Here is a 144,179-nt window from a genome sequence, read left to right on the forward strand (position 1 = left end):
AAATAATTTTGTTGGCACGTGACAATTGAAAGTTGAAAGCGATCTCATGGAAGAAAGTGAAGAAACTCATTATTGTTGTTTGTTATTGTTGAAAGTAATCTCATAGAAGAAGACAAGAAGTTCAAAATACATTGTTTGTTGCTTATTATTGTTTATTATGAGTTCATGAAAGACTTTATTGTTACTTGTTAGATTGTTATTATGTTGTATTTGTGAAGACATTAACTACAAATCTACAATGCAACTTTTGTTTTAGTGTCATTGTGAATTTCAAATTGTGTGTTTTAGTGATATTGTGAATTTAAAATTTGCGGTGTTAATGCCTAATGACATATTGAAGATTTGAATCATTGATAATTGATATATTGAAATTTGGTAGTAAATTAGTAATGCACTTCTTTGATTTATTGTCTATTTTTACTTTTTAGCCCATTAAGTTGAAAAATCAAACAAAAAATTGAAAAAATTGTAAAGTTTAAAATTTTAAAAAGCCCACTAAACAGGCCCATTAAAAAACCGAAATAAAAAACCGAACCGAATTAATAAAAACCGAACCGAATTAACAAAAACCGAACCGAACCGAAATATTTCGGTTTGGTATTCGGTACGCAATTTACAAAAACCAAAAACCGAAAAAACCGAAAAAAAAACGAACCAAACCGAAATACCGAATGCCCACCCCTATAAGAAATCATGAATTGTGAAAGGTTTTCTCACACCATTGTTTATGGAGCTACTCTATGATGTTTCTAACTTGTATTATTAGTAACTTGATTATAATTTTCTATGGATGATGATGATTTTATGTTTATGACTATTATGTTGGGATTTCTATTTAGCACCTACAAGATATTGGATGGAGGCTCTTCCATTAATAAAGGCTGAGTCTGTAGTAACAATCTACTTGTCCCTAACAATGTGCCTCCTTAGGATGTATTATCTAGGAAATTCACATATTCTAGAAGTTTATGTGGACAGGTTGGACATCTCTTTTCGGCGTGGGATCAAGACACCAAATTTCATGTTATAACTCACATGGTATATGTCGGTTAAGATTAGATATCTCACAAAATGAACTAAGTTACCTTTAAAATATTTTATAGAACTTTTTTTTATGATTTCAAGATGCATTAACCGTGTTTATAATTATGATTCTATTTGAAAGTTTTTACCATGCCAGCTTAGTCATGCATATCATGTTTTCGATTATGTCCCCTTATGATTATGTCTCATGTTTTATTACATTCCTCTCATACTTAGTACATTCCATGTACTAATGCATACTTGTGCCTACATTATTTCACTAATTTAGGACGTGACGATTCCACTCCTACCGTTCGTGGATAGTTAATCATCATCAAGATTGAAGACTTGGTGACCCTCATAATTCGAGGACAATGTTACTTTTATTCCTTTCATATGTGTTAGTTTCAAACTTTGTATGTAGTCTAAAGGTTATGTATGTAGTCTAAAGGTTACATCCCGACCACTCCTTTTGAAGTAATAAATGGCTTGTCAAAACTTTGATGTACTTTCGCTTATATGTCAATTTTTATTACTTCTTATGAGATTTCTTGCTTTTCTCAACTATTTTTTATATGCCACTTGCTTTTCTCAAGTGGATTTTCACAATTATTGTATAATTTACTAATGAGTAATTTTTAAACAAGAAATCTTAATGATATCAATTTACTGATTTAGTATCAAATAAGGAAATTATCAGCCTTATTTATACAAATACAGTATACGACACTTATTTAGTATCATTTAAGAGAAATTAATCATGGGTATATAGTGTAATTATTCAATGGGGTATGAATGTAAAAAGGTATATATTTTTAATTATTTTGCTTTTATTGGGGTATTTGCTTAGTTTTCCCTAATTTTCTTTGGGGAACTAGCCACTCAAAAATAACTTAATTACGCTCCATATCTATAGTTTGTTAATTAGGAGTTGTAGCTACATGTTATAGGGATGAGAACGACGAGCGATATTGGGAGAGGAAGGAGAGAGGCGAGTGAGAGAGGGCGGAAAGTGGAAGAGAGGTGTATTGTATATGTATATCAGTAAGATAATTGTATATTATACATATGTATTTATATATCTAGCGGTTGAGATTTGGAGCAAGTGGAGAGAGATGAGCGAGATTTGGAGAGAGAGGAGAGAGGCGAGTGATATTGAGAGAGGGAGGAGAGAGGCGAGCGAGAGAGGACAATAATTTGTATAATTCACATCTCGTTTGTATAATTTGCAGGTACGTTTGTATAATTTGCGTGTTTTTGTATAATTAATTAGTATAAAGTTTGAAGTTATACAGATATGGTAAAACTCAAAATAACAAAGTGATACAAACTTAAACATATGAACTATAAATAGTTATACAAGTTTTATTATATAAAATTCAAAAACTACACGTTTATACACAAAAAGATTGAATTTATATGGTGAAAAAACTGAAAAACTAAAGGAAATCATTGTCATATACAAATACAAACCAAACGAAGAGGTAATTAATGGTTAATATTATTCTCGAGTAGTAATTATAATAAATTATAACTATGATCACTAATTAAAAATTACTGCGTGATTTTCTTAAATTTTATCATGTTATATGCCTGTGTGATTTCCCCACTTACAAACTTGGGCCAAATTGAGGGAAGTGTTGTTGGGCTGTAGGGAGTTCCAATTCTAAGGCCCAATTCCTTGTAGGCAGTGTCTTGGCATTCGAACGCCATCTTTCTTTCTTTCTTTCTCCGGCGAAAATTTCTTGTTCCGTTCTCCGTCTACTTCTCAAAATTAACGTCTGTTTTTCGCATTTCATAGAAACCCTAATCAGTCAGTGGATTGGTATGCAGTGCGTGGGGAACTCAAGATCATTCGTTTTGCTCTACGATGTTTGAAGGCCTCGTCAGACAACTGATATTGGGTTATCTAGGCCAATATATTAAGGATATTCAAAAGGAGAAGCTGAAGATCACCTTATGGAATGGTAACTCAACTGAACCCAAATCTATCATCTTGTTTTATGCTAATATGAACTGTCTGTAATGGAGAAAGAAAATTCAATAGATTATACAGGTGATCATGGAATTCAGTGTACACACCAAATATCGCTGTAGTGCTAGTCAGGTGGTAATAGGATTTCCAACACAATTCTGGGTTTACTCTGAGGTTATTTAATGGGTTTGACACTTTGTCTATAGTATATATGTTTGTATAAAATGCTAACAACTTGAAGTTGTATTCCGGAAGAGTTCTACAAAAACCAAACAGTATAGCAGTAGGTGAATCACTTACAGGCTGGAAATTGAGTGTTTGATAGTCCTATCTTGCGGTTAGTGTCCTGGGTATTTAAAGAGATACTCATAACTTTGATACAGTTTTGGTGAATTCAATGGCCTTTTGAGGGTTAAAAAAGAAAAATATGAAAACAGAAAGGAGGGCAATGACTTTGGTCAGAGTAAAGAGCGTGACAGATGAAAGGAAGTGGTAGAATAGGACTGCCTTTTTGTTCCGACGCTGAGCAGTCATTGAAGTTTAAGAGAGAAGGGATGTGTCACTGTTGGCCGAAAAGGGAGAGAAATACACTACAGCATTTGGTATTTGGATAGATGAAAATGCTGTGTGTGGGCCTTTTCTTTTCATCCTTGTATCTTGTATAGAAGAAGATGAATTTGTATGTTTCACATCTTCATAGTCAAAGGATGACCATTCGTCCAGTATATATGTCTTATACCAATTTCTTTTTCCGCATCTTTTATTCTTCATTTCTCATGTCTGTAGTAGATTTGAATAAGTATTAAAAAGTGAATTCTGATCTCTTTAATGCAGAAGAAGTATTATTAGAAGATGTGGAGCTTATACTCGAGGCTTTTGATTATCTCCAATTGCCATTTGCTTTGAAGCAAGGTAAAAGTTTTGAACCTAGTAATCCTTCTACTGCAAAGGTCCAAGATGTTTTTCGTCTATCGGGGTTATGGAAATCATTGATAAAAGACGGTTTAATTCATTTAGTTGTTGTCTTTTGTCCATGTTGTACACACATTCACTCAAGTATCATTTCCAATATAATCCCCCTGCATTTGCAAAAGTTGTGTCTGGCTGAGATGAGTGGATATATTTAATTTCTCTCCTGGGATCTTTGATATCGTTGTCCTTTATCTATGCACAAAATTTTCTAATATTGTGATACATGAGAATAGTTCACTGCACTTGCATTACCAAATATGTGCCAGGATTTCCGGTTCATCTTTTGCTCTTTCGAATTTCGGTAATGATTCTGATTCACAGATGCTCATCTTCTCAGATAAGTAAATTTGTATTTGCAAATAAAATGAAATTTCCTTGTGAAACCCTGAAAGAAAAAAATCCAGTATAGGAACTACAACTAAGAAAGAATAAAATAAGAAGAATTGCTTAAGTAAGGCAGTCACTGTATAATGTTTTTTAAAAAAGGTAGTCGCCATAGGGGCCTTTTTTTTTTTTTAAGGTATGCCGCTTGAAGAGCCGTACGTCAAAGGCTCTGGTTAATTTGAATATAGAAACTGAAATTCAAAGGCCAGTGCAAAACTTAGAAATCCTTTACCGTTCTAATCTTTCTCAACTGTTGGGATGTATTTTGTACTAAAAGTTTTATGAAAATAACAAAGTTAATAGAAGTAGCAGAACAAATATCTTGCATTCAGAAATCCTACAATTTCTCTCCATCCAGATCTCAATCTATGTGTTGGTTTGTCACTTCCCCTTAACATTCAGCTGTACGGAATTGTTGGGCATGATCCCCACCATTCAAAATGAAATTTGTATGTTTTGTGAACACTTCGCATTGAGTAAGTGACTGTCAACCTCTTGTCTCATCACACTAAAACACCAGCTCTATGAATCTTACGTTCAACATGAGATTGCTAACCCTTTTAACCCACTTCGCATTGAAAAATGTGGGTACTTCCTTCCATCTCTTTACACAAAGACAACAAATTAATGTTACTTTTGCTTTCACTTGTGCACCTTATCCTGTCTTCATCCTATCACCTTTATTCTTTCGGCTTTTTATCCATGCCAACTGCCAAGTGCTTAGACTTCACTATTATAGCCTGCTCATTTACTATAATTGTCCATACTGAATGTAGCTCTCATTAAGGTTCTCAGTTGCTTGCCTCACCAATTTTTGGACATTGGTTGGTATTACTTGGTTATATTTTCGTCTTGAGAAGTAATGTAGAAAACATTAGGAAATACTTATTTTTTGCTGATACTGGTAATGTGCTGACATTATTTTAATCTAGTTGTTCCGGCAATGGAAAAGAAATATGATTGAGTTAAATTTTGAAATCAGGAATTCTTGTCATCAGAATTCTATTCCACTAAATGCATGCATGTTAGTTTCTGTTGAATAAATGGGATGTCAGCGAAATTTTAAAATAGTTCGAAGTTGATTGTTTCTTTGCCTTTGGTCATCTTTGTGCACTCCCATGGAGTTTGATGCTTCTTGATGAACTTTATAACACTTGCACCATTTTTGTCTCTTATAAAACATCTATAGGCTGTTTTCTCAGACATTGTATATCTAAATTTCTCTTCTTTATGAGATTGTATGTGTTTGCTTTTTTAGGTCGTGTTGGCAAGCTGAGTATTAAAATTCCATGGAAAAAGCTTGGCTGGGATCCTGTCATAATCAGTTTAGAGGACGTATTAATATGTGCATCTCAGCGAGATGACAAAGAGGTATTACACCATGATTTGTTTTTGAGGTGGAGAACTGAACCAAGAATTCTCTTTCTATCAATCAAATCACTGTATGTGACCTAGGATTCCATTTTCTCATCAATCCAATCCCAGTTCACGTTTTTTCTATCTTTTATCAATGAATAGATCTCTTTACTTGTATGGCTTACATGTCTTTTATTTCTTGAAAAAGTTATTTGATTGATGGGATTTCAATAAGGAATATACTTCAAAAAGTTTGTTTCATTGTTTAATCGACAATATCTTCATAATTTTCTTATAAATCTAAAAAAAAAGGGATGTTGATGACAAAATAGAATTTTAAAAAAACCTACTTGCTACTCAGTCTTGAGAATTATGCAAGGATGTGCTGGAGGAGTAACCCATTACCTTTTAGGTGGAATTGCCACAACATAGGTATTCTTCTTAGCAAGAATTATTGCAGTAGGGTAATGACTAGGAGGATTGGAAAATCATTATGGCATTACGATTTCAAAGGTTTAGCCAAGGCTCTGATCTCTTTGTTTATCTTATGTGTATTCAAAATATATAATTAGGAATACAACATACGACATACCAGTGTAATCCCATCAACTGGGTATGGTAAAGGTGGAGTGTACACAAACATTATAACTACCTTGGAGGTAGAGATCTTGTTTTCGGTTGACCCTCAACTAACATAAATAATTAGGAGTGTTAAAGAAATATTAAAATATCAAACTGAACAGAACGACTAAACAGAACTGGCTTGAGCGACAAGCATGTATTTAGTTTAAAATTTTTGGTATGAACTACAAAACGACCCAAAGTAACCTAATAATATATTTATTTTCAAAATATTCTGTGACTTTTATTATCAAAAAAAATATACAATGACTTTTTCTTTGAAAACTTGCCTATTGCTTGGAACTTGGTTCCATTAGCTTTAATGTGGGTGGTGTGGAAAGAGAGAAATAGGAGAGCTTTTAAGGGGTAGAGTTGAGCTTTTCTCAATTGACAAGTAGCCTTTGATCCCTTATGTTCTTTTGGTGCACTGATAGAGTTTCCAATTGTATTGAAGATTGGGTGGAGTTAGTGGAGAAACATTTTCGTTGTAGATTCTTTAATTTTTGATATATCCATTGTATACAACATACCTTTGACTATTTTAAATAAAAAGTAATCCTTATTCAGGATAAAGTAACAACCTTTGATGCCCCACACAATTGTGATTGTGGCGGGCTTGTCTATCAACCTACTATGCCAAGAGGCTAAAGAAGTGCAACGACCTTAGCTATACCTACTCAAACAACTTATAATGGCTTGGTCCAGTTTGAAAGTAGAGTAATGACTAATAATTGTGATAAGATCATAAGAAGAAATTGAGAGATTGATCGTTAATCTAAAGTTGAAGTATTTTATTACTCCCTCCATCCACTTTTAATTGTCATGCTTTTCGAAAATCAATTTGACTTATTTTTGAATTTAAATTAGATTACATTAATCCAATATTTAAACAAAAAATTTAGATATTCCAAAACTATATGAAAAGTACTATAAATTGCGATTTTCGCATATCAATATGATGAAAAATACATCGGAAAATGTTAGTCAAAGTTTTTATGTTGACTCTAAAAAAGGAAACCATGATAATTAAAAGTGGACGGAGGGAGTACTAACAAAAGCTCATAGTATAATTGTATGGGCTATTTTCTCTCAATCATAAGTGGTGAAAACCCCTAGAATCCAAAAAGCCTATTGTCCATGGATGACCACAATGGCCGGTGGACAGCCTCCATCAGAGGGTGTTCCACCATTCCTACCTCTTCCACAACTAACTTATCCAATTCACCACTAGAACAACCAATAAGCTCGACCTACACAAGTTTTCTAAGACCAATTCGGACTAGCGTACAACAACTGGTAACCGTGAATTTCAGTGACCTATATCAACGGCGGCTGAACCTTCAATATTCTGAATTAGGTAAAATTTCTTATGGCAAACCAGATATTCATGAATTGTGAAAAGTTTTGCTAAGTCAATGAGAAATCAAAGGGAGTATAGACAAAGGATACCCATCTTGAATGGTCTTCAAGCCTTATTTCTTGGCATTATTCCTTGCATATTTCTTGAAACATTTATTATAATCTTGTTTTCTTATTCCACGTAGATCCTTTATTATATACCACAACCTCTTTCTCGAAAATATGTACGAGCAAATTTCTCTTTTATGAGCCTTTTAAACTCTTACATTTAGCCATGGAGACTAATTTTTGTCCGATCCTTTAGTTCATCACTCTATCCCGCAATAAGCACGATCTATGAATAACTTTGTGGCTAAACTACTCGGTTAGGAACTTTGAAGATATCAAATGTCTCTAAGTTTTTTTTTTTCTTTTGACGACAAGGGAAACCTGTAGCCGCTACCCTTTTGGTTGCGCACTGGGTAAAACCCCGCTCCTATGCAATAGCTCGCAAACCACATAGGAGAGGTAACCCGCACCAGGACGAGCTCGACCCAGAAGGCAAACCCCTTGCTTTTGCTGGCAAGAGGTTTCGAACTTGAGACCTCCAATATGGAAGTCCCAAGCTCAAACCACTCGGCCACCCCGAAGGGTCAAATGTCTCTAAGTTTTTGGACCCACTTAAAAGTATGCTTCCAGAATTTGGACTATCATTCCCATTAATTAATTAAGATCCATTTCTCTGAGTTCCCTCTCCGTATCACATGGGTTTCATATTTCATACCATGTATTAAAACATCTTTCATTTGATGAACTCTTCTTTCACTTACTTCCATGGATCACCACTTGGATTCCCATTATCATTCATGCTACCTTCTTACTCCCTGTACCTACAAAATATATACTTGAAACAAAGAAAATTAGTTACTTAAAAGAGATCCCTCACGAATCACTTCCTTAGTGTATCACTCAAAATTCATATCAGTCAATACTCGTGTTTATACTCAAGCTTAAGGCGTTATGACCACCCTCAAATGACTTCACCACTGTTTGCCTTTTATCTCTCATGAGATGTCCATAATTTCTTCAAGAACCCATTAATCTCAGATCACTTCAAGATTCAAGTATCGATTCCAAGTGAAGTTTATGTCAATAACAAAGGAGGACAAATAAAACTAACTGACTAGGAGTAAAAATTTACTAAATAAAATAAAAGAGTATATTTTTATGAGAGGTTGATTATCTTGATATTATTTGATTGGTCAAATCTGAGATGGTTCAGATATGTAAAAAAGAGAGGCATGGAGGCCCTAGTTCAGAGATGCGAGAGGTTGGCCATGGATGACTTTAGGATAGTTAGAGGCAGGCCAATGAAGTATTGAAGTATTTAGAGTGGTGATTAGACATGACATGACGTAGTTGCACCTTACTGTGGACATGACCTTAAAACAGGTTGTGGAGGACACAAATTAGGTAGAAAGTTAGTAGGTAATAGAGTATTGTCTCACTTATCCTTCCATACTAGTAGTTATAGTATTTTTTCTGTATTTCCTTGTGCTTCGATTTTTATTACTATCTATTGCCTCTGTATGTCGATTATCACACTATTTTGTTGTGGTAACTATCTTGCTATCAAAATGCTTGGCCATACTTCTTATAGTATATTGCCATGATTTTCATTTCTGATTATTTCTTTTTTGAGTTGTTTTGATATGCTTTTCCTCGAGTGCTGAGGGTCTATTGGAAACAACCTCTCTACCTACCATGGTAGGGGTATGGTTTGCGTATACTCTACCTTACCTAGACCCCATTTGTGGGATTACATTGGGTATGTTGTTATTTGATCGGTCTAGTAAAGTGATAGTTATTCTTTTTATTGTAATTGGCCAACACTAAGTAATCAGTGGATGATTTCTGTTTTTTTAGACATCTTGATAAAATGACATGACATATACATATACATATACATATACATATACATATACATATACATATGGTGTGTGTGTGTGTGTGCGCGCATGTGTTTCTGTATATATACAATATATAATGTATATTGTATGAGTACATCAACTTTGATTCTCTCCCCTTCTTCTCTTTTTTGTTTTTTGAATTTGTTGGTGCAATTTTCTGCTCATGCTTGTGACAGTGGAGGATGGATGAAGTTGAGAGAAGAGAATTCGCTGGGAAAAAGGCCAAACTTGCTGCTGCAGAACTTGCAAAATTATCAAGACGTGTATGTGGTGAGTGCTTTAACATCTTATATTTGAAGGACACTGAAGCTCTGATTATATTTGTTGACAATTTATTGAAGCAAAAAGACATAAAGAGTCTTTTACACTCGATTAATTTTAGATATTGATTGTACCGAAAATATATAAACATAAGAGAGGAGGTTTCAACTAACATGTTGAAAGTCATTCACAAGGTTGAACTCCAATAGCTACAGCACATTCAAGCATGAGTAGCTTGCACCCTCATTCAATATGGGCAATAAATGTGTATAAGCATACTAACCTTACTGAGTTATGGCACCAAAAACTGATTTAGATAGAATCAAAGCTTAAATAAACAATAAAATGGGAACTACAGATAGAGGGATATGTGAGTTTGAAGGTCCAATAGCTACAATACATATCCAAGAATGGGTAGCTTGAACCCCTCGTTCTAATTAACTGTCATGACCTAAAGTACACCCTCGGCATGACATAACATATAATAATACCCTGAGCCACTTGACATTCATACAACACAATATAATAAAATTACGAGAAATTAAGCAATCAAGCAATCGATCTCATATCGTAAAAGAGTTTGACATAAAAGCGGAAGTCTAATCATAGTCTCGACAAGCCACTCTAATACATCAAAAGAGTGGTTGAGACGTAACTCATACACCACATATAATGCCTGAAAACCAAAGACATAAGAAAGCATAGTAAAGGTGACGTGGTCCTCAGAATATGAGGACTCACCAAGTGTTCAACGATAAGTCAATCAACTAGTCATGAGAGGGTGGAGAAGAAGCGTTGGACCTTACATTATTAAAAAAGGTAGGCAAAAATATGCATTAGTACATTTCATGTACCAAGTATGAGGGGTATGCATAAAAATGTGAAACATGATCATAAGGGGGCATAAGGAAAACATGATGTGCATGACCAAACTAAAACATATTAAAACCTTCGAATAATATATCATGACATGGTCTATGCATCTTAAATCATAATGGAAGCTTTCATGAAACCTTTTTGAAGGTAGCTTAGTTCATAATGGAAGCTTTCATAAAACCCTTTAGAAGGCAACTTAGTTCATTTTGTGGGATATTTACCGTTAGTCAAAATAGACCATGTGAGCTATAACATGGAATCCAGTGTCATGATCCCACACTGAAAAGAGATGTCCTACTTGCCAAGTTAAGGATCATGAACTTCTAGCTTACTTGGATCCACTAGCGATGTCTTCCTAAGACAATCCTACGAGGGCATGTGGTTAGGGATAAAAAGATTTCTACTAGAGACCCAACCTCTACTAACGGGAGAGCCTCCATCTCAATGTCCTCTCGGTGCTTGGTAAATATTCCAACAGAATAGTCATATTCATAAACATATCATCATACATAGAAAACACAATTAAGTCACTAATCCAAGCTCAAGTTCAAATAGAAGTAAATAATAGGGTGGGCATAAAGAAAAATTGAACTGAACCGAACTAAGTTGGTTTTTCAGTTTAGTGTTGCTGTTATTTTTTCAAAAGTTCGCTTCTTTGTTTCGGTGATCGGTGTAAGGGTCTCAAAACTTCGGTGCACCGAAGAACTGAACTTTTATTTAAAACAAATAAAAAATTAATAATTAAAAATAAAGTTCAACTAACAACTAAATCATTTAGGAACAAATCAAAGTAGCTACAAATGTACAATTCAATAGTTAACTTCAAATATTAATTTCCAAGAGAAACTCAAACATATTTTTGCCAATGTACATTTTGTACAGGGACCTGTCTTCGTACTTGTTTTTCTCGAGAAGTAGTTAGAGGCACAATGTTCTTGATAAAGACAAATATAGTCCTTTTAGTTAGCACAATAAGTGTTCCTCGGTGAGGCGCATCATTCCTTAACATAGTTTTAAATTTTAAAGTATCTTATACTTTGTCCTTATTTTATTTTTCATTCACATTGAACAACCAATTTAAAAACACTGAACTAAATCGAATCGAAGTAGAAAAAATCAAACCAAGTTAGTTTGGTTTGATATATAGTGCACACTTTTCTAAAGCTGAACAATTGAACCGAATCGAAGTTTGATAAAGCCGAATTAAATAATCGAACGCCCATCCCTAGTGAAGAACAACAATATCGAGTAACTCAAAAGAGGGTTTTCCTTAGCTAAAAGCTTGGTTTGATCTTCAATCATCCAAAATCTATCTAATTACTATGAAAACTAGCGTTACATACAACTTTACAAAAGTAGCATTGTGTAATCATACTAAGGTCCAACGCGTTGTAGGTTTCAAGACCCAAAGTAGACCCTAGGCGTAACATTACGTATAGGACCCGAAAGGCCTTACACAAGCCAATTAGCATATGTCAGATAAGATAATAGAAACAAAAGAGTTTAAAAGTAAGATTTTATGTAAAAGAGTTTGGAAAAAGTGAAAGTCTAAGCATAAGTCTCAAGCCATCCTTACACCATAAGGAGAGTGATTGAGACGTAACCCATACATCACATACAAAGTTTGAAAATGAGAATGACATGAAAGTGATAAAAGAATTCAGATCATGAGGACTCACCAATCTTCAAAAGCTCAAATGAATCTACTAGCCACGAGGAGGGGGATTAGGAGCATTAGGCCCTACACTAGTGAAACAATGTAAGCACAAGTATGCGTTAGTACATGGAATGCACCAAGTGATAAAAATGTACAAGAGTGACGAAATCATGCTAAAAAGACTTCATATGACATGCAATGACCAAGCCAAATCATAAAAATACATGTTAGAAAACATAAGTCAATCATGGTCAATGAAAGTTAAACATCATATAAAACACTTGTGAGATACTTAAGAAAGTAACCTTAGTTCATTATTGTGGGAAATTTGCCTTTAACCGACATAGACCATGTGAGCTATAACACGAAATTCACCAATCCAGTGTCTATCCCATATTGAAATGAGATGTCTTGCCTTTAACCAACATATACCATGTGAGATATAACACGGAATTCGCCAATCCAGTGTCTATCCCATATTGAAAAGAGATGTCCTTACTTGCCAAGGTAAGAACCATAAACTTGAGCTAAAGTAGATCCACCAGCTAATGTCTATTTAATTAGGTGTTTGGCCATGTGATACCATATCATAATATGGTATCGTGAGATGGAATCAGCGTTTGGACATGCGATTTCATGCTGATTCCATCTCATGATTCCATATCATGAGATGTGATACGATATTCTTCAAAAACCATGATATGAAATCATATGGGAATACCGATTCATGATTTGAGCTATTTTAATACAAAAATTGATGCACGAGTTTATATTTTGTTAATACAACCCCACATTTATATCTACTAACCATTTATTTCACATGTAAATAAAATTTATAATCACATCATTACTTTTTAAAATTAATTGTTCTCGCCGACACAAAATTTATTATTCTCGCCAACATATAGTCACTTTAACTCGCACTTCATGATTGTTAAGTAATAAAATCTTGAAGATCCCGTGAAAGGTGTTTCATTTTTACTCAAATATATTGATGAAACAATTACTTAAGTGGAGAATAAATAACTTTGTAATAATTTATTATACGATTTTACGATTTTTTGTTTATTTGATAATATTGAATAAACAATAGGGGCTATTTTAATAGTTTTGGAACTTACGGGGTTTTTATGGTTATGAGAAAATATACAACACTAATATTCTATATCGCATGTCCAAACAAAATTTCAATTTCATCTCATGATTTCATATCATGATATCATATCGCATGGCCAAACGGGCTCTAAGACAAACCTATGGTGGCACATAGCTATGGTGGTGGTGAAAGAGTAGATTGAGGAAGAAGGGTCTCAATCCAAGGGACTCACTGGTTAACAACTTTTTTTTTTCTTTTTGGTTAGTTTTAGGGGTAAGGACTAAAATGACCATCATTTTGTATACATTAAGGACTATTTGGATAAGATGATATATATAGAGGACCAAAATAATTTAACCCTTATACATTAAGGACCATTTTGATCATTTTCTCATCGTACTTCACACCATACTTGACGTAACACCTTCATAAACCTTTCCAATCTTTGATCAACTCCAAACTTACATACTCACCAAGCACAAATAGGCCCTTCAAACGCTTACAAATCACAACAATTAACCGGGTATGGTTAAGTCATACATGTCGAATGGATCAAACCTTAGCATGAAAGTATGAGGTGTTATATTTTGTTTTTTTTGTAGGGGACCCTCTCATTTTGTGATGTCCAATACTAGTCTAGTGCTTGGCTATTTCAATTAATATATATGCTTGATGGCCCTATGGAGAATGTGGTCAGAAATCCATAATAGAATTCACCTACAACGACGAAATTGATTATTTCATGCATAAGACTACTAGGTCACCTTGTATAAAAGATTGGAAAATCATTACAACCTCCGTTGTTTCTTTTTTATTGTAATTTCTTGTTTATCTGTATAAGAATGTATATAAGATCTTTAGTGAATGTTAAGAACTCATTGAAATTTATTGATTCTATTTTGAAACCTTTTTGTTTTGTCTAACTTATTTTTTTTTCTCTGATTATTATGTAGACCCCATGTATATCTTGCCCATAACCCAATAGATAAATTTGTTCAATGTCATGACCCAATTTAGGAACGTGACCTAAAGCAAGCCTTGTCAAAAAAATGGAATGAAGTTTAGTACTAATCACACATCTATATAAGAACGGAAGAATATTCGGGACTCGAGTAGAGAAGTGACTATGGAGTGACTCTAAGAATCCAAACGAAGTTCCATAACAATAGATAAGCTTACTGCCTGCATGAACAAGTATGGGCTCACCATGGAATCTTAACTTGCTAGCTCTAGTTAATAAAGTCCTCGCCAACATCACCTGTGTTCTCTGTAAAAATTTAGCGGGGTGTGAGACGCTAGCTCAATGAGTAATAACACTTAACCACAACCGTTTTAATGAGGGACAAGTCAAAAAATGCTAGTCGGATAATCAAATTCATGCCTTTCAAAAGACAATAACAATATCCAATCTCATATGTCTCGTCTCGTGTAAGCAAAAATCAATGTAAAAACTAGGATTCCCTTTTAATTTATTTATTTACAAAACTAGCCTTCCCCTCTCATGAAAAGTCTTGACTTTTAAGAAATGTTGTGACTTTTAAGAAAAGTTGTGACTTGGAGAGTTACGACTTTTATGAAAGGTTGTGACCTTTTCGAAGGGTTGCATCTTTTCCAAATAGTTGTTACCTTTCCAATAAAGCACAAGAAATGTTTTTTCACACTACCCTTTGTTGTTTATAAATAGAGAGATTTTCTCTCATTTTGAAACAACAAAATTCAGAACTACTACTTCTTCTGCACAATTAGATATTTGTGTACTTTGCTCCGATTGAGTGGCTCACTAACACTAGTTTTTGTATAAATACACTGGTTTATAAAATAGTTTTATCCTGAGAGGATCTATTCCTTTAAACCTCAATAGTTTTCTTAAGGGGATACTATCCCCTGTGCATTCAGTGAACTCGATTTTTTCTTTATGTTTCATTTCATTGTTACAGATCGCTGGTATGCATTTTTACAATCATTAATTTATGCTTATGATATAAAGGATAAATGACAAGATTGTTATAATTTTCGTTTTCCTTTTCATTATTATTGTTCGTTACTATGTAATTTTAAGATAATGTAGTGGTTTAGTTTTAATGACCGATAAGTTTTAAGTATTATTTTATAAATTTCATGATACTAAATTCCCACACGAGGCACGAGTAATTTTACTAGTTTAGAAATAAACTCTAAGAAACACTTTCATATCAATCTTATGTTTGGGAGGTTTCCAAGGATGAATTATGTAGAAGTAAACCAATAACGGTGAACTCCTCATAAGGGAGTTATTTATTCATATTGGTAGATCCCTACTCGAGGGATATCGGTAACTGCATGCTAGTTCTACCTTCCCACTAGCAAGGGCTTTATTTGTAATCTGTAACTACAAGGTGCAACAGGTCTAACGAACCCGCCGTTAGCTACAGGATTCATCAAGGTCTACTCCCGTTTATACTTTTCCTTGTAATCAGTAGAAACATTTCCAAAAGGGTGTACGACATTCAAGTTCTTATCAAATCATAGTATATAAAGCTTTAATCAAAACATATGTCAAAATGCTATATCTCAATGTAAATGGAACTATTTCGTTAACGGTAATCATATCTCAAGTAGCAATAAATATATCTTATAAAATTGAGTTCATCTCAAATAACTATTTCGGTATCTTATCAAGGAAAAGCCTTGTCCCATATGCAAGTTCAAAACATTTCGGTAAAATCATTCACTTTATAAACCACGTATAAATCATGAAAGTTTCAAAACACATTATGGTAAGATTACTACTCACAATTTTCATGCCGAAATACCAAGCTCGTCACTCTAGTAATCCGTATGAATTCCATTGGTCAATCTATAATCACATTCATAACTTCGTGTTATCCTCTTAATACATGCTATTTCATACTACATTAAAATACCCAGCCCTAGAGGTTCCATGAAGGACTCGAAATCTGTCCAGTCACCTAATTGGTGCTTTAACCACACAAAACAGCCTCAGCTTGATTAATTTTTCATCGTAATAAGCCAACAAAACCTTACTGCCCGTCTACTATTACTTCATATATGCCACTATACAAAAGCTTAAAGTCTAATAATTAAATGCACTCCATTAGTTCCTGAGCAAGTTTCACTGTTTCTTTAACTCATGATTCTCCAATTCTGAACCCCAATCTGTAGTCATGGAATATACAATCAAATATATAATTCAAAATCAGAAACTTACCTTTTTTCCTACTTCTCTTTTTACTTATAAGCCTCGTGCGATGGTTTTTTTTTCTCTTCCCAGCTTTCCTTCTTTAGACAGAGAGGTTGTACCCACACTCTTTTTCCTTCTTTTTTTTTTTCAAAAGCTGCTACCAAACACTTCCCCTCTAAACTATTCAACATAGCCTTTTTTATCACGTGAGTTATGAGCTATGGCCCATTAACTTTCTATTTTCTTTATTGCAGCAGTTGATTTAATTAAAACAAAAAGAAATAATTTGTCCATTAATAACTCACATATTTTTTTTCTTAATATGGGGTATTACAGTTACTAATATTTTGTATGACTAATTGTGAATTTTGAGCGATGCAAAATGGGTTCTTAGTAGAGATCAATTCTTTGATGTTTGTATGTTTAATTTTCGATGTTCTTTTGTATACTTCTTAAAAAATCTTTTGGGTTTTGCAGATAGTCAGGCTGGAAACTCATTCACTTCATACATTACTGCAAAGGTTGTATTATTTATTTGTCAAAGGCACTGACTGAACCTGCTGGGATCTTTTTTTCCTTACAAATATCTTTGGCTTGGTTGTGCTATTTAATTGTATATATACACGTATTTTCATTCTTCTCTAATACTTTGTTCCTGATTTCCTTCTTCAGATCCTTGACAGCATTCAGTTGTCCATCAGAAATGTTCATGTTCTTTACCGTGACATGCTGACATCTTCGGTATAGTTTTACCTAATTGTCTTTGAGAATCTTTATATTTCCTTCTGTAGTCGATTTGCTTTCCATTTCAATTCTTGAGCTTGTTGGGCTGTTTTCTTGGTCCTTAACTTTCAGCTTTTTAGCAATCCTTCATTGATAGGTTTTCTCTGGGCTTCTCTCTCATCTCATTGTGCTACATGTCCATTTTGGTGACCTACTATCTAGGATGAAGTAGAAAATTTTTGGCCTTTATCAAGTGCCTCATTCACTTGCACCATCATGTTGGATGGAAGCAGAGTTAGACAGATGAGAGTCTCCTTTTAGCTCCGAAAACATGTGGTAAGTGTGTCAGGTTTTGGGGATAGAGTGGTTGGTTGGTGGAGTTATGCTTTGGAGGGGAGGCCTTCTTATAGGCTTGCCAAGAAATTGAAATTGGTTAAAAAAGACACAAGTGTGTGGAATTAAGAGGTGTATGGGAGGGTAAAAGTGAAAATGAGGGAGGTTATGAATAAAATAGGGGAGTTAGAGAGGATGAAACAGGGAGCGAGTTAGAGGGGAGTGAGAAAGAGTGGTTGAAAAGGAACCTAGCTGTGTTCGCTTTGCCTTAAGAGGTTAGCTGGAGGCAAATGCCGAGGGCATTGTGGTTGGAGGAAGGGAATTCAAAAACTAAATTTTTTCATAGGGTAGCAGTATCAAATAAGAGAAAGAATTTCATAGAGTTGGTGGAGGTAAATGAGGTTGTGCATTTGGGGAAGGATGAAGTAGAAGGGGTAGTAGATTTTTACGAAGGTTTTGTTCAAAGACGAAGAGACTTGGAGGCCTAATTTGGGGATTAAGACTTCGATCACATCAGTGAGGAGGAGTGTGTGTGGCTTGAGATGGAAATCGAGAAGTGAAAAAGGCGGTCGAGTGTTGCGTGGGTGACAAATCTCCGGGCCTGATAGTTTGTCGTTGGCTTTTTTCAACATTGTTGGATTACGGTCAAAATAAAGGTGATATTAAAAAAAGTTTGAATCGTTTATTGTTATCATCCCTAAATGGGAGGGAGCCTCAAGCATGAAGGATTATAGACCTATTAGTCTACTTGAAACTTTTATAAGATCATCTCTAAGGTGCTTTCCTTAGACTTAAGAAGGTGATTGTACGAGACTATATCTATTTCCCAGAATGCTTTTGTGGAGAGTGGACGAATTTTGGATGCAATCTTTGTGGTGAATGAAGTGGTGGATTCAAGGAAAAAGCAAGGAGTGCTAGGTGTATTTGCAAGCCAGATCGTGAAAAGGTGTATGATGTGAACTAGAGTTTCCTGGATGTTGTTATGCTGCTAATGGGTTTTTGGGAGAAATGGAGAAAATGGATGAATTTTTGCATCTCTTTAATGATGTATTCTGCTTTGGTGAATGACAATCCTTGCGGTTTTTTGGGAGCTCTAAGGGGCTTAAGATGAGGGGATTCTATTTCTCCAATGTTGTTTGTCATAGTATTGGAAGTGTTGTGCAAGATGATGGATAGAGCCGTCACAGATAATTCATTTGAGGGTTTCAATGTTGTTGTTGGGTGTTGGAACTCTTCCGGTTTCTTACTTATTGTTTGCAGATTATAGTCAGTTTTTTTTTGATGCAAATAGGACCAAATTGGATTATTTAGGCCAAGTCCTCACTTGGTTTCAAGTGGTGTCAGGCTCTAAAGTTAATTTCAGGAAGTGCGAGATTATTCCCATAGTTGAGGCGGGTGTCATTGCATCTCGACCAGGTTTTGAATTGCTGGATTTGGAGCCCTCTTGACTAACTATATCGGTTTACCATTAAGTGCTTCAAACAATAATCATACAGTGTGAAATTTGGTTCTTCGGAGGACTGAGAAGATATTAACAGGTTGCCCAAAAAGCTGTCTGTCCAAAGATGAAAGAAAAGCTCATTAAGAGTACTCTTTTGAGCATTTGGACTTATTACATGTCTTTGTTTCATGCTTCAACTTCGGTCTCAAGAAAGTTAAAAAAATCCAAAGAAATTTTCTTTGGGATGCGAGCGATGGGGAGGGCTCGGCATTAATGACTTAAAGGCGTTTAACAAAGCTTTGTTAGGCAAATGGCTTTAGAGGTTTGGGGTATATGTTAATGCTTTGTAGAGAGAGATCTTAAGTGATAACTACGGGGCTGTGGAAGGGGAATAGGGAACTAGAGATGTGACTATGCCTTCTGGGTGCTATTTGTGGAGGAATATCTTCAAGGGATGAGATGAATTCAGAATAAACATCTCATTCAAGGTTGGAGATGGGAGGAGCGTAAGATTTTGAGAACATAGTTGGCGTGGAGATAATTTATTGAAATATGAGTTCCAGAGCCTATACAGAATTTCTTGCCAAAGAGACTTGACAATTCAACATATTAGGACACAATGTGGAGAGACTTTTTGGCACTTAAGATTTAGGAGGGATTTCCGTGACGGGAGGTAATTGAGTTTCCAATATTGTTGGCTTTGCCCCATATACAGGTCACCAAGGTAGATAATCCCAATGCTTTGTGGTTGAATACAGCGAATAATGGTATGTTCTCGGTCAAGTCTTTTTTTTTATAAAAGAACTTTTGGTTAAGGAGGAGGATTTTTTTCCTTGTAACGTAGTTGGATTCCAAAGGTGTTTTATTTTTCACTTGGTTAGCTATTAGAGCGGTGATCTTCATGTTGGAAAATCTTAGAAAGCAAAAAGTAGTTTGTGTCCGCTGGTCTTAGATATGTAAGGAAGTGGGTGAGGATGTGGATCATCTTCTTCATTGTGATTTTACCATGAGGTCATATAGGATATATTTTGGTGGTTTGGTACTTTATGGGCAATGTCAAGAACTACGAAAGAGGTGATATTTAATTGTCAGAGCGGGAGAAAGAGGAGAAGACGCTGGGCATGAAACATGGTTTCACTCGCGTTGATGTGGTGGTATGGAGAGAAATATGAGAGCTTTTGATGGTGTAGAGTTGTGTTTTTCTCAATTGAGTTGCCTCTGGTCCTTTTTTTTTCTTTTGCTGCACCTATAGAGTTCCAAGTTGTATAGGAGATTGGGTGGAGTTTGCGAGAATCATTTATTATTGTAGATTCTTTACCTTTTGGTATACCCCTGTTATACGGCCAGCTTTTTGGCCATGTTTATGAATGAAAATATGTTTACCTTATCAAAAACAATTTTGACATAAAAGGTGTTACTAGTAATAAAAGAAATGTAAGACACATTTATGGGTCTCTCAAGGAAGAAGCCATTTATGTGCTTTTCGATGCGGGTTAGACTCTAGTTGAGGAAGATGATGCTTATGTCAAAAGAACTTTTTAGATTTTATAGGCAGAAGTGCGATGTGAATTCTAACCTTGAATTTTCTTAGGATCAAAGTTATTTGCATGTTAATATTTATTAATCCCTTTTATGTGTTATTAACATTGCTAAAATCGAAGGCAGAAAGTTACATATCTTGTCTTTGCATGTCATTCAGCCTACTTGTTCTCTCATTTCTACGGCTCTTAACATGAACCAATGTGCTCTTCCAAGGCTTTTAAACAAACCATAGAAGGAGCTGAATCTTAACCAATAATTGCTATCAAATTTTTATGACACATGGTGAGATTTCTGGCTACAATCGTTCTCTATTCCAAGGGGATGCAATTTTAGATCTTTAAAGTAGCTCGAGAGCTCTAGGTGCAGAATATTATCTGTTTTTGGATCATTTACACTTGAACTTTAACTTTTTCTCACACAGAGAATCCATAAACCAGATGTAGTATTACTCATTCTTCTCGAACAAGTTTTCTTCTGTATAAACGAAATATTACAATGAACCTGCCTCCGTCTTCTGTAACATCTTTTTTTGTGATGAGTCTTTCTTTAGCCATTTCTTTGCTGGATTAGGGGGTTCAATTGTAACTTTTTTGGTTAGGTTACTTGTAAGAATTAAGTGAAGTGTTGTTTATTTCATTAAGTGTCGATATTATTCTAAAATGTTCTGTTATATTAGTCATCATTCCAAGCAGTTGTTTCCTTCTCCGTCAGGCAGTAACCGTGTTTGGTCTGAAGCTCTCAAGTTTGACAATTATGAGACAACTAATTAGGTATGACTCTGTCCCCTATTCTTTTGAGTAGGTGTTGTATCTTTTTTCTTTGATGCAGTCACTTGTGTTGATGAATTTCCGATGCTTTATAAATGTACTGTTCTTTCTGCAAGTCATATTTCTTATGCGTGAGATAGTCTATTTGATGCGGATAATCTTATGTTCTTCCTTGGAATTGGATCTTTTAATACGTAAAAGGTGGGCTGTGATAATAACCAGCAAGTATTAGGTTGATTCGTCTGTCAGTTTGCACATATCTATAGGCTGTTTGGCCAAGCTTTTGGAAAGCTAAAAATGCTTATTTTTAAGAAAGTGAGGTGTTTGACCAAGCGTTTGGGAGAAAATAAGTGCTTCTGAAGTTGTTTTTCTTAAGCTGAAAAAGTTCAAGTTTTCCCTAAAAGCACTTTCCAGCAAAATACACTTGGAAGCACTTTTAGAGCGAACACATTTTTGTTTACTTAATTAGTGTCTTCAAAATTGTCATTTATCCGAGTCTTTTGATTTATATTTTGATGTTATGATCATTACTTGTCCTTTGTCCATCTTTTAGTGGGAAAGTTAGAGATGGGAGTGTCAACAAACTTGTTGAAGTTAAAGGATTGGAACTCTATTGTAATACCTTACAAAGTAGTCATGAGGTGATGAGACACAATGCAGTGGATTCTAACAGTCAGGCTAGAGAATCAGAAGCAAATAATGACGGATGTATGTTGGTCCCGCTAGATGTAACTTTGTCTCTTTCGGTATGTGAATATGATACTTAATTTTTTTTCTTCTGTTATTTGTTCATTTCTTTTGTGTTTTGAATTAAAAACAAAGAGAGCAGTCATACTTGAGTCTTTAATAATCTCCATTATCCAAAATGGCATACTTTATTGCTTTCTATATTATATAGGTTAAATTAACTGGACCACTTGTGTGCTTCCAAATAATTGAAATATAAGACATTTCATAAGTGGTTCCATACCTTTCTTTCCATGCAATACATCCTCCATGAATTACTTCCTCAAGAGCACTTTTTGTCCAACATTACTTCACCATCATTCAACTAAACCTCAATTCCAAGTTAGTTCGTACGAGCTATACGAGTCATCTGTATCTAATCTGCTCTATTAAAGGTGCATTTCATTACTTGACAACCTCCTTAAAATGGCAGTTTTGCATGTCGAAAAAGGAAAATATGATGTAAGGATGCTTCTATTATGATGGACATCCAACTTCTCATCTTGCATTTGAATATTAAATTTGAGTGGTAGAAATCCCGTGAAGCTTTATTCTTAATGTGCTATCTCCAAATGGTTCAACAAAAGATGCACTGATGGAATAACCAAACTCTTATCTCAGATCTCATTTTCCATCTGAATTCAAGCTTAACTATTTTTGATATGCAGATGGAATATATTTAGCAGAGTTACCCGGTACATGTACTGGTGTGAGGTAGTAGGCAGTGGTGGAGTAATCAAGGTGCGCGGAAGCTGGCTTAGATTCCACCTCTATCAAAATATGTCACTGAGGAAAACTAGTTGTCATCAGGCTAGAAGAGATAAATTTAGTTCTGAAGATTTGTCGAGTGAATATCTCATTAGAGGCCTATAGCCTTACACCACATAAAGGACAAATACCACTCAATCCCATGTACTGTGTTTTAAGAGAAAGTGATCTTGAAAAGCTCCAAGAATATACCACACCACAGCCAACATTTTCCCTTTCTGTAGAAGCTTTCCATTGTGGTTACGAATATCACACCAACTCTTAATGCTTAAATCTCACCAATTAAACCTCTACTGCAGGTTTTCCTTCATTTTCGTACTAATAAGTAAAAACTATGGTTCAACATGACTGTATGCTCTAAATAGCTATTTAAACATTTTTTTATATAGTTCTAGTTTTCTTTTCCACATGTAAAATTTACCTGACTTAAATCTGCATTAGATTTTGAAAGAGTTGATTAATTTAATAGGCTCATGTGCACTTGTTTTGTATTACACGGTGAAATTAACATGTCTTTTTGTTTGTTAACTTTCTGCTTTTTCATTTGTTTTCTAATGAGCTGTTATCCATTCTTGTATAGGTAAATCGTTTAGGAAGGCTTGAGAAAGATGTTCCTCAATACTTCATAAGTGTAGAGTTGAATAGTGTGGTTAGTACAGGATATTTCCTACTGTGTCAAAGTGTTTCATTCGCCATTCATTAACATAGTTGCTGATCTCTTTTCTCATTGCATATTAGGTTGTTTCACTGGATGAGATTCAAATGCAACAAATCTTGAGCATTTGTGATTATTTGCTGACATGCCAATTGAGAGAGAAGTAAGATCTTGTCACCTTTTCCCTTTTATTTTTTTAATCATATCCAATAGTTTTTCATTTGTATCAGCTTTCTTGTAGAAACCTTTTCTTTGAGGATCACAATAGTTTTACCTCGGAATTATGTTTTCACTCAGACATTGAGAGATTTTCTCGGACTTTTTTCCTGTTTCCCCTTCCCATCTTTTATGATGAAGGATATTTTATTGATGAAAGAAGGATTGAGAACTAGATGTCCTCAACCTAGAAACAGTTGCTAAGTTCCATTGCATTGCTGTTTGTCTCTCAACATCTTCTATTAATATATGATCTAAAATTTGTACATATTCATTCCCTAGAGCTTCAGCTTTCTCAACCGAACTTTTGATTCCAACAACTTAAAAGGAGACTGAGTATTGTTTAAGCTGTGCTGGTCGATATATTTTCTTGATTAGCTGTGCTGCTAAAATCTTATTTATGGTATAATGACCTAAAAATGGACGTGATCATACTTGTCATATCCCACTAACACAAGTAAGCCTAAAATACAAATATAACGGTAAGTGCGGAAGTAAAATAAGAATGATATGTTTAACAACAAATAATAATGCGGATAACAAATCAACTTAATTAAACCCCCCAAAACCAGGTTCACGTATACAAGCCTCTAATGTATTACAATAGATTTGAAAGAAAATGCAAGTCTCAAGTGATGTTATCTCTAAAGTAAGAAAATGCAAGTCTCAAGTGATGTTATCTCTAAAGTAGAACAAAATCATAAATAGGAGTAAGAGGGTCCGTTGAGATGACAAACAACTACCTCACAAATCTCCACAGTAAGCCATGGACAAGAAGGAAGAGTATCACGAAAATCCGGGCTTGTAACATACATAATTGTAGAAGCAAGGGGTGAGTACCCAACCACATGACACTTAACAAGCAAACTCCTAAACACAAAGCTAAGGTATAGAATACAGGTACTCCTACCATCCAAAACGAATCTCCACAATTACAACCTGCAAAAATCAGCCCAGCCCAACCTAACCTAACAGTTCACAATTTCAATAACACATAGTTCAACATCACTTCAACAATTATAGATCAGCCACACACAAGATCAACTTCCATAGAAAAGTACTCGCAAGTTCACAAATGATAAAGATGCATGTATGACCTAATGATACATACCCAATGTCTACCAATTTGGGACCCATGGGTGATATATATTTCCATGCCCTCCATTGCGGCGTGCGATACGACCCTCAATAATAGAATTTGTCGCGCCATGCGACATATCCTTCGAATCATAATACCTGTTGCAGCGTGCGCCACGTCCCTCCAATTTTAGTATCCGTCGCTGCGTGCGACACATCCCTTGAATAATAATATCCGTCGGGGCACGTGACACATCCCTCGAAATGGTACATTCTCTTTAATTGTTTATTCTTCCTCAATTCACGTAACATTTGTCACAACCATGTCTCAGAACCTATGCAAATGCCATGTTTACACAGTTATTAAGAAGACGACCATGTCCATAACAATGCACAAATTACAACACCACAATTATGATACGATATCAACAATGAATCAATAGGCCTTTCAAACCATTCTCAACACATCACAAATCAATGTAAAATCAATTTGCCTTTTATTACCCCCTTTTCCTCATCAGGATCATTCAATATGAACAAGTCAACCCATCATTGAATTCCATTACTCCCCAACACATCCAGAAGGAAATACACAATTCTATACACTTAACAAGAGTTGAGAAATTCACTTGCCTCAATTAATCAACAGTTTACTCTGGGATTTGAGCCTTCCCCTTTCGTTGGACTTCCAAATCAATGCAATCTATTCAAACAAATAATCACAATAAGATTTTGAAACAAACAACGTCCATATTAATATCAAGTTCCCAATTTTGATGCCAATTAACATGTCAACTCTCGTATTTTTCAAATTTCAAGCCTAAGTTAAGTCTCAATTCCTCCAAATAACATAACTTTAATGGAATCCATATAAGACAATCCATCTTATGCTTAATTACTTATCTCTATATATCAAAACTTGAATCATAATACGATGACCTCAAAAATAATTCTTAAGTTGAAATTTAATACATAACCCTGACTTCTAACAACAAACCAGTACTATTCAAGTTTACCAGGAAATATTCAGAACATTAACCAATTCCTTTAAAAATATCATTTTCCAATGATTACCTCATCATGTCTCTCATTTCCTATTCAATTTTGTCATCATAACGTAGTTATCGGTTAAAATTTAATTGCCCACTACTTTTGGCCTAAAGATAATCGACTTTGTTCCTTTTCCTTAACAACTATTATATTAATATGCTAATGTAGATGCAATACAATTTTCTATACACATTGAACGAGTAAGGGCGTTAGTATGCTTTTACCTTGAAAAAGATGTTGCCTCTTGTGTTATGCCGCCTTCACCTATTTCAACATAGCTCATAAATGCTAAAATTTAATTATTCTAATACTTAAGTGAAATAGGGTAGTAATTAAATTATGGACTTGGCCCATTAACCCACTAATTAATTTATTACTTAACAACTACCCGTCAACTAATTAACTATAGTGAAACAAATAGTTCCAAAATTCTCAAACCAACTTCACCGACTGCTTGGAAATGACTCAGGGCAACTATCGGGAGGCATAAAACGGTAATTTTATAAAAGATCCCAAAAATGGCCTTTCGGGTCATTACATATGGCGAATGAAAGAATCTCTATGCAAATAGAATAGTGTTTTAAGTTGTTTTATATTCTTAAACATCTTATGGGGAAAACCTGCATTGTCGGTTGATGTTCTCATCTCCATAAATACAACTGAATTTTGCAATAATAGAAAAGTGATAAATCCCCAATACATGTAACTTATTTATGTTAGAACTGAGCTATACTGAAATATTACTCTCCAGAAAGCTCAACAATGCTTGGATGGTATAAATTTTGTGCTCCACAAAAAAATTGAAAATGTTAAAAATGTTCTGATGCTTGGAACAGGGAGTGTGATGTGCACATCTCATTATACTATTCTTGCTTACTTTATGGTTAAACATCCATCAGATGTATCAGAAAAGAATATCCTTTCTAAATTGTTGATGTTCTTGTTAAGTGGTTCTGTTGTCTGTCCATGTAGGTATGGACGGTTTCGTCCTTGGTGGAGTCCTTTAGGTAAAAAGATTAAAGGCTGGCAAACAGCATGGTGGCAGTATGCACAAAAATCTGTTTTACTGGATGTTCAACAGAGGTTGAGGAGAACTTCTTGGAAGTACCTTGGAGAGAGACTGTAAGTTGATCTTCTCAAGAAACTTTTCTCCAATGACATAGCAAAACATTTGGAGGACTTCCTTTTTTGTTTTGTTTGTTAGATTATTTAGATGTAAGTCCAGTACAGTTAATTATTTGACATTTCATTACAGCTTCATGTCCTTTTGCACTTTGTGAATGTTGAAAGTCAAATCCTCCTGCTACTCATTATTAAAAAGGAAACTCATTCACTACCCGACGGAAATTTAATGATTTTTGATACCCTGGCCTGTCTTTTTTGTCTTGGCATTCATTTGCCACTTTGTGTTGGATGGAATTGCGTATGCCATTACTAGTGCCGGCAAAATGAGCCCATATTTTTGTGACCGCCCAACCCGCCCATATTTTAATGGGTTGGGTGAGTGATTTTTCACATGGGTAAAATATGGGTTGATACCCATATTTGACCCATAAAACTATGGATAAAATATGATTAGCCAAATGTGTAAAGCTTCTACTTGTATTCACTCAAAATTCATGATATCACTAACAATAGTGTAACTTCTCTTCCTTTTGAGGTTCTATAAAACTAACTATTCTTCTCTGTAATTGAAAAGGTAAAGTCTTTGACCCTCCAAAAATATATAATTCAAATGTACATTCTTTTGTTAATTATAATTACATTTTATTTATTTAATTTTATATTGGATAATCAATAATAGTGTAAAATAAGCAAATCATGTATTGATATTGACATTGCTTAAAGTAAAATAAGCATGTTTTAGTCCTAAAATGCAAATAGTCATCTACTTTGAAATTAAAAATATTTTCATCTTGTTATTACATAAGTTTTTTTATATTGAAAAGTTATAGGATTTTTTTTTAAATTTTTATGATACAATAAAACTAAATGAAGCATGTTCAACATTTTTCATCTAAAAAAGACTAAATATCCTCTCTATATTGAATTTTGAAGTAAAATACTATTTATTCATGAAAATATAGGTAAACTAGTGTTTTACCCAACCCATTTATTACCCAATCAATTTTTACCCATATCAAATATGGGCGGGTTGGATGATTATCCATTTTATGTTTACCCATTTTCAAGCCGCCCACATTTGACCCAACGTGCCCATTTGCCACCACTAGTCATTACTGTGATGAAAAAGTCCAGTGATGCACTCTTGTTTTTTTTTAAAAATCAAGGGTTTCATTGGTAATAAAAAGGCTAACTTGGCTGTATACAAGAGATATATCAAAAAGAGAGAACCACAAAAATATGGTTCTCTCCAAAAGTCACCCAATCCTCTATACAAACAGAAACTACATGGGTGTACCAAAACAAAATAAGGGATTAGAGACTACTCCTCAATTGAGCAAAGCTCATCTCTAGCCCTTCAAAAGGTCTCCTGTTTCTCTCTTTCCAAATGACCCACATACATTAGAGCTAGAGGGGTAGCATTTCACGGCTTGTGCCTTCTTCTCCTAGCTCTACTTCCAACTAAACATCAACTCCTTCACTGATCTTGTCATTACCCAAGTGACTTCAAACCATGTAAATGTATCCTCCCATTACCTCATGGCTAATTTGCAATTTAATAAAATATAATCCACATCCTCACCAGTCTCCTTACATAGGAAACACCAGCTTATGTGGACAATCTTAAGGTTCTCAAAATCACCCTCTAGTAGCTAACCACATGAAGAAGCACATCTTCCTCGGCAGTCGGCACCTTTGGTATCCATACCGCACCATATAGAAAAATATCCTCCACCCTCACTAAAAGCTTCCCATAGAAGGACTTGATAGAAAGCACTTTGTTAACTCAAAGCATTGGATCCAACTGGCTCACATTGCTTTTGGGGTAAATCTAGCAATCTCTAAAGCTCTGTCACCTCCCAGTCCTGAAAATTCCTCCTGAACCTCAAATCCCAAAAAGTTCCACCCCTTTGTGTCCCCCTAACTTGTGTAACAGATAATTCTCTTTGGCATGAAACCCGATACAGTACTGAGAATTCATCCATAAGCACCAAACTTCCACAACACTTTTGCCCCCCAAAACCTAACTCCCTCCCCTCGCCAACCCTAAAAGTAATTTATCATCGAAAGCATCCCAACCCTTCATTATATTCATCCACACACCACACTCAAAAGGCATTGTAATCCCTTTTGTTCTCCACCCCCTTCCATTCCACCAAAGCTTCTCCCTCCATCCCAAATCTCAACAACCATTTACCTAGATGAGCTTTGTTGAAAGTCTTCAAGTCTTTAACACCAAGTCCTCCCCACTGTTTAGGAGATGTCACAGATTCCCAATGAACAAACTAAAACTTCTTTGCTCCGTCCGCCACATTCAATGGAAAATCTCTTTGCAACCTCTCTATCTTACCTATAACCTGGGAGGACTGTTGAACAGGGACATGTAATATGTAGGGATACTCAATATCGTGATCTTAATAAGCATTTACTTTGCCTCCTTTTGATAAGAATCTTTTCTGCCACCCTGCCAACTCTTCTCTGACTCTCTAAATTACCGGATTCCAAATGGCGAGATCCTGGTTCGATGCTCCCAAAGGTAATCATATGTAGGTAGTAGGGAGAGCCCTTACCCTGCACTGCTAGATTTCGGAAAGCATGTCAATGTTATCAACTGCCCCAACATGTATGATCTCCCATACCCCACTTTTGGGATTTCACTGGGTATGTTGTTAATTTCTCTCTACAGAATCTACATATAAGCGACAACAATTATTTTCCGAGTCTGAGAGTTGGTGTAGCAAAGGGAAGAGAAAGTTACTGTTCGTACTGCAGTGAATCTAGTCGTTATCTACTTTCTTTTACTTTGGGAATTTGGAGTCTTATTATTGCTGTTATCTGATTAGTTTCTTAGTACTAAAGGGTTTATTTCATAGTTGTTTTGACTACTCTTGTTTTGTTTTAATAAGCTTCTTGATCGAGAGAGTTGGGTATCTTACCTTGTTTAGGGCTATAGCTTTAGATTCTTATCATATGGATACAATTACGGAGCATACAACCTTTTTAGTGAAGATAATTTTCATTTGGGCTTTTATTTATTATTATTTTTTTAATATAGAAGCATTAGGGTTTACTTTAAAGGATTTTCTATAGTTTTCCTTTAATAAGATAGTTTGAAGTGATTCAGAGTAAAACTTCTTCCTGCCACACTTTTGCTTCATCTGTATAGCGTTTTTTGGTACATCTATATAGAGTTCCTTTTAGGGATGAAATTGTGTTTCAACTGTAAAATAAGTGGACCATGAACGCACTCAACCCCAAAAGTTGAAGTGTAAGGATTGTTCAAGACTATGTATGGAGAGAACAACTCATTCCTTCACCAATGCGGACAGTCACACCAACTATTCATAAATGATGAGACATTTCACTTGTCCCTTTTAATTTTATGTTGACATTCTATAAAAGTTAATTGTGAAAGTAATTGTACTTAAATTTGTCATGCTAGAAATTGCCGCCGGAAATATGTGAACTTGTACAAGATAAAACTGAAATGCCTTCGACAAGATCAGGTTAGTGACTTTAAACCCAGTTGCCTATTAGTTTTTTAAAGTTATATATACCTGTGTTACACAAATTCTTTAAAAGTTATGTTTCTCTCATAAAGGGGAAAATTATAACGAGAAATATTAAGAAATCTGGAGGATTCTATGAGTGAAAAGAGTTGAAGAACAAGGGATGTCTCATATACTCCCATGGGAAACTACCTAACGAAATATATCTCTGATAGCTTGCAGTTTTTGTATCCCACGTTCTTTGTTTTGCATTTGCAGTGATACACTGACACTTTTAAATCAAGATGAAAACTGACATAGTTTTCCCTGCATTACTAATCGTTCCAGACGTTCCATGGGGTGGCCCAGTGGTTTGGGCTGGGGACTTCCATGTTGGAGGTCTGAAGTTCGAAACTCCTTGCCAGCGAAAGCAAGGGTTTGCCTTCTGGGTCGATCTTGTCGTACCAGGCTTGCCTAGTGTGCGTTATCTCTCCTATGTAGTTTGCAAGATATTGCATACGAGCGGAGGTTTTACCTAGTGCGCAGTCAAAGGGTAGCGGCTACAGGTTTCCCTTGTAATAAAAAAAAAATATAATGGGATCCCTCTCCTCATCAATTTATCCTGTGTAAGGGTTGCTTCCTTATCCAGAAGCCACACTAAGCAAGCTACTTTGCGTGGTATTTTGGTTTTCTAAATATGTTTCCAAGGACAGTTGTTTAACTGTTGATTGGAGTGGTTCATCATTCTGTAATCTGCATAAACCTTGAAAGAGCCACTGTTATTCCCCAGCCACCAAAATACATCTTCTCTTGTCTGAAGCCCCATCAGCTGTTCAATTGTGCTAAAGAATTCAGCCACACTTTGAGTTTCCCAGTCATTAAGCTGTCTTCCGAAAGTAAAGCCCCAACCTTGAGGTGTCCAAAGTTCTGCTATAGTTCTTTGTTGGTGTAGAACAAGATTGTATATATCTGGAAAAAGAATTTCTAGACTGCCAATCTCATGCCCATTCATACTTTCAAAAGTGAGTTTTTCCCCATTAAGTACTTTCATCTTGGTATTGATCTTGAATTCACTCCACAGCTTTCTAATGGATGTTCGTAGGCTTATCCCATCAGGTGTAGTAACCTCCAGAGTCATCCATTTATCGTCCTCCTCATACTTTGTTTTAATGGCTCCCCCCCGCTCTCTCTCTCTCTCTCACACACACACACACACACAGAGAGACACCCACAAAGACTGATTTTCATTAATGAACTTCCATAACCATTTCATTCTGAGTGCCTTGCTCTGTAACTTCAGATTCTTACTTCCCAGTCTCCCGTACCTATTTCCAACTGTTAGTGTTTCCACTTAACCAAGCAAAATCCTTTCTTTCTTTGTTCCGTTGTCTCTAAAAGTTTCTCCTGATGCTATCCAACCAATTAATGACCTCTGTTGGAATTGGAAACACGGACATCATGAATGTCGGGAGGGCATCAAGAACTGAATTAAGGAGAGTCAGTCTACCTCCCAGAGATAGATATTGAGTGTTCCACCTGTCGAATTTCAGTTTACCCTCTTTGCCTTTTAAAACAAGGCAAGGGTGTGTGATCATTTAGACCTGCTTTTTTAAGCCTCTTGAGTAAATCTATTACAACAGTTGTGCGGACAGCCAGTTTCTTGTTTGAATACCTAATCTAGTATCAACTTTTTCACAAACTTTTAAGGGTAGGTGCTATTATGAAAGGACTGAATTTTCTTTTGTCCTTGGCTGCACAGTTGTGCAGCTAGCCAGTTTCTAATTTGAATACCTAATCTTGTTTCAATTTTGGCACAAACTTTTAGGGGAAGGTACTATTCTGAAAGTGCTGAAAATATTTTTCTGTTGTGGGCTGCACAGTTCCCTGAAGCTTGCATTTTGATCACTGTCTATCTTTACTTTGAATCTCAGGTGATTGATGTGGATGTTCTTCAGATGCTCGAGGAAATAGAGAAAAAATCTGAAGTGGGTGACATCCTAAATTACAGGTCTACTGCTGAACGTGAGTTACAGGTATGTTTAAGTTTGAAAGAACTAGTCATTATTGCCAAAATTGTGTTGCATTCCTAATCATTCTGCATTTAGAAGAACTAACTAGCTGATATGATAATAATAGCTGGTGGTGTAAATGTTATCACTGGAGATGTTGAATGTATGCATGGTATCAACCGAAACGAAGTTACATTTTCTTTGATAGGACGAAATAATCAACCAAGTAACTGTTCTACTTTGTTTTGTTTGTTTTGGGGTGGGGGGTGGGGTGAGGTGGGGGGGGGGGCAGGAGAGGGAGGCAACTGAAACTTGTGGAGTCAAGTTTACGCTCTTTCCTCCTCTTTCAATAAGCTTTTCATAGCCGTGGTCGAACTCCATTTCCCTTGAGAGGGAATTCACTTCTGAGAAAGAGAGAATCTCGGGATACATATGCTCTTTATATGGTTAAAGAAAGATGTAATGAAGTGGTGGGTATGGGCAGATAATATGTAATTTCGTCATTTTGCTTTGCGTTTCATATCTTTTTATTACCGTGGTGTTCGGTCTGGCTTGCACGAACCTCGATTATTGCAGGAGTACCTGCTATCTCCCACCAATATACGTACCGGGTAACTTTGTCTACCTAGACTTGGACATATGAGAAGAAATCACCTACTTCCTCCGTTTTAATTTGTTATTCTTGTTTTGACTAGGCACGGAGTTGAAGAAAATAAAGACTTTTGAATTTTGTGGTCTTAAACTAAAGATATGTATAATGTACCATACCTAACTGCCCTTTAATCTTGTGGTTTTAAATATGCCATGTGAGATTTTGGAAACAAAAAGTTGCCAAGTTAGTATAAAGGCAACATTTTAAAAGAGACTAAAAAAGAAAATCAGTCACACAGATTGAAACAGTGGGAGTAGTGTTTAGTGTGCCTTATCATTCCGTCTTTTTAGTTTACAATGTTCAGAGAATTACTCTTTATAAGTAGTGAACTTTCTTTGGGGGGTGGGTCTCAACAGTTTGTTTTTTCATGCTTGTTGTATTGCTATTCTTCATTTTTGTTGAATAAAAACTCCCTTATATACACACGCAAACACAGAAATACATAAATAATTGTTTTCGCTGGGTTTACAGGATATTTTATTGAATTCATCTTCGAGTAATGTAAGCAACATTGTCAATACTGTCAAATCTATGGAGGATGAGCATATGTACAGCAAGCCTCGTGGATGGTTAAATTGGCTATCACGTGGCATGCTTGGTGCTGGAGGAACTGATGATTCTAGCCAATTTTCTGGTGTTATTTCTGATGATGTGGTCAAGGTGAGCCTTATCACTCCTTTTCGCTTACTTCCCTATATTTGCATTGCCTATAATAAGCAAAAAAAAAAAGGGTAAATAAGCAAATATTATATTGTTTGTTGTTCATAATGGACTGTATAGTTCTGAAGTCATGTGGAATTAATATAATTGACATATTCTCAGTATGAATGAAAGTAGGCATAGAAACTTACATACTACTACTTTTTTGATGAAAAGAAACTTATATGCTTTTTGTACTTTCTCCACCTGCTAACATACTATTTTCTGAATAAATTTTTGTACTCGTCGGAGTGGGAATGGGGTAATGACTTCAAATTTCACACATTTACTATTACCCAAGATCTAGTGTGGTCCATGTCCACCATTACTATATTGTGGACAGTGGTAAAAAGGTAGCTCTTAACCTCAAATTTGGGGACACGTGGCCTTGATTAAAAAAATGGTAGATCTAGTGAGCAGTGCTGAGATTGTTACCACATTAATGGTGTACTTAATTGCATTTTGTCCGAGAAGCTAAATGTGTTTAAAGAAAACCTGAAAGAAGGGAACAATAAGATTCCTGGAATCTTCAAAATAGTAGTAGAATAGAATGACGTCCTGTAAAGGTTACTAATATTTAATAGACTGGAAGGAAGTATGGTATTAACAAAAGAATTCTCTCAAAGAAAAGAGGTAGAGATAGCATTTACTTCATAAAAAAAGAATAGAGGTAGAGACTAGCTACACGAGGTGGCAAACTGTGAAGAATTAATAGGAGGCAGAAATCAAGGTGTTTTTGGTTAAAATAAGGTAACAACAGCACTAGTATCTGTATGAAGATGACCAGTATGCACGGACAATATGAAGGACACTGAAAGACCCTAGAAGCCAAAGAGCAACAACAACATACCAGTGTAATCCCATGGAGGGTAGAGTGTACGTAGACCTTACCTCTACCTTGGAGGTAGAGAGGCTTTTTCCGATAGTCCCCCGACTCAACAGGCAGATACTATCCCACCATTAACAATTGAGATGTGAAGTGAATGCCTAGCAAGGTGGTGGGTGGTGGTGGAGGTGGTTCTGCCACTCAAGTGTCTGAACCTGCATTGTTCATTACAGTGCCCCCCCACAAAAGGGACATGAGTACCGTGGAATAACACTTGTCTGATAAGGCAGACAGAATGACATAAGATAGGCAATAAAGCTCATGAATATAGGGGCATAAAACATGACATAGTGGTGGCATAGGAAAGCTAAGGAGCATCTTGTAGTTCATTATGCATATTATCTTTCTTAGTCCTTTTTGATGACATTACTATCTTCTTTAATTTCTGGGATACTATCTGCTGTATCCCGGCCTTCATGCTTAACACAGTCATAATAAAATGGTGGAATACTATCTGTCCTATCCCAGTCTTTGTGCTTAGTATGGTTATAATAAACCGGTGGGATACTATCTGCCGTATCTCTCCAATTTTGTATGATCTGCACATCCGAGTTAACATCCACATTTCTTAGTAAGATACTAGTGGATCATTCAAATACAAAACTTTTATACTACTGTCCAATCTTGCACAATCTCTCATCCAACTTTTGAGGTGCATTTCTAAGTAGAGAAAATAGATTATGTAAGTTGAAAAAACATGGTTAACATCCATTATTTGCATTTATGTGGATTTGCTATATTTCTGATAAAAGATGTTAGACCAGATGTTTTTTGTGTTATGAAACTGGGGAGATCAGCAATCGCCTCTTCCTACATAGTAAATTCACTGCTCAACTTTGGCATATGTTCTCTATCACCAAGACTGAATAGACAATGCCTGAACATACAGCTGATCTAATGAGCTGTTGGATCAGAAGAGGGGGGAGCAAGGATTAGAAGAAGTGGTGTAGGATAATCCCATCCTGCATATGGTCGTCAGTGTGGAAGGAAAGAAATATGAGATGCTTTGAAGACAAATTTAAGCCCATCCATGTTGTGAAAGGGAACTGCCTATCCACACTGTTTTTTTGGTGTAAATGAAATTGTATAGAGGAAATAGAAGATCTTGTAGATTTCATTGGCTCTCTGTAATCTAGATTTTATTTTTTCTTCCTCTTGTAACACTTTTTGAGGTAGCCAGCATTCCTTAATGCTGAGGAATACAACACTACCATTTATAAAAATGAAGTTGGTTTTACTTAAGTTTATAAAGGGTCGGTATTTGCATTAACGTGATTGCTATGAATTTCAACTTTTGACTAAAAATACTTACTGATACTTTTTCTTGACAGGATATATATGAAGCTACTAAGTTCCAGCCTGTTCTATCACTGGATGATGATGCACCTGCAGACAATCAAATCTATTTCTCTTCATTGAAGTTCAACATCAAACAAGTTTCTGCTAGTATACGGAGCATGTAGGTCTTACTTGTAGAAGACAAACTTATCTGACACTAAATCTATATTTTTCCTTTTCTGGTCATTATGGTTCAAAATTGAAGTGGTTGACTTTTGGAAATCATTCTTGTGATTAAATCTACACTCAACTGTTTCAATAGCCTTTCTCCTTGTTCTTTTAAAGATTTAGCTCTCCTCAAAAGCGTAACCTGCCAACCTGGGGATCTACTTTGAATTAGAAATGGACAAGCAATGGAGACAGTTTGTCAATCTGCCTTCCACTAGAAATCTTGGGTTTGAGTTACCTGCTTGTTTTAGATACCTACGACTTTGTGCTCAAAGTGTTGCCATCATCTCATAAACACTTCATATGAAGCTAATTGGGCTGAAGTTCCTTACTTTATTTGCCACCTCTTTCTATGGGTTCATAGGATACACTTCATACAAAGTTGCTTTCCTTGAAGTCTCTCCCTTTCATTTACATATGTCAGTGATGCCTCTGGTGTTACTGAATACAATAAATAGACTAATCAGTTCAAAGACAATATGTGTGTTTGTCTTTTCTTGACCCTTGGCCTGATACCTATTTTATGGAGTACATGGAATTGACCTGAAGTGAGTTGAAATCGATTAACATGGGGAATGACGATTCATAGTCGACCTCACTTGTTCCAGATTTATAATTGTATTGATTTATGTTATGGCGCACTTACAAGTTGCTCTTCTGTTTTATTTTCTAGGAAGCTGGGTTATGCCGTTGCCAATTTGGTACTTGAAGGGATTTCTGTTGGGTGTGAGACTTGGGAGGAGACTGCTGTTATCATTGGTGAAATAAACTCGGTCAAGATGCTTAATCCATTCAACAAACAAGTCGTTTTACGAACAAGGGTTAGTCTATGTTAAAGAAGTTAATAATTTTGATTGACATGTCCATATTCATATTACTTCCAGTTGCACATCTAAGTTTACGTGGTTTCGCAAGTAATATAGTGGCTCTAAAAGAGCTTGATTATCAAATCCAAAGGATTTGTCGATTAACTATTCTAATGAATTATAGTAGTCTAATTATTTATTCAAGCGTGCCAAAAGAGTTTAATTTATAATTGAATATTCAGAATGCAAGAATAAAACAATAAAATTACTTACAATAAGTGGGATAATTCCGGGGCTGCAGTATGCTTAAGGTATCACATTTTATGCATGAATTAACTACGCTTATCAACCAACATGGGTTGTGGTATATTGGTGGGAGTGCTTCACCCTTAACCAGAGATCTCGGGTTCAAGCTCTGGTATGGTGAAAATCCTGTTGGGAGCGCTACCCCCGAATGGGCCCTGCAATATGTGATTCAGATTTAGTCGGAGCTCCAATGTGGGTTGTGGATACCGGGTGGGAAATAAAAAAAACCGCAGTTATCAAATTACTTATTTACAGGGTTGATTTTATGATCATGATCTCTCGACCTCTAATCTCGTACTCCAGTTGACTATCTAACGACATTGAGAGCAGGGACAAACAATAGTCAATTGATAAGCATTTATATTTCATCCCGTTTAGTAATCAAGCTCGGTGTTTGTTTGAGTGTCAATCCTAAATATGAATCTGAGCAAGTGGTATGTAAGAGAGATCAAACTCTTTGTATTCTTTGGTCTATATACCTTTCCGTCTCTCGAGTTCAAGAATAGACAATATATTTATCTCTATAGTGATTAAACATGAAATACTAAAACAAGAATAATAAAATAATTTAAAAAGCGACAACTAACATTAATTCAAAACAATCAATGTTCAACAATTACCCGTAGCTACAACTCCAGAATAAGGGTTTTGAGCTACTAATGTCTAATAAAAGAAGAAAAAGAAAAAAAAAACTATATAGTATTTATAGATGTAGAAATCCCTAAATAAAATAATTTAGTCCAAAACAAATTGAGAACCGAAAACCAACAGGAATTGGTTCCAAGCTGAAACAGTCCAACCGCCTTAACAATTAGCGTCTTTCATCAATTGGCAAGTGCCTTCAGAAGTTGCCACATGTCAATGAGTAACGGCCATCAATTTGCTTTCTTTAATTTCAGGAGACCTTTTTTTTTCCATATATATTCATTCTATAATCTTCCATCTTTAATTCATTTAGCTCCAAACTTCATCTTTACGCCAATTTACTTCTACAAATAAAATACAATATTTAACACAATTTATATAACTCATGCTCAAAAAGGAAAAATACAAATAATTATTAAAAATATATATTTTTGGCAAGATTACTGTCTTGATAACAATTTGAAATCTTTCCTTCTGATAGTTCCACTATACTCATTTTGTGGCTCATGAATGTAATGGAAAAGGGTCAAAAATGCCCTTTAAGTATGCCAAATTAAATAAAAATGCTCTCAATTAATAGGCTGGTCTTATAATGTCTCTGCCGTAAATAGTTGTGCATCTTTGATCCCTTATGAACTAGGTGGCTAGTTAGTTGCCTCTATGTTTGCTTGCATTTATGCATACACATCACTTCTTGCAACTAATTAAAATTATATTTGATTATAAACTGTTATAGCTTATAATGCTTTGGTTAACTTAGGTAAATTCTGATCGAGGAAAGCCCAAAATTCATCAACCTTCTCTAAGTTTCCAACTTGACATGTCGCGTCTAAAACAGGATTCTACTTTATCTGTAAAGGTATTGTCATCTTCTTTGCTTTTACAATATTTAAGTCAGTTGCAAACTTTTTACTATTACCACAATGTTATGCAGCTGTTATAAGTTATTTAATTATTGAACAGGAGGGTTTTCAGAGATTGACATCCTATAACTTTGTATAAACAGGCCTCTGTCCAGCCACTTCAAATTAGTTGTGATCTAGAATGTTTCAAGAATATTATGAGTCTTTCTTCCCTTTTGGAACACTCTTACTCTCTGCAGGACAGGGTAAGTATTCAAGCTGTTGTGATTGTTTTACTTAGAACCCCATAAAATTTGATACTTCTGAGATCTCTGGATAGTCGTCTTATTCTCACTTTGGCCTCCAGGTTTATCCACTGATCACCAAAATTCCGTTTCATTGTATAACATACAAGTTACTACTTAAAACATGACATTTTGTTGAGTGGTGTTCAATGTCAATGTGTTACATTCATTTGGTAATTGATTTCTGATTGCCTTTATATCATTTAGCATGAATGTTTCTTATCATAATGAACATCATACAATGGGTGTTCTAACACTAACAGTGACAGAGAACATCAATTTACTTTGCGATTGGGAGCTAATGCAACAAGTATAAGGGTGCAGAAAAGATGCATAAAGTAAGTTTGTGAATGGATACAGCTATTAGTAGAAGTCAAGGACAATGTCTATATAATATCTGTAGAAACAGAAAATATATAGATATTCTAGAATTAACTGTCTTGACTATATCTCCTAACACCGGGCTCATCTTCTATAAGTTACGGCGTAAACTAATCAGATCTCATCTTTAAAACAAAAATGTAATTTAGCCAGAATACTTGGGAGAACTTTGATGATTTTTAACTCAAATTCTGACTTGTATAACTGTTAGAGTCCCACATCGGTGGGTTAAGGGCTTTTTGGTCTCATTATATGGTCTTGCGCAAAGCTGCCCTACTTTTTGGGATTGAGTGAGCTCCCAAGATTCATTCTTTAACAATGACTAATATCCTCAAACGTAAGTTAAGAAAGAAATTTGCTTACTTTGAATCAGAGCAAATAGTTGGCAAAATAGTACTGATGGAGCCCTTGGAACAACTTATTGGAAGTTCACAAGAATGTTGCTAAAATGTTATACCAATTTTTGTGGTAGCATCTCCTTTTTATGGTCATTTTTGCAACTTTTTCTTGGGAGATCTTTTTAACTATACTATTTTTTCTTAAATCTCCAAACAAAAGATGCAAAAATTGACCAGAATAAGGCGATGCCTTTGTAGAAGTTACAGGTAAGGGCCCAAATACTATTGGAACATTCACCTAATTGTCGCCAGAACAATCTTTTGCAATAGACATTGGTGTCAGACAATCACTAGAAATAGGCATCGTGACTTAGAAATGATGAAAAGATGTACACTGCTGGGATTGTCAGTGAGAATGAGAGTGTCATCGGAATGGTTACTTAGAAAAGAAGCAATCCCAGAACAGTCACCAGTAAAGAGAAAAGTGAATTCATGAAAAAGGAAAATTTTAGAGAACCTGATTACTGATGGATGCTTTACGTCTCTACCAAAATCGTAGATGCCCTGATATCATGTTAGGAAAATAAAAGAGAGGAGAGACATTGATGATTTGATGAATGTGTAACCAATTATAGATGTCAAACACAATGTGGAACAATATTCAACTTTAAAATTGAACCCTCTTCTATTAAAACTCTTTTTACTTTCAAATACCTAAACTAGTCGTTACATTGTTTAATAAGGCAACGCTTTACATGCTAGATGCTGTTGTGATTTGATAGTGTTCCGTGTTACAGATTCTGTCATCCATCAACAGAATTCAAAATACGACTGCACGACTTCAGACTAAAATTGAGTAAGTATATCAAGCAAGCTCATCTATTTAGTAGATATTCTTGCTTCCTAGTCAAATACATGGATTTTACTTTTATATGCGATATGATTATACTGATGCAAATCAATTTGATATCCATGATAATTGTGCTGCCTTGCTGCTCTTCCTATGTTTTATGTTTCTCCGCAGGCATGTCTTATCAAATCGCAAGACTGTGACATGGAATGTCCATATATTGGGTATTGCCATCCTTGTTCCTGGTGGAGGTGCAGATTCTGACATGCCTAAAATGGTAATTCTTCCATGCCATTGTTGGTGCATTATCCCTATTACCCCATTATTTGTCCAATGTCCTTCAGTTCTTCACTTGCTCCAGGGCTTTCTTCCTACCTTGTTATTCTTTCTAGGTCCGAAACAGCTCATATTTTCTATTCAAGTTGGGTAGATTTGATTTGCAGTTCCCAAAAACATGTATATTTGTGTTGTGTTCCCTAAATGAAGTTGTAGTTTAGAGGATTTCACATCTACAAATTTGGGACTGTTTAGAAGAGATTTTGATTTGGTCCGAATTGAATATTCAGTGCAGTTCATGTATAGTTAAACTAAATTCAATTTTTTGAGTGTATTGTAATGAATAGTTAGTGCATAGCTCATGTATAGTTAAGCCATATTCAGATTTTTGATTGTATCATAATGTATAGTCAGTGTATAGTTTCTATCTTTTTTGACAATTTTTATGTGAATAAAAACATGGTATATTTATTGTTGACTAATTACTTTATTGTATACATTTGAAACTAGCCCAATAAGATGTTGGGTTGCCCTCCAGTAATTTTATTGTGATCCATTACTTGCATGGTGTGCTTGACCAATTTATGATTGAGAACTGGAAGGCTTCATTATTTCCATGTAATTAGTCCATTTTCAGTGGCCTAAAATCTCTAGTTTGGGCAGGTACTTGAAGCAGGGGAATTAACATTTGGGTCTAAAGGCGACAGAGATACTGTATTAGCATCGCCTCTTTGCACTAGTAATGTTGTCTTGGGTTGTCAGCTTCAAGATCTCTATGATCACTTTGAGATTAACATTAGTGATCTTGAGGTTAGTCATTTACACTTTGATATTCAACTTCCTCGTATGGTGTAAGTTAAGTGATTCTGTTCTGCAGGTAAAACTTTTAACTTCAAATTCCTCTAGAACTGTCCCCCTTCTGGAGAAACTTTGTACCAATATCAACTTGACATTGTGCATTATTGCTGATGAATCAGAGTTGAAAAATTGTGAGGTAAGTGAATCATTTTTATGACTATTTTTTCTATGTGTTGTGATAGCAATTTAATTTTTGGTTTCCAATAGTCTTTTACTTTTCTCCAGAAATCACAGGCTCTTCAATTCTTAAGCCTTTATTTGTTGTCGTGTAATTGAAATTGATGGATATATCTGGTGGTGCAAGGATCTAATTTAGTCGACAAACTATTTTTTGTCTCTATGTTCTTGACTGGTAAAATAGAAAAAGTTTTTAATCTGCTAAATGTACATATTAATTGTTTCACCATTAGGTTCATTATTTTTCTTGTCTTCATTTCTTAAGCCTTTATTTGTTGTCGTATAATTGAAATTGATGGATATATCTGGTGGTGCAAGAATCTAATTTAGTCGACAAACTATTTTTTGCCTCTATGTTCTTGACTGGAAAAATAGAAAAAGTTTGACTGCTAAATGTACATATTAATTGTTTCACCTTTAGGTTCATTGTTTTTCTTGTTTTCAAGATACTAAAGATGCTTCTTTTCCTTCTCCTCATTGGATGGGCGCAGTTCAATGTGGGACTGAAGAAGAGCTAATGATCCACACTCTTTCAGTTTAAAATTTGAAAGAATGTAGACTCCAACTTAATTGAACAAAATGTACATATTTCAACAAATGGATGCTTTTTTTAGAGAATCATGTCTTCTGTAAGGTGCTTGATGTTGAAGTACTATCATCTTTGTATCTACGTTCAAGATCATGTGGTGCTTTGATGATTGACAATTTATGTACAAGAGAGTTTATATGAAGAAAGAAGAATGAAGAATGAAGTTTCAAGAACCATGTCCTCAGTGAGATAGATCTCTAAGAAGAAGTGAAGAAATTAACAAAATCTTCAGAGGAAGTCATTAGAGAATATGTTCCCCTAGGGTAGCATGAGAGACTATCAAGAATATATTATTTCACATATGCACTAGGAAGTAGGAATCATTGGAGAATTGTAGTACGGTAGAATTCAATTCGACAAGGAACTGAAATTATTTCATGGAAAGCTATCATACATTATGCACATGGAATTAGCTTGAAAATAGGAGAAAGAAATCGACGCGTAAAATGTTTCGAACCAAGTCAAACTAGTACTGGATTTTGTGAAAGTCTCGACCTAATTTATGTTTTGGAATAGAGTACTACAAGGCGACTGTATAAACAACTTTGGAGTGAGACAGCAAAGTTAAAAAGTTCTACACAAAGAGTTTCGAAGAAGAAGTTGTTGCTACAGCGAGAGAACCTGTTGCTATCAAGATCTATCCATATGGTTCTGGAGCTGTAATAGTAGTTTCTTGTGTTGATTCCAAGACAGTATCTTGATTACTTTCTTAGTTGATTGAATTAGGTGTTTTTTGTGTCCATAAGTGACTTCGTTGACCGGATAGAGTCATTGAAGAAGAAGAGTAGAGAGGGTAGAGGTTGGGATCAATTCCTTAGGTTTTACAAGAGCAGTTGTAAGCCTTAAATTTGGCTCGAGTTTAGTGAAAGAGTTTTGAGTAAATCCTACGGAGGTGGATCACTGTTTTTGCCTCCCTTGAGCAAGGAGTTTTCCACGCTAAATACTTGTGTTGATATACTATTTGCAATTTTCCTTCTCGCATAAATGCTCAAGGAGTATGGTACTTTGAGTACTTAGGTCGCAGCCAAACTAACACTTGACCTTTTATATAGACTTTGTGTGTGCTGATTCCCCATCTGATCGATGCGATTTTACTTTAAAAGAAGAGGAAGGTTACATAATATTTTGATTAGGAAAATTATCTGTTAGGTAAATCCAAGGCCTTCAATATTTTATGCACCTTTATGTGTACTATGCATCTAGATATATTGGTGGGTTGTTCACAATAGGATATATGAAATTGAAGCTTATGTGCGATGATCGAAAGATAACAAAAAGAAAGGCTTATCCCGTGCATGAAGTGTACTCTGGCCACTGAGTCATGGGGAGAGAATGGCCTATAATGAACACTATTTTCCTTTACATTGCCTCAAAGAAACTGTATCCATGCCTTAAAGCTTGTGACATACAAGTTAAAAGAGTTAATCTATCATTGCGTCAACACATGCCCTGATCCTAAAAAGGATAAAGTTATAAACTAAATTTTGGGAGATACATGTTTTTTTGATGATTGTTGGGTGTATGTTGATGTAATTAGTGCTTCAGATCTGATGAAACATGGCAAGTATTTGGTTTCATTCACCGGATTAAATTATGCACGTGGTACTTTCATAAAGGTATAATAGTTGGTGTGAATGGCTAATCACTAATGCACACAGAGAGGTATAACAACATAGATCAACTGCTCATTCAGGGGAATATAATCCAAGATCCAGAAATGATCCAAGGGAAAATAGTGGAGTTCTACCAGAAACTTTACTCAGAAAATGTCCAGTGGAGACCCTATAACAATTTCTTAAACTGTCCAAGGCTAACTATTGCATCCAAAAGCACACACAAGTGCACATGGTCACTCAAGTAATACATCGACTTTTTTGAGCCAGATTATCGAACCCAAACGATTTCAAATCAACAAATAACAATTCTCTTGTGTCTAAACTAAATTTACTCCAACGATAAATGCTTTTAGGAATTTGTTTATAACTATTGATTGAACACTATAAAAAATTAATTACTTTTATCAAATGGTTTCAAACAAGAGAATTTCACAATTTGGAAAGGTATCCCAAGGTTGTAGCATAGATCGGTATTGATTATCCTAGTATTCAACGGGTTAACTTCATTATGGATCTGCAAGGTTCATTTTATGATCACGATTTTCCGACCTTTAACCGCCTACCACCACTGACATCCTAACTACATCGTTGAGCGGGGTTAGGCATGAATCAATGACGGAGCATTCAGCATTCATCTTGCATAATAACCACGCGTGATATATAAGTATAAGACTATCCTATATACGAAACATTCTAGACTCTACCCTAGAATGAACACGCTTTCACATTCTTTGGTCTATCCCTCCATTCATCTTCCGAGTTCAAGAGCGAACAACAAGTTTATTCTAATGTTGATCAAGCATTAAAATAGTAAAATAAGAGTGCAAGCACAAATCAGAAGATAACCCTTCTCATACTAGAAACAAATTGTATTAGACCATTAACTGTAGCTACAACCCTAAGATAGGGATTTTAGCCACTCATAGCACAAAAGATGATGAAATAGTGGTTAGTAATCATACAAAGTTTACCAAGATGAAGAAATGGAAGAAAAACCCTCGAAAATGTAGTAAAATTGCCCAAAGTACCGTGCTCCCGTGTTTTTTGAACTTCATTCCCCTAAAAAATAGCAAACTTAAACTATTTCTAGTCTAGAATAAAAACACGTGGCCAATTTTTGGTGTCCAGGTCTGCGACGCGGACCTGTTCCTTCGCCTAAAGTTTAACCCAGTTGAAACCTCTCTGCGACGCGCTCCCATCGCGCACTCAACTGTTTAATGGAATGCCTCTTATGCATACGCGTATTAGCTCCGCGACGCGGAAGTGCTCCCTCGTAGTGTATTTTCCAGCTTCTGGGCCCTTTTCCTTCACTACTTTTTCTCTTTTTCGACCTTTGTCTAGGTGCCCCATTTTGGCTCGTTTTCTTTGCTTTTCAACCTAGAACATCTAATCACATTGGTTAGAAGAAGCGAGACATCAAATGACTCTCAAAACGTAATTCCGACACCGAAATGCTCTCAAACTTAGCTATATATATGGAATAAATTGGTTATTAGGTGCATAAATATGCCCAAGATCACTAACAAGGGAGGAAATAAAGGACCTAGAAAGAACTTTTCAAGAGGAAGAGGTTCTGAGAAGTTTAAAGCAATGTGCAGTGGATAAAGCACTAGGACCAGATGGCTTTACAATGGTTCTACATCAAATGTTGGGAAGTGATCAAGGGTGATATCATGAAGACCTTTAAGCATTTCTATGACCAAGGGAGGTTTGAAAGAAGTTCTAATGCTACTTTCATAGCCTTGATTCCAAAGAAAAAAGGTACTAAAGAACTAAGGGACTTTAGACCTATCAGTATGATAGGAAGCATCTATAAAATTCTCTCAGAAGTGCTCACTGAAAGGGTAAAACAAGTGATGTCTAAACTTGTTAATTAATAATAACTAGCTTTATTTTTTTGACGACAACAATAGCTACCTTTTATTAAGGGGAGACAAATCATGGATGTTCTAATAGCTAATGAAGCTGTAGATTCCAGATCAAGTTTGAAAAAACCGGGCTTCTTATGCAAATTAGATATTGAGAAAGCATATGACGATGTCAACTGGGAATTTCTTATGAGTATGCTAGCGAAGATGGGTTTTGGTCTCACATGGAGACAATCGATTAAATTCTGCATATCTATCGTAAGCTCTAAGTGTTGATAAATGATTGTCCATCAGGGTTTTTGGGTTCACAAAGGGGCTTAAGGGAAGGTGATCCCTTATCACCTTTCCTTTTCCTATTAGTCATGGAGGGACTCAAGAATATGATTATGAATGCAAACAGAGAAGGATGGCTAAAAGGTTTTGAAGTAGCTAGAGTCGGAAGGGAAAGCAAAAGGATAACGCATCTACAGTATGTTGATGATACCCTGATATTTTGTGACGCTGAAAAGAACCACCTTAAAATTTTGAGACTAATTATAGTCTTGTTTAAAGGAATGTCTGGACTTCATCCATGTAAACTGGAGAAAAAACTTCTTGTATCCGGTTAATGAAGTGCCAAATATGGAAAATTTGAAGTTAATTCTTGGTGGTGAAGTGGACGCTCTTCCAACTACTTCTTTTGGTATGCCTTTAGGGGACAAATCCACGTCTTTGGAAATTTGGAATGGGGTGATTGAGAAGTGTGAGATGAAACTAGCAAGGTGGAAGTCACAGTACCTCTCACTTGGAGGAAGACCGACTTTGATTAACTATTTGCTTGATGCACTTCCAACATATATGATATATTTATTTCCTATTCCTCCAGGTGTCATTAATAGGTTGGATAGCATCAAGAGAAAGTTTTTGTGGCAAGGAAACAATGAAAGGAAGGTGTACCACTTAGTCAAATGGAAAAAAGTGATCAATGATAAAAGAGTTGGGGGTTTAGGGATCAAGAACCTTAAGAATCAAAGCAATGCTTTGAGAATGAAGTGGCTTTGGAGGTATTCCAACGATGATCAAATTTTATGGGGCTCAGTCATAAAACCAAAATATGAAGAGAGTGACAATTGGATGACAAAGGAAGTGACCACTCGTTATGGTGTTAGTTAATGGAAATCCATTCGATCACTATGGGATGAATTCAGACAAAACACCAAGATTAAAGTGGTAGATGGTGCTAAAACTAGATTCTGGAAGGAGGATTGGCATGAAGCAGGAAATCTGGACACACTTTTCCTGTACATACATACTCTTGTTCTTCAGCATCAAAATACAAGAGCTGAACTATGGACTCCAAATGGGTAGAATATTATATTTAGAAGGCATCTCAATGATTGAGAAATTCCAAGAGTTACAGAATTCTTCGGCATCATTGAACAATTTAGTGGCTTGGAGACGGGGAAAGACAAATTGAAGTGGTTGAGGAACACAGTACTGGGACTTTTAACGTAAGTTCAACATATAGAAAGTTGAACCACACAATCATGCTCTGATACTATGTGAAATTAAGTCTTAGGCCTAACTCACATCGCAAAAGTTAGCTTAAAGAGAGGAGGATTGTCCAAGCCTTATAAGGAGTCCACCCATCTCATTAACCACCGATGTCGGACTTTTGTCATTCTTTAACAATGTAATAACAAGATGAAAATATTTTTAATCATATCATATATACATATAAAAGAGAACCATAGTCCCGCCTACGTGGCGTCATTAGAAACAAGGATTCCCTTTTAAATTTATCTATTAATAAAACTAGCCTTCCCCTTTTAATGAAAAGTTGTGACTTTTATGAACAGGTGTGATTTTATGAAAAGGTGCGACTTTTATGAAAAGTTGCGATCTTTAGGGAGAGTTATGACTTTTATGAAGAGTTGCTACTTTTATGAAAAGTTGTGACTTTTATGAAAAATTGCGACTTCTATGAAAAGTTGCGAGTTTTATGTAAGGTTGTGACCTTTTTGAAGGTTTGAAACTTTTCCAAAAGGTTGTGACCTATACTTTGTTTAATATAAATAGTGGGATTTTTCTACCACTATTATTTGTAGACTTTTTTCGTTATAGGGTAGTCGAATTCAAATATTAATTATGCTTCTTATGAAGTTTCTATTAAAAATTTCAGCAAGGATGATTGAAAATCGATCTTTTCTTTCTTCCCTTCCTACAGGCTTCTTCATATGATCAAAGAAAAATGGTTTAATCGCAATTTGACATTATTACTCTTGAACCTCTTAGTCTACAACTCATAAAACTGTTGAAATGGTTCAATTTATTATATTTGGTTCTTTAATAACAAAACATTTATTTCTGCCACTATTATTTTTAGGTTTTTTTCGCTATAGAGGATTTGAGTTTAAATACATTAATTACGATTCCTATGAAGTGTATTTCATTCCTCAAAGTTTTCTTCCTCATATCTAATGAAGCTTAATCTTTTACTGTAAGTCATAGTAAATTCATGTATCTATTGCAATTTATTTTTTCTATTTTGGTGTCTTTTTTATTAACTCACAAAAATTTCAGTGAGGATGATTAAAAGATTATCTTCTATTTTGTCTCTTTCTATAGTTTTATTCGTATATTTTTTGGGAAAATTTCTTGCGGTTTGTGCTATATTTGATAGCACAGAACAATAAATATGCGATTGCTCATTCTTAGGTACAAACATTTTATATGCCATTGCACCCTTCCTAAAATATTGGTATAGAGACAATTAGTTCACTTTTTTTATCGCAAGTTAAGTAATTTGTCATATTTCTTCGTCTCTTCTTTTTAGGCATAATAAGAGATCACATTTTCTTGAAACTAATAAATGTCAAAAATACACTAAAACAAAAATATTTTTTAATCGCAATGAATATGCACAGTAACGAAGAGTGCTAGAGTCTTTACCTACATTAAGTAATTGTCATTAGATTCAATTTTTCTATGGACTTTTTCTAGGGACATTTATAATTGTTGCTAAATTTCATTTTTTACGTAGTGATAACTCTTTGTTATAATAAAGTTTTTTTTGCTTTTTTGATAAAAAAGTAATAACTCTTTCTTTTGGCTTCTTTGAATTAAAATTTTGAATTGTAAACTTGGATACAGACTGACAGACTATCTTTCTGAAAAATATGTTGAGCATCATGTTTTTTTCTTCTTGATTGTTACGAAAGTAATGTTGTCTTTATTATTATTTGTGGATATTTGTGAATTCAAGCACTCAGAAAATTATGCTTTGGAATTTTAATATGTTATGTGTAAAAGATTTTGTTTAGAATATCCAGTATAAAAATGATGTCGCCTAATGTTTGATTGATAATTACATTCATTCTTTGTAATTGCATAGTATAACCATAACAATAACTATGGTTTAATTCCATGTAAGTTCGGCTGGTGATATGAAACTTAAGCAATAATAATGACTATTCTGAAACGATGATGAAAAACATTTATGATACTAACAATTTTAGGGTCATAAGAAAGGAGCTGAAGGTCCTCCGTTTGAATTAGTAAATTCTGTTCTTGTATGGACGTGATGTTCTACTTTACCTGGGAGTGTTGTCGTTCGAGGTTTTTTGGTCTCTTCTTTAACATATGATGTTGTTCTTTATATGTTCTTGGAATTTAGAAAATTCCATTACTTCTAACCAACTATTTCCATAGAAATTTCTTAGACTTTTTTCTTATACTTAAAATATCTCTGACTCATATCATTAAAAAAATCAAAAATTAAAAAATATAGCAGATTTATGATTTTGGATTGCATTAAGATAAAATAATCTTGACAATGCAGTGTATATATCGAAAATTTGAATATTACCGAATGACCAATGTGAGCTTAATAACACAGTTCAATCCCGTGTGAAGCACGGGTAATTTACCTAGTTTCAAAGTAAATGAATATTTACATTTTAGGATTAAAACATGCTTAATGCACTTTAAGATATGCCAATACTAATGTATGATTTGCTTATTTTACACTATTATTGATTATACAATATAAAATTAAATAAATAAAGTGTAATTATAATTGACAAAAGAAATGTACATTTAATTATATATTTTTTGGAGGGTCAAAGACTTCACCTTTTCAATTAGAGAGAAGAATAGTTAGTTCTATAGAATAAAGGAAGATAAGTTACACTATTTTTAATTATATCATGAATTTTGAATGAATAAAAATCATAAGCTTAACTTAAAATTGGAATTATATTGAAACTCTACTTCTTTGGTGTAAACTACTTTGTATAGAAGATGTAGATCAGATTGTAGAGTTGATAGGAAGCTTGTAATTGCTCACTGTTGGAGGTGGTCAGCATATCAGCATATCCTTAATGCTGATGAATACAATTTACCAATTTAAAAAAAAAAAGTTAGAAGCTTAACTCATTTGGCTAATTCATATTTTACCTATAGTTTACCCATATTTTAATTTTTAATGGGTCAAATATCGGTATCAACCCAAATTTTACCCATGTTAAAAATCATTCACCCAACCCATTAAAATATGGACGGTTTGGGCGGGTCACCAAAATATGGGCTCATTTTTGTCAGCAATAATCGAGTGCAAGATCACTGGCCAATTGTGGAGTCTATTCTTAAGACTCAAAAACTTCTCATGGGCGGGTCATGCCTGGTAGAATTGGTGAGGCCTTATACAGTTGGTAAGAAGCAGGATCACAAGCAAAGAACAGAAGCAACTGGAGAATCATTCCTGCTACTATTTGGTGGATTGTCTGGAAAGAGAGAAATCTTAGTGTTTTTGAGAATAGGGAGAGTAATATGCAGCAACAAAATTGAATTGTATTCTAACTTTGTGTTTTTGGTGTAATCAGATCTACTCTAATGACACTGTCTCTTATCATTGATGTTTTAGACTCATTATAGGGATAGCATAGAGCTTTTAGAGTTCATTATGTAAATATGGTTCAACCCATGTACTGATTCAAAGAAATGCAAACAGTTACGAATCTTTAAAAAAAAAGATATTCAAGTTGGGACTTTCACACTATCAAACTGAAACCTCTGTGACTTGAGTTGTCATGTGGAGCAATTTCTGTTTGAATGCTACAATGCTACTCCGCTTGCTATAGTTTCTAATTATTAGAGTATGAGATATCTGATCAGGTGTTTATAATGTAGGTTGCTTTCTTTCTTTATTTCAGGTTGACATAGAGGTTTCACCTGTTCTTGCTCACTTTTCACCATCTCTATATGGTGCAATTATGGACCTTATTGCGGATTTTGATATACTGGGTTTATCATCAGACTCCTTGCTCCCAACTACAGTTGATGGTAGTGTGATATCTGCAATTTTTTGGTTCTCCATTGCTGCAAATGTGAAATCTATTGGTTTCTTGATCGACTTTGAAAGTGATGTAGAAAATGCGTGCAGTCTCTTGCTTTTGCTTCAGATATTAAATATTCGGTATGTTGTTAGCATCTTGTTTTGCTTTTCTATCAGCCAGATAAAGATACACCATTAATAATAGAGAAATACGCAAAAGATAAGATGATAGACAAATACCGAAGTGTAATTGTGTTGCAGCTTTGTACTCCTCGGCAAATCATTAATATTCAGTCTCTCTTAATCCTTCTGTTTTGCACCGTAACAATGCTACAAGAACTGCTATAAAGCCTAATCATCATACCAACGTGATTTTGAAAATCATTTCTGTTTGGTGACTCTCATGAATGGTCTCTTGACATGCATCTCTAGCTTAGCTGTTCATTTCCAAAAGAGAAAAAGGTCAAATTATCCCCAACTTTTAAAAATCGTATATATATACCCACCGTCTTACTTTAAGGTAGTATGTTATCCCTATGGTCATACTTTTGGACCATATATACCCTTTAATCAAAAAGACAGACACGTGACACCATCTCAATAACTTACCTGATTCTTTATTTTATTTAAATCCAAAATTTACAAACCCACCCAATTATATCCTGACCAATTTTTTTTTCTAAATTTGCAATCTTACCAACAACTTATTTGATCAGAACACTCACAAAATTAACAACTTCATAACATTGAAGTATAACCCTAAATATTAATAAGACAAATGAGAAATCAGTTGGTTTGTCCCAAAAACTGTTAATTGCATATATTATCTACAACTATCTTCATTACTACAGTAATTATATAAAGCAACAAAACTTAAATCTTTAAATTAATATGAAAACTCTGTATATATTCCACTCTGTTTAGGTTCTTTATGACTAAGTAATTACCCAAGAAATAGGAGTTCATCAACAGGTACACAATGAGATTCAGAGAGAAATAGGAGCAAATTGGAGAGAAACTCAATTCAGAGTTCATCTGGAATTGAAATTTTGGAATGATAAAAAAAGCTGGTGGGTGCAGTGAAGATGGGGAATCCAGAATTTTTGAATGGAGTATGGAAGGGGTAGAGATGCACGCTGAGCAGCTTGAATCAAAGATTTCTCGAAGCTTTTGTTACTTGCAATTTGGTTAGGGTTTCTTTAATTTGGGTCTTAAGTGGGTCAGGATATAATTGTGTGGGTTTTTAAATTATGGATGTAAAAAAAATAATTAAAAAATTGGGTAAGTTATTGAGATGGTGCCACATGTATGTCCATTTGATTAAAGGGTATCTATGGTCCAAAAGTATGACGGTAGGGATACATACGACCTTAAAGTATGATGGATGATATATACATACCATTTTTGAAAGTTTGGGGGTATATTTGACCTTTTTCCCTTTCCAAAATAACTTGAGTTGCATAAGGTCACAGTCATAGTGGGGTCGTTTTCTGCACTGTTAACAATTGCACAGTTTTTGTTGATTCACCTCAAGTCATTCTTGCTGCAATGCCAATTTCAATTAGTCAGTCATGACATCCACCATTTGCAATAAAAACTTTAGCATTGATCAGAACAATTCTTGAAATTCCATGGATATTTTTCCCGGAATCAGCTTGATTCTTGAAGAACTTCCTTTCACCAGCGGTGTCCAGGCTAGGTTGTGCGGATCTAGACTGCTCTACCTGGTATATGTGTCCTCACACTAATAGAGGTAGTATGTGATTATTCCCACCAAGACTTTATCAAATGAAGAACTGACCTTATATTTTTGTCTCATATGTGCCCCTGATTTTTGTGGAAGCTTTTCTGACAGCTACACTAGAGACTTGGGTGCTGAACTTGTTTAAGTTCTATTTATTGATAGTTAGCAGCAAGTGAACTTGACGGCTTATCTGGTGAGAACGGTAAAAGAGGAAAATGAGATTAGTCTAGAGGTGCAGTTAAAGTTGTGCTTGATATAGTCGTTTTTCCATTTAACCTTTAAAATTCAAATATTCACGGTAAAGAAAATGGTAGAAAACATCAGATTCTGGTATCTATTCTTGAGTCAGATGTATTTGTGAGTCAGGAGAGTGATTCTTTTCAAATATTATCTGTTAAGTATTGTAGCATTCATTTATGAAGTTTGAATGAAGTTGCAGGTTTGATGGGAATGAGTCCTTGGAGGGAAGAGCTTCGGTGAAGGAAATAAACATCCATAATTATGGTGGTAAAAGTGAAGGGAAAAGCCTTATCTTTTGCTCATCTCAGGGCTTGTCTGGATCTATGTATCAGGATTGTAATGATGTTAGCATTGGTCCTCAAAGTGGGAATTCTGATGAGAGAAGTAGTACCAACGATCTGTGCCTTCTGTTCCATTACAAAACCTGTGGGAATTCAGGATTCATTGGCCATGAATGTAAATTAAGTTTAAGTGGTCTTGATATTCACTGCCACCGTTTTATAATTGGAGTTTTTGTAGGATTTATTGATAAATTATCTAATATCAGATCTTCTCTTCGAGTTGTGGACAACCCTGTAGTGAATAGTAACAATTATGTTCCTACTTCTGCTTCTTCGCTTCAAAATTCTGGTTCTTCCAACTTCTTTGAAACCTCCTTCTCTGAATGGGCAACTGTTTCATTGGATCAGTTCCCTTTCATCACCCTAAAAGATACTGATTCTTTTCGTAATCTTGGAGGTTTCTCAAATGATAATACTCCCGAGTGGAGGAAGGTTCTTAACTTAAGAGACTGGAAGGACAGCAATCCTAAGGACGACATAGAAGATAGATCTAACAGTCAGCTTCCAACTTCAGTTAATTCTTCTTTTCAAGTTAATGGTGCTAAAAAGGCGTATTTCATTGACTTGGATCTCAGCAACAGTCGAGTTCATTTTCATGAATCCTCTTACATAATTGGAACTCTTCTGTTTCCAAATGTCAAGTCTGCATTGTGTATTTGCGCCGACTATCTGGATGTACTTTGCTGTGCAGAGGGGTTGATTCTTTCTTCTCTACAATGGACTCAAATGATGCAGGATTTCCTTTGGGGTCCCTTGGAATCCACTTCCCCTCCAACTTTAAAGTTACGTGTCTGGAAAGAAAGTGTTAAGTCACCGTTGAAAATAAGTTTAAGTATCCAGCATGTGTCTTGTGTCTTACCACCTGAGTTCCTTGCAGTTATCATTGGTTATTTTACCTTACCTACTTTGAGCTCTAGTACAGATGAATTGCCTATTACTGAAACCTCCGACTCTAACACTTCAAAAGATAATGTATGCACTTCATTCATGTTTGAGATACTGGACTCCAACTTATTTATACCGACAGGGAGCAGCGTATCTCAATTCCTGAAGCTTGATATACAACGACTATACTCTAGTTTCACGGAAAATGGTGAAGCAAAGTTTGTGCTGAAGGATATTCCTATGGAGTGCTTGGTCACAGAAGATGAAATTGCTCACAGAAATGATTGTTTAAACTTATTTGGATATGACTTATCACTATCTTTGATGCTATTGGAAGAAGCAGATTATTTGTCAGGTTCTTTTTATGGCCCCACTTGGACAAATATCAACTTGATTGCGCCATTTAGTGCTGATGTATGGGTGAGATTACCATCCCAATGTGAATGTTGTGATGTTGTATCCTGTTATCCAAGTTGCATTATGATAATAGTCAAGGATTGTCAACTCAACGCTGAAGGTAAGAAACAGATTTCTGTCATATGTTTTCTCGAGTATTGAAGCAAAATTTTTGGCACCTCAGTATTTGCTTTGTCTTTGTCCACAGGTGCATCACTCGTGAATGGATGTGAAGCAATGATGGATGTCATAGACCAGTTTTCCTTGGTTGCTAAACAAGCTGAAGCATTCAAATCTGATACCTTACAGTTTTTTCTACACAGGGAGGGGATTGAGGGACAAACCGCTTCTCCACCTCAAGGCTCTCTTGAAAATTTCATGACAATCCGAGTGTCTGTGAGGTCAATGTCCATAAAATTGCGACAACATAAAGGAGAATCAGTTGCTTCTGACCTTATTGGGGAAGCTAACATGCAATTTCTTTGTTCTGCCTCTTTAAGAAATGATGAGCTCTTAAGGCTGAATATCTCGTTCTCTTACCTACAGATATTCTCGTCTCTTAACTCTGTTTTGCTTGCTGAATGCTGTTCTAAATCTGGCTCCCCAGTTATTGTGATAACCTTTTCATTGTCTGATGAGGGTGAAAATATGCTTTCTGTTTCTCTGCCTTCACTAGATGTTTGGGTACATATGTCTGACTGGGTTGCAATCATCAACGTACTCCAGTCTTCTTCAACCAAACAATCCAATACCTTAATAACAAACTCATTATCAAACAATATTGCATATGTCCCTGTTGACCAACTCAGGGATGGTAAAAATGATGGTCCGCAAAATTCCCATCCATGTCCTAATATTTTATCTACTGAAGAAAATGTGAGGCATGATTCTGGAGTTCATTCTGTTGAGTTGGAAAGCATCTGTCTCCGAATTCATGTTCCTGCTTGGGTTAGAAAAGATGCTTTTAATATATCGGAGGTGAAGCAGGGGGACAACCACATGAATGATTTACGAAACATGATTTATGGACATCGACATGGATTTTTCACTGTTGGCTTTCAAGCTAGGAATAGTAAACTGTTTTCCTTGGGGAACGTTATGAGACTGAAACTTGATCTAGATAAAATCTGGGCTACAGTGGAGCTTGTGAAGGATGATAACACACGCTCGTGGCCCCTGTTTGAACTATTTCAAATGAACCTTGATACTGCAGTTTGCACTAGTTGCATTAACCATATCCATGGGAAGGTGGATCTTCAGTGTCATTGCCTGGATGTATGGCTGTCAGATCACATTCTTTATTTCTGGCAGTTTGTGGATTTTGAAGGTCCAGCAGCTGCGCCTTCACAATTTAGTTTCAGTCAAGTGAACTTTGAAATCCAACTTAGAAAGTTCTCTCTTCTTTTGGCTGATGGAAAGGTGGTTTCACTCCATAACACTGTCCCTATTTACATTATTTCTGCAGTTTGCCTTTGCTAGATTGGACTCCAAGATGGATTCTGATAACTTGATTTGCCTCAATTCTCTTAAATTTCATAATTATCCTTGAAAGTTTTAATGATTATGCTTTTAACAGACAACACTAGAAAGTAGTAGACCACCATCATATTTCCTTTAATGTGTCCTTTCGTTTCCCCTTTATTTAGGAACAATATATTGACTGTTCAGGATACGAGTTATTTCTCAGTGGTAACTGATATCTGTTTTGCTGAAATTCTTAGTTTCTTAGCTGCTGCAAGGAACTTCTCTTGCAGAATCTCATATACTCCATCTGAATTTCCTCGTTGACATTGAGCGATTGAGTGAAGTTATGAAAATGCATGCTTCTCGAATGCAGTTTCACCTTTGCTCTGTCATGTCAGTTAATAGTTAGGAGGAGCACTTTGAAATATATCTTGTTCCAGGGAAGTCTATTTCTTATTTCCTGGAAGGTGACAAAGATATCAGAAATCTGTTACTTAATAGAATGTGATCTCTAGTTTTCTGCAGTGTTATAATCTCTTCTAGATCAATATCATTATTGTTAAAATGTCCCACATTAATTAAGTGAATGAGATGTTGTCTTCTTATAAGAATCTTGAGCAGTCATCGTGTCAAACTTCTGAAATTGAGCTCGGCCCAAATTTTATTTTCTTTACATGTTAATTGAACCCCAGCATCCCGATTTTGGTTAACCCAATGCTTCACCGCCAGTCTTTTATTGTCCTTGCTTTAAAATGTCCTGCTCCTGCCTGCTGATGAAGTATTAAAATATCCACATTGGTTGAGGGGAGGGTTATCGAATCCCTATATGCTTCTGGACATTTTTACCTTATTAGCTAGAATTTTAGTTGAGTTTGGCCTCATATCCATTTTTTTACAATTATGCTCATATTTTCATGAAAATAGTGTCATTGCTCTTTTATCCTCACTGTCAAACTCCTTTGCACTGAACTGGAAAGAGTTTCTTTTCATGCTTGTTGTTTCTTTCCAGTATTTCCTTTGTTTATCTTTTGAGAGCAATGAGGTATTCTTATTTGATCATCTTTACTGCTAATTGTATCACATAATTTCCTGTTTTCTTCTGCTACATACATTTTGCTAATATGTATATATTTTTCTCTAGTGGAGTTCAAGTGGACCTTTGCTGGAGCTACTTATGACAAACTTGCTTCTTCACTCAAATATAGCTGGAAATGAAATGGAGGGTTTGGTGAAGTGTGAAGTCGAAGTGAACTATAATAACATTGACATGGTAGAGATGAAAAAATCATGATATATCTTCTTTTGATTCTGATTCACTAATTTCTGTTTTCTATTTGGACAATAGGTCTCGTGGGAGCCTTTCCTAGAGCCCTGGGAAATCCAGCTAAGTATAAAAAGGCATGATGACAGTTCCCTTCTGAGTAGTGATGTGACTAGCAATCTTCATATCAAGTCGACAACTCAACTTAACTTGAATCTTACCGAGTCCCTTATTGAGGTACTTTGGTTTTCTTGTTCTACAGGCAAACCCTATGTTGCATTCGTTGATAAAAAATAACCAAATGAGAAGTTCTATTATATTCACTATGGAATTTGATAAAGCTGTTTGTATCTGTCCTTATTCTTTATCCTTTATCAGGCTATCAATGTGCTGGCTGTCATTGTGGAATCAATGATAAGAAATAAGCTGTTTTACTTTGGCATTGATAAAGTGACACACTTGTGAGGGTATGGGCTGTACTCCCTTTATATGGTTTTGGGTGATCTCATCTCATTAACTAGGGTTTAGGGGAGAGTTAGGTCTAAGGTCTATATCCTGAAACTGTATCCTAGCATGCCTCATCCCTATTTTTGGTTAACCTAATGTTGAACGCCCTGTTATGTTGGTCAGGGTCCTGGGTGTTAAAATGGGTGTTGAGAGTCCTTCAATGGTGAAGGACGCCGCCCTGAAGTCTCTTAATATGCTCTTGCGTTTAAGTCTAAGGTCCAATTTTCTTGACACAAACTCCTTAGACCTTCCTTTATTCTCCCCTTCCCAAATTATTTATTTATTATTTTGTAATTTTTCTTTAAGGTTTAATTGTCTATTTCCAGGTGAAGAAATTAAAAAATATTAAATATTGCATTATCAAACACAAAAGTATGTATCAGTTGATAACTTGATATCTAATAACAAATGATTAGTAGTATCCACTCATATATGCTCAACTGTGGCTCATAATATACTAGTTTAATTTGCTGCATCTTCGAAAATGATATGACTAAGCATAAATTAGCCAGGTCATCCTTTGGTAAGTGATTATATCACTCAATATCAGTTCACTAGGCCTCAATCCAGAATTGTTCGGGTCAACTACATGAATCATCTCTGTCCATAGTATATTCATCATAGGTTGGTTACTTTTTATGCTGGATGTTAACCTGGCACAACTTGGTCCCCTTTTATTAAATATTGGGACTCAATGTGTTTTACAAAAGCTTAAATAGATGGAGTTCCTTGGTTGAAATGAGTGGGAAGGCTTTCTTTTTTAAGGAAAACAATGATCCCTAATTTAGGTTGAGGGGCAGCTCATTACCCACCGAGTTTCAAACCGTGCGCCTCTGGCCTGGGGATTTCTCTGATATATGTATGTGTATGTGTACACGCACACATATATGAGTTCATTGTTTTAAATACACAACTATTGTAAAGTTTTTTGTGTTGAAGAAATACTCATCTTTAGATTCCTTTCATCTGATTGTGTTATCAGATTTCTTGCAATGTGCTCACTAAATATTGAATGAATTATGACATATTGCACTATGTAAAACTTTCTACCAAAGACTTGTGTCAACTCTTCAAGTACAGTTTAAACAAGTTGCTGATATATTTCTCTCTTTTTTCTTTCTGTTTGGTGAAGGTTGTTTCTAGGACAATCGAGATGATAAAAAATGCAGGGGATCTGGCGCAGATGGCTGCTCATTCTGAAATCCCTTCATTCTTAAATTCTCAGAGAAGTGAAAATCTGGATACCGGGAGTTCTCCTCCTTATATACTGCAGAATTTGACTTCGTTGCCTTTAGAGTTTCATGTCTATCAACAGCGGCAGAGTGGTTATGGCTTAGAAGTATCCTCCATGAAAGGTAGAAAGTATTTACAACCAGGATCTTCTATTCCAGTTTATGTTAGTGAAAGTCTTGAAGATCAAATTTTACGCTATAGTCCGGCCCAATCCTGGGAACAACTTGGTGACAAAAAATCGGTGGAGCCATCACATCATTATATCATTGTTCAACTTGAGGGAACATCACTTCCTTCGGTTCCTATTTCAATGGATCTTGTTGGACTTAGGTACTTTGAAGTGGATTTTTCCAAATCATCGAGGAAGCCTGATGTTGATACAACTAAGAATGTTCCAAACAGTAGTATAAACGATGGAAAGAACAACAAAATAGAAGAAAAAAGTGGCTTTATCATTCCTGTAGTGATTGATGTGTCCATACAGAGGTACACGAAGATGGTGCGATTGTACTCAACTGTAAGTGCTAATGCTGGTTATATTTTGTGCATCTTTGATTTACTGTACTGCTTTACATATTTCTTTTTTATTACAGGTAATAGTATCAAATGCAACTTCTGTGCCTCTTGAAGTACGGTTTGACATTCCATTTGGTGTTTCTCCAAAGGTATATTGGTAAAAATGATAAGTAGAAATCTCCGTATCTCTATTGGCGAAAAGGGATATTTGTATCTATTTAGTTTTGACTGGATTTGTGTTCCTATACCTTCATGTAACTTCTGTCTTTTCCCTTCTTTGTCATTTCAGGTTCTGGACCCCATTTATCCTGGTCAACAATTTCCTCTTCCATTACATTTGGCTGAAGCAGGCCGAGTGAGATGGCGTCCTCTTGGTAATTCTTACTTGTGGAGTGAAACCCACAGTATTCCAAATATTCTTTCTAATGAAAATAAAATCAGCTTTCTGCGCTCCTTTGTCTGCTATCCATCTCATCCAAGCAGTGACCCTTTCCGCTGCTGCATATCTGTGCATGATTGGTGCTTACCTTCTGCTGTGTCACCAGAAAAAGGCTTTTCTTTGTCCAACAATGTTCTAACACAGACTAATAAACCTCATAGTAATGTAAATTACATGGTTAAGCCCGAGAAGAGGAATGTGCATCAGTTGACTTTAAGCAGTCCATTAGTATTGAAGAACTATCTACCGGAGACGGTATCTGTGACAATAGAAAATGCTGGTGTTTGTCGTACTGCAGCTGTGTCAGAGGTATGCACTATGTTATTGTAACTATCTTTTTCATGAATTGATTTATTTTACTGTATTCACCAGCACAATTTTTCCCGTTTCCAGGTTGAAACTTCTTTCTTCCATGTTGATTCTTCACATGACCTCATAATAACTTTCGAGATGCATGGATATAAACCTTCAGTTGTGAAATTTCCACGTGCTGAAACATTTGGTGAAATAGCCAAGTTCAGCGGAACAAGGTTCTCTTTGTCGGAGACTATTACTTTTGACCCTCAATCATCAGATGGTACCGATTGAATTTTGCTTTCCTGTTCTTCTACCGGTGCCAGCATTATTAGTTCTCTCTTGTTATTTTTTATTAATCTCCACTTTATTAGGTCCTCTTTTTGTTGCGATTGAGAAGGTGATGGATGCATTTTGTGGAGCTCGTGAAATATGCATTTCGGTTCCATTTTTGCTCTTCAATTGCACTGGTTTCCCACTGGTTGTCTCTGAATCTATTAATTGGACGAAAGGCCATTTTAGTGTTATTACTTCTTGCTATGATGTGGATGATCAGGCCTTGGTTCTCCACAAGAAAGATGGTCTGGGCATTTTTTCTTCTAATCAATATATGGATACACCTGCAAATAACAAGAGTCTGCCAGTAGCTCCCTGGAACAATTACCTCGTTACAAAGTCACATGACAGTAAATTCTCTCAGGCGGAATCGATTTATTTTGATAATTCAACAAATTTTCACCGGGGTTCACAGAAGCATGATATATATGCTTCAAAAGGATCACTTCACAGGAGTAAGTCTTACGCAAGCAGTCAATCCAGCTTAAAGTCCTGTGGGTTAACAGAAGGTGATGCTTGGAAGGTCAATTGCCGGATGTATTCACCTAACCCAAGTTCGTCTTCTAGTGAAATTATTGTCAGACTGTGTAGATATCTACCAAATTCACTGATGAATGACATTCCTAATGATTCTTGGTCTAGTTCTTTTGCCCTTGTGCCGCCTACTGGTTCTAGCAGTGTAACAGTCCCACAACCATCCAGGAAATCTGGTTATGTAATTTCTGTTGGTGCTGTTGCAGCACCATTTTTTGGCAGGACAAAAATCATTACCTTCCAGCCGAGGTACTCTACTATGTCAATATTTTGTTATTTACTACTATCTTCAAGGTATTTCTATAGAATCTTCCTGCAAGGAATATATCTATAATAAAGCACCCATAATTCTACAGATACGTAATCAGTAATGCATGCAATAAGGACCTGTATTACAAGCAAAAAGGAACAGATGATGTTTTCACATTGGAATCGGGAAGGCATTCTCATATTCAGTGGACAGATACATCGAGGTATATTGTGACAGTGTTGACATTTTCATTGCTCATTGATATCTCAACTTACTTCTATGACTGTGTTTGGTATGGAAGAAAATATTTTCAAGAACCATGTTCTGTTGAAAAGAAAATTTCGGAAAACATTTTCTTTAGGAAAACAAGTTGCTTAATCATTGCCAAGGTGTCTGCTGCATGACACAGTAACAAACTATTTTGTATCCACCTCATCCATGCCATCCACTTTTTAATTTGCCATTATCATTGCCAAGGATCCTATGAAACACTTGATTCTCTTTATGAATTTGCTCGGATCTATAAAGGGTAATTGACGAGGGTGAGATTATCGTGGGAACAGATATTGTTAAATGTGAGGGACCATATGTTGTGGGAATAGTCATCAGTAAGATGTGTTTCTGACACTATTCTTGTGAAACAAGTGATTAGTTAAGTTGGCAGGCAAAACGTTTTAATTTTGGACGAACAAAAAGCAGAATTGTGATTCGCGTAAATTTCATTCGTTTTTTTTTCTTATTCTTGTTATTTATTATGTGTCAATGTTTACCAGGGAGTTGCTAGTCTCTATTCAATTTGCTGAACCTGGATGGCAATGGTCTGGTTGCTTCTTGCCAGAACATCTAGGTGATACTCAGGTTAAAATGCGAAATTTTCTCTCTGGTGCTGTGAACATGATATGTGTGGAAGTTCAGACTGCTGATGTCTCAATTAGAGATGATAAAATCGTCGGCAGCCCTCATGGTCAGTCGGGAACAAACCTGATTCTTGTGTCAGAAGATGATACCGGCTTTATGCCGTACCGTATTGACAATTTCTCCCAAGAGGTATTTTCCTTCAATGCAATACAATAGTTTGTAACTTTGTATTTGTTAAGTGCCCGGCATTGGTGGTGGGTTGGGTTATTTGTCTCCAGATGTGGTTTTGTGTAATCCTCACTTCATCACCTAACTTCTCGGATTGAGTTAGGCCCAAGATCTATTTCTTATCATGGTACCAGGGCAGGCAAAGGTACTCAGTTTAAGTCTTCCCACAACTAGATTGTCAAAAATAATTTTTTATGTTCTTGACCCATGGAAAAGAATCAGGTGTGTATTTGAAAATTCATTTTGACAATTTTTGGGTTGTGACATGTGAAACTTAGATATGTGTGTGGTCTGATACAAGATGGATCTTGGGTCTAACTCAACTCAAAAGTTAGCTCATGCCCAAAACCATTTGAGAAAGACGAATAACCCATCCCTTAGCAAATGTGGGACAACATTATAAGCCACAACAAGACATGTAAAATATTTTCTAGTTCTTTTGTTACCATAAGAAACTTACTTTAAAGTCACCTTCGATAGTTGCACCACCGCCACCCTAATTATCTAACAAAGATGCGTTATCAAAAGCGCAAAAAAGTTCTAAGGTATTTGGGGTTTTAAATGCAAATAAAGCAACGGCCGTAAGCGCAAATGGAGATAAAATACATGCATATGTATATACATACATACATACATATATATATATATATATATATATATATATCAATTGTTTGGAGAAATATGTCTTAGAACCTTGATGACAACACCGAAATGCACATTAAGCTAGGTGAAATGCTCAACATGTTTTGAGTCTCGCTTCAGGGCCTAAGTGCGCCTTTTGATAACACTGGTCTAACTTTGATTGGTATAAGATAAGATGTCATTGCTGAGTGGCATAGGATACCTGTAGCAAATGTAAATTGTGAACAAATGCAAGGTTGGAGACATGACACCACGAGATGAAAATAATTGTCTAAAACTAGGGACAAATGTAGGATACCGTGACATATTTCTGCAGCAAATTCTTTAAATAGATGTAAGCTACCAAAAGGAAAACATTTATCATATATTCTTATTTAAGAACAATGGACTAAAGTTATTCAACTAAAAAGAACATAAAGTATCCAAAAGTCTAGTGAATGTCATCGGGTTTCCTCATTTTAAAAGGGTGGATGGGTGATTTCCATCTCTAATTTGCACACTACTGTCCTTGTAATCCTTAAGTAGTAACTTTTAACTTCTAAATAAATTTATTGTTTTCATTGGGTTTTCAACATGGTACCCACATGTGGGAAATTTACTTTATTTGAGGGAAGTACGGTAAGATATCAATCTATCATCAATTAATTTTGTGTATATCTGACCAGTTAACCTCATCCAAAAGCTTCAGCTACCTAGAGGAGATCCATATCTTACCCAATATATTTTGTCGGAGACCTTTAGGTTCTCTATAATATAAGGAAGGTCGAAGATTTCGTCAAGTAAATTGATATCTTTCCAAGTTTTTTCCCCTGGAAGTTTGTTTTAGGTTAAGTATTAAATTACATAGTCATTCCTAATCCACAGGTAATGATATCTACTGAATTAGGAAATATTGGTTTAATCACTTAGCTAAGTCATCAAAATTATTGAATTGACTAGGTAATTTGCACGTGCTTCGCGCGGTAATAAATAATAATTGCATTAAACTTGCAAATAATTTTTACTAATATCCATACATTAAATTTAATGGAAAAATGGATTCTTAAAAAAAATTAACAATATTCCAACATTAATTTGATTATTTATCATTATCACATAACTTAAAAACCTCTAATGAATGAATTATTCACGAAATAATAATTCATTTTGTTCTTTAATCAACATTATAAGGAAAATAAGAAGAAAATAGGAATATATATACAAAGGCATTTCGTAATAAAAAGAAACATTTAAGTTGTATAGATTATACAATTGTGATATATGTCGTCTTCGGAGAAAATTCAAAAGTTTGTCAACATATTCAAAATAGAAATTACGAACATGAAAGCAATTATTATAGCTTTTGAACTTCCATAATGAATTTCTTCAAATGTAGTGAGAAATTTCATATCTAAGTAAAAATAGATAATATGTAAGCTTATATATAGTACTTTTAAGTTATAGAATTTAATATAGAATATCAAAACATGAATTTGTCGAACTGAGTACGATAATTATTTTCTGCACAATGAATATACGTACTATATGTGTATATGTTCAATATAATTAGAGATAATAACTTTGCAGAAACATAAACAACGGAGTTTAAAACATGAGCTCTAAAACAATAATTAATATCATAAGCATAAATTAATGAGTGTAACAAAACATACTAGGATATGTAAAAATAGAATGAAATAGAAAGGAAAAAAATCGAGTCCACTGAATGCACAATATCCTCTTAAGAAAACTATTCCCTCTATTACAAAATGTTTAAAGAATAACAATTTTATTCACCAACTTATTGAGAGTGGTGTCAGTAAGTAAGTCACTACTTTTCATAAAAGTCGCAACTTTTCATAAAAGTCACATTTTTTTCATGAAAGAGGAAGACTAATTTTGGAAATAAATAAATTAAAAGGAAATTCTTGCGTGTGGTGGCGCCACGTATGCGGGCCTAGTGTTCTCTTTTATATAAATATACAATATATGATTAATGAATTGTTCTTTTTTCATCAAGTAAAGTTTGCATAGATAATAACAAGGCCAACTTGGCCATATATAAGAGATATATCAAAAAGGAGAAACTTTCAAAATATGGTTTTCTCCAAAGGACACCCAATCCTCTTTACAAACAGGAAATATATGGGCCGAAGAAAATAAAGGATCGGAGACTAAATGATTTACCATCACTAAGTCCACTAAGTTCCTCAACTCCCTTGTTTTAGGTGTCAAAAGAATTAGGCCTTTCAGATGTGGTAAAAGCTTACCACCTCTAGGAAGTAAATTTAAACTCAACTGAGAAGAGTGTTAACCTTAAATTATCCTAAAATTCCAACAATTTTTTAGACATCTTGTACTCTAGTAGTTTCTCACCATTCTGGTAATATCAAATCAGAAAATTGGGATATGGAGTGCTGGTGCCCTTTTAATTTATAGTTTTATTAATGGTGAAAAGCTTGATATATATTTCTGTCCTATGTTACAAGCTTGCTCATTCCAATTTTTTACCAGCATATGAAAAGTTAGTTTTCAGCTTAGTTGATCTTTAACTTATTCGCCTGTTTCTTCTTTGTTTATTCAAGCGGCTACGTGTTTATCAACAAAGGTGTGAAACATTTGAAACTATGGTACATGCCTACACTTCTTGCCCTTATGCGTGGGATGAACCCTGCTATCCACATCGTCTCACTATTGAGGTATGTTTTGCAATATTTAAAAGCTAAATGGGTTTTAAGCAGGTCTCTGTTCGTAAAGTTTTCTCTGGATGTTTTAGGTCCCGGGGGAACGTGTTATAGGATCATATGCTCTAGATGATGTTAAAGACTATGCACCCATTCACCTACCTGCCACTCCTGAGGTAATTCACTTTTTATAATTCAGTTTGTAAAGTTTAAGCAGAGTTTGTACTCCCCATAGTACTTATTCATACTTGACCCGAATCCTATTCTTGCTGTTGTCATAGCCTGGTAATACCAACACCTGTTGGTTTGTTGTGTAAATTAGTAAATATAAAAAGTCTGTAATTGAATTATTATTAGAAACTAATGTTGCCTTAAATATCAATTCTGTTGTCTGAACTAGTTAGACCAGTATACACCAATAACTTAAAAAGATATTTTCGTGTAACAAAAGACCAACAATATTTTGCTACAAATATTATCATGAATTCCTTAAAGCCGTTTAAATGGAGCTACAACCAGATTATTGGGCAGTTGAAAAGGAAACATGCAAGATAAAGGAGTACTTCAAAAGGGACTATATTTTATCTTCAATTTGGAAAGTGGAAAGAGGATTTTCACTTCCTTAGCCAAAGAAAAAGGATGCCCCTTAATAACCTTTTCCATTTTTGATTTTTTTTCTGATTAAAAAAAATCAGAACATTGCTGATCCTATGTTGTTTCATAACTTATTTCCTGGTTTGTGCATGTATTTGGTGGTGTATATTGATGATAAAGTCAGAACAGGTAATAATGAAGAAGAAATTACCAAATTGAAACATACCTCTTTTAGCACCTTCATACCAAGGACCTTAATCAAATTAAGTTGCTTCACATAGGAAGTATGCTCTTAATATTCTTGAGACAGGAATGTCAAATGTAGGCCTATTGATACTCTGATGGATCCAAATATTAAATTCTTCCAGGTTATAGGAAGTCCCCAAGTGATCCTGGAAGATATAGGAGGTCGGTGGCAAGTTAATTACCTCAAGGTGAAACAACCTGACATTGCTTCCTGATATATGTTAGAAGTCAGATATTGGATTCACCTTGTGACAGTCTTTTGGATGCAGTTATGTGTATCCGTCGACACATAAAATCTGCTCCAATGGAATGACTGTTACCCAAAGACTACGAGTAATTTGTTGGATATAGAGATGCAAATTGGGCTGGGTTTCCCTTTGACAAACGATCCAACTCTGGATAATACGTTGTAGTTGAGGGAAATTTATTGTTTTAGAATAAGTAAGAAACAAATTGTAGTTGCTAGATTGAGTTCAGAAGCAGAATGTCAGGCACGAGCTGTATGTGAATTCATATAGATGAAGCAACTAACAAAGAATTGAAATTTAGAGAGATCGGTTAAATGGAACTTGTGTGTGACAATCAGGTTTTACTTCATAATGGATCAAATCCATTGTTTTGTGAGAGGCTCTAACACTGGGAAATTGATTTGTCATTTTCATCATAGAATAGATGCAATTTCAGAAGACATGTCACAAAGTTCAACCAGTCAAAGGATCAACACCCAGATATATTCACCAAGCCCCTTGCCACGTATAGAACACGTTGTATATGTAGCAAGTTTGGTACATTTGGTTTGTATGCACTAGCTTGAGAGAGAATATTCGAATAAAAAGAATGACCTCTTTTCCTTTTTAGTTTGTTTCAAAGAGAATAACCCCTTTCCTTTTTTGTGGAAACATTTTAATTTCAACTTTCCACATGGCATGCTTGAGGCCACAAGATTAAAGGGCATTTTTTTCATTTGACTTAACTTTAATTTAGGACGACAAGATTGAATGGTCTTCTTCATTTTGTTGACTTCGTGCCAAGTCAAACTAGGTCATTTTTTTTTAAACGGAGGAAGTACTATGTAGCTTGTTTGTTCTTTTTAATTATGTTGTAGGTATGCACTAATTTTCTCTCCTTCCCTAAAACATATACAGTTAGTTATTTGAAACCTCATTAGCCGAGGGATCAATCAAGCTTTGTTTTATCTCAATTTCTCTTTCATAGCATCCATGCAGATGAAGCGGTAAACAGGGCAAGTTGGAGCATAAAGATCCAAATAGGCGATGATGATACAATTTAGTTAGGATTATGTTTAGCCATGTTAATATATTTATCTTAGAGCTAGGCGATGAAGGGGAGTCTTGGCGTAACTGGTATAGTGGGAGCTTAGTCTACCATGCTTCCTTCTTAGTATATTTAGTTTACACCCAATGCCTTATACAAATCTTTTAGGACTGTCAATGATTTATATTCCAATAGTAAATATAGAGAACTTTGTGCGCCTTCTATTTATATTTTATATTGGATTAAGATGACCTTAAAATATGGACAATGAGAATTTATATAGCCTATCTCAACTTGTTTGGAGTCAAGACATATTTGTTGTTGTTGTAGTGTGTGTGTGTGTGTATATATATATATAAATTGAAAGCAGAAACTGCACTTGTCTGTTTGTCTTGTTTTGTTCAATTGTAAGAGATCCATGATATCTGTTCTTAGTGGATGGTTTTCCACTTTTTGTATGGCTTCATATAGAAGGTAGTTTTATCAACTGGTCGGCATTTGTCACATTATTTTTTAGTACATGCTGAAAAAGTACCTTGTGATTTCAATCACTGACACCTGAAATGCTGTAAGATACTTGCTCAAAATAGCAGACAGGTTATTGCCTTGTGAATTGGAGAACTTGGATATATTAAGTCGAAAGTCTGGCTTATGTGCAAAAGAGGATTGCAGAATACTACAATCTTGCACTGATCCAAAAAAAAAAGTACAAAGTCGATAGTTGATGATCTCTGCATTGTGGTTCTTTTATGTTGCTTTCATCTACTAGTGCTTTCCTAAGGTTTAATAGCCTTGCCATTATCTTATCTTGTTTTGTAACAAGTTCCCTTATCATTCTCTGTATATTAATCACCATTCTCTATATTATATTTTATATGAGACCATAATTAATATTTTTCCAGCCATTTATATGCTAATCTAGTTACCTTTCTTACACATATGACGTCTGCTTACTTTTTTCAGAAGCCTCAAAGAACTCTGATTGTGTCTGTCCACTCTGAAGGGGCAGTCAAGGTGCATTGATGATGCTTTAAATTTCAAGACCATCATTCTTTTCATGTCTGTTTTATAGTTACAGTTTTATTTTACAAATACAGATTTTGAGCATCATTGATTCAAGTTACCATGTATTGAGTGGTTTGAAGGGTCCGCACATCTATGAGTCTAAAGATAAAAACCAGATAGTGAAGCACGACAATTCTGCTGACTGCAAGGAGAGAATATTGGTGGACGTTCCGTATGTTGGCATCTCTCTAATGAGCTCTATGCCAGAGGTACTTTCTATGGTTGTAAGTGAAAATTATTATTGTAAGCTTCAATGTAAAATGCTTTGAGTTGTCATACCAATTCTTTTCAGGAACTATTTTTCGCTTGTGCAAGAGACATCACAGTTGATTTCACGCAGAGTGTAGATCAACAGAGATTCTCCTTGCAAATCACATCCTTGCAAATTGATAATCAGTTGACATGTACACCTTACCCTGTCATCTTGTCGTTTGATGTTAGTAACGGTATTACTGGTGGAATTAGGGCAGAAAGTGTTTTGGAGAGCTCACGAGAACCGGTTCTTTCATTGGTGGTGACGAAGTGGAAGAATCGATATCTGTCACTTGTTTCCTTCGAGCAGATAAGTCTAAGGTCTGTAACTGATTCAGAACAAATGTACTGGTCTCGAACTCTATCAACATCTATCATGTTTTATCACTGCCTGACTAGTCTATTTTCTTGCAGAGTGGCAGATTGTCATCTTGAACTTGATCAGGATGTGATCTTGAGTTTGTTTGATTTTATTAAAACGTTATCTTCAAGGTTGCAGAGCAGAGTGTTACAGCATTCTAATGCAACAGACCATCTTCTTTTTGATGGTGTTTCTATTATGAACACCTCTAACTCCATAGATTGGGCACCCAAGAAATCAAATGTGAATGAATACTACTCGGTTAATATTCCTGTGTTTCAAGAAAACAGCAATAGGACCTCTTTGCTACCTTCGATAGTCCCTATTGGAGCCCCCTGGCAACAGATTCACCTTCTAGCCAAAAAGCAGAAGAAGATTTATGTTGAGTTGTTTGATGTGGCACCTATCAAGTTGACTTTAAGGTAATTCATATCATGTTTTCATGTGACTTTACTGTATGCTTATAACATTGAACTACTTTTTGTAGTTTCTCCAGCAGTCCCTGGTTGCTTCGAAATGGAGTGCTTACATCTGGAGAATCTCTTATACATGTAAGGCTATATGAAGGATGGTGGAAATATGATGATTTTCTAAATTATTAATCTATGCTTAGTTGTAACAATCAGCTTGAGAAACCATCTTATAAAAATACTATTTATTGCTAAATTTTTCACTTCGCAAAATTCATTATATATGTGCTTCTCAAGACATATGACATTGACTTTCACAGAGGGGTCTTATGGCACTTGCTGATATCGAGGGAGCACAAATTCACCTTAAACAAGTAATCCTTTCACATCAGCTAGCTAGCTGGGAATCCGTTCAAGAGATACTTGCCGAGCATTACACACGACAATTTCTTCATGAGATGTACAAGGTAAATTCGGCACACCTTTAACTGTCTTCCCTGTAATTAACCACTAAACCTCTGCTCCTCCTTCAGTAGATGGGTAGATGGAGAATTTTCTCTTCAAATTATCACACTCGTGTATAACTCAATTGACTGAAATCCTGTCAGAAATGTGTGCACCACTCTGTTGAAGTTCCATTACCTCTTCTTGAGCCCTTTTGAAAGAAAATTTGAGTACTTAAGAGTCGTCAGGCTTAATCAGTAACATGATCTCTCATATCTGCTAGGGATTTCAGTGGACTAGTTTCAGTAGAAGAGTTGGAGAATTTTAACACTCACACATTCTTAATCTAAAAGAAAACATTGTTCTTGATACTTCTCCGGGCAAAACCAGACTGCGCCTTGAATATCAGGTCTAGGCTAGAGCATCCCAGTTCTGACTTCTGATTCATATGTCAAGCAGAATTTCAGATCCCGGTATAAAGCTTGAGGAGGTGAGTCTGCAAAAGGTCTAGGCTTTGCTTGCACTACATACCTGGTCTTGCTATGTGAGCTTCATTGGAATAGAACAAGCTTCAAGTCTCATTATATTCAATTTGTATTTAAATGTGAAAGGTGTGTGAAGAGAGTTTATTCCAATAACAGCCTAAGTTTCTCAGTGGATATTTTAGACATTGTTACCCATTCTCAACTGGTTTTCTGGTTTTAGGTGGAAGTGTTTTCTCCACTGTCTGTCTTTGCTGGCATGGCAGAGATTCCCTGTTTTGCTTTTAGGACTCCCTTAGCTGTGCAGAATGTAGAGTAAAGAGAAGGGGAGAAGAGCTTATCTTATCTATCAAATTTAAGTGTAAAATATTTTTAATTGGTTGACCAAAATATACTCTGAACTTTGTGGGTAGATTAATAGATTGAGAATCCAACTTTAAATTATCTGTTGAGGGACCAACTCGATTGCATGCTGTGTGGGGAACTTCTGTGGTGTTATACTCAAGAAGATTGTACTAGTTACCTCATTGTTGGTGCTCGGTTTTTCTTCTTCATCTGCTGTAACACCTAATGATCGCATCTGGCTTTAAATCAAATATCTAGCTTTCTTTTAGGCATTCCAGATCCTTCAAATCATAGTATCTCTCATTATCAACTATCCCAAATGACTTGGCTATAACTCTTAAAGCTCTATGCAATGTCTCTAAGAGAAAAGCATAAGCTTGAAGAGGAGAGAGAAGAACCCTGGGATGCTGCAGAAATTACAGGTGTGAAAACCTAGATATCGTACTATGACTAGACCTGACAATTGACATTACTAATGCTTCTGAACTTCAATCCATTTCTCCGAATACCTAAAACTGGAAGTAGTTCTCCAGCTTAAAATAGTATGGAAATGTACTTGCTTTTAACTGTGGAATTAACAAATTTTTGTAGTGGTCATACTTGTAATGATTCATAAAAAACCTTCCCCATTAAGTGTTTTTTGTTGCTCAGTGCTATTCAGATGGACTAAATTTGTTGGTTTCCGTGTAAGTATCCATTTGCCTATGTTGGTAAATGATTTAAAGAGCCAAGCTTCGATTTATTATCTTCAATCTGATAGTTGTTCATTTATTAACTGGACAATTTGTTTCTTGCAATGGTCTTAGTGGTTATGGACAGTGATAAATGGTAGTTTGCTGCAGGTATTTGGTTCAGCAGGAGTTATCGGAAATCCTATGGGGTTTGCAAGGAGCATGGGTCTTGGCCTCAAAGATTTCTTGTCAGCTCCTGTACAAAGTGTTTTCCAGGTACCTTGTGTATTTTCTGCTCTTTTATCCTTCCAACTAGATGTAAACCCACTTCTTTCTGCAGACTCGTGCGGGGTTTATTAAAGGCATGGCACAAGGGACCGCTAGTCTTTTGAGTAACACCATCTATGCCTTAAGTGATGCTGCCACCCAATTCAGCAAAGCTGCACACAAGGTACTTTTGCATCAATCAACATTTTCAAATTCTGTGTGTTATCTGACCCTCATATTAATTTACTTCATCTTGTAGGGTATCGTGGCATTTACTTTTGATGATCAGGCTGTCGGAAATATGGAAAGACACCAGAAGGGAATATCAACCCATAGCAAAGGGGTGATAAATGAATTTTTTGAGGTATATTATTTTCAGTTCTTAGTCGCATGGGCATAGAGGCCTATTCACTTCCTCTTTTATTCCTTCAACTCTTCACGCCTTTAGAATACTATAGCTACTTGGAGTCTCACTGTATCTCATGTGTGTCAAGACGTCACCGCTAGGCGCTAAAGAAGGATTAGCGTTTATTGAAAGTTAATGTCTTGCAATTTTGATTCATTTATTGTTTGCAATTCATACCTAAGAAAGGGTTGAAAGAAGACTTGCAGGGTGGCAGAAGAGGTATATGTCAAAAGAGGGAAATGAAGTGTTCATCAAGAGAACCCTGTTGAGTGTTCATCAAGTTGGTGCTTTATGTCCAGAAACCCGGGATAGGGAGTGGGTCACCTTTTTATAACATTTTCTGGTTGTTTTGTTTTTAGTAAATGTCAGAAATATAGGAGAAAAATATTACTGAGTTGTGTATCTCCATCATATCCTTAATGCTGGGGAATATAACATTATCTTTCTAAAAAAAAGCTTCGATTAAGACCAAGTAAATAACAATGATACCCTTTTTGAACTTGAGAGTAATCATGAAAGACACATTTGAAAGCATGAGGGATAATTCATCTTTCATTAGGCTAAGTTATGAGCATGTTCTCCCAAAGACACGGGGGGATAGAATAGAGATGTGACTGAGGAAATACTATGGAATGTGGAACCTGATTCCGAATAGAAGATCAAGGTATTCTATTAATAATAAGACGCAAGAACTACATCGCCCCAAAAACGCAACGAAACATTGGATTTAATGAGAAGTGTGAATAGTTTCAATGAGATGCTTATTCTTCCTTTACACCGTTCTGTTATGGCGAATTACTCCTTGGTGAGTCATAAACTCCTGATATTGGGAGGACAAGTATTCCAGCGGATCATCACTACGAAACTATGGATAGAAACTAAATGGACAAGCCAAAATTCAAGTTAGTGGGAAAATTAATGATGGCACATTGTATTTGTACAAGGTGGATGAAATGGAGCTCATGTCCAGAGTTCTGTGTGATAAGAAGGTGCCACCAAAACTTAATGGTAAGTTATACAGAGTAGTGGTTAGAACAATAACGTTGTATGGGGCAGAGTATTGGCCAGTCAACAATTCTCATATTCAAAAGATGAAAGTTGCAAATATGAGAATGTTGAGATAGATGCATGGGCTGGACGCAACTTCAGCTTACCAAGGATATGACCTTAGATAGGAGGTTATGAAGAAAACATATTAGGGTCTAGGGAAAGTAGATAGTTGTGTTGTCTCACTTACCCTTTCATACTAGTAATCATAATAGTTTCCTGGCCTTCCATTTATGTTACTATCTGTTGTTTCTTCTACTTCGACTATAGTATCATTTCGTTGTAGTATTGTTCTTTTGTTAGAAGGCTTTGTTATGCTATCTTCAATATTTTGTGGTTGCTTCTTCACTTTGGTATTTCTTTCCCAAGTTGCTTTTCCTTGAGCCGAGATCTTCCAGAAACAACCTATCCTTCGGAGACACCACTTGTGGGATTACACTGGGTATTTTGTTATTTTTACACTCGTGAGATTTCTATTTGTACGGATGACTGTCTGACCATGCTAGATAACCATTTACTTTTGTAGGTTCTCTTTTTTGGTTTATTACTTTTATATGGGAGTTTCCCCCTTTTATTAATAAAATTATTCGTTCTTTAAAAAAATATTTAAAAAATTGGTCCCGATTTTTTATTTGTAGGGTCTGACTGGTCTATTGCAATCACCTATAAATGGGGCAGAGAGACATGGCCTTCCAGGAGTTCTCTCAGGTATCAAGTTTATCCATACTATTCTTCCGGTCACTATTGCTGGAAAATTGAAGCTCCTGGGAAGTGAAAGGACTTCTCTTAAATAATATATTTCTTCTTGCAGGTATAGCTCTTGGAGTGACTGGACTGGTGGCAAGACCAGCAGCCAGTATCCTTGATATCACCGGCAAAACTGCACAAAGCATCAGAAATCGGAGCAAACTGCATAATCTGGGATCTCATCGCTTTAGGGTCCGATTGCCAAGGCATTTAAATAGAGAACTTCCTTTACGGCCTTATTGTTGGGAAGAAGCAATTGGAGTATCTGTACTTAGAGAGGCTGAGGACCATGTTAAGCTCAAAGAAGAAACATTAGTAGTGTGTAAAGCTCTTAGACATGATGGGAAGTTTGTTATCCTCACTGAGAGACTTATATTAATCGTGTCTTGCCCCAGTTTAGTAAAATACAGAATACCCGAGTTTCAAGGAGTGCCTGCTAACCCAGAGTGGCTGGTAGAAACAGAAATTGGGATGGATAGTGTAATTCATGCTGATAACGACGATGATGAGGTACATATTGTGGGAAGTAGCTCAGACGCATTGTTAAGACAGAACCATATCTCACATAAAAGAAGCTGGGGACCAAAGGGAAAGAGATGGAACAACAATCCTCGCACATCGCTTCCGCTACTCCAGACTAATTTGGTTTTCACATCAAAAGATGAAGCAGAAGACTTCCTGCAGGTACTTCTATCTACAATTGACAAAGCAAAAGAACAAGGTCGGAGCTCTGTGCATCTTCTTCATCAAAGTAGTCTGAGACAAATATAGAAAGATATAAAGGATCCAAGTAATTTTCCATCTGTATATTGTACATTATGTACATACTACACTTTACCCCTCTTCTGTTAATTTATGTCCATAACTGTTCAATTAGTTTAGGACTTCCAATTCTTTAAAGGCACAGCCCTTCTCTTCCTGACTCTTCGCAAATCAAAAATAGTTTGAAGCAAAATTAAATGAAATTGTGTTGGGTTTTTTTTGTTTTTTTTTTTGGTCAGTGGATATACAGAAAATGTTGGTCACTGCGATGCATGGTGATTTGATTCTTTGGAAATCTTCCAATTTTAATTGTATTTTGGAAAATTCACGTCTTAATTCATAAAGTATAAGTTTTAACCCTTGAACCCTGATTAATTTCTATTTAGACGGAGACTAAATTCAACCAAATACAAGGCGGACACTGAATTATTGAAGGGCCATTTGCAAAAATACCCCGTTCTTGGGGTGATTTTAAATTTTTGGTAATCTTTGTTCTTTGGCTCTTTAAATGATAAAAATAGGAGAAATTTACACTGGTATTAAAAAGAATCATAAGGTACAAGTTAATGCCTTATAAGACATAAATTCAGCTTTAGAACTTATGCCTTAAAAAAGTTCATACACGTTTTATGTTATACAAGAAGAAGATAAAAAGGTCCATAGGCCAAGTGTTATACAAGTAAAGGGGACACTATGTCATATATTATAATGAGGTTCTCATAGATATTTTTGGGATCTTTTTTTTGGGGTGATTCGAGGCGCCGGATCAATGTGCTATAACATAGGAAAAATTGAGGATTTTGGTAATTTCTAAAAAAGACTTGTAAATGCGGAAATAGGGGTTAAAAATGGTGTGCGTATATGTGGTGGCTTTCCAACTCATTACGGAGGTCCTCATAATGTTTTTTAGAAAAACATTTGGGTGCTCCGGGCCGTTTGATCTATGGGCTATATATAACTCATTAATAAATCGAAGATTTTGGGTAATTCCTAAAAATTGACCTATAAATATGGGAATAGGTGTTAAAAAGGTATGAGAATACGTGATGGTTCACCAACTCATTACGGAGGTCTTCATAAGATTTTGAGAAAAAAAAGTGTGCTCCGGGAGCCAGATCTATGGGTTATTATAGCACACATAAAATATGGAATTTTGGTAAAAAGAGGCTTGTATATGAGGAAATAGGTGTTAAAAATAGTATGAGTATACGTGGCAGTTCCCTGACTAATTAAGGAGGTCCTCATAATGTTTTTTAAGAAAAAAAATTGATGCTCCGGGGCGCCAGATTAATAGGTTACACAAAAAAATCAAGGATTTTTGGTAGTTCCTAAAAATATAACATGTAAATGCATAAATAAGCGTTAAACAAATGGTGTGAGTATACATGTTGGTTTCCCAACTCAATACAGAGGTCCTCGTAAAGTTTTTTGAGAAAAAATTTTGGGTGCTCTGGGCCCTAGATCCATGGGCTATTACACAAGAAAAGTCAAGAATTTTGCAATTCCTAAAAAGGGCTTGTAAAAGCGGAAATAGGCAATAAAAATAGTGTGAGTGTACGTGGTGGTTCCCCAACTCATTACGGAGATCTTAAAAATATTTTTGAGAAAAAAAATATTGGGTGCTACGGAGCGTCAAATTCATGGGTTATAACACACGAATTGGAATAATTTCTAAAAAGGTATGTAAATGCAGAATAAGGAGTTAAAAATTGGTGTGAGTATACATCGTGGTTCCCCAACACATTACAGAGCTCCTCACAAAAAAAATTTAGAAAAAAATTATCACGACCCAAGAGCATCCCCTAGACATGACACGACATACTTGACCCCAAAGGTTCTCGTAAGGGCCCTTGGCATATTCATAACATAAGCTAATAGAAAATCCGGAGAAATTTTAAAACTTTTAAACAACAATTTCAGTCATTTTCATAAAAATGCAAACGAAATTTTTTTCTACACAATGTCTCAAAACCATCTAACTTGACTTGAATAATAATAAACTTTGTGACGCAACCCATAAAAGGTCTTAAACACAAAAGAAAATGACATAATAAAGGAAATGGGTTCGTTCTCGAAACTATGAGGACTCACCAAGTCTTCAATCTTCCTCAGCCTTCTAGGAACCTATCTCCAAAGCAATCTAGCCTCCAAGCCCTACATTTGATTAGAATGTAGGCAATATGCGTTAGTACAAAACATACTAAATATGGAAGCTAACACACATAATAAGAGCATCTCAAAATGGTTAGTACACATAAGACATAATCATTAGAGATAAAAATAATAATCATAGACATAAACATAAACATGGTCATGATAGTCATAGCATAATCTCCATATAAGCCTCATATAGACCTAAGTCAACATAAATCATAATAAATAAGCGTGGTGATACATCATAATCATAATAAGCCAATTCATCATCATAAGCATAATAGATACATAACTGACTCTTAGTCATCTATAGCATAGTAGCACCATTCTCAAGTAACCTCAAAAGTGTACAAGTGCAAGACAAGAATAGCATCCCACAATATTACTCAAGCCATGTATCCCTTTTTGGTCCTCTTAATCATAGTCTACATACATAGACTAAGTTTTTAGGCTTCACTACCATAAGGGCAACATACTTCTAGGTAACCTCAAAACACACTTGTGCAATGCATGAAGCGCATCTCATACTACCCTTCACCCTAAGCATAACTTTGAAGTCATTCTAGTCATATTCACACTACATTGGTCTCATTATAACTTAACTTCTCATAACTAACGGAATCTCTCACCTTTAGTCAACTATAGCAAGGAACGCAACTATGGCACAATCCTATCTTAACTTACTCCATTTAGTAATCCCTACATCATACTTGTGCAATGCAATCATAGCATCCCATAATACTAATCATGTTAAGTATCACTTTTAGGTCCTCTTACTAAGACTTCTTGGTTTAGAACCTAGTTCCTCTTTTTATCTTTAGTACACTAGGAGGCACTCTCTGAAGCACATCTTAGTTCATTTATAACTTAAACCCTATGATATACCTCTTTTTGTATGGCTAAGTTCATTACTAGCATGAATACTATGAGATACTTACTAAGTATGTCTATCCTCATAACACTTTGAAATCTATGATATACTCTCTAAAGTTTATCTAAGTTCCTTCTTCATATGGTCCCTATGAGATGTTATCTTAAGCATGTCAAAGTCTATCTACACTTTAGAACACTATGAGTTACTTAATTAAGTAAGTCTTAGCTCATAATGCTTCTTAAGCATGTCTTAGTTCATTATGCTTTTAACACTATGAAATGTTTCTAAAGCATGTCTTAATTCATGGATATGGAGATTGCTACTAGGAATCTTGACTCAACTACGTGAAGAATCCCATCTCATGAGTCTAACTATGGTAAAACCCACACTCTACTACGTAAGAGTTCCCCCTTGTACTAGTCCTCACATCAACTAGGTGTAGTTCTCTTTTCTACTTGGAGCTCAGACCCTTTCTTGTGTGACACCCCATCTCATTATCAATATTTACTTGGAGCCAAGCATACACTCCAAGGTTTATTTGTTAAGCCTTTCTTAACACTCATAACTTATGGAAGGATGTCCTTGACAATATAACCATGCTCAAGTGATTCTATCACTTCATATATTCAAGCTTTCATAAGGTAGGTTATGTGAGTATAGGTCTTTCACCATAATCCAACCTATTAGGCTCTTATTCTCTTTAATACTTTACTCTCAAAGCCTTTACATCAATATTTAATTATATTATTCTAACCATCATTATCATAACCTCACTCTCAAGGTTTATCTCTTAATTTCTTTTTTATAGCTAAACTTCAAGGTTTTGTAGTCATAACCCTCATACTAGATGATTCTTATCATAATTGACCATAAAGGTTCAAACTCATCATCACTAGCCAAGATCAATCATAATCAATTAGGTCTAGTTCAAAAAATAATTAGGTCATCCTAACTTTGATCAATATCTATACAAAACAATAATTCAAGAAGGCCACTCATGAACCTTCAATTTTACCTCTAGTGACATCAACCCATAAATCATGAAATTCAACAAGAAGGCTAGGGTTAACCATTGAAATCACATAATTTCATCAAATAATAACTAAGCAAATCTAAATCAATCATAAATGGGTGATATCCACTAGTTTGAAATCACACCCACACACTACCCACAATACAAGCACAACCCTAACTCAAATTTGGGTTTTTGTCTCTCAATTGGGGGACAACTATGGGGGATCCATGGGTGGAAGACTTCAAGCTCTACATTCTTGTTCAAACCTTAGAGAGAGAGAACTTTTGAGAGAGAGGGATTTGGGGGTTTTGATTTCTAAGTGACTTAAAAGGTGTTTAAAGCTTTAAAATACTTATATAGGAGTAGAAAACTCCTCACAAATTACCCCATAATTTAATTACATATTTGGAAATTTACCCAAACGACTAGGTAGCTTGGTGTAAGGCCCTCTCCCCCTCTTCACGGCTCGTCAAGGTCACCCCGTCCCGTGGTGGTGCATGTGGTCCCTTGACCAGTGGCCCCCCAACTTGCCTAGACCCTAAAACACAAAGACACCTTCACAGGCACTTTGACATGTCGTGGCTAAGACAATGGCTCGTGAAGTGCATCGTGAACTTGGGTCAGTGTCTTGGCCTAAAGGCATGACCTCCCACAAGCCTAAGGGGTCTTCACGGACCCCTTCACCGATCTGGTGAAGACCGCTGGTCATGAAGCTAGTCGTGAACCCCTTGGACAGTAGCTTCCTAGAATGCCTTGGCCCTTTTATAAAAGCTTGTCCTTTCCATTGACACATGCCCTTCCAAATATTAACCAACTCACTAAATTTCTTCTAAGCTACGAGGTCTAACATGCACCTTAACGTTCAACCATTAAACCTAAAATTTTGAACATGAAGAGTCTCATCTACGACCCAAATCTTCAACAATACACTCTAGAACCTTAATTATTTGTCATAGTCTAGACTGCTAATTTAAACAAAAATTTTAGGAGCTCCAGGAAGGATCCATGGGATATTACACATGAATAATCGAGGATTCTAAGTAATTCCTTTTTTAAAAAAAAAAGACTTGTTAATTTTAAAATAGGTGTTGAAAAAATAGTGTGAGTAGCCACGATGTTTAACCAACTCATTACATAATTCTTCATAAAGCTTTTTAAGAAATAATTTGGGTGCTCCAGGGCACTAGATCCATGGGCTATGACACACAAAAAAATTAAGGATTTTGGGTGACTCCAAAAAAAAGGTTTGTAAATACAGAACTAGGAGTTACTAATGATGTGTGTATACATGGTGGTGTCAAAACTCATTACGGGTTCCTCATAAAGTTTTTGAGAAATTTCTTTTGGGTGCTCTGGGGGCGCTAGATATGTGAGCTATAACACACCAAAAATGAGGATTTTGGATAATTCCTTAAAAAGAGCTTGTAATTGTGAATATAAGAGTTGAAAATGGTATAAGTATATGTGGTGGTACCCCAATTCATTATAGAGGCCCTCATAGAGTTTTTTGAGGAAAAATCTTAGGTGCCCTAGTCGTCAGATGCATGGGCTATAACACAGAAAAAATCAAGGATTTTGGGTAATTTCTAAAATATGACTTGTAAATACGGAAATAGGCGTTAAGTAAATGTTGTGAGAATACGTGGTAGTTTTTCAACTCATTACAGAGGTCCTCATAAAGTTTTTTGAGAAAAAAATTTTGGGTGCTCCGGGCGCTAGATTAATGGGCTATTACAACACAGGAACTATAGATGATTTTGGGTAAATCCTAAAAAAGGTCTTGTAAACACGAAAATAGGTGTTAAAATGATTTGAGCATATGTATTGGTTCCCTAACTTATTATGGAGGTCCTTCAAAATTATTTTAATAAAAAAATTTGAGTGCTCTGCAATGCCAGATCAATGGACTATGACTTACCAAAAATAAAGGATTTGGGGTAAATACTAAAGAAGGGCCTGTAAATATGGAAAGGCATTATAATGGTGCGAGTATATGTGGTGGTTCCCCAGCTCATTATGGAGGTCCTCATAAATTTTTCTAAGGAAAAAATTTTGGGGTGTTCTAGGGTGCCAAATTATGTGTTATAACACAAGAAAAATTGAGGATTTCGGGTAATTCCTAAAAAAAATTTTAAATGCGGGAATGGGCGTTAAAATAGGGATAGTATACGTGATGGTTTATCAAATCATCACAGAGGTCCTTATAAAGTTTTTTGAGAAAAACTTTTTGGGTGTTTCGGGCGACAGATTCATGGGCTATAACACACGAAAAATCGTGAATTTTGGGTAATTCCTTATAAATGTATTGTAAATGCAAAAATAAGAGTTAATCAAATGGTGTGAGTATACACGGTGGTTATTCAACTCACTAAGGAGGTCATCATAAAGGTTTGGGTGCTCCGGATGCCTCATCTATGGGCTATATAACACAAGAAAAATCGAGGATTTTAGGTAATTTCTACAAATGGCTTGTAAATGTGGAAAAAGGCATTACAAAAAATGTGAGTATATGTGAATGTTCCCCATCTTAATAAGAGGGTACTCATAAAGGTTTTTGAGAATCTTTTTGGGTGTTTTTGGGGGCACCAAATCCAAGGATTATAAAAAATGTAAAATTGAGGATTTGTGTACTTTCTAAAAAGGGGTTTGTAAATGCAAAAATAGGAGTTAACATGGTGAGAGTATACGTGGTGATTTCCTAACTCATTATAGAGATCTTCGTAAAGTTTTTTGGAAAAAAAATTGGGTGCTCCAAGCGCCAGATCAATGGGTTCACATGAAAAATCGAGGATTTGAGGTAATACCCAAAAAAGAGCTTGTAAATTTGGATAGAGAAGTTAAAAATAGTGTGAATATATGTGGTGATTTTCCACTCATTACGAGGTCCCTTTAAAGTTTTTTGAGAAAAAAATTTTAGGTGCTTTGGGCCGAAGATCAATGGGTTATAACACAGAGAAATTGAGGATTTAGAATGTTATGTACATAAGGGTTTATGCATGCAGAACAGGAATTCAAAATTGTTGTGAGAATAAGTGGTGGTTCCCCAACACATCACGGAGGTCCTTAAAAAGTTTTTTGATAAAAAAAATTGGGAGCTCCGGGCGCCGCATCCGTGGCTATAACACAAAAAATAAAGAATTTTATGTAATTTTGTAAAAAGGATCTTGTAAATGTTGAAATAGATGTTGAAGAAATTGTGTGACTATACGTGGTGTTTAACCAACTAATTAGAGGTCCTAATAAAGATCTTTAAGAAAAAAATTGGGCGCTCTGGGGCACCAGATCCATGGGCTACAACAAATCAAAAAATTGAAGATTCTGGCTAATTCTTAAAAAGGGACTTGTAAATGCGGAAGGAGCTAAAAATGGTGTGAGTATACATGATAATTTTCGGACTCTTAACGGAAGTCCTCATAAAGTTTTTTTGAGAAAATTATTTTGAGTGCTCTAGGGCACCAATCAATGGGCTAGAACACATGAAAAGTTGAGAATTTTGGTAATTCCTTAACAAGTGCATGTAAATTCAGAAATTGGCGTTAAAATGGTGTGTGTATATGTGGTGGTTCTTCAATTCATTACAAAGGTCCTCATAAAGTTTTTAGAGAAAAATATTAGGTTTCTCTGAGCGTCAAATCCATGAACTATAACACACGATCGAGGATTTTGAATAATTTCAAAGAAATGGCTTGTAAATACGGAAATATGCATTAAACGAATGTCGAAAGTATACTTTGTGGTCCCCAACTCATTACGGAGGTCCTATGAGAAAAAATATATTTTGATGTGCATAATGCAAAATACATGAGCTATAACACACCCAAAAATGAATAAATCATATAAAATGGTTTGTAAATATAAAAAATAGGCGTTAAGAAAATGGTGTGAGTATACTTGGTGGTTCTGCAACTCATTACGAAGGTCTTCATAAGGTTTTTTGAGGAAAAAAAATTCGGGTGCTCCAGACGCTAGATCCATGTTATAACACAACAAAATTTGTGGATTTTGAATAATTTCAAAAAAAGTTGCTTGTAAATGAGAAAATAGGCATTAAAAAGGATGTGAGTATAAGTGGTAGTTCCCCAATTAATTATAGAGGTCCTCATAAAAAATTTTGAGAAAATTGTTTTGGGTGCTCAAAGCGTCAGATCGATGGGCTATAACACACGAAAAATTGAGAATTTTGGGTAATTCCTAAAAAAGGGCTTGTAAATGCGAAAATAGACGTTAAACAAATGTTGTGAGTATATGTGATGGTTTCCCAACTCATTACGAGGTTCTCACAAAGATTTTTGAGAAAAAAACCTTTGGTGATCTGGAGGCCAGATCCATGGGATATAATATCAAAAAATTAAGGATGTTGGGTAATTTCTAAAAAAAATGCTTGTAAATATAGAAATAGGCGTTAAAAATGGTGTGAGTATACTTGGTGATTTCACACCAAATTTCGGAGGTCCTCATAGAGCTTTTTTGAGAAAAAAATTTTGGGTGCTCCAAGCACCAAACCAATAGGTTATAACACAAATAATCTTAGATTTTTAGAAATTTTAAAAAAAAAAGGCTTGTAAATGAGAAAATATGTGTTAAAAATGATATGAGTATATGTAGTGGTTCTCCAACTCATTACGGAATAAAATTTTCTGAATGGATAGTTTTCGATGATGTGGGGTGCCAGATTCATGGGCTATATAACAATCAAAATAGGATTTTGGGTAATTTTTAAAAAAAAGGTCTGTAAATGCAAAAAATAGACATTAAAAATTGTGTGATTTAACGTTTTTCACCAACTCATTACGAAGGTCCTTAAAGTTTTTTAAGAAATTTTTTTTTGGGGTATTTCAGTGAGCCAGATCCATGGGCTATAATACACAAAATCAAAAATCTTTGGTTATTCATTAAAATGGACTTGTAAATGTGAAAATAGGCATTGAAATGGCGAGAATATACATGATATTTTCCCAACTCAATGCGGATTTTCTAATAAAGTTATTTTAGAAAACAATTTAAGTGCTGTGGGCGCCATATCTCCGAGCTATAACACGCAGAAAATCACAAATTTTGGGTAATTACTACAAAAGGGTTTGTAAATGTAGAAATAGATGTTAAAAATATGCATGGTGGTTCCCCAACTCATTACGGAGGTCCTCATAACGTTCTTTTGAGAATAAATTTTTGGGTGCTCTAGGACGCTTTCACGAAAAATCAAAGATTTTACGTAATTCCTAAAAAGGGACATGTAAATGTGGGAATATGCATTAAAAATGGTGTGAGTATACGTGGTGTTTCCACGACTCATTACGGACTTTTTAAAGTTTTTTGAGAAAAATAATTAGGTGCTCCGGGTGTCAAATCCATGGGCTATGACATAAAAATCGCGAATTTTAGGTAATTTCTAAAAAAGGGTCTTGTAAGTGCTAAAATTGGCGTTAAAAATGGTATGAGTATTACATGGTGGTTCCCCAACTCATTACGAAGGTCCTCATAAATTTTTTTTAGAAAACATATTTTGGTGCTCTAGGAAGCCAGATTCATGTGCTATATAACACATAAAAAATCTAGGATTTTGGGTGATTCCTTAAAAGGGCTTGTAAATGCAAAAATAGACGTTAAAAATTGTGTGAGTAAACTTGGTGGTTCCCCAAATCATAATGGATGTCCTCATAAAGTTTTTTGAGAGAAAACTTTTGGGTGCTCCTGACGCCAGATCCAAGGGCTATAACACACGAAAAAAGTTTAAGCAATTCGTAAAATGTTTTTATAAATGAGAAATATGTATTAAAATGGTGTGAGTATACATGTTGGTTACCCCATGTATTAAAGATTTTTGAGAAAATTTTTTTGATTGTTCGAGAGCACCAGATGCATGGGTATAACACACGAAAAATCGAGAATATTGGGTAATTCTTAAAGATGGTCTTGTAAATGCTAAAATAGGCGTTAAAATGTTATGAGAATACATGGTGATTCTCCAACCATTACATAGGTCCTCTTAAATTTTATTGAGAAATATTTTTGGGTGCTTCGGGGCGCTTAATTCATGGGCTATAACACACATAAAATCGAGGGTTTGGGGTAATTTTTAAAAATTGGTTTGTAAATGTGAAAATAGGGGTTAGAAAATGGTGTAAATATACATGGTACTTTCTCAACTCATAACGGAGGTCCTCATACAAAAATTTGAGAAAAAAATAATTTTGGTGCTCTGAAGCGCCAGACTCATGGATTATAACACAAGAAAATTGAGAATTTAGGGGCATTCCTAAAAAAGGGTTGGTAAATGAAGAAATAGGTGTTGAAAATGGTGCGAGTATACGTGGTGGTTTTTCAAATTACTGCGGACGTACTCATAAAGTTTTTGAGAAAAAGATGCTCCGAGCGTCAGATCCTTGGGCTATAAAATATGAAAAATTGAGGATTTTTTATTATTTCTAAAAAAATGGGCTTGTAATTGCAGAAATAAGCATTAAAAATGATAAAAATATATGTGGTGGTCCCTAACTCATTAAGGAGGTCCTCACAAAATTTTTCTACAAAAAAAATTTGGGTGCTATGAGGCGCCAGATCCATGAGCTATAACGCACGAAAAATCGAGAATTGTGGATAATTTCTAAAAAGGCATGTAAATGCGAAATATACATTAAAATGGAGTGAGTGTACGTAGCTTTTCCTCAACTTATTATGGAGGTCCTCCAAATACTTTTTGAGAAAAAACTTTTGGGTGCTCAAGGGACTGGGTGCGAGATCCATGTTTATAACACAAAAAATCGAGGATTTTGGGCAATTCCAAAAAAAGGGTTTAAAATGCAGATATTGGCGTTAAAAATGGTGTGAGTGTATGTGGTGGTTCTCTAACTCATTACGGAGATCCGCATGAAGTTTTTTGAGAAAAAATATTTTGAGTGCTCTGGGACATCAGATCCATGGGCTATAACACAAGAAAAATCGTGAATTTGGGTAATTTCTAAAAAAGGTCCTTTAAATTCGTAAATAGGTGTTGAAAATGGTGTGAGTATACGTGGTGGTTACCAAACTTATTACGGAAGTCCTCATAATATTTTTTGAGAGAAGTATATTGGGTGCTCTTGGCACAAGATCTATGGGCGATAACACACAGAAATCGAAAGTTTTAGGTAAGTCCTAAAAAGGATTTGTAAATGCGGCAATAGACGTTAAAAATGGTTTGAGTATACGTGTTGGTTCCCCACTCATTACGGAGGTTCTCGTAAAGTTTTTTGAAAAATAAATTGGATACTTTGAGGCGCTAGATCCATGGCTATAACATACAAAAAATTGAGGATTCTGGGTAATTTCCATAAAGGGTCTTTAAATGTGAAAATAAGCGTTAAAAATGATGAGTATACGTGGTGGTTTATTTAATCATTATGGAGGCCCTCATAAAGTTATCTTTTATAAAAAAAAAATTGGGTGCTACAGCACATGATCCATGGACTATACACACGAAAAATTGAAGATTTTGGGTTAAAAAAATTTATAAATGGCTTATAAATGTGAAAAGATGCATTAAAAATTATGTGAGTATACATGGTGATTACCTAGATAATCATGGAGTTTCTTATAATGTTTTTTGAGAAAAAATTTTGGGTACACTCATGTTCCATATCCAGCCACACACACGAAAAACTGAGGATCTTGGTAATTCCTTCAAAGAGCCTCTAATTAAATGCAAAAATAGACATTAAAATAATTGTGTAAGTCTATATGATAGTTTTCCAACTCATTATAATGGTTCTCGTAAAGTTTTTTGAGAAAAAAAAATTGGGTGCTCCGGTGCTCCATATCCATGGGGTTATATAACACATGACAATCGAAAATTTTGGCTTATTTTTATAAAAAAAAAGGGCTATAAATACGAAAATAGACGTTAATGGTGTGGGTAGATGAGGTGGTTCCTCTACTCATTATGGAGATCTTTAGAAACTTTTTTGAAAAAAATTTGGGTGCTCCGGGCGCCTGATCAATAGACGATACACACGAAATATTTAAGTTTTTGAGTGATTTCTTAAAAAGCTTATAAGTGCGAAAAAAAAGTGTAAGTATACATGGTGGTTCCCAAATAATTGAGTTCCTTAAAACAAAATTATAAAAAAAAATTGGATGCTCCGGGTTGCTAGATCCAAAGGCTATAATACATTAAAAAAATTGAGGTTTTTGGGTAATTCCTAAAAAAAAGCATGTAAATGCGGAAATAGGCGTTAAAAAGTGGTGTGAGCATAAGCGGTGGCTCACCAACACATTACGGAGGTCCTCGTAGTATTTTTTGAGAAAAAAATTATGGGTGCTCCTGGCACTAGATCCAGGGGCTATAACATAGGAAATCGAGGACTTTGGATTAAAATGGAGTTGTAAATGAAAAAATGGGTGTTAAAAATAGTGAGTATACATGATGGTTCCCTAGATAATTACAGAGGTCCTCATAAAGTCTTTTGCGGAAAAAAAATTGAATGCTCCGGGCGCTAGATTCATGGGCTATAACGCACGAAATATCGAGGTTTTGGATAGTTTTCTACAAAAGAGTTTGTAAATGCGAAAATAGATGTCAAAAATGGTATGAGTATACAAGGTGGTTCCTCAAATCATTATGATTTACGGAGATACTCACAAAATTTGTTGAGAATACTTTTTTTTAATGTTTGGGGCCCCAAATCCATGGGCTAAAACACAAAATATTGATGATTTCGAGTAATTCCTAAAAAAGGACTATGAATGTTGAAATGAACATTTAAAATGGTGTAAACATATATGGTGGTTCAACAACACATAACGGAGATCTATTAAAAATTTTTGAGAAAAATATTTTTATTTGCTCATTGCGCCAGATCCATGGGCACACGAAAATTCGAGGATTTAGGGTAAGTTCTAAAAAAGGCTTTTTAATACGGAAATAGGAGTTAAAAATGGTGTGAGTATATTCGGTGCTTTCCCAACTCATTACGGAGGTCTCATAAAGTTTTTGGAGAAAAATAATTTGGGTGCTCTAGAATGTCAGATCCATGGGCTTAACCGATGAAAAAATCATGGATTTTAGGCAATTTCTAAAAAAATGTCAGTAAATGCGAAAGAGTTGTTAAAAAAAATGTGAGTATATATGGTGGTTCCCCAACTCATTATGGAGTTCCTCATAAATTTTTGTGAGAAAAAATTTTAGGTGCTGCGGGCGCCGTATAAATGGGCTATAACACACAAAGAATCAAGAATTTTAAGTGATTCCTAAAAAGGACTTGTAAATACAGAAATAGGTGTTATCGAAATTATGGGAGTATACGTGGTGGTTTCTTAACTCATTAAGGAGATCCTCGTAAAAAATTTCGAGAAAAAAATTTTGGGTGCCCAAATCCATGGGCTCTAGCACAAGAGAAATCGATAATTTTGGATAATTTCTAAAAAAGGATATGTAATTGGTAAAATAGACATTTAAAAATGGTGTGAATATATGTGGAAATTTCACAACTAATTATGGAAGTCTACATAAAGTTATTTAAGAAAAAAATTGGGTGCTCCAGGCCGCCAAATCAATGGGCTATAACCCACGAAAAATTGAGGATTTTGAATAATTCCTAAAAGAAGGCCACTAAATGCGGAAATAGGCATTAAAATGGTATAAGTATACATAGTGGTTCTCAACCTTATTACGACGGTCCTCATAAATTTCTTTAAGAAAGAAATTTTGGGTACTCCGACCGTCAGATCCATGGGCTATAATAACTCACGAAAAATTGAGAATTTTTGAAAATTCCTACAAAGGGCTTGGAAATGAGGAAATAGGCATTAAAATGGTGTTATTATACGTGGTGGTTCGCCAACTTATACGAAAATCCTCATAAATTTTTTTGAGAAAAAAATTTGGGAGCTCCGGAGCGCCAGATCCATGAGCACACACGAAAAATCTAGGATTTTGGATAATTCCTAAAAAAAGGCTTGTAAATGCGGAATAGACATTAAAAATGGTGTGAGTATACGTGGTGGTTCCTCAACTCATTGCGGAGGTCCTCATAATATTTTTTTAGAAAACATTTTGGGTGCTCCAGGCGCCAGATCCATGGACTAATAACACACAATATATCAACACCAAAATAGCCCAAGACACACAGAAACTCGAAGTGAAATGCAACAAATATACCATAAACTTATGGTATATCAACACCCTCAACTTAAACTTGTTGTTTGTCCTCAAGCGACACACTAAAGTCGAAAGACTCTTATGCAGAAGTAGACATACAAACTCAAGCAATCACATGACTTTTTCAATCAGTTTCATCACATTAGTGCAAATCTTTTCATCTAGACTCAACAAGCTAACTCATATGGATCAAAACATGACATAGATCGACCAACATACACCTTTCACAATCGCCAAAGTATCAATTCTCCAACAATGTACCTAGTGCCCTCACTTCAAAAGAAATTTTTTTCACACACAATAAATAAGAGTTTCAAGTTTTAGGATTCATTCAACACTCACTCTCAGAAGTGACTTGAAGTACAGTTTGTACTCGATACCATAGGCTTGCACTTATTTTCGCTGCTTAAACTCCTCCAAACTAGTTACTAGGATCACAATAGGACTTCCTTAGCTTGTAACGTAGGCAGAGGGTCTGGTTGGGTACATTTAGATACCTTTTGTGACTTTCTTCCCTCCTTGTCATTACGCTAGCTTTTTACCTCTTTTCTGAACCAATTCTTGACATCCTTAACTTTTCTGCTCTTTCCCCTCGAATTAACTTCATAACTCTTATTTTTCACTTTCTTCTTTTTCTTTTACATTATTTTCCTATGTTTTGTTCAACACTTCATTCATCATTTTGCCTCTTTTGGACAAAGTCACATCTTCTAATTTTTTTCTTTTCTCTTTCATTCTTTTACCAAACTATTTTCATACTCATTTCTTTCGGTTTTCTATTTCATGGTCACCCTCAACTTATGTATTTTGCATGAGTTGAGGTGCACAATATACAATGTCAGACCAGGGCCAAGATCAAGGTGACTTTTTGAATTAGCCACCCTCAAATTAGGCTTTTGGCCTAAGTCGAGGTGCACATGTCCAAGGAGAGGGTCCGGGACCAAGATAATTATTTTAGGGAAAGTGAGTTAGGTGTATTGAAAGTAGTGGTCTACATTAGGCTCAAACATTTGAATCAAAGGGAATATTTGTTTCTTTTGGTTTGAATCATTTAGGTTTGAATGGGCTTATTTGAACAAGGTCCTATAATCATTTCCCAACTTCTAGCCTAGATTATTTTAGCAGGACCAACAAGGTAACTTCTAGATTGGAACGTACTGTATGAACATTCAAACTGTTTTCTCACACACTAGGCACATTGTTTCATTATCTGATTATTTGATTATCCCGTTCAAGTTTTAGCTTAAGTCATGAGGTCAAATCGGTTCCTTAACATGTCACATTGAGATCGGGCACATTCAACTTATCAATCCTAAAGATCTAGCACATTTCAACTTTTTGGATGGTTATCATTTTCATGCTTTTGTTTCCATCATACTTTCATTCTTCTACTTACTTCTACACATAAATCTTAACACATGTCAGTTCAACAGAAAAGTAAACAGTTCTTTGGGGGTAAAGAGAACAGGCTAGAAAACCCTGAAAGAGGATTATGAGTTGGGTTACTAAGACTTCACCCTATGACTCACTCTCCATTTACCCCACCCCCAACAAAATAAGGTGTAATTGACCTTAATGCACAAAAAAATCAAAAGTAAAACATAAGGTGAAGCAAAATTGTGGCGCATATGCGCCGAAGACCTCTCATGAAGCGGGTGGACCTGGTTTCCTGAAGCCCGCTGGATCAACACCAGGAACGCCATCAACAGTGCCCTCATCAATTAACATAGCACCATCAGTAGTATTCAAACTACCAGATAGGCCAACATCCACCTCATGGGCCTGCTGTTGTCTCCTCTCCTCATCAAGTATAGACGCCTCTAGGCCTCCTCAAATTGCAGACGCTCCTTTTTCCTCTAACGTCGAGCCTCCTTAGTATCAACAATGTGGTCTGAGCGGGGCACTTCCGGGAAGAGTCTAGTGGCGGCATAGTATTGCCAAATAGGGCAGTCGTCACCACCATATCTTTTTGTACCGTAGGGGCGGACTCTGGTACCTCCTCAGCAGGGGCTAGTAACGCAGTAATATCAGCATGGAGTCTAGCTAAATCCATTTGGAAAGTTGTCACATCAATGGTCGGGGTAGGCCTCTTCAAGACTCGCAACTCAAAGCATCTGGGCGCTTATGAACAGCCGGAATCTTTCGAACCATCATTTGTTCCATCCTCGCCTCAGACTCCACAATAGAGTGTTGCATCCATGGCTTCATATGTTGCAGAAGTATGGCCAATTGTGTCTCTAGCTTCTGGACTCGAGCTAGAGGAACGATAATGGACCTTGAAGAGGGTGTGGCTCGGGATGAGCTCGTGGCCTGGCTGGTGGCAGTGGAGGATAGAGCTTGTGCATCATTAGGGGCTGGAATAGTAGAGTCATCAATCTGGACCATCTCCACATCAACAATAAGATCTGCACTCAATGGTGGGACCTCAACCTAGGGCTCTCTCTGTGGTGCAAAACGGTTGGCATCATCTCGAATGAGGTCGATGTCCAACTTTTTGGTCGCCTCCAGCAACCGATCACAATGCCAAATAGGAACAAAAGCATATCAATAGAGCTGGAAAATAAGGCACGGGAAGGCAGGGGTGGTGGTGTCCTTGAAGGCCCTCTCGTGGATCTTTGCTATCAAGATGCGGGCAAAGTCGATCTCCAAACTTGGTAGAATGGCTGCAATCATCACGACCCTATCCCATGTAACCACATTGTCCACCTGAGTCGGAGGACAGTCTATTCTGAACCAACTACCAGAAGAACTTCTCAGCGAAGCTCAGTGTAGCCTTCCTAATACCTAGGCTAGGAGTACGAACCCACTCAGCATGCTCCCCATCCGCAGCAATATGACGTGCTAGCCACCTCAAAAGTGTGTCTCTCTGCTCAGCATCTCACTGGAAAGACCCGCTTTGGACAATCCTCATCATGTAGTCATACTCCACTGTATTGATAGGCATAGTGTGAGCTGGGCCATAGATAAACTAGCTTTGAGATGTCAACTGGGAACCCCGCAGTAAAGTGGATTAAAGTGTAGGTTGAGCTACGGGCTTGGCTCGTTTAGAGATGGAGTTCCAGACGATGGCAGCATAAGAGGCATAAAACTCTCTGGTCATCTCATCATTGTAGTTCCCAGGGGTCGTGCCATCCACTCGCATCTGTACCTCCTAAAGAGCTCCTCAATAACTGGTGCAGTGTAGAGGGTGCTTGTAAGGATCATGTGCTCCTCAGTAACGGTTCTAGTCATCCATATGCCATGTCAACGATCAAGAACCTAAAATTATAGAACACATGGTTCATTTGGTAGGCCGGATTAAAATAAATAGTCCATATATTATGTATGGTATTATTTAGTACTATGTTTGGTAGGAATAAGAGTCTATGGTATAATTATTTAGTATTATAGGATGTATTACTAATAACTTCCATTTGGAGGTATTAGTAATACGTATGATATAATACCATGGATAAGTCTATGTAAAGACAATAATATCCCTCAAAATCATTTGAATTATTTTGTTTATCTTTTTATTTTATGTTTTATATTTGTACTAGTATATTTATTTGAATAAATTAGTTTATAAAATTATTTCAATAAAATTGTTTGTCACGGAATAAATCCAATATAAACCTGACATGTGAGTTTTTCAACATTTACTAAATAAAATGGCAAATATACCACTACATGATGTTTGCAATCTGAATTAATGTATTATGAACAATTCAAAAAATTACATACATATTAAATCTATATCTTGCAATATTTGTGTAAATGTAGATGATTTATTCAATTTTACCATTATTGACCGTTTTTTGCAATTTTAAAAGTAGATGATTTTTCTTTTTTTAAATTGAAAATAGACATTAATTTATTAAGATAACAATTATTTATCCTCAAATAATTCAAGTGAAAAAATAGTAAACATGACAACAAAATTATTCTCTCTCATCACTAATAAGGTCATAAACAAAATAATTTTGTCCGAGAATTATTTACTTTGACAAATTACATAATAATTCAAGGGTATAATTGGAAAGAGATTTTAAAAGAATTTTAATATCCAAACACAAGATGAGATTGGAAACGATGAACCAAATACTTAACAAAAATAAACCCTAGATCACTAATATGTGCACTACAAATCCCTACATTACTAATCTTTGCATTACTAAAGCGGGATAACCCAGAAATAAAACATACCTTAAACAAGGTGGCAAAATCTTGCCAAGCATGGAAGCAACAACTTGTATAATTTACCCCATGGTTTTTCTGTCTTCATTTGAAAATAATTGTCCAAGTAGAAGATATCCTAGACAAAACAAGCTATGTAATTGACTGTTCTAGTATTAATGAAAATTAGTCCTTTTTCGGCCGAAAAAAGGATAGAGCTAGAACAAGATTGATTGACAACAGAAAGGATAATCAGTTCTCCTCATTTGCCTCCAGGTATGAGAAGAAATAGGTGTGCTCAATAGAGGGGAGGCAGGCACATAATGGCAGATGACGATAAGGTTTTGCAAAATAAAAGCCTATTTGAATTCTCTTATTTTCCAGGTTTCCATGCCTCCTTGTGCAATATGCCTAAGTCAACATTGATGGCACATCATGGAGTGGATGGCCTTTACTGTTTCTTTCCATAATCCTTCGAGCAAGAGAAACTTGCTTCCCTACAGCAAATATGAATGCCTTTCCTTTTCCTCCAGCACCCCTGGCAGTTCTGCCAACACGACGTACATATTCACTAGGGTCTCGAGGGTAATCAAAGAGGACTACGTGGTCTACACCTTCAAAGTCGATACCTCGGGATGCTCTGCAACATTGTTTAGAAGACATCAGTTCAGATTTCTTGTCCCTTCTTCTAGTGAAGGAAACAGCTGAAGTGTGTCATCTAACTGACACAAATAACTATCAATAAAGGACTCTGCTACAGCATACCTATCAGTGCACACCAAGAACAAAGAAACATTCTCCGCCTTTGAGCTACGAAACTCCTTCATGTTCGCAAGTCTACTTTCTTGGTCCAGTGCAGCATGGAACGGTAAGACTTTTATCGCGAATCCTTTCCTATCAAAGCGCTTCAATGCGTTCTCAACTTTTCTGCAGCTATCAATCTGCATATACATGCAGGATCTAATTTGGAATGAGAATTGTCCTATGTGCAACTCAAGAGCAATAAAAATATTTGGAGGAGGAACTAAGTTTTATTCACCTTGTTACAGAAGACGATTGTTTTTGGAACTGGGCTACGTTCCACCAGCTGAAGTAGGGCATTCTTTTTGTTGAGAAAAGCTGTGTCCGGACTTTTTTCAGCTGTTTCATCTCCACTGCAATTTACAAGGACCTGGTAGTGCAACAACAGACAGCATCAGTCCCATACTTATGAAGACATGACATGATGCCATGCCCATATCGGTGTTTCTATGAGTATCATGGAAGAAGCCTCTCGCTATTCGAGAAGGAAATTGCCTAGGTGTTGTTTGCAGCATATGTTAGACTAGTTCTCTTCAAGAATAGCTGCTAATTTTTGGCAGGAGTCTATTACTTACACTGCCGCGAGATATTCTCAAATTTCTGTAGTTTTGTTGTTTCCATTTGAACTTTTTGTAATTATAACATCCAAAAATTTCTATCCAAACAGCTTATCCATTTTCACTTGAACACATATTGATATTCTTTTCTCCTAGCATGGAACAAAATTGTTAAAGTTCAATATTACTAGGATATGAACTGAGAAACAATCACCTCATAGAATGTAGGTTGCCACAAAATTGTTACTGTAGTGTGAACAAAGAAAATGACAGTTTAATTGCCAAAACACAAATATTAGAAGGGCAAATCGAAGAAAAAGAAGAAGATAATATATGGGAGGAGTGATGATAAATCAAATGCATCAAAAGCAAAAATTATTAGAACTTGAGATTTCTAATGCTCGACCATCATGGGCTTCACACTCAACTCATATGCAAATCCAAGTACGGAAGAGAAGTTGGTACTAGATATCTATTGGGATTTCCCTAGATTGTCAATTTTGGTTTACAATAGAGTATTGCAAGAAATGCAACATATCTACTCAATAACTTAAATAATGAAAGTCAAAGTGCAAAGCATTCTTTTTCATCCACAACGAAGATAATTGTTAGAACTACATAACAACCAAAAAATCATCCAACATCACTCATGTTTAATTGATCTCTTTTTCTTCTTTTTATTGGTATTGGCATAGGGTGCAGGAATACAACCCACCTAAACTTTCGTTTCCAAGTAGTCACTTCCGTTTGTTCACTGATGGAATCATAAACCAGTTTGCCTCAGTCGTAATGTTGTATGGAACGCCCCCAGACCCAGGACCTAAAGTAATAAATTAAAGAGGGGCTCTTTGGGTCAAATTTTCTTTCTATCAGACAGGAGAAACAACAAAATAGAAATGGAGAGTTCTTTCATCCCACTGATAGAAGTCTACATAGAAAAAATTCTATCAATTACTTTGAGAGGAGAATCATCGTTTTATCATAAACTGTTCTTACGATGATGAACTGTTGATAAACTAATTGACCACAAGAAAAGACTTTTACTTGTCTCTTTTTCATAGACAGGAATAACAGTGCTAGTGCTCACTGCTAGGCGCTAGCATATGAGGTTAATCATTTATATGGAAATCAAGATCTCACTTCGCTAAGGCAAGAAGAAACCCTGGAAGTAAGCGTATTAAAAAAAAATACTTTGACCAAGACAATCAAACCAGAAATTACATTAGACATATCCTACAGCTGAAACAAATACATTCATTTCAACTTTTCCTAGGAAATCCAAGAATTTAAATTTGTATCTGGGACACCATAACCTTTTTAAAGATGCTCTCATCACCAAGCTTATACAAAATATTAGGTCGCAGCATTGACAAGAGAACTAAGGCTACAACCTGAAACTAATTTGTACCATTCAGTAAATTTGTACTTATAGGAGTAAAATAAGAAATACCTCTTCCAAGCCAGGGCTTGTACGGTGCATACCAGGACCAGTCACTAGTTCGCAATCAGGAAAACTTTCTACCAACTTGTTGTATATGTCCATGGGCAAAGTAGCAGTCACAAATAGATATTGTGTGGTGATAGGTGATGAATTAATCAAGCATTGAAATGCAGTCTCAAAATCCTCATCATTAAAGAGGATGTCAACCTCATCCAACACAGCACTGAACAAAGATAAACATGAAGTGTGAAAACTGTATAAGTAACTGATATATCATATTTTCAGTTTCTGGTAAAGAATTATACATCAATTCAGAAAAAGGACATGTAAAAGCACCTAAGTGTGTAGCTTAATGGTTAATGAAGCTAGATTGAACCACGAGAGACCAGGATGCAAATCCATTAAAGGAAACACTAAGTGGTTTCCATCTTATTAAGGTTTGATAGACAAAGTTGCACAGTGTCATTCAAAAAACACATGAAGATTAAGAAAGAGGAGCCATGCAATTTTTGGACAGGTACAAGTAAAGTTGGTAAATTAAAGGGCATCTGCAATTATTAAATGTCAGTTTATGGCAGCTTCTCCTTAATCAAAGAAAAAGAAAAAAACAGTGGCAACTTCTTTAACTTCATTAATCTTTCTTTTTCCATTACTTTTCTAGATAAAGGAACTTTTCACATCCCTATTTTCTTTAATGACCGTGGTGTTCAGGAAAGCTTGCACGAACCTCGACTAATTCCACGGGGTACCTACCACCACTCACTACCAATAGGTATCAGGTAACTCTATCCAGCAAGCTAAGACACATGGGAAGAAATCACCTAGTGTGTTTTGTCACTGCTGGGATTCAAACTTTAGACCTCATGGTTTTCAATCCACTTAATTGACCACTAGGCTACACACACTTAGGTACTTATTTTTTTATAAAGGCAACAATTATGTTAATAACAACAGTATACTACACCAAGTCCCCCTCAAAAGAAGGTCAGTTACAAATTGGAGCCTTATCAACCAAGATACTTACAAACTGTCTAGAACATCAAAATTTGGACAATCAATTCCTGCTTACACCAAAAATAATAGAGAGCTAAGCAATTCATCATGAACTTCTGAATATTACATTGCTTGTCCTCAAAGCATCTTCCTTTATGTCCAAACAGACCACTAAATACATGCAAGGACATTCTTCCATCTCTCTTCTCTGTAAGCTGCATTCCATCTCTATTCCAGAAGTTTGAAACATCCTTTGTTTTGCCTGGCAAGACCCACTTGATTTTTCTCAAAGTAATGAAAATCTTCCGCAACTGATTTGTCCATTTACAGGGTTAAGAAAAATGGCTAATTTTCTCTGCTTATTCCTTAAAAGGAAGCATCTGGAGCATAATTAATTCTTCTTTTGTTCAAATTTTCATGAGTCGGAACTTTTTCTTAAGCCAAGAGCCCCGTGAAACAATCAACCTTGTAAGGTATTTTTACCCACCTGATTGTTGGAGGCAGTAAGATCTATGTAAGCAGAATTAACAGTGAACTTTCCTTTACCATCACACTACCAAACCAAACTGTCTTCCTCTTCTGTCAACATTGAACTGGACTAGGGTGTTATAGAGATCAGCAATCCTGAGATATCTTCTAAGATTGATATCCCATCCTTGACTTGTCCACTCTTCAGCCACTATTGCTTGTTGTTGCTCACATGAAGTGTATATCTCTGGAAATAGATGCTTTAGTGCGTCCTGCCCTATCTATTTGTCATTCCAAGAAGATATTTTCATTCCATTCCCCACTTTGAAGTCTATCCTAGATTGGAAAATTGGCCATAGGTTTCTGATGGATCTCCTGATATTGAAACCGTATGGAGTTGTCACCACCTGTGTTATCTAGTTGTCCTCTACTCCATACCAAGCTTTAATAACTTTCTTCCAGAGCTGGCTCTTCTGTATTGTACCTCCAAAACCATTTTGTCATTGGGTAGACCTTCTATTCTGAATCTTCATGTTCCTGACTCCTATTTCCCCATCTATCTTGCTTTTTGTCAGGATTTCCCATTTGGCTAAGTGAAACTTTTTCTTATATTCATCTTCATTGGCTTACAAGAAGAAATTCTTCCGTGAAGTATCTATCTCTGTATTACATTATCAGGAGCAGGGAAGATAAACATCATATATCTAGGAAATGCATCAAGCACACTGTTGATCAAGGTCAATCTTCCTGCCCCGGAGATGAATTGACTCTTCCAATTGGTCAACCTCCTTTCACACTTCTCTAGTATTGCATTCCATACCCCTCTTGATTTGCTCTTTTTTCCCAATGTCATGCCCAAGTAGTTAGTAGGAAGAGCTCCTAATTTTCCATTCAAAGTATCAGCAAGTATCTGGAAGCATACAAGTATACCAAAAAGTAAAAAAAAACAAAATGGTAAGGTTCTCTACTAAAGACACTCAATCCTCTATACATCCCAGAACTACATGGGTACACAGAAAAATAATGAGGGATCAGAAGCTACTCATCAACCCCGAACTTATTTCTACCCCTATTTCTCTCTTTCCAATTGATCCACATCAACACCAAAGTAACAACATCGAACATTCCATGCCCTGCTCTTCCTCCTGCTTCATCCAACGTCCCGAAAAACCAACAGGCCCTTCACAAATCTAGGCATCACTCAAGATATATCAAACCAGCTAAACATATCCTACCATAGTCTCGTGGTCAGGCTGTAATGTAGTAAAAGATGATATATATCCTCACCCGCCACCTTGCACAAGTATCATACCTGAAGCACACAACCTTTCTTTCCCTAAGATTAATGGCAGTCAAGATCACCCCTCTAGCAGCTAGCCATGTGAAAAAACACCTTCCTTGACCGTCAAGATCTCCATTAGTTATAAAAATTAACTGAAGGATAAAAGACTATGATAGCAACAACACTTAAATATGCAAGCCATTGGTGAATGGTGATTGAACAGTTTTATTTGATTAAAGACTACTCCTTTTAAGCCAGAGCTCATCAGACCTTGCATAATACACCCTCTATTTCAATTTGTTTGTCTTACTTTCCTTTTTAGTCCATTTTTAGAAAATGCTTCTTTCCATTTATTGGTCACTCTTTTACTCTAACTTACCACATGGCATGTATAACACCAGAAGATCAAAGAGCATTTTTGTACATTCTTATATCTTTAATTTAAGACTACAAGATTCAGAAGTCTTTTTACTTTCTTAAACTCCGTGCTAAGTCAAAACCAGACAAACAAATTGAAACGGAGGGAGTAAAAACAAGACAGTAAATAAATATATCCACAACATTAACATCTCTTCCTCCAGACCTCCCCCCCCCCCCCCTTCCCAAGTAAAAGTGAGATTTGAACAATTGCAGTAAAGATCTTAAAATGCCATAAATTGAAAAGTGGCTTTATCTACTCAAGAAAATGTAATACTAGTATACTACTGAGGCATATCAAATACTTTTGACTATTCAAGGAAAATGTTAGTACCACTTGAGGTTAGTTAACTGCAAGTAACCCTCTTTGATAAGAAACATAAACCGACCAGGAGTTGCAATAAGAACGTCCAACTCCTGTCTTAGGTTCTCCAGTTGAGTTTTCTGGCGAAAGCCACCAGTAACAACCATAGACCGGAATGGAACACCAGATTTTGAAAATGAACGGCAAGTATTTAAAACCTGCAAAAGTTGCAGGAGCAGAGTAAGTTTGTTTTCTCATTTTGACAAGTAAAATACAACTAAAGAATGAAAGTTCTTACGTATCAAAAAATACAATTCAAATTTCAGCATAGTCGATGCAATAGATTGTATGAAGAGGCTTTGAATTAGAAAAAATCAGATTTAACAAAGGAGGGAAAGTGAAAGAACAAGCATGTGAAACAAGAAATTTGCCCATGGAACTTGGAAGAGAGATTCAAAGAAACCAAAAAATGTCAAACTGCAAACAGGAGAGCCTTTCATCAGGCAAAAAATCAGTAAGCGCTAAACCAAACGGTGTACTAGCTGGTTGAGACAAAACGTCCTCCGAAATTTCTAGCTACACATTTTGGGGGAAGGGGGACACTGATGTCAAAATCATCAATTCTTGTTCAAAATGTAAAATCTGAGTATAAACTAAATAGATCTCTCAAGCAATTTGAACTGGCAAGAGAAAGTAATTGGGTGTGATAAAGCATGATGTATATTATAACCATTTGCAATTTTTGATAATCTCATGTGCTTTAACCACAAAACATTAAGACTTACAACCAATACATAGTCTAACATCTCTCTCAAGAACTACTATTATAACCCAGTAAGTGAGCTGAATGAGTTAAAGATTTAACTATTTAAAGAATGAGAAAAACGAAAAAGGTGAATAAATGACCCTCATGTTTTGTATAGAAAAGCTAAAAATATCAAGGCTGAATCATGGGAATGGTCTATTTGAAACTAAGGAATGAAAACCTAAAAATATCAAGGCTGAATCATGGGAATGGTCTATTTGAAACTAAGGAAGGAATAGCTCCTGTTTAGGTTCTTTACCCTTCATATATATCGTGATTCAGGTGCTAACAGAAAATAGTTAGCCAACGAGTTATTACATAACAATAATCACTGTAATGGCAAATTGTACTTTCCCTGTACATATGGTGGACAAGCAGCAAATGTTTTACATTGAAGATACACCATAAAAATTATAAATAGCATGGGTACCTTGACTAGAAATCAGTGCAAAATATATTTTATAGCAGTTCTCACACATCTTTGATGATTTTGGTGAAGTTGGAAAATATCTCACACGTAAAGGTATCTGCTGGTAATTGACTATGCTTCTTTTTCTCTTTCCATTTTCTCTTTTTCTCGGTGTGGTTAGCAGAGGGTTGGGGGATAAGTGGCAAATGTTCATTAGTGAAAGAGGAAATTTGACAGACCTGAGAAGCCAATTCAGTTGTTGGTGCCAATATTACAACACGAGGACTTTGAGGTGACGGTTTGTTAAGTCCTTGAAGTTCTTCTTGCCTAAGACGTTGAATAAGTGGTAGTAGATAAGCCAAAGTCTTTCCAGATCCACTTTGATCAGATACTATGCAGCTCTTTCCAGCCATGATGGGTTCAAATGTCATAGACTGCAAGTAGTCTATAATTACTCCTTGTAGGAAGCATCAATAGAGATTTCTCAAAATAAAACATGGGGGAGCCATCTAAAAGCAGATGACAGACTGCACACAAAAAAAATACTTAAAGCTGGAATTACTGGACCTTATTTTGACGGAAATGATGCTTCACATGAATCATTACATGAAATCACGAATAGCTTGAAACATGCAGATGAAATATTTTAAAAGCAGTCTATTTAAAGGCCATGTACTATTTCATAGAAGCAGAGGGTTTTTTTTTTTGGTTTTATTGAAGTAGAGGTAAAGATACCAAGAAAGATATATTTATGAGGCAGTAAGCTGTAAACTTCTGTAGCACTTTTTTTTTGCTTTTTTTCATCTATAATACCTTACTATTACCAAAAATAAATTGATGATGCAGATCATATTATCATATACACGAGATTGTTGGCATGCTAACCTCTATTATGCATCAGAACTTCAGCAAAGCAATGAGGTAGACTGGAACATAGACTATTCAATGCAGGAAACTATTGTTGCTCGGACTCTTCAACATTGTTGCTGGACCTTTCAAAATGCACTACTTTTGGAGGATCCAATACGCACCCATCAGCATTTCTGAAGAGTCCGAGCAATTATAGCTGGAAATAAAGTAACTTATCTACCTGAATATGTGAAGGGCGCACAAAATGCTGATTCCTTAAGGCTTCTATCATATAGTCACTGCATCCCATATCCTGAAAGGATTTTCTACTAAAGAAATTATTCCGATCATCCAAGTTTTGCCTTCCTCTGGAAATTTCTTCCCCCATAGATCTTTGATGAATTGATTGCCCTCCGCCCCATCCATGCAAGGAAGAAGCAGATGCTTTTGATCTAGAATCAACTAATCGTCCAAATTCTGCATCAAAATCACCATTATAGCCTTCATCCTCCATTCTGATAATTTTTGGGGAATTTTTTCTGGATTCTAGCTGTTGAATTTTGGCAAGAGCTCGAGCACTGAGCTTTTGTTTCTCTTTTAACTGATCAAGTTCACCATATGAACTTGTTGATGATTGAGAAGAGGTATTTGTAACATTGTGTTCATCGTGTTCAATAACATCACGTTCTTTGTTTTTTGTGTAGCTTTTTCTAACGAGATCTCTCATTCTTCGAAATTTCAGTCTGCCAAAGTTCCCTGTTGATCCCCTATTAGAAGCTGCAGAACCGTAACGTAGAACATCTCAAGAAAAAACTTAGAAAAAAATTGCCAAGCACATTTGCAGATTTACTAGAGGTATACAACATATCTGATTATTCTTTTGACATAGAAACAGAAAGCAATACACATCTGAAACATTATGGAAATTTTAATGCTTCAATTCTCATGTTATAATCAGTTGGTGAACGTACACTAACAACATGGCTTGGCAAGTAGCTAACAAATCAAAATTATATATGTTTTCTTTTCAATTGTTAATTTAAACATGATAAATAAGTTACAATCTTATGAACAGTGAACTCAATACTTCTCTCTATAAGAGGATAAGTAACGGGAGTAAACAAATAAACAAGGCGAAACTGTAAACAGCACCACACATTCCTTTCCTCTATACAAACTAAATACGCGTAAACTTCATATTCTCCATCAGTAGAAAACAGACTGAAACAAATAAAAGAACCCAGTTCATTTTTTGTTATTATTTTCCCTTCGGATAGCTCATATTGGCTATTCACAAGAAAATCTCAATACTGAGATCCAATTAGCATCAAACACCCAAATAATAGTTCATTATGGATAGTACAATTCAAAAGCTAAAAGACCCTAAAATCAAAGGTTGTGCTTCAATTATTAATACTGTATAAAAAAATCTGCAGAGTAAGATATTATCAACAAGCCAAAAGACTTCTCGTTACTTTGATTGATAGTGCTGTCATTGTCGTTGTTGTTGTTGTTGGGAGAAGGGAGAGGTTTCCAAGAGAGAACTTCGTTGGAAGGGATAGGAGAGTTAGAAGAGTCATCTTCGGCACTTCCCCAAACAATAAATTTCTCTCCAGTATCTTCATCTATGAGCTGGTAAGCTCCAGGAGTGTCCAAAGGCACACGACTGTAGGTAGCTTTGGCTGCAACCACAACCCTTTTGCAATTACTGCTTCCAACGTTTCTCTGTACAAGATTAACATACGCAGATGGAGTTTGGAATTTGAAACATCCCACTGTCAGGGCTGGTGGTCTTGGTGCAGCAAGCATTGTGCTTCAATTTGGGAAGGAGCAAAGCAATTGACAAAGCAAACGCAATTATAAAGATGAATGTTTGTTGTGGATAATTGGAACTCAAAAGTTGTTATTTTTCTTGAGGGGTTAAAATTTTATCTCTCCTCCGAAAAAATGTCAATTTCCTTTTTAGTTTGTTTCAAATAGAATGATTTATTTTTTTTGGTAACAATTTAATTTTAAATTTTCACGTGGTATGTTTAAAATTACAAGACTAAAGAACACTTTAGTATATTTGACATAACTTTAATTTAGAACCACAAAATTAAAAAGTTTTGTTTCTTTTCTTAAATTTCGTTCCAAGTCAAATTAGGTCATCCTTTTTAAAACGGAAGGAGTATATTATTAACAGAAAAGGGTTAAAATTGTCCTTGAAATATGCGAATTAGACCACTTATACCCTTCATTTCATTTTGGGATCAAAATTATCTCGTTGTTATCCCAGGACATCACAAATACCCTCAAGAGTTAACACCCTAAATTTTTAGTGACGTAGTAAGTCACGTGGGACTAATCCGTCCATCTAAGTATCGTCAATTAAGATTCACTATAAAAGAACTTGACTTTTGTCGCCACAAAATTTCAAAATATTGCCACTAAAGGTTATGAGCGATTTTTAGTGGCGATTAATGCTCCAACAACCATTCGCTAGTAAAACCTATTTTTTCAACCAAAAAAATATAATAATCAATTTTCGATTGCAACCTAATTTTCTAAAATAAATAACTTGCAATATCAATATGAAAAATATCCACTATTATTACGAAATATCATCAAATTTACTTCTCGATTCAAATCTCCTACTATATAATGCATAATTGTACATTTTATACATTTACATATGACATAAAAATAAGGAAAAAGGACAAATATACCTTCAAACTATTGTAAATGGTATGCAAATACCCTTCGTTATACTTTTAGGATATTGATGCCCTTACCATTCAAATTTTGGTGCGTATATACCCTTTTTACTAACGGCGGGACACGTGTCACAATCTAAAATATTTATCATTTTTTGATTAAATTTTTGCCCATAATCAAAAGATCCACCTATATCAATTTAAAACCCACCCAAATAACATAATACCCGGTCCAAATATAACCCAAAAACCTCAAATTCTTCGTGTATTTTTCGTTGTTAGTCTCGTCTCTTTAGATGCATCTCCAGGATTTTCTTTGGATAGTTACCCTGTTGATTTGGCATCTCCCAATGGACACAAGGAAATATCTGGATTTCTTACTAAATCTTATCTAACTACTCACCTTTCTAAGCTTACTGTGACAGATACAAAGGAAGAACTTGCTTCATAAAGTTTGTGAAGCAAAAGTTGGAGAAACAAGTACAGAATTGAACTATAAGATTATTTGGAAAATTCAATTCTTTTCAAAAAAAAAAGAGCTTACTGCACAAACAAGAGAAATGCATTTGATTATTGCTATGCAACAACAAAGGTCACTCGCAGGTGCAAATTGAATTCTCAAAACTGGAAACATGGTATCCCACAAATTCTCCAAATTCAGAACAATGAGAATCACAAAATATCGAAATAATTTCCGTGCTTATAATGGCCAAGTATAATTATTTTTAATTTTAATTTTTTTTCTCCCAATTTTATGAGCTTCCATGTCATAGAATCTCACATTTTCTTCAATAGTGTCGGATTTTCCTGAAAGATTCTTCTTTTGCCTTTTCTTCGTCTTGTGGATCTGCTAACTACCTGTTTGTAGAAAAACCTAGCTTAAAACTAGCTCAAAGAAAATGCATAAGTTCAAATCTAATAATTTATTACATGGAGGGTTGAGGTCGTTTGGGATTTGGAGGAATATTTTTCATGAACAATGGCTTGAAAAATGAAAAACTTGGCCAGAAATCAGCCAAACTTGACCAGAATTCGAAGGATGAGGAACAGAGAAGATGGAGAAGCGTTTTGAGGGTTTCTGTAGCTATTTGGACCAGGTATTATGTTATTTGGGTGGGTTTAAATTAATATGAATGGATCTTTTGATTATGAATAAAAATTTAATGAAAAATGGTAAATATTTTAAATTGTGACACGTGTCCCGCCGTTAGTAAAAAGGGTATATACGCATCAAAATTTGGATGGTAAGGGCATCAACATCCTAAAAGTATAATGAAGGGTATTTGCATACCATTTACAATAGTTTATGGGTATATTTGTCCTTTTTTTCTAAAAGTAAAACATGCAATGTCTTCAAACTCCTACTTAATTGATATTATTTTTTACTTTTTAAAAACAATGAAAAAAGACACAAAATTACAATTTAATGTTAAAAAATTTTAGTGACAATTTTCTGGGCTTTTGTGGCGACTGTTGTTGTTGCTAAAGGTCTAGTTTATTGTAGTTAATCCTAGTTGGCAATGCTTAGGTGGAAGGATTAAGTCCCATGTGGTTTGCCACATCAATGAAAAATTGAGGTGTTAGCTCTTGAGGATATTTGTGGTCTCTTAGGATAACAGTAGGGGCATTTTTTATCCCAAAATGTAACGAAGGATATAATTGATCTATTTTACATAGCTCAGGGGAAATTTTGGCCTTTTCCCCTATTATTTATGAAATCCACTATATTTTACAATAGAAAGGAAAACTAATTTTTACTTAATGAAAAAATTTAATTCAAAATAATAACCTAAGTCTTTGAGAGTGTAAATAAAGAAAAAGAGATCTTAAGAGTATAAATGAAGAAAAAGGGACACAAGTTTTAAATATGTGGTAAAAAGGATTTCTTTTTAATTAGGATTATGTTATATAAAACATATACTCCGTCCATCTCATTTTATGTGGCATCATTTTCTTTTTGGTCAATCCCAAAAAAAATTCACATTAAATCTTAAAGATAGTACTCCAATATATTTATGAGGAGAGAGAAAAGTGAGTCTATTTTTTAATATGACTAAAGTATTTTTTGAAGGTCAATTTGATAAACCTTTCAAAGTTTTCATTATTTCTAAAATTTCGTGTCCGGTCAAATGTTGTCATATAAAATGGGACGGAGAAAGTAATTTTTTTTATGTATTTTAAAGTTTGAGTATTTACATAACAAGAGTTTTGGGCTATATCTATTAACTATGACTAAGGCTTAGGTTACATCCTTCTACTATAGTAGTGAACAAAAAACATCCTTTTAGTACACACTCCAACTTCACGGGTGTTCTATTACCCGCCTGAACTTTATATTCTCTATTTTCTACATACCTAAGAGGTGAACTCAACACATAAACCAAATAATTAGTCCAACGTGATTCCATGTGTTGGTTCCCCCGCCTTTTCAACTCACATTTCTCGTTTCCCCCCATTTTTTTCCCTAAAACGTAAAAGATCAAAAAATATATTCTTTCTCATTTTCATCTCCTTCTGCACTTGCAATGCATTTTTTCTGATCATCAAATGATTTTGCTATCATAGAACGATTTTGCTGTGTATTTTCAACTTCATTTCGTAGTTTGATTTAGTAAAAAGGTTAGTTTTTTTACCCTTATTTTGAGTTTGTGATTTATCCTCTAGGGTTTCTGTTGATTCGTGAAATTAATTTGCAACATTGTGTGAAATCTTGTGTGACTTACGATTTTAATGCTAGGTGTTTATTTACACCATATTATACCATATTTTTCATGAAATTATTTTTTTTCTTTCTCATCTAAGTCGCGTAATTTTGTATTTATGTTCGTCTTAGTATTATGTTCATGGAGTGTTGTATTTATGTTCTTCTTAGTATTATGTTCATAGAGAAGCTGCTAGTTTGTTATTGTGTTGTATTTATGTTCATAGAGAAGAAAATGCAAGTATATTGTATTTTTGTTTGTCTTAGTAATGATAGTACGTATTCAAGTATTATTCTATTTTATGGATTTCCCTCAAGTTAGATTATGTCTATAGTTAGTATTCTGTTTTTTTATTACTAAGGTAAGAGATGTATGAGTTTACTTTGATTACTCGAAGGTGGTACAATAGTGGGGTGTTAGATTTAAGTAGTGGGAAATCAATATATAATGGTGGATGTTATAGAATTTTTGGATGTTGATGTAGATAAAATGTCATATTTTGAGTTGAAACACTATATTAGAGAATGGGAATATAGTACAACTTTCACCTTTAGTATTAAAGCACCTGACAGTGACATTTTGATAGATATTGATGATGATAAGATTTTAGACATGATGTGTTCCTTGAAAGATGGGAATATAGTATAGGTATTTGTTAGGCATTTGATTTATGAGGCAATTGTGGGACCCATGCTAATAGAAAATGATAGTCATGTGAATATGAGGATATCTGCTTCAACTTTCAATACAAATCCTAGTGAGAGTGAAAACTTTAACTTTGAGGTAGGTGAAGACCATTTAAACAATGAGGACCATGTCGCTACTTTTTCAACCTCACCTCCTTTCACAACCACACCTCCTTTAAATATCGCTAGTGCATATGGTGTTACTATAGATGGTATATGAGATGATGATATAGATGTTGGTCCTGCTGAATTTAATCTCTTAGAAGAAGAAGTAGAGGTATCTGACTATTTAACTAAGGATAGTGTTGAGTTTGAAGTTGAATTAGCTAGAGATGATGATGAGGAAGAGTATGATAGTGATGTACATGAGGAGGTTAGGGAGTTGAGGACTGAAAAGAGAAATTTCCGAAGGAGGAAAAAAAGGAAAAGATGAAAAGGTATCAGTAGGTGAAGCTGGACCAGATATAGGTTTTGATGATATGTGAACTTATTTTGGTAATTTTCAGTTTATATATGTAATTTTGACCTAATTATCATCTATTGCAGGAAATGTTTGTAGCAATTACAAATGTATTACCTAAGTGTGAAGATAGAATATGTGTTAGGCACATATTAGTTAACTGGGCTAAGAATTGGAGGGGTCTTCACAGAAGACATCAATTTTGAAAGATAGCTAAGAGTATATGTAAGTCACAATTAAGGAAAATATAGAAAAGGGGAAGTTGACAGGTATAGAAAAAATGATGGATAACTTAATGTACTACAACATTAATTTTTGGTGTAAAGTTTACTTTAATACTGAAGTAAAGTGTGACTCTGTAGACAACAACATGTCTCAGTGCTTTGATGCATGAATCTTGGCTGCTAGATGATATACCGTGGTTTCACGGTATTATTAATACTTTTTCCTTAAGTTTAGTGTGTCCAAAAGCCTTTTTGTGCTAATTTTCATATAAGTTTCTCCTTATTTGCAAGAAATCTGTCCAAAGATGAATACGGAGGTTTTTGAGCAAAGAAATGCAGAAGAGACCACCTACGGAGCTCGTGACGGTCCGTAGGCGGCAGCGCAGTGCAACTGCTGAAGGAAGATGGGGAAGTCTGACCAAGTGTGGGGTTACGGAAAGCTAACGAACCGTCGTAGCCATGACGGTCCGTTCTGCAGGTTCATCATGAAGATCAGAGAAGTAGCCCTAGTACCCATAGTCCAAGAGTTCAAGTGTTTTGGAACGGAGACCCTCGACGGACCGTTGTGCTCGTAACGATCCGTACCTGCCGTCGAGGGTAATGAAGAGAGCAGCAAAAGAAATTTGTTACGTATGGGACGACGGAGTCCATGACGGCCCGTCGTGACCACGACGTTCCGTCGTGAGGTCCGTCGATCCAGCCGCGTTTTGACAGATTTCCAGCAAATAGAGTCCTTGTTTAATTAGGTTTTTATTTTTTATAAATAGTTCAAAAAACCTCGTTTTTGAGGTTAGACTCTGGATTATTTGGTTAGGACCTTGATTATTTTTAGACTCTTTGAGAGATTATTGATTATCTTGAGACTTTTATCATTGATTGTTGGTGACTTTTGCTGATTAATCAAGTGAACTTTCGGATTTTACTCTTTCTCATCGAAGTAAGTGCATGAATTCTTATATCACATATTTGAATATTGTAATTATGACTATGGGTAACTAAACTCCATAACTGGGGTTGTGGGAACCATAGGCTAATAATGAGGTAAAAACTTATCTAAAATAACAATTCTAGAATAGTGTCTTGCATGTATTGATAATTCTTTCGCTTAGAAGACTTTTTAACGGGTGGCCAACGTTAGAAATCGCCTTAATGCTACTTGCCGGACCAAGGAGGTAGATAATAGGAAAAGAATTATCAACATAGATTTAGTGTATACTATCTAATAGGCTAGTATTGATTGGTACGAGGTAATAACTTAGTCAAATATCGAATACGATGCTTAATATGAGGTAAAGATAAGGGTTAGTAGAGTAACACACGTAGCCGGACCAAGGTGCGGAGTGAAATTTTCTAGATGTCGGACCAAGGATTTAGAAATAAATAACTTATCACTTTGCATGCAAGATACTAGGAAAGAATTGTTATAGTTAGACTTATCAAGTTATGAACATGTGGGGAACACGTAAACCCTAGTTACTTTCATTAGTTGATTAAACTCCAACATTTGAAGCTGTTAGTTGTTTTTTTTCAATTTCGCTAGTTAGTTTCATTTATTTAGAAATAGAAAACCCCCCTTTTATCATTTTTGTTTTCCAAGAAAGTAATTGACTGAACAATAGTAGTAATAGATTGAAGTTAAGTCTAAACTATTTTCCTCGTGGGAACGATCCCAACCTCACTAGTTGGGTTATTTACTTAACACAATCGCTTTACTTCTTATTTGAGAAGTAAGTTTGAGCGTATCACTAGACACAAGACTATCATTACTACGCTCGAAGAAATAAGAGTGAAGATAATCACAAGAATAGGCAATTCAACGGAGTTTCCAAGTACTTGGAAGTGTAATTTCTCTCCAATGGCTCTGAAGATTTTAGAGGAGAACATTAGTAGTTCTATGGACTATATCATTGAGTTTAATGGAGCTGCTGGATGTGAAGTGAAAGAAGGTCTTTGTCAATACAAAGTGGATATTGCTAGGAGAACTTGTAGTTGTAGGGTGTAGAAATTAAGGGGCATACCATATGTATTTGATGTGGCTGCATTAAGAGTTTTCTCTTGATGACTATATAGACAGCTACTACAGTAAGGAAACTTACTTGAAGACTTATGCCAATATTATTGAACCACTCAAAAATATGGAGATCTGGACAGTTTCTACTAACCCCACTATTGAGCCACCAGAAATCACAAACATGCTTGGTAGGCCACCTAAGGCTAGAAGAAAAGAAGCTGGAGAAACTAACAAATCTAAGAAGCTTTCTAGGATTGGACTTCCAATGACATGAAGTATATTTCATGTGAGAGGCCATAACGAGAGGAGGGTGTCTCAAAGAGAATGTGTTGAATCATCAACAAGACAAAGTGCACAATCACCTACTGCATCAGTAAGAGCAGAACCAACAGGTTCAGCCAGAGAAAGAAACAAACTAAACGTAATATTTAACTTGTTTTACTTTTTATTATTTTATGACTTACTTTTTTCATTTATATGTATAAAAACTCCATCAGCACCATCAGAAGGTGAGCCTCCACTAAATAGGGGAAGAGGAAGACAAAAAAAAAACATCATCAATAGCACCTAATACACCTCCCCTACCTACCTCCCTTAGTGATTTTCCAGCATCCTCTTCCTACTTATTATGCATCATCTTCAATAGCTGGTACTACTAAAATATGAAGAGGTAGGGGCAGGGGAAACACATCTCCAGAGAAGAAACCAACAGTCATGGGAATGGGTGTGTTCCAGGTTGCAAATGGCTTCAAAGTCATAAATGTGAGTCTTTGATATATCTTAAAAACTTAAATATTGAATTATAATTCTAAATTTTCTTAATTTAACAACTTAAATATTGATATAATTCTAATTTTACTATAGCACGGCATGCCAAGTAGTAAAATGTACTCTACTAAACAAACAAAAGTGACAACATCATGTAATGTAAATGGTGACATTAGTTATACACCAAGTAATACAACTAAGCTAAAATGGAATGGTAAAGCAAAAATTGTAACATCTAGTAATTTGAATTAACTAAGACTAAGCTTAGAAACCAAGAAAAATCAATTTTGGGAATAAGTAGGAAAATCTGGAAAATTTTCAGCTTTCAAAAATGAGTTTTGGTCATTTCCAAACGACCATAACTTCTAGATCAGGAGGAGTTTGGATGAGTACTTTATATGGTTGGAAATCCCTTGGAAGTATCTTTTCACCGCCTCCAAGTTTGCGAAAATACGATGTTATATGAGGAAAATATGTCTTTCGGAAGTTGGGCTGTTGAGTTGAGGAAAATCCAATCCGGATTTTAGTAAGGGTAAAGTTGTCTTTTCACCCTAGCATTTTCTAATTTGTTTTAAGGTTATATTAGGTGTAAAACCAAGTCCTAAATCAGTTTTAGAAAAACTAAGAACGCTTAGGTCTTGGGGAGAAAAGAGAAAGAGGATAAAGATCAAGAATTTTCCAAGAACGCCAAGATCGTGGCATGGATTACGTCGGGGGTAATCCCTATCGAGGTATGCGAGATAATTATGGGTTGGGTCCTTTCACCCACACCCTAATTTGATTAGATTCAGCAATTTAGAGTTTATTGAATGATGAACATGGAAGTTCTTGACGAAAAACTATAAAACTCTTGTTGGTTGAATTGTAGTTCATATCTAGTAGTTTTGATTCATGGTTCCAAACTATTTTTGGTTCTAAACTATTGGGTATTGATTTTATTAATGACTCTAAGTATTTGGGTAAAGATCCATGGAAGTTTAGGAGGTTTAGAGATGAAGAACGGAGAAGAAAAGTCAGAAATCTCGTCTGACAACCCCTGTGCACCGCACCTGCCAGAGCCCCTCAGGACAGGCTCTATCTAACAGGCCCTGGCACGCTGCGCTAGCCAAAGCGCCTCAAAACAGAGTCTGTCCGTCAGGCAGGAGACCCCGTTATTTCCCTATCTTTTCATGCTAGTTCCTAAGTTATATACCTATTATTCCTAGTTGATTCCAACACTCTACATTTAAACATCATGAAATCATCCATAAAGATGAGATCATAATCCTTGAATTCATAATCCTATTCAAGGGAAGTTAGAATAAAGGTTAAGAAAGTTAAGAAGTCAAGTCCAAAGTTATGAAGTGAGTTAAAGTAAAGCTTTTCAATGTTCTTAGAGTCTCACTTAAACGTTTTTAACTTCGTTTTAATGCTCAAGTTCTACTTAAGAAAAAGAGTAAAGGTTGAGTTCATTTCTCAAAAGGTATTAGAGAACTAAGTATTCCCTAGGAAGTTTATAAATGTTTTTACATTTAAGCCAAGAGGAAATTAAGAGTTCCAAAAGAGTTTTTGAATAAAAAGGGGAACATTGATTCCAAGAGTAGATTTTTAAAGCTAAAAGACTTAAGCAAATTATCTCAACTCAGAGGAAAGAGGCTATTTTAAAAGAATGAGATGAAGTATATTTTCAGAGTAGTGTTGAGCACCGATGTAGGGATGAGAGTTTAGATTAACTCAAGTCTCCATGTAAACCATGTAGTCATCATGGGTATTAACATGTCATACTTTTTAGATGATCACGTAAGTTAGCAAGTGGATCCACTTAGTTTAGGATGTCTTATGCGACGGCAAAGTATAAGACAGTTCTGGCAGCGTGGGCGAGACGATGCATCACTATTTAAACTCATAGTGGTGGTTATCGGTTAGGGAAACTCCCACAGAAATTATATTACCTTCATATATAAGTAAAGTTGAGTTTATTATTGTTTTATCTTTAATGAACTTAGTATTTACACTGTTTTACCAGTTTTATATATATTGTATATGTCTTTATTGCTTTGTAATGAATTGTTATCTTATGTCAAGTAGAGTCAAGGTAAGTTCATCCTTAATCCATTTCAAGCTTTATAGATGTGTTTAGCATTCCAATTACTCGTACATTCAATTTACTGATGCTAGTTGGCCTGCATCGTCTTATGATGTAGACGCAGGTAACCAGGATCAACACGCAATGCTTCATTAATCTCGTTCGAGCTCCAGAGTCAGTTCTGAGCCTCCTTGCATTCCGGAGGACATCCTTTTCATTTGTTTTACTAGTTTAGTTCATTGTGGGGTCTGTCTCAACATCCATCTCATTCAGTTTAGACGCTTCATAGACATATAGTAGTTTAGTAGTCTTTAATTTTCATTCTTATGTAAAGACTTTAGTTGTCATTTTGGCCAGTTTGAATGTTTAAACTTTTAAAACATTCAAGATAGTATTACTGTGCAATTTAGGTAAGTTCTTTCATTCTTAAGTATGATTGTTGTCTTTCACTGACTTAAGTAAGTCAGGCCAAGGGGTTCGCTCGAGGCCAGCAATGGTCACTGAGTGCTGGTCACGTCCAAGGTGTAGGCTCTAGGCTTGACAAATCTCAACAAACAAACTTCATGAGCTTAGAGAGAAGCGAAGAAAGAAGACCATAGAAAGTAGTTCAACTCAAAATGACACTTCTTTACCATCAAAGATGCCATGAAATTGTAATGATGTTGATGTATTTATGTACTTTTCAGTTAGTTCATACATGGTGCATTAATGGCCTACTATTTCAAATTTTGTTTGTTGGTAAATTTGCTTTATGTGAGGAGTTTTGAATACGGCATTAATTAGGTAAATTCTGCTTATGTGAGGCCTTATGACTATAAATTTATTTTGATAAATTTTGGCTTATGTGAGGCATTATGAATGAATGGTGATGTTGTGTTATGAAATGTTGTTGTGTTGTTTATTGAATTGTATTTGCTATTCATGTGTGTTTACATATGTTGTGTTGGTTATTTGTTTTACAAAGGGCGTTGTGTTGTCTATGTTGAAGTATGAATGGATGACTAGGTTGTTGGTTGTTGATCAAGTGTTGTGTATTAGTACAAGCTTCAATTGACATCATAGATATAAAAATGACACACATATACTGACAATTATAACTAAACATAACAACAATACAAATCAAATACTACCCTTAAATAGATTGGTTGCTGATGAACATAGCAACAACACAAATCAAAATATATAAAAGTATCTTTCTGTTGAACCTACAGTCTCCTCTCCAATAACAAATTAGAGTTCCTCAAGTTTTCAATATGAATCTATCTAATACATGATTCTTGCTCCAACTCGCTAATTTTGTTCACCAATCTTCGAAGGATAAAACTTGATCTTGGAATATCTATTTTTTTTCCTCCATTGAAAAAATTTGTAATTTTTAGACTGAAACTAATCCAAGAATAGTACATTAGCATCATTCAAAATAAAGTGAAGCAAGAATGCAAGAAAAAACACATGCACCATAACATGGGCAAGACCAAAATCTTCTTCTCGGATTTAATATCGACCAAGAAGTTTGCAAATTCAAAACAATTTCATGTTTGCATCTCACTACAACGTTGAACATTGGGTCTGATTCATCCATACAAAGTTTATTCGAGTTTTTATTTGTCATTTTTGATGAATTTCAAGAAAAATCAAAATTTAAATTAGAGACCCAAATAAGAAATTAGAGCAGATTACAAACCTTAAATTCAAGATTTGAAGTATAAATGAACATTAACAACTAAACCCTACTTAATTTTGAGAGGAAATCATGAAATTTTGTAAAAAGAACAAGGGCTAGTGGTGGAAAAGAAGAAACAATGATTTATTTAGGGGTGGGAAGATGACCGTTGGAGAAAGAGGAATTTTTAGTTAGAATTCACCTTCTAACTCACCTCGAGGAGGTGAGAACACCTTTCATGACAGGTCAGCACTTAGGTGTGTAGAAAATAGAGAAATATAAAGTTCAGGAAGTTAGAGTGTGTAGTTGAAATTTCGGTTATATGTTTGGGGTTTTTAGACCATTTTATCTTTAAAAATATAAACAAAAATCATTCTTCCTCTGTCTTCCATATTCAGCAAAACAAAGAATGAAATAATTTTTTAGAACTTCATAAAATAATCAAGATCAAAATAATTTTTTCTCGCGAAACAATCAAGAGCAAAACCAACAAGGAAACTCAATTTTTTCTAGCAATTTTTTGTTGTTTTGCTGATGGTTTACCCAGATATTTGTTGGTTTTTCTGCAATTTTGCAGCTATATGTTAATTGTACTATTTTGTTGCTCTTGTTTTTTTGCTTATTTAGTGGTTATTTTGTTGTTTGAAGTGCTCAAGATGTGAAAAAGAAAAAATGATTAGACTATACCATATACTTTTTATTGAACTTGAAGAACATACATAATGAATTTACCACAAGAAGTTCAAGTGAGTATAATATAACATAAAACAACTACTTCCATTGCTAAATCAATTTTTCATAATGTTCACTTTGCAACTTTCACTTTTGTTGATCTTGTCGCATAGTTATTCGCTAATTGCTTCTAATTCTTGTAATAATTTTGAAGTTGTGCTTCTAGATCTACTATTTTTGGAAGTGTTCGAATCACAGGATGGGTAGGCTCTACTTTCTTGTCTATGCTCCTCACTAGTTTACATTGGTCTCTTCATCTCGGCAACTGAAAAAGTTACATAATCTCAGTAATACTTACTTATAAATTAATATGAAAGGCGTTGCAAATTTATTAAAGTCCTTAAAATGTCTTGAATATCGATAATACCATAGTTGGATATGGACGATCAACTTCTTAAACTTCGAATCAACGTCGTTTCGATTAGTTGTTATGCTGCAACCCGCAATATCTAGTGTTTTAAGATGAAGAAGATGTTTTAATTAGAGAAATAGAAAATTACAAATAATTTCAAATCAGAAAAATTAGAATTTTTCAAAGACTTTTTATTCATTTACCTTCCCTCTGCCCTATTTTCAACTCTTGTTGAAGAGAAAATTAATTTGATATTGATTATAATGGGACAGATTTGAGAGGGGCAAAATAAGAAGATTGGAGACAGAAAATCACTTTTTAGAAAAATAGCATTAGTTTTTAACTGGAATAGAATGAAGAATGATTTTTGTTATATTTTAAATACTAAAAGGATATTTTTTATTCACTAATATAGTACAAAAATGTAATGTAAGTCTTAGGCCTCATTTGTTTTCATTAAGATTATGAGGTCTGAATCTGAATGCACATCTAAATATTAAAATTAACATTAAGATTTTACATGTCAGGATCTGAATGCTTGTCTGACTATTTAGATGTAGTTTCTAGATCTGAACACTAAATCATTAAGATTGTTTGTTTTCAATATCTGAATGTGCATAATATTTTTTATAAAAAAAGGAATTAAACACTATATTAAGAAAAGTTATAATCGAAACCAAGAATACATCTTCCAAAAAATTGTCAGTAAAATTACCCGTGCTTTGTACGGAAATTTAGTATCACGAAAATTTTAAAGTAATATTTAAAAACTATTAGTCATTAAAACTAAAACACTATATTATCTTACATATTAAATTACATGATAACAAACATTAATAATGTAAAGAAAAATTAAATTTATTACATCTTATCATTTATCCTTAAATATAGAAGTATAAATTAATGACTATAAAAATACATACCAAGATCTGTAACATAAGCAATGATATAAGTGAGTCACTCAACAGGAATAAAGTACACAAATATTTAGTTGTGAATAAGATTAAGAAGAGGAGGAGGAGGAGACTTAGAATTTTAATTTGTTTTAAATGAGAGGAATACCTCTATTTATAGACAACAAAGGGTAACATGCACAAATATTTATTGTGCTTTATAAAAAATATTACAACTATTTGCAAAAGTTGCAACACTTCGAAAATATCACAATCATTCATAAAAGTTATAACTTTTCGTAAAAGGTCGCAACTTTTTATTATAGTCGCAACTTTTCATAATAGTCACGACTCTTCATAAAAGTCGTAACTCGTAACTATTCATAAAAGTTACAACTTTTCATAAAAATCACAAGTCTTCATTGAAGTGACAACTCTTTATAAAAGTCACAACTTTTCATGAAAGGACCTACTAATTTTAGAAATAAATAAATTTAAGATTTTTTTTCTACTTTTGTACCGAATATAACATAAAAAATTATTTGAAAAAAGTTTGGAGATAGCAAGTAAAAAATATTTCCAATGCGTATATAGCTAACACAAAACGAAAAAAGAATGAAAGTAGAAGGCTAAATGGAATGGGTAAAATTATTTTTTCTAAAAATAAATTAATATCTAAATTTAATATTGAAGGGGGTGGGGGGAGTGGGTGGATGTGACTACCTGTGCTTTGCGCGAAAATTTAGTATCACATAATTTATAAAATAATATTAAAAACTATCAGTTATTAAAACTAAAATACTGTATTATCTTACACATAAAATTACATGATAACAAAATTAATAATGTAAAGGAAAATTAAATTTATTTCATATTATCATTTATCCTAAATACAGAATTATAAATTAATGACTGTAAAAATACATACTAAGATCTGTAACATAAGCAATGATGTAAGTGAATCACTCAACAGGAACAAAGTACACAAATATTTAGTACACAATCATTCATAGAAGTCATAACTTTTCATAAAAGCTACAACTCTTCATTAAAGTCGACACTTTTCATAAAAGTTACAACTCTTCATAAAAGTCATAACTATTCATAAAAGTCACAACTTTTCATAAAAATCACAAGTCTTCATTAAAGTCGCAACTCTTCATAATAATCACAACTTTTGATGAAAGGGGAGACTAGTTTTGAAAATAAATAAATTTGAAAAGGGAATTCTTATTTGTGGTGGTGCCACGTAGGTGGATTAAAATTTTCTTTTATATATATATATATATATATATATATGATAATTTTGGGGGTAATAATTTTTTTATTTTTAATTTTATTTAATACTAATAATTTAATTTAAATTAATAGATAATATTTTAATTATAAAACTCACACTCTCAATAATTTAGAATTTTTTTTTAAAAATAATTTAACTGTGTATACTTTTCAAAAATTAAATTCCATAAATATGGAGTAAAAAAAACTATTTTACAGCTTCTCTATTAGTTCAGCAGCACCGAGGCTTTGCCATTGACGGAGGTCGGTCAGAGTAAATAAAACAACGTTACAGTAAGTTTGAAACGAATCAAATAAATTTCCAAGTAATCAACAATGGAGATTGCAGATTTGGAGACGCTACTCAAGACACTTGAATCTGCTTTGTCTCAAATTAAATGGCGCCTCAAACTTTCATCAAAGCGTCGCCTTGAAACAGGTAACTCATTCTATCTTATTCTTGTTTTTATTCTTGCGATTGTATGATGAAAACGAACTGAAATTTAATTCAGTTTCGAGGTTTTGTATCACATTATGAGGTTTGTGTAAACTTTATTCAAAATAAAAAAAAGGGTTTTTGGCTAATGCATTTGAGGAATATAGTATTGAATTGTGTATCTATCTAACACTCATGCTCAATTTGGTACATACAAATAATATTATCAAGTTTGTTACAAATGTAAATAGTACAGGACCAATGAGGGAGTTGGTGAAAATATCTATAAGCTAATCAATCAACCGACTTCACAAAAATTGTAACAATATCTCCAAAGAGTATATTTTCTCTAATAAAGTAATAGTTAATCTCAATATGTTTAGTCCTCTTGTGAAATACCGGAGTTGATGAGATTGAAGAGCTGCTGGGTCATCTATCACTCGTAAGTTCCATTTCTGATTGATATTCAAATTCCAGTCCTTTGAGCATTGGTTTGGTCCAAGTTAGCTCACAAGTTGTTATAACCATTGCTTGATATTCAACTTCTACACTAGATCGAGCAATTACACTCTGTTTCTTAATCTTCCAAAACACCAAATTAACTCCTACTAAAACATAATATCCAGATGTAAAATGTCTATCAAAAAATGATCATGTCCTATCATCGTTTGTATATCCAACGATCTATTCATGGCCTTGATCCTCGAAGGGTAGTGCTTTATCTGAAGTTGACATTATATACCACAGAATGTGAACAACTACATTCCAATGACCATCACATTATTTTTGGCAAATATCTCAAACTCCCAAATACTAGTTTTAATCTCATTATTTGGAATCTTTTGAAAATTGAAATTTTACACCAAACTTTTATCTTTTAAAAAAACACCCTCTATAGTAGTTGTTTGCATTGTATTACATCGAAGAAGTGATGAAATATTCAGTGAATATGAAAGTGATAATGAAAATGCTGAACAATCGGATCAGGGTGCTTTGTCTACTTCACGATGTGTGGAATGATGCTTGTTGCACTCACTCCAAACTACCACATTGCTCTAGTGTCATGGGCACTACTTGTTACTTGTTGCAACGAAGATCCAATTAACTTGTAATACAAACTTATGGTTAAAATTTGATAGTTTTTAAAACTTATAGGCACAAATCATATTTTTACCAAATTTTCACCCAAATAATATTTGCCAAGAATATTTGGAAATCTATGGCCAAACGCTAACTTAATATCCAAATGATGAAAAAGCCAAGAATAAAAGTATCTATGGATATGAAAAGGCAGAAAAATGTTATTTAAGCCACAAGAGAGAAAGTTTCATTGTAATCAAATCCAATATAAAACAATAAGAGCATAGCACGTGGTGAATAAGTTATACTTACAAGTCACAGGTTCAAACTAGCGTTTTATTCAAGTGGAGAAGGATAGAAGGGCAGAACCGTCAACCGCGCGCGACTGACCCTCGGATATTTCTTGATTATAGAAAAGTACTATATAGCTTTCTTTTTATTTACTTGGCTGTTGTTTTTAAGTTGGAATTGTGAGCTTTCAGATTTTACTGATGTACAAGTTGTCAATTGTTAGTATCCATGGGATATGAATGCTTTAGCAGTATTTTCATCCTTAGTTGCATGAGTAGATAATCTTAATCAGAATTTGGACAGACATTTTGGCCTTGTGCACTGAGATGAGGCCAGTTGTAATGGTGGACTATGGAGGGAAGATGCCTGAACTGCAAGAAAGGCTTTGTGCATTCCTTAAGCATTGCAAAGAGGTAAGCAAGTTCAAAGTATAGTGATATATGTTGACTTTCTGTCCCTTGAAGGGATTGAAAATTTGAAAGAATTGATTCCCACACTAGCTTATAGTTTTCATAGTTCATATTTCTTTGGCATGTTTGCTATATTTTATTTATTTTGTCAGTGTTGTGGTTAATTGTAATCAATTGTGGGAGATGCAAATCTCCAAGGAAAATATTTTGGCCAAAAGGGGAATATTGGCTTCCTTCACTTCTATGACAATGAACATAGGAGGTGATCCCGAACACTATTACGATTCATATCCCAGAAAGCTGTGATGACACCTAACCTAATTTATTTCATCAGGGAAATAATGCAAACGACCCAATATGAAAGACATTAACATAAATCAGGGCATCAAATACCGTGTAATCTAATATAACCTTCGTGGTGTCACAAATGACGAGATACTAGGAATAGGAAATAAGACATTGATATGACTAATGCACCATCTGCTTAAAATGAAAAACAGAAGTAAAGGACTCTAATCTACCATGAACTAGCTGACAACTCGACACTGTAATGCTTGTAGATCTTCAAAGCTCTCACGAATTACGCTACAGCACAATCTATATCTGCACACATAGTGCATAAGTGTAGTATGAAGCACATAAAACAACTTAATCAAATATGCACGACAAAAGCATATACAAATAGGTACAAATATAACATATCATAGAATGCACTATCCAAGTTCAATGCATCGAATGCACCAAATTAACATATATAATGTCATCCACAACTTAGTATTTATATGAAATCCGTGAACATGAATCAATAATAATGTGCATGAACAAAACTCAAGCTTCACTCAACACCAGCGGTTTATCACAGATCAATCCTGTGTGTTCACTGCTTGGGTGTTTTAGGTAACACAGCTACTCATAAGGGACGAATTCATATCCACATGTCGCGCGAACAACTCACGTGCCATAACATAACCTGCACGGACAACTCACACTCTATATCATAAGCCTGCATGAACAACCTCATGTTCCATAGCCTCATCCAGGTGTGGGAGTAGATGTGCAAATTAGAATGCATATATACAGTGTATGACTATCAGCCAACATGTAATCCGACATACATATAGCTCTCAGTGTTAAACTAGCATAAATACAGTACCTATAACAGTATAAAAATGCTTAAAGTAGTCATGGCACATGAAAGAACATAGCAAGCATGTAAACCTATACCCTGCACAACATTTACAATCCTGGTGTTCGCATATATACGCATCATCTCATATATATGGTACCTTGATACATAGTATATGTAAAAGAGTACTCCCTCCGTCCAAATTTAAGTGTCTTACTTTCCTTATTTGTCTGTCCAAAAAAAGTCTCTTTCGATATTTAGTAGGTTTTGCAATCCAACATTCTACATGGCAAGTTTTAAACCTTACACACATCTTTAATTTTGAGACCACAAATTCAACATCTCCCTTTTTTTCTTAAACTCTCTGCCTAGTTAAACGAAGACACTTAAATTGGGACGAAGGTAGTATCAACTTGGGAAATTTCCCCATTGAGGTCAAAGTCTTAAACTTATTCAGTCCTAGGAGACTTTAACCTTCCAAATAGCTTTACCACTTTCGGATTCCATCAGACGGCTCCAATCTACTTTAAAGATCATGCAACGATGTCAAATTTAGCCGCAGAGGTGTATTTCGTAATTAAAGTCCCGATGAAAATTAAATAAACCCCAAATCCTATGGTCAAACCTTGAAATAAATTATGTGCACAGGGTACTTATAACCCTATGAGTCAAATCTATAATTAAATTTCCAATTCAAGTTCCTTTCGATGTTCAAACTATCAATTTAGTGTTCTTAGGGCTTGTGTCTCAGATCCCCAATTTTACCTGTCAAAGTCCATGTTTTAATGGTTATTCTTCGAGTATAAACATAATAAAGACTCAATATATATATATGACTTGTGTAGGAAACTGAAGTACCACATAATAAAAATATGCTATCTGCTATTTCTTTCAGGATTGCTCAATATTTAAACCTTTACATGTCATGGTTATAGAAGATATGATATACTTGGTTCACGCAAGAGCATTTGCGGAGTTTGTTAAGTCTAGTTTGAACTTGGAGACGCGACTGATTTTTGTAGACCTTGAACATGATCCTCCAAAGGTAGCTCCTTTATTGTCTTCTCTAGCATTGAACCATTTTGTTCCTATGTCCTTTCCTTCTCATGTTTCTTTACCAAGATTGATTGAGTTACTACAGATGATAACACAAGCAGAAGAAAGCTGTCTGGCTGCAGAACTTGTATTGGCACAAAAGACATTTTCGTCCATTTTTTCTGAAAATGGAATAAATATGGATCACTTGGAACATCAGAAACCAGAAGTTAAAGCAAACACCGACTCATCTTTATATAAGCCAACTTCTTCACTGTCTTCGGATGTAATTGATCTCAGTGATTGCATTAAAGATAGTCATGTTACAGTCCCAACTCTAAATGGGTAACTCCCTTATCTATATCAGCATGTTTATATTGCACTTGATGAGATTTTTTATTGCTTTTATGGGTTTCAAACATCTATGTAATCATTTAAACATTGTGTTCAGATATCGTATGTGTAGAAATGATTTCATTAGGGATATAATTAGGATTTTCATGTGTAATTAATCATACATAACAAAGATTGTACATATTGTAATTACTATAAATCCCAACCGCGCTTCAGGGAAATAATCGAGTTTGTAAAAATCTCAATCTCTTTGTGGTGTCATAACCAGGGAGCTAGTCTCTAAAGAGTCTAAAAGTTGTTAGAAAGTGGCTTGAGTCTCACTAGGGAAAACTACTTCACTGTCAGAGCCTCATCTCCCATTCCTAGGGCCTTCCAAGGCTGAGACCTCTCTAGGAAGGTTGCAAGGTCTCAGGCTCTCAACAATGGTTTCCCTTAAAATTTACTACTGAAATCCTTGTAATGCCTCTCCACTCGCTAAAGTCTAACACACCCGCCGGAAAGGGACCTATTACGCAGCAACCTTTTTGTCGGATCTTCTGCTTTGAATGTTGTTTTGAGTACTTACCAACTGTTACCAGTAATAATCGATTTGTCTGGTGCTAGTGAGTCCGCCAGGTCAATATTGTCCACTTATCGGGTTGCTTTCACTAACGAAATTAAAAGTTGTGGTGCTCAAAATTACTGCTTTTTTTTACTCCCTCAATTGGTCTGTACTTTTGGGGCTTTAATATTTTCCTTTTCAGTCCTAGAATCAACAAGTTTTTTCAACATGTCAGAGAAAGGTGTCACTTTCAAACATAGGTGACATCAAACCCATATTTTCCTCCATTTCAAGTTCTCCCACTATTACCTTTGTGAATCAGGAAGGAAATTACAATTACTTATCAGGGTCTGCTTCATCTGGATTATGGTTTATGGGTCACTGATGTGATGATCACTTAGTTAAGAGTTTAGTGAAGTTACTTATACTTAAAGGACTAAGTGGAACAGAGCCGATCGACAATTATGTAGTCTTTTGTGGATTTCTTTGCATCCTGTGTTACTTAACTTTACATGATAATATATCTTATAAAGATGAATATTCTTCTTATCTATTGAAGATCCTACAGAAAAGAATCTAATTTGGCCTCAAAAGGTCAAAGTGACATTCAACTTATAACAGAAGGAACTATGTAGTAATTTTTAAGTTTGTTGTCTCATTTATTGTGTAGTCTTTATGAGACGATGGTATCTCTCCTAATTTATACTTCTAGTGCATTATGAATTCTGAAACCCTTGACTGTTTCACTAAACAAATTATACTGCTGTTAAACTAATGTGAAAGAGAATTGTTTCTCAACAAAATTTTAAGCTGGCTAGAAAATTGTGATACTGAAGTTCAACTTGGAAAGAAAAGGAAGTACATCAAAGATTGTCTCAGGAGGTTCCCTCATACGAGATGTTTGCAGAATGGTTCTAGATCTAAAGAAACTGTTTTTCCCTTGAAAAGCTGTACTTTTGAAGGTCCGAATGGGTGTTCTAACCCTTTGCCAGCTTATGACTGGTAGATATGGCCTATGGGATATGTGGCCAACTGATCAGGTATCTAAAGTGACTTGACTTGATAAGTAGTGTGTTTCTCCAGCCTCTAAGGCTTTGATCTAGTGGTAAGAGTGCTATGTGTGTTGGTTAGGCACATATCAGGGTTTGAATCATACTGTAAACAAAAGCTTGATATTAAAGTGGAGAATGGTGGAGGGATGAACCCATTATCCATTGAGTTCCAAAACCGTGCGTGGCTTCGAGGATTTCTTGGTTATAAAGAAAGAATAATTCTGTTTCACAGTTTTGCAACTAGCCTATTAGATGCAACATGTCCTGTAAATTGGGCAAATTTCTTTTGGATATTTAAAGTTGACTGTCTAGCATGCAAATCTTCAGAATAACAGGTAGTAATTATTACTTATTTTCCTAAGAACCCCCTGCCATCATCTAATGGTTTTCATGTATTCGATTACAATCTTGCTGCAGATGGTTGCTTGGTTATCCTATAGTTTACCTTTTTGGGATGGCTCATATTGAAAATGCCATATATAACCTCTCTACCAAGTCTCTGAATCTTTTCCAAATCCTTGTTTGCAGGTTAGTTGATTTCTTTATCCACATTTCATGATAATTTTCGCATCTAATTTTAACTGTTTAAACCAGAATTATAGAGGATAGCATCACCGATCACAACTAGTTTGGAATTGAGGCCTATGTGTTGATTGAAGTTAGTAACTGCAACTTGTTTATGGAGGATGTATTTTATTTTTGGAATGACCTGAAATAATTGATTGTTGACTTTTATGACCCTCTGGCCATCTTTCCTGCATCAATTTGACAACATTAGTGTCAAACCTTTGGTCTTCTGAATTCTTATGAATATTTAGTTTTCATTAGATTTAGAAAGGGTTAGCAGTCTTCTGATTCTCAACTTCAAAATTTTACAGGAGTGCCAGATGCAATAAAGGATCTCAGGCTCAAAAAGAGGAACTAATGAGGTAGGGTAGCCAATTGTGTGATGCTAGATAACAGTCTCTTTTCTTTCCATATTCTATAACTCTTCCTTTGATGCAAGTGTCCATCTTGATGTTTCCTTCTTTTTCTCAGTTCTGTGTTCTTGAGAACTTACCAAAAGCTTTTTCGGCCTCTCTTTTCCCTTTTTATTGTTCTTGGGGAAGTGCTTCTCAGATTGCAGCAACAATGTAATAGTGCAGGAGCATGTTTCCCTATTTGGTCTGGTTAAGACGATAAGAAAACAGAAATATAGACAGCTAATAAATATTTTTGTTTGTAAGGTCACTATATTTTTCCAAAGGTGCATATGATACAGTTCAACATTTGTTATCTGAATCACCACGTTATGTCTGAATAAGTCAGCTGTGAAAAGGCATGATTCCGTACTAACTGCATCATAGTATGATACATTCCTATTACTAGCTGTCTATTTTTCTGTTTTCGTATTGTTCCTCTTTTGGAGGAGTGAGGTGGAATTACGCTCTGAATCTGCATTTTTGGACCTTATTTTGTTTCTTTCAGTTTAGGCCCAATATTGAATGGTAGCTGAAATGAGATGCTATGTATCCAATGCCAAAGCAAAAGTGACACTACTGCTGCTTTTCCTTCTCTCCTTGATATTATGCTTTGTGCAATTTTTGACCAGTGATGCAGCCATTGTGCTCTAAGGGACAACTTGAATTATGTAAATACCTCAAATATTCACCAAATAAAATGAAGCGACCTCTCAGTATCCTGAATACCACCTAAAATATGACCTTTGCATCTTCCAAGTTATAAAAGATCGGTTTCTGACCTTACCAGTATACACCTTGTTCAAGCGTATGTTTCAGATAGATAGTGAAGTAATGAAGCCACATAAGTTTCTTTCAGGTATGCTTCTAAGAGTTTATGTTTGGATAGAGGCTTCCTCTTTTGTCATTTATCGCTCTCTTCCTACTCCATACGTAGTGGTTATGTTTGACTAGAGGCTTCCTGCTCTTGGCCTATTTCATCTTTTAACTTTCCATCTTCATATCTGCTTGCTGCTTTAGATGTCTTTAAAGATTGTCATAAGCGCTAAGTAGATCATTATTTTCATTCGAGTATCAACCGTTTCTATACTTTACACAGTTGATTACGTTTCATACATTAAACATTTGGAATTGACTAACTCATTTCTTTTAATCTTGGTTTATACTTAGCGTTAGCTTTAGTTTTCTTACGGCACTAGACTTTTTCTATGTCAGTTTCTCTGTGCCATATGACTTGAGCTTGGAGGGAATGGATGAACCATGGGTAGAGACATTTTTGACTCGCATAAAGGCAAAGCAAGAAAGATGCAACCAAATTTGGACGTCCCTACAAATGGAGGTTAACGCTTGTTATCCACAAGCAATCGCGTTATAGTAAGTCGCTGCTTTGTGCTTAGCCTCTAGGTATTTGATTTGAACAGTATTGCATAATGTTTTTATCAGCCATTTTCCATCAAACATGGTATCAGAAGAATATCAGCTTTAAGTCACAGTTATCTTCTTTAATATCTTTTTGAAACTGGTTCCTTTAAGCCAAAGGTTTTGGCTTCTTCTGTGCAATGACTAGTTTCTCCATGTATAATTCTTTGATTGGAAAGTCACATTTTTATGTTTTTAAGCCTTTTTTTTAGAATGAGATGAGAAAGATGAGCTGACAAAGAAATAGTAATATGGTATCAGTTTTATATTTAATCTTATTGGGTAAGAATTCTGCTTCATCTCCTTTAATTGTCTTCTTTTGTGGTGCTGATTTTGTTTTGTGCAATAAAATGAAAGTATTCGAACGAGGCCGCCACAAGCAATTGCGTAAAAACTGTGCACTCGAGCATTCACCCGTAATTTTAGATGGTAGATGCATCCGATTAGTAACTAAATGGGAATTCCTGTGAGGGTGTTGTGTTTATGGGAATTCCTGTGAGGGTGTTGTGTTTATAGGAGTCGGGGCTAATATAGCGTATCGGAGGAGTTGCCTTTCAAACATGGGACAGGGTATCAGAGGAGTTACAGATTTCATTTCTGTCTCTCGAGCTTGTTCTGCTCTGTGTTCTCACAGGCGCGCTTAAGCCCTAAAGCAAGGCTCAAAACATGTTGAGCTCTTTGCCTTGCTTTATGTGCACTTCAGTGTTGTCATCAAGGTTCTAAGACAAACATTTTCTTTCCAATGAGCCTCTTATGAAGCTTCGGACTTGGACTAAACATACATATATATTTGTATTCTTTTCTCCCTTAACGCCTTTTTTCATTAAAGCCCACGCTTTATTTGCGCTTTGCGCTTAAAGCCCCCATGGACCTTAGAATTTTTTTGTGCTTTTTGCCTTTGATAACCCTTGGTCTTACTTTCATTCACAACTTTAGCTCCATCTTTAGCTTTATAACTCTATGAAAGCTAACAAGTTTGCATTTCTAGACTAAGCAAATAGGCAAAGTAGTTAAAGATAGGATACACCCTTTAAATAAAGAGATACAATTTTCATTCTTTAAAAGGAAGAGTTATGGCTTTACAAATAAAATTGTTGTTGTGGAATGATAGATTACTTATTGTGTAGGAAGTGGAGAAAATTGTACCAGCTATATATATATACCACAAGCTCAGAAACAACTATGGAAAAATCCCTAGGGAATTATTCACAGAAGAGAACATGCTATTACTAAGAGAAGGGGAAAAGTGGATGAAAGACACAGCAAATTCTTGTATGATTGTTGCAACTTTGATTGCCACGATGGTGTTTGTTGTTGTCTTCACTGTGCCAGGTGGTAATAACGGTGATAATGGTATTCCAATATTGCTAAAATTGAATGGATTTACGGCTTTTGACATGCCCCGTGCAAGCTCATTGCTTCTTGTACTGGTGTTCCTGCATCTGAAATAACAAAGGCAGTAAATCTGTTCAACTTTAGCAATATTAGAATACCATTATCACCGTTATTACCATCTCACACGGTGAAGCCAGCAACAAACATCATCGTGGCAATCAAAGTTGCAACAATCATATAAGAATTTGCAGTGTATTTCATCCACCTTTGTCCTCCTTTTGGTAATAGCTTGTTCTCTTTTGTGAATAATTCCATAGGGATTTCCCTATCGTTGTTTCTGACCTTGTGGAGGGGAGATGGTACAACTTTACATGGAATGCTCGTGGCCATGGAAATCGCGCTAAATAACTTTCTTCACACCGGAGAATATGGTCCTTCAAAGACATTTACGTTGTCTAGAAAGAGATAGTTGTGAACTTACTAACAAATAGTACAAGATTGGAAAATTGATTTTCAATCTCTTTCATATTCATTATGTTTGCAATATCATGAGAAGGCTAGCTCTCCATATATACTGTTTATTTATATTCTTTGTCTTGACATTGAAGTAAGAATTTTGTTATTCTTTATTCCAATATAGTTTAGTTTATTAGTAGTTAAATGGTTGTATCTCCTTTATTTCCAACCACCCAAATAAAATAAGAAAAAGTAAAGTAAAGTTGAGTATTAATTATTAATTAATTAATAGAAAGAAGATAATCTAGAGTATTCTCAATGATATAGTTATATCCTTACTGAATTCCTGCAGTTCTTCTCTTCATATGTAATTAAGGAATATGCACCTTTAATTCCTTATTTTATTTGGTAGAGTCGGACTACTTTCTTTTACATTTTTATTTAAGGAAAAAGACTTAAATATGTGATTATATTTTGAGAAATGCTTATTTATTTCATTTTCGTGAGAGAAAAGATTTATTCATGCCATTATTTGTTAATTGAAGTGATATTGATGAATCAAACTTTTAATGAATAAGATAGAAGAGTTGTTTATCAAAGTTTCATGATATATTTGAGCATTTTATTTCTAAACAATAACTTAATTAATTATGTGGCTCAATCATAATAACTCACGTGTAAAAAATGGTTTAGTAAAATTGGAATTGTTTTCAGTTAACAAATAATGACATGAGTGAGCTTTTTATCAAACGAAAATGGCATAGATGAACCAAATTTTTAATGAATAACATAAATGAAATTTTTCTCAAAGTTTGATGATGCATTTAATTTTCTTATTTCGTTATTTTGACCTGAATGATGTATTTTTACAAGTATCGTTAGTATCTATTTAAGAATTTGTACAAAGATGACAGTTCACCGCTACTCCATTTTGGTTCACCGACCACAACCTATAACTATCACCATCATTAATCACCGGTGTCTATCATCCACACAATCATCATTCTCAGCTCGACCACAATCATCACAATTGTCAATCACCAAAATCAATCATCATCATCATCAACCATCATTTGCAATTATTACTATTAACTACTATTATATTCGTTAAACATTATTGATAACTATTATCATCAGTTAATATTGTATATCACTAACCACCATTGTCATTCACCATGTCATCAACTATTAGTATCATCACGTTATTAATTATTAATCGACACCAACAACTACAATTAATCACTATTGTCAATCATTATATCATGAGATACTAAGTCGGGTGGACCATTCCATCAAACAATCATCATCGCCAGTCAAACACACTCCCAAATCGACACACATACAATCACCATCTCCAATTGCAATATGAAAATTTTAAAATATTTTATTGATATAATATTATATCAATTTAGTATTTTATTTAAATTATAAATTTACTATTATTAAAATAAAGATAAATGTATACATTCAGAAGTTGATAAAATAAACAATCTTAACTTTTTAGAGGTCATTTGATAGAGTATATAAGAATAATGCTAAATAGAGTGTCTTAGAAATGCTTGTTGCAATGCATGTATTAGTTATGCTTGTATTAATTATACATAGATTATTTTTAATGCATTGTTAGTCTTGATGCATTAAAAATAACATGCATTATCTTAAAAAATTATTTACAAAGATATCCTCCACTGTTATGGTGGTTAAGTAGTGATAACAATGGTGTGGGGCCACGGCAGGACAGGTTGAGCTTAAACCGCAAAATTTTTAATCTGTCTCATCCCGCCTCGCATAACATTTTTTTTTGTCACCCCGCCCCGCATGTATATACCCGCTCCACATGAATCCGTTCCGCATAATTTTTTAATATTTTCTTTTTCTAGTTAAGTTTGATACTAGAAACAAATTCATAAAATAAAAACTCATAAAATAAATACATTTTTTCGTTAAGTTGTATTAATTTAATAGGAGAGTAGCTTAAAATTTTATTTTTTAGAAGTCAATAGGAAAACATATAAAAATTGTATTATTTTTTATTGAACTATTTTCATTTACTATCTTGAATATTTATGTAGCTTTAAAGAAATTATCTTAATAAGTAATGATCTATCACTCTTATAACATACAAAAATAATTAAATTAAGTTTGACCCTATATAAAATCACATATATCCGCTCCCTGCCCCGCATAAGTTTTAAAAAATCTCGCGTTCAACGCGTCCCGTACAACCTTAAATTCGCCCCCTCCCTCCATTAGCCTTAAACCCGCCCCACCTCACTATATTGTCATTCCTATGGAAAAGATGTAATATATGTTTTGAGGGGCAATTGAATCTTTTATATGTTAAGATTCAAATATATTAAGCTTGATAAAAACATTTTAATATTTAGTTATTTATTAAAATTCAAATGTATTAATCTTAATAAAAACAAATAAAGTCTTTTTTTAAATTTAACTCCCTCCTTTTACCATAGATGAACAAAAATTATAAGATTGAACTTGGCATACCAAACTGATTACATGTGCATAGAGTAGAGACAAAACAATTTTTTCTACCAAGTTAATTAGCTACAGTCAGTGACTTTCCCATGATGTTTGCTTAGGGGTTTAAAGTATAAAGAAGAATTGCAGGGGGAAATGCAGGTGCGTGGTAAGCCTAGTAGCCCCTCTACATGCTCTTTGTACAAAAATCTTAGATATTTCATTGGTTCATAAAAGTAAAGATTAAACTAATCAAATTTATCGAGAAAAAATATATATGATAGTGGACCGACTGTATTACATGAGTTAGTTCCTAAAACACGTGAAAATGAAAAGATGAATATTATAACCCAATTTCGAAATTCAGATTTCAAAGAATTTAAATTATTTGAAAATCGTACTTTGGAAAATCTTATTTGAAATCCTCTTTTGAGTTGCTGTTTGTTACTTGGGTTTTAACCCAATAATGCAAAAAAGAAATTTTGGGCCAGGGAAATAGCCCTTCTTTTGATCCAAATGGATCTTGGTTGAAGGATCTGGTCCTTTTTATCATATCTTAAATAAATTGAAAGCAAAATAAATTACATAATTCAATTAACTATTAAGTTTCTTAGTTTTAACAATGTGAAATAATAATTTAACACAAAAATTCTAAAAAAGAGTAATTGATTTTTGAGGAAATTAAATGCACACTTAGTTAAAACTTTATTTTTAAAATGATTTTTTCCTAAATATTTATTCAAAGTAATGAAATACATAAATCTATATAGGTGTATATATGAACATAAAACAAATACTGAATGTGCCACCCATAGTACAAAAAAGTGCTCTATGGTGCAGATGGTAAAAGGCTGAAAGTTTCATCTTGAGTTTGTGTTATTGAATCTCCTAGACAAAATTGAAATTCTTTTTTTCCTTTTCTAAAACTGCTGGAACAGCTTTTCAACCTTCTTTTTCTTTTAACCATTGTTTCAAATTATTTTGCACTTTTCTTATGCTTAAATAATTTTATATTAATGAAATCTATCCTAATTCATCCTACTTTTAACATTTATTATTATTTCTATTTTATAATAATTATTTACATTGATAAAATATTTGTCAAGTAACAAAATTAAACAACAATCTTTTTTTATTTTCATCATCCTAACAATTAATTTTTCTTCAAAGTATAAACAAAATTTGTAAGAATTTGCGAGAAATGATCTTAAAGTAAAATAGTAAATTGTCATTTTTGTTTATAATCTCTTGAAGAATACGGAAAAAAAAAGTTAATAACTAATAAAAAAACGAAAGGGATATAATTTTGTTTTTTGCTCTTCTAGATAATTAAATGCATCAAACATACTCCAACAAGAAAATATAATGAAAAGGTCGGCAGTAATCTTGACATATAATTAGACAAGTCTTGGTACTATTTTCATGTAACTCAAAATCGAAAATCATCCATAAACTCCTACAATCCTACATATATACATACTCTCTCGGTTATATGATATCTATTTATTCTTGAAATTCGTAAGACTCTCAACTATCATTACTTTTTTGTTATAAACAGCCTACAAACACTTTTTGAAAAATAAATATATTATAATTGTTATTTTTTCCTAGTTTATTGATTGATTTGTCAAATAGTTCGAAAGACGCATAACTTAAATTAAACGTAAATTAATTTAGAGATTGAGTCTACTTGACACCCATAGACTCTAAATTTTAGATCCGTCTCTACCAATATTCATCTATGAGTTCACGTATATCCAGAAGTAATGGCTATTTATGTACTTGCCAATAAGTAAAGTGTATGGTGTAAACTATTATATCGACACACATTACTTGCACAATAATATATATATTTATGCATATATATTCTTTTTGCTCCAAATTGAGAGTTTATGAGAAATTTGATGCCTCACTCCACCATATATATATATATATATATATATATAGGCGACGGATGCCAGACTCCACAACCTATCATTTCTATTTTCTACAAGGTTTGCAATTCAATTCTTTATGGCGGGTCTGGTCCAATTGTGAAGATATTAAAAAATACGTGTGTTTAATTTTAGGTGATGATATCACACGTTGCATTTCATGTGAAATGTCAAAAATAACCTCTAATGTAATTTTAAAGACAAATTAAAGCTAACACGTTGATACTACTTTTCCACTGAAGCTTCTAATATAGTTGAATATAAGTATACACAGATATATTTTATAGGAAAAAATGAAAAATTGAAATCAAAATGATTTCAGAAGTATTTTTTGAGATTTAAGAAGCTTGAAAATTAATTAAATTGTAAATGATCAAAATTGAGTGTCAATAATGAAAAAGGGAGTGAGACGGGGAAGAAAGATATTTATCTTATCATGTTAATTTAACTTACTTTACGATACAATATTAAACATCTCTTTCTACTTTTATCATGATTCATCGAGCATTCTTAAAACACTTTGTGCTTTCTATACTTTTATTTTATAATGTTTTACTTTATGTTTCATTTTTAAATTTTTTTTATATTAATATCCATTCAATCGCATATTAATGGAACCGTTAAGATACTCTAAAAGTATGTAAGAATAGAGTTACTAATATTATAATGCATATTCAGAAGATAAATATATAACATCATCAATTTTTTTAGGGGCAACTTTCACATATAGCAAACACAAAATTTATATTTGTATATATACTATAGCATAGTTTGCATAATTGCGCTACATAGCAAACATATATATATTTATAATTCGCTATACATATACAATTGAATCAAATTGTATAAAACGAGAAAGAGAGAAATTATATACAATTTGAATTTGTATAAAACGAGAAAGAGAGAAAGAAAAAAGAGACTTGGGCAGGGAATATAGAATTGAATCAAATTGTATAGAACGAGAAAGAATATTATGCTGCTTTGAGTACTACTTTAAAGACTCGGGTTGGTTAACTGCTGTATCGATACAAGATTTTAATTGCTGTCAGTAATATGTATATGTTACTTTATCTGGTTGTCATAGTTTGTTATTTCCTTGTAGTTAGATATGTGATTCTTATATCTTTTTGTTTACTTTACCGAGCTATTCCTCCAGAGAAGGAGAAAGAATTGAAGGAGACATTGCAAGAGGTGATGGGAAAAGGGAAGAAGGTGAACATTGAACAGAAGGTACATTATGATACTAAAACTTTTTTTTTAGAAAATTCTCAACGACAAAGATTTGCCATCTGTTTATGATATTGATTCATTGTTGTATTGTATAATTATTAAGTGTATAGGACGATTATATACAATTTTGAATTTGTATAAAACGAAAAAGAGAGAAAGACAAAAGAAACTTAGGCAGGGAATATACAATTGAATTGAATTGTATAAAACGAGAAAGAGAGAAATTATATAAACAAGAAATAGAGAAAGGACAAAAGAGACTTGGCCATAGAAATATTTGTACTGTATAATTATAAGTGTATAGGACGAAGATATATGTATTTGCATATGTATATACAATTTTCTCTCGCTTTATACAATAGAAACACAATTTATACATTTCTATTGTATAAAGCGAGAGAGGCGAGCGACAGGGAGCGAGTGAGAGAGGGAGAGTGGCGAGCACGAAAATGAGGGAGAGAGGCGACTGACAAACAGTTTGCTAACGGAAACTACTGTATTTATTTTACATTATTAGTTTTTTATTTTATACAATTATCCCATTTTTTAGTTCATATAGTTCAATTTACTAGGTTAGTCATAATTTTGTAAAAATGACAAATAACAAATAAATCAAATAAATTTAGTTTTCACCACTCTAAAATAGAATTAAAATATAAAATAAATGTCATGTATTCTAATAAATTAATATTTTTAAAAGGATGTTGACGATATTTAAGTTTCTTCATCCAATTACATCTAATTTATCCTTGTTAAAAAATATAAATTATATTTCTATCTAATTTACCCTTGTTAAAAAATATAAATTATATTTATATCTCCATTTCAATTTAAATATAATTCATTATTTAAAAGAGTTATTCAAGTTAGTGTATGAAAAAAGAGTTATGTTGAAACAAAATAAATAATAGATATAAAAAAGAATTAAAAAAAAAAAGAATGTGTCTAATTATTTTAAACAAAAATAAATTAAAAAAAAAAAGAAATTGTCATAAATGCATTAATGTGGATGTCATTTGTAACTCACTTCAAAGTTCATCTGTAACTCTATTTGAAGCTCATGTACGAAATAAATGAATACATTAATTCATGTAACTTTGAAGAGATGTTTTGTACTATAAAAAGACGATGATTATTTTATTAAAGGATCAATCGAAAAGTATAGAAGAAAGAAATAAGAAAGCATTCTCCCATATATCTTGTCTATATATTTATTGTCTCAGATAATTTTATATTGCTAATATTTTACAACACGTTATCAACACGAGTCTCTAACAAACTGAGACATACTTAATTCGAAATTAATTCCTAAAAGTTAATCAACTTTCTTTTAGAGTCAGGTATATATTTGTGTGTTTATAACATCTCTAATATGACTTGCATAAATCTTTGATTAGTATTTTTATTACTACATATATAATTTGCTTTAGGTATTATTATAATATTTTACTAGGCATAATAATCAATACGTTTCACATTTATATTTTTATGTTGTTTATATGTTAGTAACTTGTAACTCTAAATTAAATATTAGGGCATACAATAACATGCTAGTTAGAATAATCGTATATTTTTTTTGTGTCATTAATTTATGATAAATATTGGTGTGTGTCATAAAGAATAATAGTATCATATTAAAAACGACTTGAAAAAAAAATCTTACGAAACTTTAGCGTTATAACTATTGAACTAGTAATAAATATTGTAAAATAATTACCATTTCATACTTTTGAGTTACATGCTTTTGTAACATCCTATGTTCATGCATATATTATATTCTATACTAATTCTTAATCATTTGAAATATTAATTTTACAATTTTTGTAAAGAAACCAACATCATAATATTAACTCAAAATTATTTTATGATAGTTTTCATCATATCGAATTTGTCAAAATTTGAATTTGTGGCACTTGACATTTCTGGAATGAATTATTTGTCATGGGTACTTGATGCTGAAATTCACCTTACTACTAAGGGTCTTGGTGATGGTATAATCGAAAGAAATACGGCATCAAGTCAAGATAAAGCGAAAGCTATGATTTTCCTTCGTCATTATCTTGATGAAAGCCTGAAGGTTGAATACCTAACAGTGAAAGATCCACTTGAATTGATAGGTTTGAAAGGGAGGTATGACCACCTCACAACTGTATTGCCAAGGGCTCGTTATGAGTGGATGCACTTACGATTTCAAAATTATAAAATCTTAATTGAGTATAATTCTGCTTTATTTAGAATAACTTCCCAATTGAAAATGTGGGGAAACAATAAAAGATGAAGACATGTTGGAAAAGACTCTAGCTACTTTTCATGCCTCTAATATGATATTACAGCAACAATATCGTGAAAAAGGTTTCCAGAAATACTCTGAACTGATCTCATGCCTTCTGGTGGCTGAGCAACATAATGATCTTTTAATGAAAAATCATGAAGCACGTCTCACTGAAAGTGCTCCATTACTGGAGGCACACGTGGTTGATGCACACGTCCAGTCTGAAATAAGACAAAATAATAGGCCCATGACAATGTGTGCGGGCGTGACAAAGGCAAAAGACGATATAATAATTATCGAGGTGGTGGTCATAACAAAAGGGAGAACAATATAGGTTCTCAAAATAATCCTTCTAAAGGAAAGGACGATCACTGTCATCGTTGTGGTATTAAAGGTCACTGGAAAATGGAATGTCGGGCACCTGAGCATTTTATCAGGCTGTATCAGAATTCCTTTAAAAGGAAAGGACATAAAGGCGATGTGTCCTCTTCTAATGTCCGGGTAGAGTCACATTTGACTCTCAAAGATGATGTTCAGGCAGGATCTTCTCAAAAATATAATGAGAATGTTGAGGCAAACTTAGCATTGAAAGATAATGCTTTTGATGGACTCGATGATATAACTCATCTGGAAGCTGAGAACTTTTTTGGGGATCAAAATTGAGATTGATAATTGAGCTAGGAAATGAATAATGTTTTTATGTATTTTTAATGTCTTAATTAAAGTTTATATACTTAAGATTTCTTTTGTTAAATTTTGTACTTCTTATTATGATTTTTTAATCTTGTGAGGATAAATAAAATTTTCCAGTCTTCAGTTGGATCCAAGATGAGTAGTGGAGATATGTGTCTTCTGGACAGTGCCACAACTCATACGATACTAAGAGAAAAGAAATATTTTTCTCATTTAATAATGAAAAAGGCATATGTTAATACAATATCCGATAGTACAAAATTGATTGAAGGCTCTGGAAGAGCGACCTTATTACTACCTGGAGGAACATTATTGGTAATTGATAATGCATTGTATTGTAGTAAGTCTCATAGAAATTTGTTAAGTTTCAAGGTTATTCGCCAAAATGGCTATCATGTTGAGAGTGGAAATGAAGGAAAGGTGGAATACCTTTATATTACTGCAATAAACGCAGATAAGAAAATTGTGCATAAAAAATTGCCAGCACTTTCTTCGGAGTTGTACTGTACAAATATTGATACAGTTGAATCACATGCCATAGTAAACAAAAGGTTTACTAATTCTAATAATTTTATCATTTTGAATGACCGATTGGGCCATCCCGGTTATAATATGATGCGCAAAGTAATTGAGTATTCACATAGGCATACTTTGAAGAGCCAAAATGTTCTTCAATCAAAGGGATTCTCTTGTGCTGCTTGTTCACAAGGAAAGTTGGTTATCAAACCATTAGTGGCTAAGGTTGGGGTGGAATCCCCTGCATTTCTGGAACGGATACAAGGTGATATATGTGGACCTATTCACCCTGCATGTGGACCATTTAAATATTATATTGTCTTGATAGATGCATCTACAAGATGGTCTCGTGTGTGCTTGTTATCAACTCGCAATATTGCTTTTGCGAGGTTATTGGCTCAAATAATAAGGTTAAAAGCACAATTTCCACATTATGCAATAAAAATAATTCGTTTTGATAATGCTAGTGAGTTTACATCTCAGGCATTTAATAATTATTGTTTGTCCACTAGAATAACTGTTGAACATCCTGTTGCACATGTTCATACTCAAAATGGTTTAGCAGAGTCATTGATTACACGTCTTCAATTGATAGCTAGACCCTTGTTGATGAGAACAAAGTTGTCTGTTTCGATTTGGGGGCATGCTGACATCTCCCCATTACAATTGGTTTTTGGTCAGGAGCCAAACATTTTCCATCTTAGAATCTTTGGTTGTGCGGTATATGTTTCAATCCCCCCCCTCCCACGACGCACAAAGATGGGTCCTCAAAGAAGGTTGGGGATATCCGTTGGATATGAATCTCGTTCTATTATAAAATATTTGGAACCTAGAACTGGAGATTTTTTTACAACAAGGTTTGCTGATTTTCATTTTGATGAATCAGTATACCCAACATTAGGAGGAGAAAAAAGCAGTTGAAAAATGAGATAGACTGGAATTCACTTTCACTGTCTCATTCAGATCCTCAAACAAATCAATGTGACCAAGAAGTTCAAAAGATAATTTATTAGCAAAATATTGCAAATCAACTGCGGGATACATCTCCTAACCTTCCACGGGTTACTAAATCATACATGATAGCTTCTAATGCTCAAGTTCGAGTTGATGTCCCTATAGGATAAAATTTTAAGGCAAATGAGTCTTGACCATGCTTAAAACATGGTAGACCAATTGGTTTCAATAATAAAAATCCTCGGAAAAGGAAAGAAATAAATGATCAAGATGATGATCATAATATAGAGACAGTTGCTCATGAAGAGCTCCGAGACATAATAAATGATGACACCATAAAGGAGGTCCATGTACCTGAAAATGATGAGAATGAGGAGATCTCTATAAATTATGTCTCCGACGAGAAAAAGGTCGAATCGAAATAATATTGTGGTGGATAATATTTTTACCTGTAATGTTGCAGTTGAAATAATGCAACAAGATGATGATTTGGAACCAAGATCTGTCAACGAGTGTAGACAGAGAAATGATTGGCCAAAATGGAAAGAAGCAATTCAAACAGAATTGACTTCACTTGAAAAATGTAAAGTTTTTGGATCAATAGTCCGAACACCTGAAGGTGTCAAGCCAGTGGGGCATAAATGGGTTTTTGTGCAAAAATGCAATAAAAATAGTAAAGTCGTAAGATATAAAGCACGACTTGTGGCACAAAGATTTTTACAAAGGTCTGGCATTGATTATGAGGAGACGTATTCTCTTGTGGTAGATGCAATTACCTTCAGGTATCTAATAAATATCATAGTTTATAATAAGCTTGAAATGCATTTGATGGACGTTGTCACGACCTATTTGTATAGCTCGCTAGACCATAATATTTTTATGAAAATCCTGAAGCACTCAATGTTCCTGAAGCACAATAAAGCTTCAGAAATCCTTATATGGATAGATACAATCAGGGCAAATGTGGTTGTAGACATTAAAATTTTGTGGGACTCTACAAGATGCGTTCAATTCGAGTTAGGACTCTACAAATTGTGTTCAACTCAGATAAGGATTCTTGGAGGCTACTCAACCTAAACCCTAATTTATGCCTATATAAAGGGTACTAAATTCCCTTAAAAGGCATCTCAAAAAATCCACAAAGAGATCAAGATCTTGAATACTCCACAAATTGATGGATTATTCATATAGAGAGGTCAAATTTAAATCATCATAGTTCGAGAAATACGCCACTAACGGCCCTCGAATCATGGATAAATCATCTTAGAGAGTAGAATCAAGGGAGAAAAAGATTTGTACTAACAATCTTGATGAATAAAATCACGTTTCTTCATATTTTATTTGTATGATTTATTTATTTTCCATATGTTTAAAATTTGTTGCAAATAAATTGGCACGCCCAGTGGGACCAAATCTGCCTTTCATCTCTTCTCTCTTAAATCAAATCTGAAAATCCGAAGCTGCAAAGGTGGAAGAATGAGTACTTCAAGCCTCGTCTTTGAGTTTCACAACTCTACCCTCCGTCAAGCCTTGAAGCAGGGGGCATTTGTAGACATTGAAATTTTGTGGGACTCTACAAGATGCGTTCAATTTGAGTTGGGACTTTACAAATTGTCTCCAACTCAGATAAGTATTCTTGGAGGCTACTCAACCTAAACCCTAATTTATGCCTATATAAAGGGTACTAAATTCCCTTAAAAGGCATCTCGAAAAATCCACAAAGAGATCAAGATCTCGAATACTCCATAAATTGATGGATTATTCATATAGAGAGGTCAAATCTAAATCATCATAGTTCGAGAAATACGCCACTAACGGCCCTCGAATCATGGATAAATCATCTTAGAGAGTAGAATCAAGGGAGAAAGAGATTTGTATTAACAATCTTGATGAATAAAATTACGTTTCTTCATATTTTATTTGTATGGTTTATTTATTTTCCATATGTTTAAAATTTGTTGCAAACAAATTGGCACGCCCAGTGGGACCAAATCTGCCCTTCATCTCTTCTCTCTTAAATCAAATCTGAAAATCTGAAGTTGCAAAGGTGGAAGAATGAGTACTTCAAGCCTCGTCTTTGAGTTTCACAAGTCTACCCTCCGTCAAGCCTTGAAGCAGGGGGCATTTGTAGACATTGAAATTTTGTGGGACTCTACAAGATGAGTTCAATTGAGTTGGGACTCTACAAATTGTGTTCAACTCAGATAAGGATTCTTGGAGGCTACTCAACCTAAATCCTAATTTATGCCTATATAAAGGGTACTAAATTTCCTTAAAAGGCATCTCAAAAAATCCACAAAGAGATCAAGATCTCGAATACTCCACAAATTGATGGATTCTTCATATAGAGAGGTCAAATCTAAATCATCATAGTTCGAGAAATACGCCACTAACGGCCCTCGAATCATGGATAAATCATCTTAGAGAGTAGAATCAAGGGAGAAAGAGATTTGTACTAACAATCTTGATGAATAAAATCGCGTTTCTTCATATTTTTTGTATGGTTTATTTATTTTCCATATGTTTAAAGTTTGTTGCAAACAGACCTTGAAATTTTGTGGGACTCTACAAGACGTGTTCGTTTCGAGTTGGGACTCTACAAATTGTGTTCAACTCAAATTAGGATTCTTGGAGGCTACTCAACCCTAAACCCTAGTTTATGCCTATATAAAGGGTACTAAATTCTCTTAAAAGACATCTCTGAAATTCCATAAAGAGATCAAAATCTTGAAAACTCCACAAATTGATGGATTATTCATAGAGAGGTTAAATCTAAATCATCCTAGTTCGAGAAATACGCTACTAACGGCCCTCGAATCATGGATAAATCTTAGGAGAGTAGAATCAAGGGATCAACAGAATTGTACCTACAATCTATCTTGATCAATAATATCATGTTTCTTCATATTTTATTTGTGATTTTAATTTATTCTCTGTCACTTTAAAATTTGTCGCGAACAAATTGGCACGCCCAGTGGGACCAAATCTGCCCTTCATCTCTTCTCTCTTAAATCAAATCTGAAAATCTGAAGCTGCAAAGGTGGAAGAATGAGTACTTCAAGCCTCGTCTTTGAGTTTTATCAAATCTACACTCCGACAATCCTTGAAACAAGGGGCATTTGTAGACATTGAAATTTTGTGGGACTCTACAAGATGTGTTCGATTCGAGTTGGGACTCTTCAAATTGTGTTCAACTCAAATTAGGATTCTTGGAGCCTATATAAAGGGTACTAAATTCTCTTAAAAGACATCTCTGAAATTCCATAAAGAGATCAAAATCTCAAATACTCCACAAATTGATGGATTATCCATAGAGAGGTTAAATCTAAATCCTAGTTCGAGAAATACGCCACTAACGGCCCTCGAATCATGGATAAATCTTAGGAGAGTAGAATCAAGGGATCAACAGAATTGCACCTACAATCTATCTTGATCAATAAAATCATGTTTCTTCATATTTTATTTGTGATTTTAATTTATTTTCTGTCACTTTAAAATTTATCGCAAACAGTGGTATAATCGTCTTAGCGAATATTTGCTAAAGGAATAGTACAAAAATGTCCCTATTTGTCCTTGCATTTTTATACGAAGGTCAAAATCTGAATTTGTAATAATACCTGTTTATGTTGATGACTTGAATATCATTGGAACTCCTAAAGAGCTTTCACAAGTCGTTGAGCGTTTCAAGAAAGACTTTGAAATGAAATCTTGGTAAGACAATTTTATCTTGGACTTCAGATTGAAAATTTGACAAATGAAATATTTATATATAAATCAACATATACTGAAAAGGTTTTGAAAAGATTTTACATGGATAAATCACACCCATTGAGTACCTCAATGATTGTGAGATCTCTTGATATAAATAAAGATCCATTCTGACCTCAAGAAAAGGATGAAGAGGTTCTTGGTGATGAAACACCATATCTCAGTGCTATTGGAGCACTAATGTGCCTTGCCAACAATATCCGACCAGATATTTGTTTCGAATTAAGTTTACTGGCGAGATTCAGCTCATGTCCAACAAGAAGATATTGGAAAGATGTTAATCATATATTCAGATATCTTCAAGGAACAATTGATATGTGATTGTTGTATTCTAATGCATCCAAGTCGAAATTGATCGGTTATGCATATGCTGGCTATTTGTCTAACCCACATAAAGCCCGGTCTCAGACAGACTATGTATTCACATATGGAGGTACAACTATATCATGACGCTCAATGAAGCAAACAATAGTTGCTACTTCTTCAAATCATGCAGAGATAATAGCCGAATACGAAGCCAGTCGAGAGTGTGTATGGTTGAGATCAATGACTCAACACATTCTGCAATTATGCGGACTCTCTGTGCAAACAAAGACTCCAACAATATTGTATGAAGATAATGTTGCTTGCATAGCTCAATTAAAGGGAGGATATATCAAAGGAGACTGAATAAAGCATATTTCACCTAAGTTCTTTTTCACACATGATCTTCAGCAATATGGTGAGACAAATGTTCAACAGATTCGTTCGAGTGATAATATTGCAGATTTATTCACTAAGGCATTGCCAACGTCAACATTTGAGAAGCTAAGATATAAGATTAGCATGCGTCGTCTCTAAGATATCAAATAAATTTTTCATCAGGGGGAGTAAATACGCGCTGTACTCTTTTTCCCTTAGCC

General features: G+C 34.8%; 3 protein-coding genes across 11 annotated transcripts; 2 read left to right on the forward strand and 1 right to left on the reverse strand.

Annotated features, from left to right (window-relative positions):
• The first annotated feature begins 2,697 nt into the window (after positions 1 to 2,697).
• LOC107004522 lies at positions 2,698 to 75,974 on the forward strand. 6 transcript variants are annotated; one of them, XM_015202732.2, is made up of 47 exons: positions 2,699 to 2,990; positions 3,833 to 3,910; positions 5,613 to 5,725; positions 9,816 to 9,909; positions 17,188 to 17,231; positions 17,383 to 17,451; positions 21,461 to 21,519; positions 22,070 to 22,262; positions 23,591 to 23,659; positions 23,749 to 23,828; positions 26,981 to 27,130; positions 30,576 to 30,639; positions 32,553 to 32,654; positions 33,754 to 33,942; positions 36,199 to 36,326; positions 37,047 to 37,194; positions 38,891 to 38,989; positions 39,137 to 39,238; positions 40,794 to 40,852; positions 41,021 to 41,123; positions 41,786 to 41,932; positions 42,000 to 42,116; positions 51,423 to 51,685; positions 53,722 to 55,271; positions 55,359 to 56,569; positions 57,756 to 57,884; positions 57,960 to 58,112; positions 59,515 to 60,132; positions 60,209 to 60,280; positions 60,421 to 60,879; positions 60,964 to 61,147; positions 61,239 to 61,983; positions 62,091 to 62,207; positions 62,758 to 63,031; positions 66,277 to 66,390; positions 66,468 to 66,551; positions 69,454 to 69,504; positions 69,588 to 69,764; positions 69,848 to 70,128; positions 70,222 to 70,590; positions 70,656 to 70,719; positions 70,899 to 71,045; positions 72,692 to 72,796; positions 72,861 to 72,971; positions 73,047 to 73,151; positions 74,879 to 74,948; positions 75,052 to 75,974. In XM_015202732.2, exons 1-47 carry the CDS (start codon positions 2,894 to 2,896, stop codon positions 75,756 to 75,758), a joined length of 10,464 nt encoding a protein of 3,487 aa, XP_015058218.1. In that variant the 5' UTR covers positions 2,699 to 2,893; the 3' UTR covers positions 75,759 to 75,974. The 6 variants fall into 6 exon arrangements, with proteins under 6 accessions (XP_027768779.1, XP_015058218.1, XP_015058219.1 ...); XM_015202733.2 differs by having other exon boundaries at positions 53,728 to 55,271; XM_027912978.1 differs by lacking the exon at positions 69,454 to 69,504 and having other exon boundaries at positions 2,698 to 2,990.
• An 18,107-nt stretch (positions 75,975 to 94,081) lies between these two features.
• LOC107004645 (DEAD-box ATP-dependent RNA helicase 50) lies at positions 94,082 to 104,296 on the reverse strand. Of its 2 annotated transcripts, none has more exons than XM_015202927.2 (8): positions 103,884 to 104,296; positions 102,650 to 103,164; positions 101,799 to 101,993; positions 100,376 to 100,563; positions 96,891 to 97,104; positions 95,122 to 95,253; positions 94,848 to 95,023; positions 94,082 to 94,722 (listed from the first exon to the last, which is right to left on the reverse strand). In XM_015202927.2, the coding sequence occupies exons 1-8, from the start codon at positions 104,215 to 104,217 to the stop codon at positions 94,494 to 94,496; spliced, it is 1,983 nt and encodes a 660-aa protein (XP_015058413.1). In that variant the 5' UTR covers positions 104,218 to 104,296; the 3' UTR covers positions 94,082 to 94,493. The 2 variants fall into 2 exon arrangements, with proteins under 2 accessions (XP_015058413.1, XP_015058412.1); XM_015202926.2 differs by having other exon boundaries at positions 102,650 to 103,185; positions 103,884 to 104,295.
• Positions 104,297 to 119,168: 14,872 nt separating this feature from the next.
• On the forward strand, positions 119,169 to 129,613 carry LOC107002877. Of its 3 annotated transcripts, none has more exons than XR_003575282.1 (8): positions 119,169 to 119,377; positions 121,049 to 121,158; positions 123,177 to 123,326; positions 123,423 to 123,661; positions 125,681 to 125,791; positions 126,142 to 126,192; positions 126,731 to 127,081; positions 127,438 to 127,563. XR_003575282.1 is itself a non-coding variant. In XM_015201074.2 (8 exons), coding segments are annotated over exons 1-8 (924 nt in total). In that variant the 5' UTR covers positions 119,169 to 119,274; the 3' UTR covers positions 128,770 to 129,613. The 3 variants fall into 3 exon arrangements, 2 of the variants coding, with proteins under 2 accessions (XP_015056560.1, XP_015056561.1); XM_015201074.2 differs by lacking the exon at positions 126,731 to 127,081 and adding an exon at positions 128,769 to 129,613 and having other exon boundaries at positions 127,438 to 127,596; XM_015201075.2 differs by lacking the exon at positions 126,731 to 127,081 and adding an exon at positions 128,769 to 129,613 and having other exon boundaries at positions 119,262 to 119,377; positions 121,038 to 121,158; positions 127,438 to 127,596.
• Positions 129,614 to 144,179: the final 14,566 nt, after the last annotated feature.

This window comes from Solanum pennellii, chromosome 11 (assembly GCF_001406875.1).
Source record: "Solanum pennellii chromosome 11, SPENNV200".
Taxonomy (NCBI): domain Eukaryota; kingdom Viridiplantae; phylum Streptophyta; class Magnoliopsida; order Solanales; family Solanaceae; genus Solanum; species Solanum pennellii.

Coding starts and splice junctions, on each gene's coding strand:
- LOC107004522 (XM_015202732.2), top strand. CDS start 2,894: ATGTTTGAAGGCCTCGTCAGACAACTGATATTGGGTTATCTAGGCCAA. Junction 57,885..57,959: donor ACTATAATAACATTGACATG/GTAGAGATGAAA, acceptor TTTGGACAATAG/GTCTCGTGGGAGCCTTTCCT. Junction 70,720..70,898: donor CTGGAGAATCTCTTATACAT/GTAAGGCTATAT, acceptor TGACTTTCACAG/AGGGGTCTTATGGCACTTGC.
- LOC107004645 (XM_015202926.2), bottom strand. CDS start 104,217: ATGCTTGCTGCACCAAGACCACCAGCCCTGACAGTGGGATGTTTCAAA. Junction 100,564..101,798: donor CAACTGAATTGGCTTCTCAG/GTCTGTCAAATT, acceptor CAACTTTTGCAG/GTTTTAAATACTTGCCGTTC. Junction 94,723..94,847: donor TTCTTGGTGTGCACTGATAG/GTATGCTGTAGC, acceptor ACAATGTTGCAG/AGCATCCCGAGGTATCGACT.
- LOC107002877 (XM_015201074.2), top strand. CDS start 119,275: ATGGAGATTGCAGATTTGGAGACGCTACTCAAGACACTTGAATCTGCT. Junction 121,159..123,176: donor TCCTTAAGCATTGCAAAGAG/GTAAGCAAGTTC, acceptor TATTTCTTTCAG/GATTGCTCAATATTTAAACC. Junction 126,193..127,437: donor CAAAAAGAGGAACTAATGAG/GTAGGGTAGCCA, acceptor TTTCTATGTCAG/TTTCTCTGTGCCATATGACT.